Source organism: Eleginops maclovinus, chromosome 16 (assembly GCF_036324505.1).
Source record: "Eleginops maclovinus isolate JMC-PN-2008 ecotype Puerto Natales chromosome 16, JC_Emac_rtc_rv5, whole genome shotgun sequence".
Lineage (NCBI taxonomy): Eukaryota > Metazoa > Chordata > Actinopteri > Perciformes > Eleginopidae > Eleginops > Eleginops maclovinus.
The window spans coordinates 879,747-1,023,925 of record NC_086364.1 but is presented as its reverse complement, the minus strand read 5'-3'; the positions used below and the strand labels follow the sequence as shown (position 1 = coordinate 1,023,925).

At 40.8% G+C, this 144,179-nt stretch overlaps 1 protein-coding gene across 3 annotated transcripts; it reads left to right on the top strand.

Moving 5' to 3' along the window:
• The first annotated feature begins 66,422 nt into the window (after positions 1-66,422).
• septin12 (septin 12) lies at positions 66,423-141,972 on the top strand. Of its 3 annotated transcripts, XM_063903671.1 has the most exons (11): positions 66,423-66,620; positions 83,268-84,818; positions 127,626-128,036; positions 129,996-130,124; positions 134,450-134,531; positions 135,085-135,222; positions 136,746-136,863; positions 137,073-137,168; positions 137,309-137,405; positions 138,148-138,199; positions 139,058-141,972. In XM_063903671.1, the coding sequence occupies exons 1-11, from the start codon at positions 66,566-66,568 to the stop codon at positions 139,221-139,223; spliced, it is 2,895 nt and encodes a 964-aa protein (XP_063759741.1). In that variant the 5' UTR covers positions 66,423-66,565; the 3' UTR covers positions 139,224-141,972. The 3 variants fall into 3 exon arrangements, with proteins under 3 accessions (XP_063759741.1, XP_063759743.1, XP_063759742.1); XM_063903673.1 differs by lacking the exons at positions 66,423-66,620; positions 83,268-84,818 and adding an exon at positions 114,612-114,730; XM_063903672.1 differs by lacking the exons at positions 66,423-66,620; positions 83,268-84,818 and adding an exon at positions 120,308-120,558.
• The last annotated feature ends 2,207 nt before the right edge of the window (positions 141,973-144,179 follow it).

The window sequence follows — 144,179 nt, the reverse complement described above, 5'->3', positions numbered from 1 at the left end:
CTTGTAAATTCCGCTTTCATCCCACACCTTAATGCTAGAGCCTACCATGAGTGTTGTGTTCTTTTCTGCTGTAGGAAACAAATTTGGAGGATTTGACAGAGTTAATGAAATAACTCGACAAAGCACTGAAAAATTCTGGGGCTACAGATTGGGAAACATTGGAATGGTTGTTTAGCTTTGCTATATTTAAGTTTTCTAACTTTTTCTTTAACCCTCTGAGACCCACACAAGGACATTTCCGTTTTTGTATATTTTTGTTTATTGCCTTATATTATCATTTTTTACTGTATAATCAAGTTTTACACATCCCAGAAATCAGCACAACCTCAGGTAGTGTTCTATGTCACTCATCAAATACTTCTATGCACTATAATAGGGGATATTTGCCTATAAAACCAAAAAAACGGAGCTTGATTTTTTACTTACCTTATTAACAAATAACTGCAAACCACAATAAACAACAAAAAACTGAATAAAGAAAGTTGCACACACTTGTTGGGATTTTGCCAGAAGTGATGATAAGCTTTATGTCCTTCTGTTTACTCCAGGCATTTCTACTCTGTGTTCCTTCCGGACTCATCTTCACTCATTGGTTGGCAGCGGGGGCCGGATCCTACTGGCCCCTGTTCGTCACATGGGCGTATCCCCATCTCTTCTATTGGCTGTTGTCGTCGGAGGCGGGTCCATGGCACGTTCTGCTTATCCCTCTTATGACGTCACCATCACCATAGTCATGACGCTTCCACTTATGATATTCTGTTGTACAATTCTTCTGAGGTTTATTGGTTATTAAACACGTAATAGTATTAATGCAGCGTCAATGAGTGAGATGTAGAGGTGGCGTATTTAGTATGTTACTCTCCCTCTACTCATATATATGATATACTATAAGCTACATGCTAATTGAGGCTAAAAACAATAACATCCGGTACTACCAGAAGTACAAAGATATGGTCCGTTGGGAAACAGTGAATATCCTTTAATGTTCCGTTTCAATATTTTGATTTATTCTCGCACTTATAATATTTACTCAGCGGGGGTAATGTTAGCATCGGGAACGCACCCAAGATTCAGTCACACAGTCAAAATGTCTCTGAATTTTGTAGTTAAGTATCTAGGTCGATTGAGTGAAGGATGATGGTTTTGGTAAAACACTCAGCACAATAAGTAACACAAATTAAGAGATTGATCACCCTTTCGGTAGCAACGATGTGACTGTCCGTGATTTTCTGCAGCTGTACTGCATTACAAGGTTCCAAAGTAGAATGACTTTTATGGTTATGATTAAACGCTAGATAACAATGTTATCTATAACAAGTGCAGTTTAGACTCAAGACAAACTGGTTTTAAAAAATAACTAGTACAAAAAATGATTATAACATAACACATCTTTTTTTAAACAGGATCCAACATAAGTCACATGAAAAATGAATACACACATATAAAATGTGCGTTTTCTCTCCAACACACCAGCTCATTTGGTGTGATACACTCCTCTTTGTCTCCTGGATGGTTTGGATGATGTTTCCGACAAACAAATAAGCAGCAGCTGCAATAAAGCTGCTTTATAAATTATGCATACACCCATATACTCTACTGAATAAACATGGCTTAGGAAACAGGAAGGTATTTATTCACTGTCTCCAGCTCTCTTTCCTCAGTCCTGCATGTATATCTTTCGTCCGTCTGTATATGTCTCGCCTTTTTTCCCTGCGTGTTCCCACTTAACACTTTCAATATAGAGCAGAGTGCTTTATTGGAAGAGAAGAGAATGAATGCAAGGAAACCTGCGACTGGTGGAGATTGACTGACACACACACACACACACACACACACACACACACACACACACACACACACACACACACACACATGCACATACCCTCCACACTGCCCTATAACATCTGATCAGAGGAACACATATGTGAGAATGCTGTTCATTGGCTACAGTTCAGCTTTCAACACCATTGTGCCCTCCCAGCTCATCATTAAGCTCAGGGACCTCGGGCTCAACAGCGCCCTGTGATTGGATGTTGAACTTCCTGATGGGCAGACCCCGGGCTGTACGGGTGGGAAACATCACATCCTCAACCCTGAACCTCAACACCGGAGCCCCTCAAGGCTGTGTGCTCAGCCCTCTCCACTGTTCATACAGGACTGCGTGGCCACACACAGCTCCAACACCATCGTGATGTTTGCTGACGACACGGCCGTCCTCATCCTGATCACCGACCGTGACGAGACGCCATACAGAGAGGAGGTCAGAACCCAGATATCTTGGTGCCAGGAAAACAACCTCAATCTTAACGTCAGCAAAACCAAAACTGGGCTAAAAAGAAGAACCAGTTCAGAACCAGAAAAGCACAAGCACGGGCTTAGAACTTATTGAACATTACCAGATCAAACTTTCTGCTGTCTTAAAACGTTAGAGCCTTGTTAGGCACTGTTCTAATCGCAATCCTTAATGATATTTCTTATATTTTTATCTGTACCTCGGGTGACACCCAATCCTACTGCTATAATCGACTGTAATATTCCAACCATTTATTTCCTTTTCATGTCATAATGTTGACCATGACATTTTCCTGGATTGTGAAGATATCATATAAAGTTTTTAAGTGGTGACATTTGGAATTTTAATGTATTGTTGCAGACCTGCTAACACATCAGCTTGAAACATCACTAGTCAGGCATTTATTTGGTGCTGTCACGTTACATTACATTACATGTCAGTTGTTAGACGCTTTTATCTTAAGCGACACACATTCAATCCCTACTGGAGCAATTTGGGGTGAAGTGTCTTGCCCAGGGAGACAGCAGCATGCTGACTGCAGTGAGACTCGATCCGAAGATCAGCCAGGATCCCACTGCGCCACAGCCCTTGTCACCCAACACAATTTGCAAAAACGTGGGATAAGCGTAAAAGAAAATGTATGATATATAAGTATATGTAATGTGTCTGTTAAAAGTGTTTTGCCTGCCGTATTGTAAGCATTAATGTTTACTAATTGGTTTCAGTATGTAGTTATTTTGGAAACGTTGTTGGTGGTATATACAGAGTTATGTTCCGCCTCCTCGCCCTCGCATCTACTTTGAGTGACAGCAGTAAACACAAATGATGTCACACGAGTAAAGTGAGGCAAATCTTTGCTTTGCGCCAGGTTTGACCGCACCTTTATGAAAAGACGACCGCACTTCTAGAGAATCCTGCTGCACATTACACTACAGTAGGTGTTCCAAGGATGTTATTGTTGTGCGTCTGCAGTTGGAAAACTACAATTTTCCTGTCAGAGGACTACAATAAGGGCATCTAGATACTTTGCCCTGTACGCGATCATCGTGTCGTTTTGTGCTATATAGACGTGGAGAACAGTCTAAGGTTGAATTTGAAAAGGTAAAGTAAAAAGGAAGTGATTGTCACATTGAAAATTGTTGCTCACTTCTGAGGTGGATAACCCACGACAAGAGATTCAAACCCGGAATAAGCGATTGGGGCTTTGAGAGATGGGCACAAAGGGGTATTACATCAATATGTACATTAGTTGAGAGGGGGGAAATGCAGAGTTTTCAGGCTTTAAGTGCGAAATTTGATTTGAAGGCTAACAAACTATTTTGATATTTCCAGGTGAGGGACTATTATTTAAAGGAGATAAAGTTAGAAGAACCCAAAGAACAGAATATGATAATTAAAATAATGATAGGTGCATATGAAGGGAAACATTGTAGGGTAATCTCAGCTCTATACCAAGCTCTAGGTGCCAGTGGGGGTAATTCAACTGTGTATATTTAAGAAAAATTGAAAAAAGAGCTTGGAATAGAAATAACTGAAGATGACTGGTATAATGTGTGCAAGGTCCAACACTCAGCCACTAGCTCGAGGGTATGGCGGGAATTTGGATGGAAGAACATTGTAAGGTTTTTCCTTACACCAAAGATTAAGGGGAGATACACACCAGATCAGAAATCATGTTGGAGGTTGTGTGGCCAAGAGGAGGCAGACCATACGCATGTGTTTTGGAACTGCCAAAAGATGGATGGATATTGGGAGGGAGTGTGGAGGGTGCTGAGGGAGATACTTGGATATGAGATACCAAAGACATGCTTGGTATTATATCTGGGGAACATCTCACAGGGGGATGTACAAGGAGAAGATAGATACCTGGTGAAAGTATTATTGGTGGCCACCAGGAAGGCAGTTACAAGGGCCTGGTATAAGGTAGACCCCCCAACTAAAGAACAGTGGCTGAGCATTGTGGAGGAGATCTATGACATGGAGAGGTTCACACATACCTTGAGAATGCGGGAGGGACAGTTTAAATTGAAATGGGAGAAATGGAAGGATTACAGAAGGGGCGAGGGGTGATACCACTAGTATAGACAACTGAACAGGACAGAAGGGTTGCATTGTGACTGGATGAATGGACTCATAAGCTGTTAATGGACATGTTTTTGTTTGTGTTTTACTGTGTATAAATGTATATAAATAAAAAAATCCTAATAAAAATTAAAGTTTCAAAAAAAAGAAAATTGTTGCTCACAGAAAATATGTAATATATAACTTAAAACCAAAAATTGCGGGCTTCTTCATGCGACGAAGCAGGCCTACCTCACGCTGCGCGCCTTCTCTCTCTTCTTCCCCCCGGTCGAGAGAGAGAGAGAGAATTTTAAACAGAGCTTTATTTTCTAGTTAGTTTCAATTACATTAGTTTTTCTGTGATTAAAAGCTACAACAAAACAAATTCATACAGAAGCCCCAAAACAGAAAAAATAAAATAGAAAGAAAAAGATTAGAAATTCAGAACCAGAGAGTTCTCTGACTGAACACAGCACATCCTGCACACCCCAAATGTTCACAAACATTTCAGTCCTTTTGGTTAGTTTGTAAAAACCAAACTCCACCCTGAGCCGAGCTGCCAGCAGCCCACTCAGCATCAGAGCTGCGTCCTCTGAACCCTCACCCCTCACACGGTTTTTCCTCGTTTTCCAAATAGATAGTTTGGCCAGTCCTGAAATGAAATTCATTAGTGTGTGTACATATTTTTTCTTTGTGGAGTAGGGTGGACCATACATAAATAGACAAAAAGATTTCCCCTAAGCCCTGAAACCATGACTGTAGTTGACTGAAAAGTCTCACCAGCCTGGGACACTGAACAAACAAATGATGTAAAGTTTCTGTTTGTGAGCAGAAAGGACAGCCCTCCCCTGTGTCAGGATTGAAGTGCACCAGATACCTGTTCGTAGCTATGGCCCCATGTACTATCCTCCACTGGAGGTCACTGGTCCGTTTGTCAACAGGGGGGTTTGTACAGGGACCGCCAGCAACCCCTCAGGGACGATCCTCCGCCAAAAAACTCTGTCCACCTCAACTCCTTCACCCCTGCCAGGGAGCGTAAGTTTGAAACCTTCACACTAATGTGATAGGCTGCTTTTTTCCCCAAAGTCTCAAGGTCTCCTACCGCCTGAGTTTTTAGAGACAGCAGAATGTCCTCCTCATCCTGCCACTGTCCCACAGCAGGAGAGACATCCAGGGAAAGAAAAGATGTACTCGTACTCATCATCCCATTGGTCCAATATAGTTCTGTCTTCAGCAAATGCTCTGAAGACTTCTGGAAGGGAAGCACCGACCTCCTCCACCAGCTTGGTCAGCAGTCTGTTGGATCTGATGTTGAGCAGGTCAGATAGACGGGCGATGGAGGTCTTCATGAGATGCCCCAGTTTCACACAACCAGCCTCTTTCAGTCTGGCTCTCAGGCTGACAGAGGACAGAACCTGAGAGGTGATGAAACTGTTCCCAAAGAGGGGCTCCTCAAATAGCCACATCCCTGGTGTCATCACAGCTTTCCGATGCAAAGTTAAAACCTGCCATGCCTGTAAGACCGAGTGGTAAAAAGATGTCAAACCAGCTAGATCTATGGATTGAGGCTGAAGTAGGAACAAATGTTTGTCGTATCCTAAGCGTCCAGCTCTCCTCAGCAGTACACAGGCAGTGTCCATCCATGGCAGGACGAAGTTGAATAGCAGTCTCTGAGCTGTTTGCAGCCTGAAAGCTGTGATGCGTGATTCGATGTTCACCAGGCCCTGTCCTCTCTCCTGTACCGCAGGTACAGTACCGCTGATCTCAGCCAGTGACCAGAAGAAATCCACAACTGCCCTCTGAATTCCCTCAATCAGGCCTCTTGGTGTAAGTAAGACTATGAGCCTGTACCAAAGAGCCGAGGCAACCAAATTATTGACAATCAGGACCCTCCCCCTATAGGACAGCTGAGGCAGCAACCATTTCCATTTAGGCAGTCTGGCACACAATCTCCTCCCAATTCTTCACCTGATACTCCTCTGTTCCAAGAAAAACACCCAAAATTCTCATGCCCTGCCTTCCCCAGCTGAGGTGTCCTGGTAATGTTCGTGTTTCCCTGTCCGCCCACTGCCCAACCTGCAACGCTTCACTTTTTCCCCAGTTCACTTTTGCTGAAGATGCCCGTTCATACAAATTTAGACTAATACCCAGGAAGTCTACATCCCTTTGGTCCTTGACAAACACACTGATGTCATCAGCATAGGCTGACACCACCAGCGAGGGGCGCTGGGGCAACCCTGGTAGCATAATTCCTGATAGCCTGGATCTTAAAACATTCAAAAGAGGTTCTATAGCTAAACAGTATAGCTGTCCAGAGATAGGACAACCCTGTCTAATGCCTCTCTGAACCTGAACAGGAGAGCTCAGCCCACCACCAACCTTCACCAAACAAGCATCTACCTTATACATCTAACCCAGCAGTGACACAAAACCATCTACAAAACCAAAAGCTTTTAAAGTAGAAAAGAGAAAACCATGCTCCACCCTATCAAACGCTTTCTCCTGATCCAGTGATACAATTCCCACATCAACATTGTACAGTTTACAAATATCCAGTAGATCCCTCATGAGGGGGCCACAGCAGCAGTGAACTCCTCCAGGGGGATGTTGGTATCCAGGACAGCTCTGTCGTCAGAGCCCAGCTGAGGAAGCCCCTGCAGCAGGCTGTCCACACACTCTCTGTCACAGTCCTCCTTCCTGAAGAGGGATCTGTAAAACTCTATGGCATGCTGTCTCATCTCAACCCCGTCAGTCGTCATTGTACCATCAGGGAGGCGGAGACAGACCAACTGTTTTGCCCGAGAGACGGACTTCTCTAGGTTAAAGAAGAATGAGGTGGGAGCATCCATGTCTCTAATACTGGTGAACCGTGACTTGACCAAATCCCCTTTAACCCTTTCATGTAAAAAGGAACCCAATTCCTGTTTCTTCTGCTGTCTGTGCTATTGTGAGTGGATAGACTGTTTTTCAAATCTCTGATTTCATTTTCTAAGACCTGAATGACTCGTTTAGCCCTCACTGTGGAATGACTTGTATATTGTTGACAGAAAACTTGTGTATGTGCCATGCCCACCTCCCACCGCTGAGTTAGGGACTCAAAATCCCTCTTCCTTTCTCTTCAGATTCCCCAGAATATATCAAATGTCAAAGTCAAAGTCCACTTTATTGTCAAAGTTTCCACATGTGTTATACATACAGAAAATTGAAATACCATTTCTGGCAGTCCCACAGTGCAAATATAAACATGAACATATAACATAAAAAGATAAGAGCGTAGAAAAAAAAGGGGGGGGTAAAAAGGGGTATACAGAAAAAAGAAAAACTAAGTAATATACACATATGTTCAACACAGTTTGACGGTAGTGCAAGTAGTTCTTTAGTGCAAAAACATGTGAAAAAAACTTCTGACAGAAGTCACTATCCGGAAGTAACTTAACATTAAAGTGCCAGTATGAGCTGTGTTTAGTACTTGGTGATATATGAAAATCTAAAGTGACTAAATGATGATCTGTGAAACCTACTGGGTAAATGTGGCTGTTCAGTAACCTGTTGCTAAAACTTTGTGAAATGTAGACCCTATCCAGCCTGGCCGCACTCACTCTCCCATCCAGCACTTAACCCATGTTTACTGCCTAACCTGGGGATGTTTCACCCTCCATGCATCTACTACACCTAAGTCTGGGAGCACTTGGGATAAAAAGGCAGATGACTTTAAGTGAGGTTCCTCTCCTGTTCTAAGACAAAATGTGTAGTGCAATTCCAAATTCCTGTCATGTGTTTCTTCAGGCGGAAACGTTTTTTTTTTTATCCAATAAGTCAACATTAACTATTTTCTGCAAAGTCAACACATTTTTAATGAATTTTTCAGCGTCTGGAAAATAATCAGATACTTTCACAGACTTTCCAAAAGTTACATCCAGGAAGCCATTAACTTCCTCAGCGTGTAAGTGTCTCCACTGTATGATTGTGAGTCTGCAACAGAAGTACAGTCAGAGTCAGTGTCATATTGTCAGGGTTTGGGGAAACAGGACCCAAGTGCAGTAAAACAAACGGGATTTAGGTATGGGTCCAAACAAAAGGCGAGCTTTATTTAATTTAAAGCTGTACTTTCAACCAAGAATAACCACACCAACACTAACCAGGGGATACAGGGACACTGGGAACAGGAGCAGACAGACGGACGGGAAGTAACAGGCAGGTAACATGTACAACATCAGGTAGCAAACGATGACGACTGAACAAGAGACAAAAGGGGAACCAAGACTAAATACACAAGGCTAATCAGCAAACAACACACAGCTGGAGAGGGGAGGAGAAACACAGCGGCAACAGGTGAACACAATGACACAATCAGGGGAAGGAGGGAAACTAAAGACAGGTAATGAAACTTAACCTGACACAAGAGGGGAAAACCTTTCAAAATAAAACACAAAACACAAAGACATGACAGACACGAAACCAGTGTTGAACTTTCCTGTCACTGTCCCAGACCGTAGTCGAGGAGAATAGGGGAAGACTCTCTGTAGTCTTCCAGGGTCGAGGTTCAATAACCCACTTTGCAAAATAAGGCAGGGAGGCTAGCTTTTCTTGGGAGGCCGTGGCATTTATTCAGGTTCTTAACTTACAGGAAAAACACTTCATGGACATACTTTTTCTGCTGCTTCTTTTTTTAATCTTCTCCAACAGAAAAAGAGTGCACATCACCGGCCTGTGAGGACAAGCCATCCGCTTGTGCCCCACATCCCCACACTTGAAACATTTCATGCTGCCTGTACTGGCGTACACCATGTATTGTCCATCCCCATGTTTCACTCTAAATGAAACATCCAGGGTCTGTGGTGGACTGGTCAGAAACATGAACACCTGTCTTCTGAACGATTGGACATGACACTAACAAAACCATAAACAACAACTACAAAACAATCATACAATAAACACAGTAGGAAAAGAGTTTGAAAGATCCGCCAACCTCACCACCACTAAACTCCCAGCATGCACTGAGAGAGAGAGAGAGAGAGAGAGAGAGAGAGAGAGAGAGAGAGAGAGAGAGAGAGAGAGAGAGAGAGAGAGAGAGAGAGAGAGAGAGAGAGACCTGCTTTGTCGCACGAAGAATCCCGCAATTTTTGGTTTTTCCAATTCATGACACAGTTTTGCATAAATACGTTCTGCAGAGAAGGGAGGCTGGTGTTGGTCACGGTTTGGAACGATAGAAAACAGGACAGAGTAACATGGCGAATATCACTCATGTTCTTTTTTTTTTTTAACCTTAGTTTAGGCAGCAGGCGTGCGTGGCCTTAGGCGGCCGCCTAAGCTGTAAAGTGCTGCGAGAAACCCTGACCTTCAGATACTGCACAAGGTCAATAACAGGAATGTTAAGGAAGGAACCTGTCTGGTTAGCTCAGCAACCGAGACACTTCATCTGGAGAAACCATCGGACTCTACTCGAGTTCTCCTGAAGTCATCAGAGTTATCCTCCGTTATGGTGATAAGACGTTGGACACCTACGCGGTCCTAGATGACGGCTCTGATCGAACTATGCTGCTCTCAGCAGCAGCTCAACACCATTGACTAACAGGCACCCCAGAACACCTTTCCCTCGGAACCATCCGCCAGGATATTCAGACTCTGCACGATGCTTCAGTTTCTTTCCAAGTCTCCCCCATAAAGCAACCAAAGAAGTCTTTCCAGATAGACAACGCCTTTACGCTGAGATGTATTTAGTTTTTATGAGTTAACTCTTTTCCCTATTTCCACAGGTAGGAAAGCAACATCAATGCCAAATGAAAATACAGTTAAACACCATTACAATTTAAATCACAGTATTGAAAATTATGATAACAAGAATTAAAAGGTTGTCTGACACTTAAGCACATAAACTCTGTTCAGTTCAGTTCAGAAAATCCTCACACTCCTACCGCTCTGGCAGTGAGTTATCAACTGTCAAACCATACGCAGCGGATCCGGACATCTTGAGAAAGTAGTAACTTTAAACTGTGCTAAGTTCTGCCAACCTTAACTAACAGTTAATATCGATATGGCTGAGGGTCCGGCAAAAAATAAATCAAAAACGTATTATTTCCACCCGGAATGGGAGCATGAATATCTTTTCACATCAGCAAAAGAGAAGACTATATGCCTCATATGCCAACAGGCGGTAGCCTTGCCAAAACGGGGCAACCTGGAGCGCCATCATGCAAGCACCCATGCTAAATTCAAAGACTCATATCCACTCAACAGCGCATTAAGATCAAAAAGAATTGATGAAATGAAAAGAGGACTAAAAGCACAGCAGTCGCTTTTCATCGCGCCTACAGCAAAGAGCAAGGCAGCTACAGAAACGTCCTTCCGAGTTAGTCATATTTTGGCTAAGCACAAAAAACCATTTACGGATGGTGAGTTGATCAAAGAAGCAATATGAGCGTTACAGCTGACGTCTTGTTGGCTGATTTTATAAACAAAGAAGACGTAAAAGCAAGGATAAGAAGTGTACCACTTGGTGCACCAACTGTAGCCAGACGAGTCGAGTCATTGTCCGAAGATGTATCCCAGCAAGTATTAAAAGACTTATCTTTCTCGGAATACTTTTCAATTCAATTTGACGAGTCTACTGACGCCACAGACACAGCCCAGCTAAGTGTGTTTGTCCGAATGGTTTTCACGGATTTTACTGTCAAGGAGGACTTTCTGGCCCTTATCCCATTGAAAGAAAGAACCAGGGGTGAGGACGTGTACAAGGCATTCAAGGACTTTGTGCGTGAGTACAAGATTCCCATTCATAAAATAGTGTGCTTCACAACCGATGGGGCACCGGCGATGATCAGTGTTGGACCAGGACTTTTGGTCTCTCGTGAGTACAGAGCAGTATCCACTGATTGTGTCATGCGCGCTTAAACTGAAGGCCTACTTTGGCTCCACATACTTATGTGAAATGGCCTTTTCACAAATGGAAATAATAAAATCCAAGTATAGAACTCGTATGACTGACGCACATCTTACTGACTGACTCAGACTGGCATCACTAACTATCAACCAGATTTCAAAAGACTTACAGATAATGTGCAGTCACAGCAGTCTCATTAAAGTCAGACTGATAGAGCAACTTGAGCACTGAAAGATATTGTGCATTGAGCAGAGAAACTTAATATGGATTGTGTTCATTGAACTGTAGGCTAATATCTGTAAATGTGAATATTATTAATTGAACTGAGAAACTAAATATTGTGCATTGAACAGATACTGTAAATATGGGTAGTTTGTACTGAACAGATATGCCTTCCGTAAATATGAATATTGTGCATTGAACAGATAACTGTGCATAACTGTGTTTTTCTTTGTGTGTATGTATGCACGTACATTCAGCCTGTTGTAACAGAAATTAGTTGCAAAAACAAATATGAGATGAACAGTCTTACTCCTAAGTGGGTTTTTTGGAAGATATCGGATTGGTAGATCTTAGTTTACAATTTGGAATAAAAAGTGATCTTGGGCTTGATAAGGTTAGTTACCACTGCTCTAGGTGAATGCCCATTGCCTCTCTTTGGGCGTTTGTAGTTAGAACTAAAGCTATTATTGCCATAGTGTAGTGGGGGGGTATTAAAGAAAAATATTATTATTTTAATTTTATTTATTATAATCATTTTTTATCATACTCGAAGAACTCCGTACCCCCACGTCCCCTGTCCACTACACCCCGGGCTATCCGTCCACCTTCAAGATATTTGTATTAGCTGTACACCTACACTCCTACACACTCAACAATGATACAAATTATGAAAATAATAATGCACAGTAACAATATTGCACTGTAAAAACACAATTCTGTTGTTGCAGGCCAGGCATTACTGCCAGATCACCATCACGGTGCTGGTGCTGCAGCGGAACTTCCGGGGCGATGACACCCGCCCTGATTTCAGGTTGAGCCGGCAGGCTATCCAGGTCCTCCTGGTGCATCTATATATATATATATATATATATATATCTTGTGAGCGAGTAAAAGTGGCGGGCAAGCGTCTTTAACACTGTAAATCCTTTCTTCATTAACTCGCGATCCTTACATCTCTGCGTCAAAATCAGTAGGCTAAGTTGTAATCATGGCAATTCCAGTGGTAAATATTTTAATTGTTGAAATTGTTATTGGCGACAGTAGTTAAATACACCAGCTAGGTTGCATACAATTCATGCAAAATACTCAAAATTCTCAAAAACAAAGGGCGCGAGTTTTTGAGTGTTCTCGACAATGGAACAGTGCCTGGCGGCGCTCTATGACGTAGCGTCCTTAAAATCACGCCAGTTGAGCATACTTCCTTGACTTTGGGAAATGCCCGTCGTCTTCCCGCGTACACCACGGAGGAATCTTCACTCTTACACCAACTTCACGCTGAAACAAAAAACCTGACCTGCATAACAGGTCATAAAATAAATAAATAAATAAGACTATCAATTAAAATAAATAAGGCTTCACAATAACTATGAGTCAAGAACGTTAATGCTCCGTTGTGTAGACAGAGCTAAAATGGCGTGGAGCAGTAGCTTTTATCTCACACATCCGTCTTTTATGTAATAAAACTCAATAAAACTAAACGTAAAAATGTACATTCATGTTTGGTTTCCTTAATAAGCCGTAAAATATCAGCTACTAAACAGTTTGTGTTTAAAACTTTCTTCACACAATCACATTTTAAGGTTTCAAGGTTTTATTGGTCATATGCACAGCATATACAACGTATATGTTGGCAATGAAAATCTTATGTCCCATGCTCCTCCAACAACTCAACATAGCTACATGGTGCAAATAAGATAAATAAAATAGTGCAAAAAGAGAGAAGAATATTTACAATAACAACAATAAAGATTTGAGGATGTGAAATATATACATATGTGGAATACATTGAAAGAATTTAAATACTTTACACTGTTGAATGAGGAGGTATGGACAGATGCATATATTACGTATAACAGATGTATATGGCAGATATGTATAATATATAGATATGTGTACTATAAACAGATGTGAGTAGACATTCACAGAGCTCAGGAGTTCAGCAGTCTTATAGCCTGTGGTATAAAACTGTCTCTGAGTCTGGTGGTCTTGGTCCGGATGCTGCGGTACCGTCTGCCAGACGGCAGCAGACAGATCAGAGTGTTGCTGGGGTGAAGGGGGTCCTTTAATATCCTACCGGCAAACACAGTTTCAATAAAGTTGGTTAAAACTCACCAAAACCGCTGTGGCTGATTAAGATATGCTCTCTATGAATCACCACACAGACAGTTATTATTTTCCAACTTCTAAATCAACTTTTCACCAAACTATTTCAGTAGTTAATTCCTCCAGTCTGCCCGCCTGCTCTGAGCACCTAGCTACGCATGACAACGAATGTCTTAAAGGGGAAGCGTCACATTTCTTGTCCGCATACATTTACTTGTTCCCAGTAAATTATTGTCAAAACCGTTTTTAAATGACTCTTAATCAAATGAATTTGTGCATTTTTAGTTTTTGAACATATTTATGCATTTCAATAAATTATTTATATTTATTGATGTTATATTTTAATGTGGGTTACACTTACAACGCAGAAATCAAGAAAATAGAAACCTCCGGTGTTGTGGTGAAACTACCAGACAACGCTGTCTCTCAGAGTAAGGAAAGTTGGTTCATACCACATCACATGGTCCATCACAATGGGAAGAACAGAATAGTGTTCAACTGCTCCTTCCGCTACAAGGAACTTAACCTCAACAAGTCTCTGCTGCCTGGTCCTGCCTTGAGTACCTCCATTGTTGTTGTGCTGCTGCGCTTTCGGGAACACAGCATCGCTATCAGTGGAGACATCAAGGGAACGTTTCATCAGGTGAGTCTCCTGCCTGAAGATAAACCCCCTCCTGAGATTCCTGTGGCGGGACATGAAGATAGAAGAACCTCCTATCATCTACGAGTGTGGACTTGGAGAAGACGTAAGATTTTCAATCGAACGTTGCTTTTACGTGGATAACTGCCTGCAAATTGTTCCATCAGTTGGTGAGGCCCAGTTGTTGACTAGCTACGACAGCTTCTCGTATCAGGTGGATTTGACCTCCGTCAAATGGGCTTGCAACAGGCCAGAGGTCATCAGCCATCTCCCTCCAGAGGCTCACTCGGAAAAGCTAGAGCTTTGGCTGTCACATGACAAGGTTGGTGCACAGGAGTCAACGCTCGGACTGAGCTGGCACTGCAAACATGGACACCCTCGGCTTTAAGAACAGAGTCCTTAATCATGGACAATCTACTATGAGGAACATCTACCGAACTCTGGCAAGTCAGTACGACCCACCCGGCTTCATAATTCCCTTCACTACCAGGGCCAAGGTCATAGTACAGCGGCTCTGGGACAAGCCCAGAGACTGGGATGATCCCCAGTTACCTGAAGACCTGCTGCTGCGGTGGAACACCTGGGAGAAGGAGTTGGAACACCTGCCAGAGATAGCATTACCCAGATGCAATTCACGAGAGAAAATGGACAGGCAAGAGGTGCTGAGAGAATTGCACATTTTTTGTGATGCTTCTGAGCGAGCTTATGGCTCGGTGGCTTATCTACGATCAGTGGATCCCCATGAGGAGGTACACGTATCTTTCATCATGGCCAGGTCACGTGTAGCACCAACAAAGCAGCTCTCTATCCCCCGTCTAGAACTGTGTGCAGCCCTCACTGGAGCCCAGCTGATGAAGCTTCTTCTAGCTAAATTGACACTCAACTTTGGTCTGATTCAACTACAGTCCTCAACTGGCTTCAGTCCATATCCTGCCACTTCAAAGTGTTCGTCGGCACCAGGATCTCGGAGATACAAGACCTCACAGACAGTAACGCCTGGCGATACATTGACTCAGCCAGTAATCCAGCTGACGACATTACCAGAGGCAAGACACTAACAGAGCTAGCAAACCCAAACAGGTGGAGCGAGGGGCCAGAGTTTCTACTTAAGGCCTCCAGACGAGTGGCCTTCCTACCCGTCATCAAACACCACAGGTCAACTGCAGGAGGTTACAGAGTTAAAGCGGTCTGCCATATGTGGTATGGCAATCTCCAACTCAAGTGCATCAACCCCAGATTGTCACACCACTCCGTACGTGGAGTGAGTTGGTGGAGAACAAAGCCAAGGAACTTCACAGGGCAGCCAGGCTTAGTGACTCAACCGACTCTCCTCCAGCAGAGATGTACACCAGGGCAGAGCAGCATGTTCTAAGACAAATTCAGCTGGACAGCTTTACAGAAGAATAGCACCTACTAAAGTCTGGCAAACCTATCCCTTCCAGCAGTCGTCTCCTATGCCTCGTGCCTCAGTATGACACAGACTGCAACCTTATCAGAGTTGGAGGCAGACTTCAGTAGGCAGAGGACCTTAACCCAGCTGTAGTTCACCCAGTTGTCCTTAACCCCAGCCATTCGTACACCAAACTACTCATTCAACATGTTGATGCTCTTCTCTGTCACCCTGGACCTGAGAGAGTGTTCGCCGGGCTTCGTCGCACAGTCTGGATCCTGCGAAGATGAGAGGCCATTAAGCGGCACCAGCACAGCTGTACCGAATGCCGTAGATGGAGAGCAAAACCTGCTTCCCAACAAATGCCTGACCTACCTGTGGCCGGCCTCAGGCTATTCAAGCCTGCCTTTTACTCAACTGGCATGGATTGCTTTGGCCCCTTTCTGATCGAAGTGGGACGTCGCATTGAGTGGTGGGGTATTGTGTTCAAGTGCCTAACCACAAGGGCAGTTCACATTGACCTACTAACCTCTGCCGATACAGACTCCTTTTTAATCGCCTTCAGAAGGTTCATTGCCAGCTGTGGGAAGCCAGCAGAAGTCTACACTGACAACGGAACCAACTTCAGAGGTGGAACTTAGGGAAACATTCGCAAACATGTGTCCAGAGCTCCAGCAGCAACTGGCTAAGCAACAGGTCAGCTTTCGCTTTAACCCACCAGCAGCACCACACTTCGGTGGTGTGTGGGAACGAGAGATTCGCTCCATTAAGTCTGCTCTGTACACCACCATTGGCTCTGAAAAAGTGAGTGACAAAGTGCTCATGACAGTTCTTATTGAAGTTGAGAGCATTTTAAATGCAAAACTCTTAGGGTATGTTTCTTCTGACGTGGCTGATGTTGACCCTGTGAGTGACAAGAATATTTCCTGCCCGGATGGTCATATCAGAACAGCAGAAGTGAAGATTCAGGACAAAACCTACAGCCGGCCTATAGTTCGTCTTATTGTTCTCCCAGAGATTCAGGACGAGGACAACAATGTTACAGATTCCTCATCAAAGTAGTTTCATGGAAGTCAATTTGCACCGCAAATTGGGGGGCAGCTATGTCAGAAAGGCTGTTGACTGTCAGCACAGCACCTTCTCTTGGCAGCACACACCATTACATTCATTAAGTACATCAAACGGCGCAGCCATTAGGAGGAATACAGAGAGGCACGTCGGTTGTTGTATTTATGTGCGTCACTGACCATTAGTAAGTGGCTGTAAATAAGACTGAACTGAATATTGTTGAGCTTTTTGCCATTTAAGTGTTTTACAGTAAGAGTTAGTTGGTTGGTTGGTTGGTTGGTTGGTGAGTGAGTGAGTGAGTGAGTGAGTGAGTGAGTGAGTGAGTGAGTGAGTGAGTGAGTGAGTGAGTGAGTGAGTGAGTGAGTGAGTGAGTGAGTGAGTGAGTTAAAAAGTTAGTAGTTATTGTGATAGCGTGGTACGCTACTAATGCTAATGAGAGCATTATTTAGCTATGCTTTTCTCTGTGTGTTGGCTATCTTTAATGTTTGCTAGTCAGTTGTTGTAAGTTATAGGAGCTATAGATGCAGTATTTCGGAGATGTGTTGTCATTTGCAATGGTTTAATCATAACATGACTGTACTTTATTTCTTTCTGTTATAGACCATACATAACTACACCTACTACAAGGCTGTCATTCTGTGCAGTTGTGTTCAATCAAGTAAAGGAGAATAACCTTATTAAAGCCTACGGTGTGTTCTTACTGACACCCCAAGGAGTACGTCACTCCTAGTGAAACTATACAGTCCATACATCCTATCCCCACCCATCATATGTAGTAATTACTTCAAATTGCTTTAAAATGAATGAAATGACCTGGGGTTTCTTGTTCAGCAGGTTGAGATGTTGATGGTTGGTCTTGAGGCTGCACGGCTTCAGGTGATCTGATCAATGCACCACATTCAGCTACAAGCCTTTTTGTGGACTCTGAAGCTTTTAAGGGGCTAACAATTCAGATCAGTTTGACCCTAGGGTCCAGGAGCGTTGTCAACGACATGATGCTCATTGATTGGAGAGTGTGAAGCCTCTCTCTTAGCTGCCTTAACAGATGTCCTCCCGTTTCTTTGGCCACTGATACTGTGGTTTTTTCCATCTCCTCCTGCAGCATTTGCTCTAGCATTTTCAGCAGTGGCACAACCTTTGAACCGGAAACCTTTTTCTCCTCGGAAAACTAAATGGTGGCATCATTGAATGAGGACAGCAGAGAGAGGCACCCACTTATGGTGATGTACTCAACAGAGGTCAGTGTGGTGATTTCAGTATTCAAACATGTTAATGTAATATTAATCAGTCAACGTAGTCATGTGTAAATATGTCTGTCCGAATGGTTTTACAATTCTTTCATGTTGTAATTAACAGTGTTGGGTGTAACGCATTACAAAAGTAACAGTTACAGTAATGTATTACTTTTTGCTGTAACGCAGTAATATAACACATTACTTCTGAAATGTGGGTAATATAATACCCGTTACAATTCTCACTAACGCAGTTACAACACATTTTAACCCGAAATGAGGTGGTGTGTTGTTTCTAAGAATGCAGCAACATCGCAAGACATTCCGACACCAGAGAAATAATTGTGCAGGTAGAATAGTAACTCAGTAAGCCTGTTTACTATTGGTTAAGAGGGCTGCAGAAACAGATTCACAATGCAGAGCTGCAGGCTCACAATGCAGAGCTGCAAGAACACAATGCAGAGCTGCAGGATCACAATGCAGAGCTGCAGGCTCACAATGCAGAGCTGCAGGCTCACAATGCAGAGCTGCAGGAACACAATGCAGAGCTGCAGGCTCACAATGCAGAGCTGCAGGAACACAATGCAGAGCTGCAGGCTCACAATGCAGAGCTGCAGGCTCACAATGCAGAGCTGCAGGCTCGGAGAAAAGAAAAGAGAAAGACAGGAGTGCGCGCAGGCCAAAGCAACAGAAGGTCACTTTCTGTGTTAGCTCACCAATGACAAGGTGAGCTAACGTTGAATAGAGACTCGTTCATATACAGCAGGTTACAGGCCGTGCAGAGGCTCCACTAACATGTTGTTAATAACACACAGAGACGTCATGTTACCGGTATCACATATTATTCAGCCCACTTAAACGGAGCAGGAGTTAGCCATTACGATTGTTGTTGACAACAGAGTCGATGCAGTGCCTTTTTAATTTTTTTATTTGATAAGGTTTTACAATAACCAACGTTATTATTAACCACTGTAATTTGCGATCCCTATCGATAACGGATGCGTTTTATGAGTTTGTTTATGCGCTGCATGGTTTCAGTGTATTGTTTAATATAGAAACCTAAATCATGTCATATAAATGCTATAAATATCTTTATGTCAGATAAAGGATCGTTGCTCAATATTATATGATAATGTGAATATATTTATAAGTGTGTGTTAATACAGTATGATGCAGGATGGATACAGTATTAAATATATATCCAAGATAGCTATATACTGTATATAAGATTACATGAATTATAATTCAATATACATACACTCATCATTAATAGAAAGACCAGTTCAGGGTATAAATATGAACATGATGTCTTTATATATCATATGTGTAAATAACATTTTTAAATACCTGAGAACATGGTATCAGTGTTGTCTGTTTTGCATTGCTTGTTTGCTCTAACACTTGTTGTTTTACTTTAGATGAGCACTAAACCTAAAACCCACAAAGCAATGGGAGATGCCGAATGTCTTGCCCGGCTGAAGGCATTTGCTAGCTCTGGGGTTTGGCCTTCAGGGGAGGGGAATAAACCAGCTCCAAGGCAATGGAAATGGCATGACCTCTATGTCCCTATTATTTAGTACTTATTAAATCACAAGTATACTCTATTACTGAAAATCGACAAGATACTGGTGCAAATATTATCAATCAAATGATTTACACTGATTGACTCACTCCACACTATAAGATAATTATGACCGACCGACCTCTTTGGCGGGTCCATGGCCTGCAACTGTGGATTTTACGTCATTAAAGTGATGTATTAGAAAACAAAATAACAGCATTGGTGTTCTTGCTTGCGTGCCCTTTACAGTGCTTCAATGCTGTCTCTGTTACCTAACATTTTGTATTGCATTACATGATTGAAAGATTAAATGCTGTTGTTTAAGCATCCCAATGCCCCGCAGTCTCTAGCCTCAGTCTCAGCCCCTGGAACAACTCCCTCAGCCCAGCACACTTTCCTGCCTGGCCCCCTCTGAGTTTATCAATGGTAAATATTTCCTTTGTAATTAATGTTTTATTTGAATTATTTAGTTTGTGTTGCAGAATAAATTAACTTCTGTTTTTTTCTGTTAGTTCACTAAATCATGCTTTGGTGGGTCGCAATCTGCCTCACTGAAGCCCAATTTAGTGGTTAGGAAGTCCCCCAGTCCTTCTCCACCTGCTCCATCCTCTGTGGGGTCTCCCTTTACATCCTCTGCGAGGTCTCACTGCCCCAGCAGACAGGGAGGGCAGGGAGGGAGCACCAGGCAGAGAGGAGGCACGAGGGTGGGAGGAGTCAGCAGCAAGGGTGGATGCCTCAGCTTGAGTTTCCATTTTTTCTCTAACATCTTGATTGAACAGTCTCAGACCATTTTAGAATATATCAGAGTCAACACATCTTAACAACAGTTTCTCTATCCTTCACCGAGGTCAACCAATAATGAAAAAGGAGGCTCTAGCTATAAAAGTGTTAGTTCAAAGTCTGTTTAGCAGTACGATCCCTGCTCAGTCTGTTACTGTCTGTGGCTAAATAAAGTTATTTTGCATCAAACTCTGTCTGCCTACAGCGACTTCTTCAGAACCCGTTAGAATGTTACTGCTGTGAAATAGGTTAAAAGGTAAACTGTTTAGAAGGAGCTCTGGACTGTTAAACTGGCCCAGGCCAAGATCTCTTCCAACACAGCTGCCACCAGACTAAAAGCATATCACAAATAAAACCCAGCCCCAGTTGATCATGTCCTTCTATTTTGAGCTTCATCCTCTGCTAGTGGCATAAAATGAAAAGAATGGAAGGGAAAATAAATTGCTTCAACTATGGACCATAATCATAATGAGTTTCTAACTGGAATTAGCCCAAACTGATTTAGCTTCCTCCCTGCTCTGCTGAAGCGGCTATTCACCTAATCCTTTTTTCTCTGAGTGTCGCTGATATTCACACACATGCACAGGCCCAATTCCAAACCAACGCCTACACGGCTGTGGATCAGTTGACATGGGGAAGGACCACAGCTGTGTTTCCTTTGTAGAATTATCGTATAATTTTATTAATAAATCCTGTTAAATTCAGATGAGAAGCATCTTGGATTATTTTCGCATAGTCCTACTATAGTATATTTAGAACCCTACAATAACTTCTACTCCCAACTAGTTAGTTTGAAACGGCACTAAATAAAGGCACCCTTACAGAGAGGAAGTGGCGAGGATGGGATGTAGGGGCTGGATCAAGTCTTCTCTGTTTTTTGGTGCAGTTTCCACTCAGTTGTTTATTTCCTTACATTACTTGGCCAAGTTCCATTTAGTTGCTCAATGGGTCTTTAGGCGAAAAACCTTTAAAAACAGAAAGATGCAATTAGACAAACTTGCAATAGTCATTAAAACAGATAAATAGTAGCAGAGCATGCAAACAATACACAAACAATGCTGCCTTATTTACAAATATCCACAAAATAAACTGAGCAAACTACGCACAGAAATATCAATTGTAAAGATTAAATCAATTTCTAAAACAAGCTCTTTTTAAAATCTCAGCAAATGACATTAACTTGATTTGTTTTTAATAAATCAAATGAATTGTTTTTATAAGAAAATATCTTTTACTCTGTTCTAGCAGGAATATTCAGCGAATGAAATGAATAGGATTTTATTAAAACGGGTTTTTAGTAAATTAAAATGAATGCATTTTTAACAAGAAATGTTGTATTGTATTCATTTATATTGTTCTTAAATGCAATGTATAATATTAAATAGTGTTAAATGATATCCTCCTGCAAACTGATTGAGCAAAAAGATGCATCTATCAGTAAGAGCTGCAGATACGCTCATATTGGCCTCAGGGTTGGCTCGACGGTCTAGCTCTACTAGCTCACCCGTATGGTCTCACATCCCTCATCACCTCTCGTGTTTCATTCTCAACCATCCCTTCATTCTCTCAGAACATCCTCTCCTGTAGTTTCTCATTCTATCATCTCTCCCCAGTAGTCTCCCCCTCTTATCTCCTTGCCTCCTATTTGTATGACATTTTCTTCTGCCTAATGGCCACTCTCCTCTCCTTCCTCACCTCCCCCCTCCTCTTAGAAGAAGGAATCAGCCTTTAGATAGACTCCTCTCCAACAACAGGAAAGACTTGCTCCTTCTCTCTTACCGTCATCTTGATCTCTTCACCTCTCCATCCCCTCTTCCTCTTTCTGATTATATATCCTAGCTAAAGCATCATTGAGTTAGAAACTGCCTTTGACCTTGGCTAAGTAGATTCAGCATTTCACAGTTTTTAGGATTTAATGATATAAATAAGGGCTATTCAAGTGTTTGTACCGGAACGTTGATTTACCTCCAAAAACTAGAGAAGACTTGTTCAGTTGTCTTTTATTATGCAGTAGAGTACTAAGCACTTTCTCAGTGTAGTTGTTAGAAAACTGAGATGGTTGGTTAGCTTTGTCTTATACCTTGGGAATGATACATACTCAAATAAACATGAAGAATGTTCTCTTAATGATGTTCCAAGCAAACCTCATTTAACCATAGCAGAGTCATTGTCAGCTACAGTATGTTGAGGAAAGAGGGTTGAAATGTGCACAGATTATTATTACTTCTATTATTACCACTTACTTTAGTTCTACTTTAGTTCTTTAGTGATACTCTAATAACCGCTACAGATTCATGTGTACAGTTGTTGGCTCCATCATACATTTCAAAAGATGCATGAGAGACATGAATCAAGAGAGGAAGGGGGCCCACAGAGACAGCTTTTTTATAGGGCCCGAGTTTTGTGCTACGCCCCTGGGTGCACTTGGTGCTATCCGTATCTGCACCAAACAAAAATATGTCAAATAACAAGCAGTTAGCAATAATTAGAAACTTTAAAAAACAACAATGCTATTCTAAACTTTATGAATTAAGTCCTAAAGATGTGCTGAACTTCTTTGATAGGAGAGTAGAATGAACATTATACTTTCTGTTGCATGTATTATAGATAGTGGAAAAGCTGTATGTGACAGGGTTCTCTTTTATCCGTCCATAAACAAAGGCGTAGTCGTGCTCAAATGATTTATTTACAAAGTCAAGGAATATTTACTGGTTTGAAAAGAATATTGAAAACAAATAAATCAGAGTTATCCAAAATTGCACCAATGTCCCGGAGCTGTTGCCTTCTCTGCAACAAAATCAGACTCTCCATTTCTTAGTCCAACAATTAATACAGAACGCTGCATTATCTGCTTGTTAACTTCCTTATAGAACATTAAATATGTGCCATATTTTCCAACACAAACCTCCTAACAAAACAGGTTAACTATAATTTACATTCACAATCATACATCATTATTAAACGCAAAAGAAAGGCTAACTGCATGCACTTAAGACTCCTCTTTTGTTGTGACAACATTGTCATGTAATTTTATTTTGCAGCATTTATTTCTTGTTCTTTAAATATTGTAATATCTGCAGACACAATAAAACATTCTGCCTGATAGTTCATTTGGAAAACCTTTCTTTGATTTATTTTTGTGCAACTGTTGTGTGTTTAAATGTCCTAACATATTTATTGTTCTTTTTATGTCAATTTATTGAACATGTTTACAAAGATTTATTTTTTATTTTCTTACAAAGTATAAATAATAAAGTTCATGTTCAAAAGCGGCAAGAAGAAGCATAAAAACTTTTCTTGTCCTACCCGCTGTTTCAAACGTTGGTAGTCGAAAGTCATACAAAGTTCAGTTCATGGTCAGCGGTCGTGATATTTGACTCATAAAAAAATTAAATAATAATAATAATAATAGTCAAATAATCTTTACAGATAACCCCCCCAGAAAATCGTTAAAGACAACAAAACTAAAAATGATCCGGAAATCATCAGTCCTGCTCATAACCATGCGATCAAACGGGTGTTGGTTGCATTGTTAGAAGTAAACCCTTTATATGCAGATTCCTGTTGTCCACTGGGGGGCAGCACAGCCTCACCGTTCGGAATGGAGATACCTTTGTAAAACAGTTTAAATTGCACGGAGAACTCATGTACTAATAACATAATACTTGCAAGGTAAAATTAAGGACATGTATTTAATTTTATTATCATTTAAAACTAAATATTAATAGACTAACATACATTTTAAAGGTTAGTTTACTCCGTGTGGCCGATGAAGATTCATTATTGACCTTGGAAATATCAGTCAATACGGGGACCATACCATTCCTGTTCCTAACGGCACATTTATGATGGTGAATCAAACGGTGAAAATAAAGTATTGCCCGTGTTGTATCCTCTGGAACCCCCTCGAGGAAATTGCTGGGAGCCACTAGCTCAAATCAAACCTCGGTTAAATTCCTACATCTCTAGGAAGAGTTACATAATGTACATTCAATTTGACGTTATTGTTCAATACAACTTATTTAAGATCAACATGTTCCTCAAGGTTATTAAATCTACTTAAGCTTGTAATGTTATGCCGCCAAATATATGAAAGAAAAATCTGGCAGTAACATTTCAGCTTCATAGATAGGCTCCAATTCATTTCAATCCTCAAAGTGGCCACTCAGTGAACAGACTTGACTTTCAACTGTTTTCTTTTTCAAAGTCACTTCAAAATCTAGATGTGTGTGTGCGTGTGCGTGCGTGCGTGCGTGCGTGTGTGAAAGTATGTGATTGTTCGCTGACTCATTTCCTTTGAACTTAGCCTAATTATAGTCACAATGGAGCCCTCTGAATGTGAAACTATATGAAAATAAATATATATAACATACAATCAGACAGGCAGCAGGACCTGAAGGACGAAAATGTCTCCAATAGGACTTTATACTTGGTCTCTCAATTCCAAGAGCATCATCTTTGTAAAGAATAGCTTTAAAACATATGAAATGATAGTAAGAAAAAAAATCATTGGATGTGAAGGTCTGCTCATCATGGTTAGATTAGATAGAACTTTATTCATCCCAAAGGAAAATATTTTTACCAGGTTGCTCCAAAATGACAAAATTGGGAATACAGATACTTGTATGTAAAATATGCAATATACAATAAGTATATGCTAAGGACAGCTCGAGGTTTCACAAATTGAACTACTGTTACTGCAAACCAAACTAGCCCAAAACTCCTTTCAGTGGAAAAAGTGCTTGCTGATGATGCACGGGCGTTCAGTATGCTGTGGGGTTTATACAGAACCAATCAGTTATTAGATTTTCTCACGATGATTGGGATATAATATGAAGACCTAGCTGTTAATTATTCTGAGGGTATTTTGTATAAATAATAATAATAATGCATTTTATTTCTATAGCACTTTAAAAACAACGTCATCTCAAGGTGCTTCACAATTCTTAGAAAAAAGAAACTAAAATGAAATGAAGTTATCAAAGAAACATATTTAATAAAATACATTAAAAAAAACCTAGGCAGCTTTGTTTCAAAAAGAAAAAGGTTAAGAGCATAAAAGGTTAAAAATATATATACAGTTTTTTTCCGATTGCATAAACACTAAAATCAAAAGTATTACACAATTATCAAAACCTTACAGTCAAGGAGCAAAACATCAGCCCAGATTTACACCACTGTAAGCACAATGTCAGCCTCACACTTTTTGCAAAACAAGACACACAGTGATTTGCAAAACACTAAAACAACGTGTATACATCAGACGCAGAAGTATATCAAGATGTCACTTCCTTGCAATTCCAAAGCGCTGACTGTCAAATTGCCACACCTATGAGCCAATTGGTTAAGCACAGCCATCAGGTGTGCAAACATATGGTTGCATAATTGTAGACACACCAATCAGGTTTAAGCACTATAAAAATGCAGCAAGTGGGTTCACCTGTCTTCAACCAAAATGGAAGGAGTCAGAACAAGAAGAGTCAGGGTGAGAGGTGCAATCCATGGAGGAGGAGGAGGAGGAGGAGGAAGAGGAGGAGGAGGAGGAGGAGGTAGAGGAAGAGGCGGAGGCCGTGCCAGAGCTACAGGCAGAGGTGTGGGTAGAGGAAGACCTGAAGCAGGAGAACATGCTCAAAGAAGAAGAGGACCAAATATATCAAGTGACATTCGCACAACACTAGTTGACCATGTCGTGAACCACAGACTGTCGCTGAGGGAGGCTGGACTAAGAGTTCAGCCAAATCTTATCAGATATACAGTGGCATCTGTCAGTAAGACATTTGGACAAGAAAACAGGTCAAAAGAAATCTGTGTACAGTAATCAGCTGCTTATTGTATGCCAGCACTTTTGATACCCCTTCCTGGGACATTTTACAGGAGGTTACATGTATTTCTTTCTACATAGGATTAAGGGTCGAGAACGACAAGGAGGAAGGGGGCCCATATTCACGCAAGAACAAGAGAGAGAGATCATAAACATGATAATACTATCAGGCTCAGAGAAATTCAAGCCAACGTTATCTGTGACCATGCCATTTTCAATAATGTCTCTCAGTCAACACTGGCACGCATCCTGAAAAGGCATCAGCTTCAAATGAAACAAATTTATCGAGTGCCTTTTGAGTGGAATTCAGAGAGGGTCAAACAGCTGCGGCATGAGTATGTGGAGGTATGTATTGTTCACTTTAGCACTGTGATGTTGCATACCGCATACTTTTACATTGTATGTTTACTGTATACTAGATCTATGCTGAACTACACAATCTTGTCTTTCACTGTATTTTAGAGTTTTACAGATGGATGCTGAGGAAATCCCACATGAATTCATCTACATAGATGAGGCAGGGTTCAACCTCACAAAAGCAAGAAGGAGAGGCAGAAATATAATTGGCCACAGGGCTATAATCAATGTCCCAGGGCAATGTGGGGGCAACATCACCCTTTGCACTGTCATTACAGAGAATGGGGTCCTCCTCCGTCATGTCAATATGGGCCCTTACAATGCTCTGGTCCAGAACTGGTTGCACCACCATCCACAGATTACAGTATACCTTCCACCATACTCTCTGTTTCTAAACCCAATCGAAGAGTTTTTCTCGGCATGGCGGTGGAGGGTTTATGATCTCCGGCCCCAGGCTCAGGTACCCCTCATTCAGGCCATGGAGGAGACCTGTGACCAAATCGACGGCGCAGCTGTGCAAGGATGGATTCGATATTCAAGACGGTTCTTCCCACGTTGTCTTGTCAATGAAGATTTCGCTTGTGATGTTGATGAAATTCTCTGGCCAGATCCAGCTAGGTGAAGAGATAATGTCTACTATTTTCTGTACTCTGTATATTCAGTTTTTTCAGATTTATTTTTTAATTTTTTACTGTAATTGCAACCTGTACTGGATACAGAGTTATGTTTGTCTGATATTTATGCACACTACTGTAGTAGCATGAAAACTGAGACATTTTGTTGTGATTCTCAATGTTGACATGTTGACTGATTGGGGTATACGGAGAGAAATAAATGATATTTTCATCAGTCTGCAGCTTTGGTCTTGTGTAGTGTTTGATGAATTTATTGTATATTTGCACTTTCTCTGTGTACTTCACTTACAGTACTCTAATCACTGAAGTGGAATTGCTAAAAGTGTTTTAGGTTAGCAACAGCAGTGTGTAATTGGTTCATATGGTGACAAAATGTGGTTTTGATAAATTTGTGTATAGTTTTTACAAGTGTGTTTCATTTTGCAAAGGATCTGAGGTGTTCTCCTAATTGGGTGTGTGGTTGTGCTTATTGAGTGTAGTGTTTTGAAAAATCAGGCCCTGTTTTCAAAATCGTGCTTAAGCAATCGAAAAAAAACTGTAATAAAGGACAGTCAGCAAAATGTGGTGGGGAACAGGTGGGAGGGATATAGATGTGCTTATGGTCTCTGGGAGCTGATTCCACAGACGAGGGCCGAGGGAAGAGAAAGCACGGTCTCCCATGCTGGCCAGTTTTGTCCTGGGAACAGCTAGGATATTGGTGCTGGATGACCTGAGGGTGCGTGATGTTTGTGAATGTTGTTTAGTAAGCAAGGCATGTAGGTAGGTGGGGCCTGTGTGGTCAATGGCTTTATAAACCATGATGAGGACTTTGTAGTTGATCCGGCGGGTTACGGGAGCCAGTGGAGTGAGTGAAGGATGGGGGATGTGTTCTGATTTGAGTGATTTTGAGAGAATCCGGGCGGCACTGTTCTGAACATATTGCAGTCTCTTGGAAGGCCTGCAAGCAGAGATATAAAGGATATGGTGTACCTTTTTATAATGTGAATTTTAGAACGATAAATGGGAACTTGTTGTACTAAGAAGCCCTGTGTGTTATTCGGATTTTTCACATCTGGGTAGTGAGAATACATATGGATGTTTTTCTGCTCAAAAAAGTTTTATCTGAGCAGGGCCCAAATATATTTCATATAAGCAGTAGTAGGTTAAAGGAATGTTGTTACAGGCCCCTCAGGCCACAGTGGGTCTGTTAATAGTCTGATTAAATCATTTTTACTGTTTAACAAATAAAGGCCTGTCATTGTATCATGGTTCTCTTTATCTATATTTGAAATTACCCTCAGCCACAACACAGACTCTATGCATCACAATAATGCACACAATGTAACAACATTTATTTGCCCATTGTAACTTTTTAGAGGTGTACATTTTTTTAAATGTAATTTATTTTTATTTTTATGTATGCACCAAAAACATCATGACAAACTCCTCGTACCTACGTACCTAATACTGCAATACATTCGGTCAGTGCTGTTTTGCTTGATTTCCAAATGTGAAATTAAGTATCCTATCTCTGCTATGAGATAACACCCCCCCTCCCCCCCCCCACACACACACACTTCATTTATTCCCTGACCTTTACCTAAACTCTGCCCTACATTTAAAAGTAATTCTAAACTTAACCTAGAAGCAGACATTTAACCCTTCCCTGTCCTTTAGGTCAAATCATGTCAGTTGGACAATAGGGGACCTTTGACCTCTGCCCTCAGCTGCATTAAGCCTGGAGAGACTCTGCGTACAGGTTTGAGGTGTGTCCTGACCTCTGACCCCCTGGAAACAAACAAGAAGGCAGAGCACGACACCTTGTAACTCACACACACTAATAAAAACACAGGTACATAAACTATACTCACACTCAAAGCGGATCTAGTTGGGAGAAAGGATGTCAAAATCAGGAATTTTAGTTGAAGATTTGTTTAGGTAAAACTGAAGTGCCATTTTATACAAAATTGACACAAACTCAGAACAAAAAGACACCTGCACGACATGCCTTATCAAATACATTTTGGTGAATTGTCATGATCCGTGTTTCGTATCTGTCATGTCTTTGTGTTGTGTTTTATTTTGAAATGTTTTCCCCTCTTGTGTCACTTGTTAAGCTTCACTTCCTGTCTGCGTTTCCCTCCTGTGCCTGATTGTGTCATTGTGTTCACCTGTTGCCCCTGTGTTTCTCCTCTCCCTTCCAGCTGTCTCTCGTCTTGTGATTACCCATGTGTATTTAGTCCCTGTTTCCCTTTTGTCTGTTGTTCGGTCGTCGTCATTTCTCACCTGATCTTGTTGATGTTACCTGCCTGTTCCTGTCGCCCTTCATGTCTGAAGCTAAGTGTTTTTGTTGTCCTGTGTTCCCCTTGCTTTGTGTTTTCGTCAACAGCTTTTGAATAAAGCTCGCTTTTTGTTTGGACCCCTACCTGCCTCCCCTTGATTTACTGCACTTGGGTCCTGTTTCCCCAACCCTGACAGGGAGGTGGCGTCTGCTTCTCTAGCCACCACGGTGATCGAGAGAGATGAGTTGGGACCGGAGGTTACAACAGATTGGCCCCGGTCTGTTGTGATGACTATCTCTCACCGGGTCAGAGAGCAGACGTTGCCTCGTTGCAACGGCAGTTTGCTGATGTGTTCTCCCCTCTGCCAGGACGCACCTCCCTCATTCACCACCACTTTGAAATGCCCCCGGGCGTGAACGTTTGCTCACGGCCAATCAGCTGCCTGAACACAAAAGGAAAATTGTTCAGGCGGAGCTTCAGGCCATGCTAGAAATGGGAGTAATAGAAGAGTCCGCCAGTGACTGGTGTTGCCCCGTCGTGCTGGTACGTAAATCCGATGGGTCAATCCAGTTCTGTGTGGACTTCCGCAGGGTTAACGAGGTGTCCAAATTCGATGCTTATCCAATGCCCCGGGTCGACTCCTGGATCAGCTGGGCACAGCTCGCTTTTACACGACAATGGATTTAACCAAGGGCTAATGGCAGCTTCTAAGCAAGAGTCTAAGGAAAAAACAGCCTTCTCCACTCCGTATGGTTTGTCCCAATTTGTCACACTTCCTTTCGGGTTGTTTGGGGCACCAGCCACCTTTCAGCAGCTCATGGACCGAGTGCTGCGTCCCCACTCTGCATATGCTGCCGCCTACTTGGATGATGTCATCATCCACAGTGAGACGTGGGAGCAGCATGTGCAGCAGGTGGGGGCAGTGCTCGAGTCCCTGAGGCAGGCGGGGCTCACGGCCAACCCGAAGAAATGTGCGTTTGTGGCAGAGGGAGGTACGGTATCTGGGGTACCACTTGGGCGGTGGGCAGGTGCGGCCACAGGTAGAAAAATCAGCCGTCATTTCCGCCTGTCGGTGCCCAAGACGAAAAAAGAGGTCAGGAGGTTCATGGGGCTGGCCGGCTACTACAGGCGGCTCATTCCATCCTTTTCTGAGCTGACCAGTCCCCTGACCAACCTGACCCAAAAGGGTGCTTCAGATCCGGTCCAGTGGACGGAGTGGTGCCAGCTGGCGTTTGAGAGGGTTTAGAAAGCCCTCTGTGGAAAGCCACTGCTATACACACCTAAATTCTCTCTCCCCTTTGTTTTGCAGACCAACGCCTCGAACAGCGGGCTGGGGGACGTTTTGTCCCAAGAGATGGAGAGGGTTGACTGGCCCGTACTGTACATCAGCCGTAAGCTCGCTCAGCGGGAGGGGAGGTACAGTACGGTGGAAAAGGAGTGCCTCGTCATACGGTGGGCGGTCGGCGCCATGCGTTACTACCTCCTGGGGCGCCCTTTCACCCTCTGGTTGGACCATGCCCCGCTCCAGTGGCTCCACCACATGAAGGATGCCAACGCCCGGATCACTCGGTGGTATCTGGCGATACAGCCTTTCAACTTCAAGTTGATCCACAGGCCGGGTAGCTGGAGTGTTGTGGCTGATTTCCTCTCCTGCTCGGCGGGGGTGGGGGGGGTCAACTTTCGGCCGGCGGGGTCCCCACCTGAGTCGGACGGTGGGGGTATGTGGCAGTGGGGTGTGGTTAGGGCACCAGCTGCTGGAGTGGTGGGAGTGGCTCAGCAGGGGGCCAGACAGCTGATCAGAATCAGATAATGAGTCACTGAATAAAAGCATGTTGTAACCTGGTTCTGGTCTATTTTGCAGTAGACTGGGTCTTGAGTGAGGACTGTCTCTCCTCCCACGCCCAAGGAGAGCGACTAATTCCGTATTTAAGTTAAATTGCCCGTTTTGCAATAAAGATTTCATTTTGTTTACACCATACCCATCAGTCTTTCCATTATTCTGATCCCCGGTGTGAGCCCGAACGCTCACAGTAACCATTTATTGATGTCGTTTTGATGTGGAATGTTTCTTTTGTGCACAGGTATAGTCTTCTGAGTGTATATGCCGGGTAGATCACAAATGTCGCTGCTATCCAGTCCAGCAACCTTCAGGCCTGACACAATGCTGGTTTCAATGGCCTTCCTTTGACCCATAGTTCTCAGCAGGATGTTTGATTTTCTTCCTTGTAGGTTAAGTTTGTTCATAAGTCCTATTTTGAAAATCAAGCAGTGCTACCTGGGTCAATAAATGCATAAGTATGCACTGTTGTGTTCCCCTTTTTGGCTTTAATTTGTACCGGTACGATGGAGATTTTGCAACTGTCCTCACCGGCCCCAGTAAGACCACCTGTCTGAATCGATGCTTCAGCAGTGTTTACTGATGCTTCTTCCATTTCCTCCTGCTTGTTTTCCATTTCCTTCCTTTGTTGGTAGATTTAGGCTGCATATGTTGCATTTCAGTTGTTGCCGGCAGTCTCTGCTTATGTGACCCTTACCTAGGCAGCCGAAACAAATTCAATTTTTTCTAAGGAACATGATTTGTTTCATCACGTACAGTATCCTTCTTTCCAGTTGTGGACACATCTCCATAGCGTGTTCACATCTACAGTACAAGCGCCTTTCCGCACTCGGGAAAAACTATTTTTCCATGGTGCTTCTGTCGTATTTCTTGTCAATAACTTTCACGTTGGTGGCAAAGATGCTTCCTCTTGGATGAGACGGTGGCCTTCTTAAGTCTTTGATTATGGTAGGGGGGTCTGTAATGTCCCCAAATATTGGATCTGAAGCAATCTTTACTTGCCTTTCAAGGAAGTCCACAATATCCCTGAAGGCAGCTCTTTTTATGGTGTTTTTCCTACATGGAAGTTTCTTTAAGATGGCTAGCATGTTTGCTGGAATGTTGAGCTCATACATATAGTTGATATCCTCCATGGCATTGCAACATCCTCTCATATAAACTGTGTAGGCCTGTAGAGCCTTTGTGTCCTCGGCTTTTATTAATGGCCATGATTTGTGAGATAATAGCTAATTATTTGATTATGTTATAGCTCCTTCGTTAATATTGTTTGTATACTTGCAGGTGTGTGCATAAACAGTTCTATTTCGTATAGGCTTCACACTCTAGGGCTATCACTATTGGGTTTATCCCTTACGCATGCTCAAAGCACTGAAAGACATTTTATCCATACCCAAACACGATGTGGGCCCCACCTATGTTCCCCATCTCCAGTATAAATTGGACTGATGCCCAACAATCTGCTCCCACTTTTCTAGACTAAAGAGTAAAATTCCTAACAAAAATCAAACATGGATAAACAGAGAAGAACTCAGGGCTGCGTCCGGGTTTGCGTTTCGTGCCAGACGGGTTATATTATGAGCTTTGATCAGTTACATTATGAGCCATACTTCTGTTTTAAATTCTTATTGAAGGAAGATGTAATTATAACATGTCAAAGCTCTCATAGTCCCACACATTATTTTCCCGTTTAAAGGGTTAAAATATTTTTTAAGTAGACCAGAATTGATAATAAATAATGAAGTGTATTGAGAAATACGTAGCAGAGTTTCATAGATCCTAATGTTTTGATTTCAGATAGTAGGTATGTGCAAAGGTTTTGGAAATAATATCTTTTAGATATTTTGGTATGAATAAGGTGGTGATAAAGATTCAGTGTGAGAAAAAGGAAGTGATGCTTTTGTATTTACTAAATTTAAAATGAGGGAAGCAGCTCTCCCAATGGAAAGTTAGAAGACATCTTTAAAGTATAGTCGTAATTAAAAGGAAATAAATGATGACACTCTTTTGGGGAATGATGGATATCACCTATACTGAATAATCAAAGACTCTGCAGAGCATGACATGACCATAAGACTGAGACCAAAGGACCTTTGACCTGGACTGACAGTGTTACTTCACAACAGCACTGTTGATGACTGACTCTGAGTTGTACCTGACCAGACCCGACTGTGTGAGTGAGAATGAATGTTTGCATCTGATCAATGCGACTGCATGACTTCAGAGAGGAACAGAGACTAACCGAGCATGTTTTGAACTAACACAAAGTAAATCAAGAGATTGTTTTTTCCAGGACTGGTGGAAGGAGACGAACGGTCTTTTTAACTGGAGCGATCACTGTGTGAATAATAATGATGTGAAATGTGTGAATAATGTTGTGTGACTTTAACCATTGCTTAGCTAAAGTTTTTTCCTGCACACATTTTTTGTTACACATGTATGTGTAAAAAGGGGGAGGAGGATAAGATACTGTTTGAGGATTATACTTTGTTGAGGACATTTTAAAAACATTTTATACAGGTAAAGCAGATGCCACAAAGCCCAAAGTGTTTACCTAATCCAGAAGTTATTTTTGATGCATACCTTTCCAGGAAGAACACCCAGGAAATTCATTCATTCTGGCTGCATCATGGTTTCATTAGTTTCATTTTATCATCATCATTTACATTTGGATTTTAATTGGGATTTTAAAGATCTAGGAATAAGGTAGATACTCATTAGGAATTCAGAGTTATTGAAATATGTAAACATAATTCACCGGAAGACGTTGGAGTTATTTTGTTTGTAATTATGGCAAAAGCCAATCAATAACATTTTAAGGTGACATATTTCACAAGACGCACAAAAATCCTTTAGCTGTGAATACAAGCCTGGCCAAACAAATCTCCTGTCAATTCTGCTGAGGGATTTCTAAAAGCTATGTGGCCAGCCTAGGGAATAGAATGACCTAGCTCCCTGACCTTCTGTCTCAGGCTCTGTGACAAAGCTAAAGCTTCCTCTTTCCCTGCTCACTGGTAGAGAATACCACCCTTAACTACATAGCTAACATCAGCTAACCAGTCTGCCTTGCCCTGTTTCTCAGCCTCAACTTCTGTGAGCTTATCAATCCAGGGTTTTAGCGTTGCATCAGTTCTCTGCATTGCTGCTATATCCGGGGGAATGTGAAAATCTGGTGGCTGCTCAGGCGCTGTTTCTTCCTCAACCTGTTCCCTGGCCGTAGCCAAAAACTTCTCCCTTCTCCTTTGAGCTCTGGACTTTGGTTGCTTCACCGGACCTGTCTCCAACTCAGTGCTGTGAAACGGCAAGTCCTCAAGAAAATGTATCTCCTTTTGTGCTCTGGTTGTAACCATGTTACATGCTTTAGCTGGCTCTAAATCCTGACACTCAATCTCCTGAACTAGCACCTGAAACCCACCCTATACATGTCCCTGACTGGTAATCTGATTGTTAGCTTTAGCCTGCTGTATCAAATCAATCAGCATGGGAACATCATGGCCAAGGATAACTGAATATGGCAGTCTGGGCATTAATGCTACTGGGAGCAGGTAAGTCTGACCACCTACCGTAAGATACACCTGAGCTGTGGGGTACAACTTCTCATCACCGTGCACACACCTAATGTTGGCCTTGGTCTCACTCCACAGTTCTCTAGGCAATATGCTGGACCGAAAAACAGACTGAAAACTCCCAGAATCTAAGAGGGCCTCCTAACGCTGACCATTCACCAACACAGGTGCAGTGAGCACTTCTGTCTGAACAGGGGCTGGGTGGGTAGGTCTGGGGACTGAACACAATAGGGAAGGCTTACTCTGTCTGGTTGCGGGGCATGTATATTAAGTGTGACCTATGCCATTACACTCATAGCAGCGTGTTTCTTGCCTAGAACTGGAATAGGTCTTTGTACTGTCGTTAGGTCTAATGGGAGGGGACTGTCTAGCATTATTCTGAGCTATAACCTGAGCTTGACCACCCCTTTCACCCCCATGGGACATACTCCTTCCGGTAAAGTAGTTGTCACAGCCGAAAGGGATTCTCCCAGTTCCGGTTCTGGCTGACAAGAAAACCTCTGTAAGCCGGGCGGCCTCTTCTGCAGACTGAGGGTCAAGTTCACGGATCCAGACCTCCAGCTCTGGGTCCAACATCCTCAAAAACTGCTCCAGAATCAACAAGTCTGAAATCTCTTTCACAGTGGAGCGCTCTGGTTTAACCCGCTTGTTGAACACATCCTTTAAACGCACATATAGTTCCCGTGGATATTCACCTCGATTAATGTCCACTGACCGAAAAATTCTTATGTAGGTATCGGTTGTAATTTCATATTTTGGCAGAATAGCTTCTTTGAGTTTTCCATAGTCTAAGGATTCTGTGATGTCCATAAGAACATAGGCACTGCATGTCTTACCTGTGAGCAGAGGGACAAGCTGAATAGCTAACTCTTCTATCGGCCATCGGGAGACAGCTGCCATCTTTCAAAAGTCGTCAGAAAGTGCTCAACGTCATCTTCAGCAGTGAGTGGTATCAACTTGGGGTCTCTACGCATGTGTACTGCCCTCGTTGATGACGGCGGCTCATTCTGCTGGCAGGCTGTGTGCCTCCACATCAGATCTTCCCTGGTGTCTTCTTCCAAACTGTCACATCGATCAGTTCTGTCCGCATACTCGCCCCAAATTCTGCCACCTGTGCTTGCATCTCTTGATATTGGTGCTGCATATCTCTCCATTTCTGCTCTTGGCGTTTGGCCTCTTCCTCCAACTGCTTGTCTCTGGATGCCAGTGAGCCGACAACAGATTTTACCATGCTTGTTTTGTTTTTAGGCCTTAACTTCTGACACCATTTGTCAGCATGCCCGAGTGGTCAGGGAGGTGAAGAGAAGAGCACAACTCCAAAAGGTGTTCAAAGTAGAAATCTTTTTTATTCTTACTTCCCCACAACATGGTGACCTCCACCAAACCCCCACAACAACACAGAATGACTGCCTTTTATGGACCTTAATTGACTGGGTCGTACCATCCCAGGGTTACCCTTACAACATTGAGTATTTACCACACCATTAACATTAAGTATATAAATACCCAGTAAATACATCCCCACAATAAACACATAATTATTACATATTAAATAATATATTTATATGTGCAAAGTCTGCATTAACCTTTCTGCCAAATTCCCACCTGTTGTCTCCCTCCCGGAACTATTTATAGAGGTGCCGGTCTCCGGTGCACTCTTTTATCTGAACATCCTGGGTGAGAGAGACAGGCAGAGGTTAGTTTCCACAGCAATCATATTACTGCGTTGAACTGCGTTGTATTTACTTTGGGGATGTGTATTTTACTCCTGTGCTTTCTCCACCCTTCAAGCAAACGGCCCAGTGTCTGCGCTTCGCCCCGTCGTTACACGCACCACACTCAAAAATATACATTTAACATCTCATAAGGGACTGCCCCTTTTTCTTTCACAAAGTATAAATATTGTGTGATGTCATATGTCGAGGCTCTGGGTGGAAGGAAAGACAGTACCTGCTTGCAGTCTGTGGCTCACAAAACCCAGAAACCTTAATACTGAGAATGTATATCTTCATCACAACTGAAAATAAATCAGCTTTATTATAACCTTACTACTTCGTTGGGACTCCTTGCCTCGTAGAGAAATTCACAGAACTCAACAGTACCCCTGCTTTAGTTACTTTACAGATTTGGATTAATGATGTGAAATATTATCAACCCTTAAATCACACACACTCACACACTTTCAAAAGTGTGTATATACAGTATGTATAAAACAATTCTGATCATGAAAAAATTAGGAGTTTTATATCTTGTTAGTGAAAACGAAAAATGAATATGGATGAGAGAGATACAGGTCTTTGATAAAAACCTTGTTCGCTGGAGAACAGCTTGAGAAGTTCTATCACAATTTAATCGGAGCGAATCACAGTTTGCCAAGGATGACAGTCATCTCCACGCTGCTTTCGGGCTGTGGGTAAACAAATTGTGTTTTACATATAGGCTGTCTGAAGGTATGGACAGCTATCAAAGCTAATCTACATTACATTAAGAACAATGTACTACTGAAACTGCCAAAAATATATATTTTAAATGATTTAAGAAGTTCGTAATGTTTTGAAAAGGCAACCGCAAGTCATCTATGCGTACTGAATGTGCATCAAAGTGTACTTATGGAGGCAGATATACCAAAAGATGTATTTCAAGAATGCATTTGATAAAAGAGATATTTTAGGTAATAAGCTCTGCAGCAACAGGTGTCAACTCACAAAGTAATCCTTATTTAAATTCAGAGGTTCAGCAGACCATATTAAAATACCAGTTGTAACGTAAATGCTATGGATCATATCCTCCCCAATCAAGGAACATTTCAGTCAACATTATGTCATGCAAAACAGTTCCAGAATCTAGTGTCTGGCCCAACATAACATTTCAGTGACACACTTGCAGGCTTTTTTTGACAGTGTGCCTTCTGCCTGTAAAAAGTCACGTTCTGCCCTCAATTTAATAAGGGTCAAAGTTTCAAGAACATTTTGAATGTCAAAAAAATACAACAGACTTCAGCAACAAGAAGGCACATACACTTAATGTTCTTTCTTTATTTGATTACAATGGCCATTTAATGGATTCTTCACAAATAAAACAACAACTGTAACACATAATCCATTTGATTGTACCCATTGTTAATCAGTGTTGGGTGTAATGTGTTAGAAAAAGTAACAGAGTTACAGTAATGTATTACTTTTTGCTGTAATGCAGTAATATAACGCATTACTTATGAAATTTGGGTAATATCAATCATTATTGAAGAGACTCAAGGTCCATTTTAAAAGAAAAACACTCAAATATAAATCAAAAAAGGCAGTTATACCAATGTTTCCACAGAGGTGACTGGTATAATACTTCTATTATACACTGCCTGGCCAAAAAAAAAGGTCACACACTCTAATATTCGTTGGACTGCCTTTAGCTTTGATTACGGCACACATTCGCTGTGGCATCGTTTAATTTTTCACCAAGATCTTGATGACGGGAGATTCGGACCACTGCGCAAAGTCTTCTCCAGCACATCCCAAAGATTCTCAATCGGTTCAGGTCTGGACTCTGTGGGGGCCAATCCATGTTGTCTCATGCTCCCTGAACCACTCTTTCACAATTTGAGCCCGATGGATCCTGGCATTGTCATCTTGGAACATGCCCGTGCCATCAAGGAAGAAGAAATCCATTGATGGAATAACCTGGTCCTTCAGTATATTCAGGTAGTCAGCTGACCTCATTCTTTGGGCACGCTGCTGAACCTAGACCAGGCCAACTGCAGCAACCCCAGATCATAGCACTGCCACCGCAGGCTTGTGACCTTTTTTTTAGGCCGGGCAGTGTATAATACCCGTTACAACACATTATAACCCGAAATGATGTGGTGTTTTGTTTTAAGAATTCACTAATTTCGCAAGACATTCCAACACCAGGAAACAATTGTTCGGGTAGAATATGAACTAAGTAACTATTGGTTAAGATGGCTGCAGAAACAGATTCCACTTTTGGTAGATGCAGAGCTGCAGGCTCGGAGAAAAGAGTGCGGGCAAGCCCAAGCAACAGAAGTTAAGTTTCTCTCGGTCTTCTTCTATGCCGCTTGAACCCGAGAAGTTAACAGCCTCTGTCAACTGTGGAATCGTTGGCTTTCAAAAAGCTTGTTGAGCTAACGTTGCCATAAAGACTCGTTCATATACAGCAGGTTACTGGGTCGTGCCAAGGCTCCACTAACATGTTATTAATAACAATCAGCGAAGTAATGTTACCAGTACTATTTAGCCCACTTAAACGGAGCATGAAAATCAAGCTATTTTCCAAATGTTCAGCATGTAGTGCCAAATAGAAAGAGATTGGCCAAAGAGTTGGATGAAGCTATCGTGGCTTTTGTGATTCTGACGGTGATTGATACATATTGGATTGGCCATGAGCCTTCACTGCTTCTTTATAAGTTGTTAGCAGCCTTGAGGGCCTACACAGTTGTTCTGCTATACCACATCGCCTTCACTGGAGGTATAATCTGCTGCAATAAACTACATTTTAACATTTAAAATGCCTAGGCAATTTTTGGGGGGTAATTTTGGTGAAAGTAACTCAAAAGTAGTGCAGGAAATTCAGTTTAGAGACAGTAATATGTAATGTAAGTTATTACTTAAAAAAGGATATAAAAGTAACAAGTAATGTGTAATATTGGAAGTAACTTGCCCAACACTGTCCTTAACAGACGATTCATGTGACACACAGCAAAGTGAAGGGCACAAAGTCATGTTTGTCACGGTGTACCCATGCACAATTAATTCCACACTACTGTTGTTGTAGCCTGAACCCGAGAGAACTTCCAGTCATGCAACACACACACACACACACGCGCAGGCACACGCACACACACGCACACCCACCCACACACACACACACACACACACACACACACACACACACACACACACACACACACACACACACACACACACACACACACACACACACACACACACACACACACACACACACACACACACACACACACACACACACACACACACACACAGTTAGATAATTTCCTGTATGATTACCAGTGTGGGAAAAGAAGTGAGGCATTTAGAGGGATTTCATTTTACTTAAAGTCAATCCCAGTTGTTTGGTCAGTGTTGTCGAAAGGTTTGCAGTGTTCTTCAAATGGCTCATTAGTACTGACACACACAGAGTGTCGAGTAGAGTATAAACACTTAATACTATTGCCTACACAGTGCAGTGTTAAATGATAGCTTCCCAGATGATAGCATATCTCATTGGGTGGCCTTCAGGAACCCCTTCAAGGGTAAAATGATAACTTTTCCACAACTTTACAGTTTAAATAAAAAGCACCAGCATGGTTTTTCCTGAAAGATTTATTTTAGTTTTATGGGGGTTCATTAAGAATGTAAAAAAGGCTTCTGATGGTACTTTGTACTTGTGTTTATTCCACATACCTGGCCCCCAGTCATGTGTGAATGCATGCATTACTAAGTAGAAGTGCTTATGGGTGTTGCTCTGTGACGGGTGTGTGTGAGGTTTAAACCTGCAATTAAGTCTTCAAGGCACCTTTTTGATGATTCATTATAGCTCATCCCCGAAGGTTTTATACACAGTCAGATGAGACATTTTTACAACTAAGGGGTCAGCTGTCAGTCACAATTATAACTAAGTTGCAGGTTTAAACATACTTTTGATATATAATAATAATTTGTGTTCTGTCAAATTCAAAAGTGAGGGCAATAATATAGCAGCAAACAAGTTTTATTTGTTCTGTCAATATAAAGTGATAAGGTGTGTGCCCCACTGCACAGCACTCATACATGATAACTGGATACAGCGTTGGAAGAGGTGAAAAGCGATAAAATCAAAACCTGGCCTGACTCAAGAGCAAAAAAGAACGGGATCTGGGCCCATAGAGCCTAAATGGCTTGTTGTTGTTTTTTTAATCAAGAAATTATATTAACATCATATGATTTGTATACTAAAAATTTCTAATCAGGGTTAGACAAATAAAAGAATAAAAGAATAAAATGAAGAAAATCAATAAAAGACATGACCTCTGGCTCTGTAAGCACCTCTGCAGCCCTGTTATGTGCTAGCTTCAGGCTTAGCCATGTTGAGAGCTGTGTTGCTACGGCCTGTTTATTTATTTTTTTTATTCATGTTTGTCCTTCCTCATGCTCCTCTGTTTGTTAAGGTTAAGTTCATTCTTGTTTTTTTTCATTGTCATCGGCTTTTTGAATTAAAGGTCCCCTATTATGCAAAATGCATTTTTAGATGTCTTTTATACATAAATATGTGTCACCGGTGCGTAAGTAGATTCACAAAGTGTCAGAAAATACAACCCTCTCTCTTTTCCTCCTTACCCACATCTCTAAAAACAGGGGTACAAACAAGCCAAACTAGATTTTCTGTCGATATGACGTCATAACCGAAATGTTGGACTTCATTTAGGTCAGTGAGCTCTCTCAGGTAGCACAACAAGCAGGAAACACAAGCCTATCTCACAGGAATGAAAGAAAGTGGTTTATCACTCAAGTGCTTTCCCTACATGTTTCTACTGATTTGATAATCACAAAATGAGAACAGATAGATATCTGCAAACAATGCTATGGAGCATTTTCAGTATCCTTAATAGTAGAATGTGTTTTACAAATGTTGCTATTGCACATTTTCAAAATGTTCTTTCTAGCATACACTGCATTTCATTTAAATATATTTGAAACTTTCAAACATTAACCTACCTAATAGGACTCTTTAAGGTGTAAACAATGAGTAGAACTGCGGCACCCAGACATGTAATCATTTCCAGCAATAGTAAGGTCTACAAATGTTATAGAATTGGCACCCAAACTGATCGAATATGTATCAAAACCAAATGATTTAATGACCATTAAGGTATCAAATATTCTCACCTATATTGGTATAACCTATTTGGCCAGGCCTTCCCCTTTAAGGTTAACTTTTTTCTTCATTTAAATATCTATTTTAAAACCCATTTTTAAATGCAGATATTTAAACAGGTGAGGAAAAGAAAACAGCTCAATATCACTGTTGACTTTTATTGGAGATTGAAATGAATCATTCAGTAGGATGGTTTGCCAATCAATTTAGCATTGAAAGAGATTTAGATTAGGGCATCTTTGCTTGTACAACATTCCTTTATCCTTCCTTTCTAGTTGCAAAAATTCAATCATGAAAACGTTAGTGTTTTGATCATAGTAGCTTGACACTACAACATTTCAAACATTTTGGATATTTGCTTTTCAGTATATTTTACATTTCTGAGAAAAAAGCATGCTTGTTGGCAAGTACTAGCTTTCCAAATGGTTATAGTTTTAAGGACTACACCTAAAATATTTGACATTTTAGTAAAATGATATTAACAGATCAGGCAGGACAGGTTATTACATTATAGCCTTTATTACAGTTTCCTTAACTTTTTACATCACTGTGTGCAAGGAATGTTTAAAGACGCTAATTGCATAGTTTATTATCCAAGTGTTGCTTTTGATGCACTTTCTAATTGGACTGATGTTTATTTTTACAGACAGCTGAGAAAACATTAGAGATATAAGAGAGAACATTAGAGTACCTAACACAAATATTTAAAGAGGTAAATCACAAGGGCAGCTACAGCTTGTTCCCAAAATTCTTCTTCTTATTATTAGATATACTAAAATGTTCAGTTGTCTTAACGCACATTTAGTGCAATGTTCTTGTTAGTAAATTGTCTTTTCCAAATTGATTTTTTTTCCAGTTGGTAGATAATCCACTCTTGCAAATGTATTTATACAATTTTTCTTGTTATTTTGCTAAAGCAGTGTTCATGTTGAAAGTTGTTTTGATTGATATAAATTCTAAGATGTTTATTGCTAATTTTGAACCATTTCATTAGCTGAAGAGATGTAGCTGTATCCCACGGAGCAATAGAGTTCTAATGATATTGTATTTGCATTCAAGAATAACATTTAAGTTATCCTAAACTGCTTTCAAATATTTTACTGGCACCCCTCACAAGAATATTAAATAACTACATGAATATTGAATTTGTATTTATAATGTATTTAACAGTATGGATACAGTAAACTTCTGACGCCAATAATGTACTATAAATAAAAAATATATACTGTAGGGGAGAGCGGGGCCGGTTGTTACACAGTTAATTTCCAGGCCTGTAGAGGGCGCTGTCCAAAAAATGTAACATTCAAATCATTGCCCTCTTGACCTGAACATATTAATTTTATCAAAACATCTGAAGGTCACTACCTGTTGAGGTGAGGACAACTCACCTAAACTTACCTTAGTCATGGATGCTCAATAACCCTGGCAAACCCATGTCCATCTATGATGTGCCTGGGATTATCGCCACAGCATATCCATTGGCTGCAATCCCAATGAACAACCAATCAGGATTCAGGGTGACAGGAATGTTCCCCTATAACAGTGATGTGTTTCCAGAACAGGACTTCGCCCCATCTTATGTTACAGATCGGGCAAACCAAGTCCCAACTTCCAATCTTGTTGCTGCCCCTGATGAGCTGCACCCAGCCACGGCCAATGCTGTGCAACAGCTTCACACTAGGAGAGGTCTCTGCAACCCAGAAGAGCTGCGGCCTTTCCCTAAGGCTAGACCTAGGAAAGTTGGTGGTGCCCTCAGGAAGACCGCCATCCTGACTGACACACCAGTCAAAAGACAACTAAAGGGAGCAAAAGGCCGGAAAAAAGAAGAGGCTCTTCAAAAAGAACAAGAAGCCACAACTGAAAGCTCCATCGAAGCTCCTGCTCCTAAAAAGAGTCAGAAAAGAAGGTCATCGGAGTCAGAGTCTGATGAAGATGAATACTGTCTCATTTGTGTAGAGTCCTATGGGAATAGCCGGCCTAGGGAAGTGTGGCTTCAGTGCCTATATTGCAAGAAGTGGGCACATGAGTTACGCACTGCAGGTTAACCAATCTACATCTGCAATCTACATCTGCAATCTACATCTGCAATCTACATCTGGCAGAACTGTGATACATGTGACTCTGATGGAGACACAGGCATTGACACGCTAATTAGTCTAATCTAACATCATACTGCATTCATTCTGTCACTTCTGACACCACTAGGGTTGTCACTTTGTTAAAAAAATCACAATCGATTTTTTAGGCTTACATTTTCATTGAATCGATTGTAGAATCGATTATCCACGTCTACATTTCAATTTCAAAATAAAGGCCAACACACTGCCATTAGGACTAACGTAAAGAGGGCGCAAGAGACGTACAGGTCAGCATTTCTGATTATTTATTGCGTAAAGTTTGTGTATAACAAACAGGAGCATTCTCGAAAAACAATAAGCAGTATGGACTGCCATAACATCGATGAGGAAAACCATTACTGCAGGCTTCTGGCTGTTTACCATTATAAATATGAAACACATTTCGCATAGGCAGGCGATTGTTAAATAGTTTGAAAATAAAACTTAAAATTCACTTGAGGACTAGCCAACATAAAAATAGGTTGAAAATATTTCACTTAGCCAACACGCAGGATCGCTTCATCCCCCACAACAGACAGTGGACCAGAACATACTGAGTCTGCATATGCCTCCTCATAGTTGTAGTGCTGCTGTGATATGGGAACTCACGATCGCACAGTTTGCATACCACTTTGTCCTTCTCCATAGTTTTGCCTTCTGCCCAAAATCCGAAGTGCTTCCATATCGAACTCCTGATGTGATTAGGGGTTATCACTCGTCTTTCATGTCGAGCAGGTTGATCGCCCTTGCCCTCCATTTTTTGGCAAAACACTAACTACTATCAGGCTGTTTCCGGTGCGGAAAATGGGTGGGAATTTACCTTTTAGCCCACGCAATGCCTACTGCACTTTCTGAATTCTGAGTTATGTTAATAATAATCATAATGAAAAAAAAATATTGTATTTGTTTAATTCGTTAAAAAATAAGTTATTTGGTAAAAATTGATTCCCTCTTTTCGTTTTCGAAACGTGTGTTGGTCGGTCCAATCGATTGTACAATCGATTCTCGAACGTAAAGTGACAGCCCTAGACACCACCCACACACACACACACACACACACACACACACACACACACACACACACACACACACACACACACACACACACACACACACACACACACACTTTTAGGAATAATTTATGAGCATTAAATGTATCTGTTTTTTAGCTGAGATCTTAATCTTTCAGTTGGTACTGGTAAGACTATTTTAACATATGGCATAACTGAGAAATATGACAGAGAGTGAAAAGTGTGCCAACCAGCCCCGCTCTCCCCTATTTGTCTTTTACAGCAATAGGCTGTAAAGTTGTTTTACAGGATGGTTACCATACAATTAGAGTAATGTGCTGGCGTCTGTCCTGCCTGCCCTTTACTGTTATTTTATAGGAAAAATATTTACAGTGTACGCACAAGCAGCATTTGGCTACTCAAAAAAGAGAAGCAAAACTTCTAGCTTGGATCCTAGCAAAATCCTGAAGAGAAAAGAAAGCTGTGCCAGGGTTGATATCAAGAGGAACGTGAGGTTCTTCTGTCTTCGTGATGTTAGCGGCATGACACCAGGTTGCAAACAAACAATCAGACGACAAAACAAAATGGTGAAACGGTTACTAACTGAAACATTAAAGAATCTTCACAGAAGATTTGTGTCTGAGGATCACAGTCAGCTGTCATCCAGCATGTTTTGCTGGCTTAGGCCATGTTGGGTTGTTACACCCACAGATGCTGATCGCAATACATGTTTGTTCAAAACACATGAGAACACACAACTCATGGCCAATGTCCTTCACAGTTGTGGTATTATGTATCACATAATGTACCAATAACATTGAAGATATGGCTCACTCAAGCATGTGCGATTTGAAGGTGAAAGCATGTGCTGCCTCTCAAGTGCAACTCTAAAACCACCAGGGGAAGCAGAGGTTTGTGTGGGCCAATGGACCATAGAAAACATCCAGAAAGAAGAAAAATCCTCCATTATTACAGTCAAGAGAGATCTCATTACGACAGAGACTGAACTGGTTAGCTGATTTCAAGACAGGCTCAGCAGATTCAGGGAACATATCTTCAACATCAGATGGCAAGATAGCATTTACAGGCAGATCAGGGAGACTGTAAATAGATGAGTGCATGCAGCACCTTCGTTTAGTGAAAATACAGCCAAGAAATTCAGTTGGTTAACGTTGGACAATCGCACTAACAGGCAACTCTCCACACAGGGGTACTATATACTGCTGGAGACCAGTCACCTCTCGCCCTCTGTTCTATTTCTCCAAGTCAACGCCGTGACCCTACAGCTTTTTGGGCCCACCTTGACCCAGTTCTTGGGATGATAAGGCAAAGGTACCCTGAAGTATAAAAACTTCATTTCTTCAGTGACGTCACCCAGTATCGGCAGAAAGGGAACTTGTACCTACTCCCAACATAGCCATTCATATTAGGATTTGAAAATGTCCACTGGAATTACTTTGAGGCAGCACACGGCAAAGGGGCACCGGATGGTGTTGGAGGTGCGCCGAAGAGATCAGCAGACAAAGCCGTTGTAAGAATAATCAATATATTTAAACGGTACATAAGAGGATATAATTCACTGTTTCACGATGCACCAGATTTTTGTGCTTGCGGTAGTACCGGATGTTATTGTTTTTAGCCTTGGTTAGCATGTAGCTAATAGTTTATTCTATACAGTATATGAGTGGAGGGAGAATGACACGTGGAGTCACATACTAAACACACCGCCTCCAACTCTTACTCATTGACGCTGCATTACTATTATCTATTACGTGTTTAATAACAATAAACCTCAGAAGAATTGTATGATAAGATATCATAGGTGGAAGCGTCACGACTACATCAACAGATGGTGACGGTGACTTCATGAGAGGCTAAGCAGAGCGTGCCATGGACCCGCCTCCGACGACATCAGCCAATAGAAGAACCCTCAACACATACAATGATAAATACATTTACTGATAACCCTGAAGCCTCACTGTGGAAACAATGTTTTTTGTCAATATTCTTTATTAAATAGATCAATAAATAAACGATTGCATGAGCTATGATCATGATTTTATTTTACACTGTTATTACCGCTGTCCTGTTCATTTGCTTTGACTCTAATGTTGTTGTTTTTTGGTTTAATAAAGTGCATGTTTTAATTGCTCAAGTCTATCTTGTAAAGTGAGCTCTCAATTTTGGCAGTAATGCTGTGACTTATATATTTTCTTAAAGTTATAACACCAATTATAAACCATATTGTTCACTAGTATGAAGAGTTATAAGCATTCTAAGCAAAATTCATGGTATGTAATGAATACTTAATGAGAAAAATGATATGCTAATAGTCCTGCAGCTATTCTAGGTGAATAATATGTAATAAGGCCGAAAGTATCTTCAATAAACCCAGATTAAATCAACTTCTATCAATATTACCAGTGAAATAATGTGACTTTGTTTGAGGACAAACTGAGTACCTAGTTCTCATTTTGTTGGCTAAAATATTTTAACTAGTACTGTATTGTGAGATTTGAGGGAATGTATTTGATGTGTCCCATCTAGTGTCAGGAATTGCTGTTTCAGTCAGACAAGTCTGTCACCCATCTCAAGGGGGTAAGGTCAACATTGCAGCCAAAAGGGGAGATGGGGTTCGGTCTCATTAAAAAAAATAAAAGTAACTGAACCAAAATATTATTCATCCTGAAAACATTTCCAATACTTATTTTTAGTTTGAATGATCACGTCTTTTGGCCCAGATATAGCTCAATAGACAACTGGCTTTTGAATTAGCCTTGTAGAGAAAAAGTACTTTCTGCTGTTTTTAAGGCTCACGTAAGATTCTGGATGAAGCCATGAATGGGATGCAAGTTGGCCTACTGACAGGTTATGAGGGTGAACCGATTGCATTTCCACATCAGGTCAGTTGTGGTCGAGGAGACAATTGTGCTACACAACCTAAAGATGTGTCATGCAGCTGTGCGATGTTGAGGGGCATCATGTAATGGGTAGATTCTCTTCTGGTGGTGAAGATCCAGCCATACCAAGCCTCTGCCTGAGTACACTAACTTAGTATGTTGAGATACAAACTGTAACGCATCAATGTTGTTTTCTACCTCAGTTTCTAATGCTGCACTATAGTAAAATTTGGTGTGGTTTCCCAGTTGTTTCCAACATTTGAAACATCTCTGCTTGTCCAAAAATAAAAAAACTTGAACTATTGAATTAACTTTAAGTCTTGATCTCCTTTTAATACACATTTGGTTGATGGTTTAAGTTTCTAAGTTGAATCACTAAGAAGAAGAAACTGGTGAACTTGTCATTATAGTTTGAGTTACAGCTATAGTTAGTTGGAACTGTGACTGAAGAAATTTCAGAGAAGGGGTCCCCAACCTATCTGAGACCTGGAGCTACCTGAAGGATAACGAGGAATATGGAGGGCTGCTTGTTTGATAGAATACATTTGCAGTTTTCCTTTAAATAATGAATATTTTGCATTAAATAGGCTACCTAAAAGAAAACGTATTTTTAGTTATCTCTGCTTCCGCACAATCATTATGAATAATAAGTATATATAGCTAGCTACAGTGTATGGTCAACACGGAGCAGATGAGATTATTTTCGTGCTGCAGTGACAGCTGAGGACAATATCAGTCTCTGCTGAGATTGGGCCCAAACTGTTAAATATAAACTACGCCATTTAAAATGTAAGATAAAATGTACTTTATTGATCCCAAACTGGGATTATTTTGCGTTGCAGCAGCACAAAACAAAACAAGGCAGTGCACATAAATAGAAATAAAAACATTAGAAATGAACAATTCTAAAATTGAAGTAGAAATAACCAGCATTAGAGAGTTTGTGCGTTTGCCTCGGACAGACGTGTTCACTTTGTTCTGAAGGAACAGACTCTGCTGTCACACACAGACTGAATCGACAGAAACACTTTAGACAGTGCTCACTAGTTTTTAAAAGTTTTTCCCAGCAAAGTGGTCAGAAGTCGTAAATGCACTCTGAATGTTGGAATTCATTTACCGATCTGAAAACACTCGCTACATTTTTAAGAATAAATGATTATAAAACTTGTCAAACTCAACTTAGTGAGTTGAAACAAAGCTCATCTTGATGTTGACTTCACTCGGGTTATTTTAAGGAAGCTTTTGAACTTGTTTTCTTAAGTTGAACCACCCTATATATTTTTACAGTGAGACGGGGTAGTCATATATTCCGGATGTTTTGGGGAATCTAACTTTCACCGGACAGATTGGATAGACGTGTAATGTTTTAAATGCACAGTTCATGCATACTGTACAGTACAGTATTTGTGCAGTGTGTGTGAGGTTAGGAATTTATGATGATATTTTACAAGGCTTTTACAACCCTGAGCAGCTGGTTGTGCACTGTAAAGGTGCTCCACGTAAGATTTTTATGTCAAAATCCAGCTGTCTAATCACCTTAAATAACAACAAGAGAGAAGTGTCCGGTCACCAATAACTGAGCTTCTGGATGTTCATCCTATGTTAAAAAGGTAAGTTGTTTATGACATACAGTAGTACCCATAGTAACCTACCCAGTATGTCAGTGCCCAATTACTGAAGCATTTTTTGCACCCACCTGTAACAAGACCTCGAGATACTTGCACTCCTTCACTCAGGGCAGCTTTTATCTCCCAACAAAAAGGTGGTGATTAACGCTTTGCTGCGGAGTACCATGGCCCAAGGAACTGACTCTCGTACTTCACTTTCCTCTTGGGGTGCGGTCGAACTGTCAATTTCACTTAGGAAGGTTCCTAACGGAGAGAGATGATCCGGCAGTCAGTAAGGTTCAGCCATGATAAGAGCTGTTCAGATTCTCTAAAACAGGGAAGGGCAACTCGGGCATAGGGTGGGCCACAAAAAAATGTTCCTCACTACCAGAGGGCCACTCTGGGACCATGCACTTCCATCAGTAGGATACTATAACCCCATTATCTAAATAGCCACCTATAGCTTTAATGAAGATAACTAAATATATAGAGGCAATGAACGTTTATTGTACCCATTTCTATTCTTCAACATTTTTCCACAGCTCTCTCACTCTGCATTACAACAAGCCTATGAACCTTTTATTTTTCATATTCAAATGCATTTAGTTTTCCTAATTCTTCAAGTCATTTAAAGGTGCCATAGAAAGCATCTATCTGGTATTTTAAACTGTTCTCTGATGTCTACAAAGAAGCTATATAACTTTGGTTGATCCAAAAAATGTCCGGATGCAGTTTTTCAGGCCCATTTACAACCCTATGATTTAGTCCTATATGAATCAAGCTGAATGGCCTTATTTGGGGCTCATTTAAATAATTACGATGAGCTCTGCTCTGATTGGCTTGTTTACAAGGAACAACCTATGGCTTCCTCAGAGCCGACAGAAGTAAGTGAAGTTCGCGAAACTGTGAGAGATGAACCATGGAGGCTATTGGCATCCAACCTTCCATGTTGGAGTCTTTATCGGAGGAGGAAACCGATGAATTTGAAGAGCATCCAGTTGGTCGGAGATTGGAGAGCAACGTTACGGAGTGGTAAGTGTTATCGTTAGTGTTTCCAGTAGCTGGTGTATGCAAATGTTGGGGCTGGACTACCGTCACACACAGGGATTGTTGTAATTCGCCCGTTTTAGGTTCATGGTATGCCAGTTTAATGTACCCAACTCTCCTTATTCAACTATGCCAAGGTAAATAGTTTTCCATTCTATGGCACCTTTAAAAAGCTAATTAATAAGCTTAACACAGAAACAGATCATCTGCATTTCTGAGTGATACATTATTTCCTATGCAAATGGGACCAAAAGGAAATTCCCCTCTCCTGGCACTTTGCTAGAAAGGGGTCTGAGTGTAGTTCGCACATTTCAAGCTCAAGGGGCTGCTCGCTGATAGCTGCAGAGATGGGGTCAGTTAATAACTCGATGCATGGTGTGAGAATAAGTCAATATATTAAAATGGAACCTTAAAGGACATAATTCACTGTTTCCGGACAGACCAGACCTCGAACTTCCGGTAGTACCAGATTTTATTGCTTTTAGCCTCAAGTAGCATTTAGCTAATGGTATATCGTGTATGTGAGTATAAGGAGAATGACACGTGGAGTTACATACTTAACGTCTCCAACTCCCACTCATTGACGCTACAATATCAACAATCATTGTTAATTATGTAATATTCCCAACGAAGATGAGTTGTGTATTATAAGAGACGTGATATGGTTACATTATAAGAGAGCGACAAAAGAAGAGGACGAAGTCAGATCTGCCGAAGACCTGCCCCGTTGCTACTAACCAATGAGAGACGACAAGACCGGAAGGACCTTAGAGTAGAAACCAACTTGAAAAGTTTGAGATCAGCCCTTCTTCCTACAACGCTGTAGACAGATAACCACTCCAGAGAGGCCTGTGGACCAGTTAAATAGGAGAAGGCCTCGGCAGAGCGTCCATTGTAAACTTACCATATCATTGTACTAATCAATCCTGTTACATTTAGATGAGAAGTCTCTTGGATTCATTTAGACCAGCGGTCTCCAACACGTCGCACACGAGCTACCAGTCGCTCGCTGCCCCCTTCAAAGTAGCTCGCCAAATAGTCTACATTTAAACACAAATTTTCATAATGTATCAATTTCATTTGTCATTTTCTAAGCCAATTCTAATTTCCATCCAATTGAATTCACACATATCCCGCCCCCTTCTGACATGAAGTTATTATTTACCAATCATTTAAACAAGTTATGCGACTGTCTAATTTGATTGGTTGTGATATAGTTCCTAAATTCAGTGATGTCAGCATAGACGTTGGGTTAGTTTCGTGATGTTAGCAGGCTAACGACCATGGCCGCTGAATGCAAAAAGAGGCGGAAAACGTGTTTTTTTCACGAGAATTGGGAAATAGACTTGTGTTTCACAAGTATAAAGGACAAGTGTGTTTGTTTGATCTGTGGAGTAAGCTTGGCGGTCGGTAAAAAATGCAATGTGAAGCGTCATTTCAACACAGTCCACAGCACCTTCTCACAGGACTTTCCAGCCGGTAGCAATCTATGGAAAGAAAAGATAACAGAGCTGAAAACACAGCTACAATGACAGCAGTCTCTTTTTACCAGACCAGCACAGAAGGCTATTGCTTGTAGGGGAGAGAGGGGTAAGATGAGCCACTTTTTAAATTTTTCATCACAGCCACGTGTTAAGAAGTTTTTTTTGCAATCTTCACACCATATTAAAATTCAAAGTGTCCTGCTACTATTAGAACTCAAAAGTAATTGATAACTTTTTATGGTTAAAGTGATATGCCCTCTTGAAAAAAAATTGTCAAGTGGCTCATGCATGGGGTAAGATCAGCACATCTTGTCGTGGCAGGACAGCCTCATCTTTTTCGTTGAAGACAAAGGTTGGTCTCCTGTTAGACCCATGGGTTGAGCGGATTCTTGGAAGGAACCTTGCTTCCACCTCACAATCATCCAGTTTTACCACCTGACCAATGTAGTAGTGGGTTCTTTTCTTCCCTGCAAATCTGTCCACCACATAATCCCCGGCTTTCAATGTTTGGTCCTCTTCGTCAGAAGTAAGGCTAGGGCTGTCAGGGCTGTCATCTAACAACATGCCTGTGTTGTCATCAGAGCTGCTTTCTTCAGGAATTTTCACACACACAGGAATTTCTTGCAGACTTTTGCTTTCTTCTTTTCTCTTTCTTTCACTACTCTTTCCAACTCGTCTTTTTCTGAGGTGTCTGTCAGAATTAGGGATGCACCGCTACATCGGTGAGACATCGGCATCGGCCGATGTTAGCCCTATTTACCACCATCAGCACATCGGTAAATAAGGTGACATCCCCGATGGCAGTCGCCAATGTTTATGTTTTGCTACGTGACCGGGAGAAGTCGCGTTAGCGTCGTTGTTTTTAAATCTGACGGACCAAATCTGAAGTCAGGGCATCATTTTGAAGGATTAGATCAGTGACTGTGGGTCTGCCATAACTTTAAAGTCATTCGGGGGGGGGGGGGTGGGGGGGGGGGGGGGTGGGGGGGGGGGGGGGCTTCTCCTCTCCTCTGTGAGGAGCTGCTGCTGCACGCTGCGCATGCTGCAGGACTTCCGCCCCGTGTACCAGGTGTCTGGAGGATCAATAAATTAAATCCATCCTTCAGTGTTCTTGGGAGGCCGTCGTTTATATTTGTGACTTTGTTATACTTGCTGCTACTCCCGTTAACTTCCAGAAACGTACTATGGCTCGCTCAACCTCTCTCTCGCGCTTACACATGCACACACGTATCCCCCACTCTCTCTCTCTTAAACGGATAGACTGCCTTAGTCTGCATTGTGCTACCATTACAGGTTACATAGTAAAACATCGGCCATCGGCATCGGTATCAGCAAAAATGTTATTGCCGACATTTTTGCAATCGGTGCATAGTCAGAATCCTTGTTTTAACCCTCTTCCTTCTTCTTTGTTTTATTTTTCTTGGTGCTGCTTTTGGCAGCGGGATGATAGTCTCAGGAGAACTATATCCCCTGGAATGGTCACCAGAATTAGTTTCAGAGGGTGACTGGACTGAAAGGGGAGTTCCAGGTGCAGGTGGTAGTTCCTCTAGGTTAGGGCCCGAAGAAGTAGCTGGCTCCTGATTGGGGTCCACAGATGTAGCTGGCTCCTTATTGGGGTCCACAGATGTAGCTGGCTCCTGGTTGGGGTCCACGGATGTAGCTGGCTCCAGGTTGGGGTCCGCAGGTGTGGGTAGCTCCTCTGGGCTGGGTCGGTTTGTGACCTCAGCTGACTCAAAATCAGCATCCGTAAATGTTTCCCTATTATAAGGGAAGATTCCAGTCGCATGGAAGCCTGACAAGATATTTTGCCGCGTCATTGCGGACATGAAGGCCGTATTAACCATCCCTGGGATGTCATAGATGGTGTTGACCTTCCCAGGGTTTGATCTCATCCATCCATCGACCACAGTGTTGTAATACGTCTTCAGTGGGCCAAAGACAGATTTGTCGAGCGGTGGGAGTTCATGTGAGGTGTGGGGAGGGAGGGTTAACATCACTACCCCATTCGCCATTGCCACATTGACAGCCTCCAGTGCCACATGGGATTGCATTGCACTTGGAGAGCAGTTGTTGTGACTGATAATGTGCTTGAGGAATTGGACAAATATATCTTGATTTGTCCAACCAGACTTTGTGGAACAGCCTATTGAACCAATGGGAGAACCTCTGATAAAATGATCACGGTAGCCCACACGAGGGAAGATGAATAATGGTGGAATGGCATTCCCGACAGCATTCACTGCACATATCAGGGTGATGAGCTCCCCTCTTTCTTTAGATGTCACTGAACCAACTTGCTTCTTCCCCCTCTGGGTGACTACAAGCTTGGGCTTCTGCGTCTCAGTGATGCCTGTCTCATCCAGATTGTAGATCATGTTGGGTGGGAATTTAAATCTAGAATAAAATAAATTAAAAACATGCCAAATGTTTTTTGGAATAAAATGTTAAGAAACAAATCTGTAAAAGTTTTCAAACTAATCTGTAAAAGTATTCATAGTAGCATATACCTTTCCATTACTGAGGCGAGGTTGTCAGAAAACTCTCCTACAGTGTGCTTGTTGAAGGCTGTTTGTCTGCCTATTGATGTGGCTTCTGGCGATCGGCAGGATAAACGGTGACGTCTCATAAAACATGTCAACCAATCCTTTCCTGTCCATAGGTTTTGACACATAATTAATTCAGTGCAACATTTCATACAGTTACTTCTTTCTTGACAACTTCTTTAAAAACTGACCTGCTCTTTCGTCATTGTACCAGTTCTGAGGAATTTGCACATCATTCAATTTGGCAAATTCGTGTGCAAGCTGTCTACATTTCATAGGGCTTAACCCATGAAACTGGAAAGACAAGTTGCCAGTGGCTCAACTTACCCCACCTCTTGTGGCTCATCTTAACCCATAGCCACCATTTTGAAAAAAGTCCTTCTTACAACAAGCTAGGCTAAGATTTGTCATTTTGATTAGCCCTCATACAATAGCTTATTAAGGCACCAACTCAGATATAATGTGTCTAAATATTGTTCTATTCTTGTTTTCTCTAAATCATCTTAATTCTGGACACATATGGATCTCACTTTGAGAGCTAAAAACCAAATTTTTCCAAATATCTTCCTTACCAAATTTGCCATGTGCTGCCCTTCTCCACAGATGTTAGGAAATGGTCCCCTCCTCCTTAGAATGCTGTCACATGATTACATTTGTTTACCGTTTCCTAGAAACAAGGTATGGCTCATCTTACCCCTAGGATCGTCTTACCCCTCTCTCCCCTGTTTAAAGTGGCGCATATCCTGACAAAACACAAAAAGGCCTTCACAGATGGCAGTGTTGTAAAGGAAGCCATGACCGCGGTGGCTGAAATATTATTCAAGTACCATAAATGTAAGACAGACCTTTTGTCTGCTTTTGCCGATGTACAACTTGGTGCAAATACAATGGCAAGGAGAGTGTCTGCACTGGCTGTGGATGCGGGAAGACAGTTGGAAACTGACCCCAACCGGTGTAAATGGTTTTCAATTCAGAGTGATTAATCTGTTGACGCGAGCGATACAGCCCAGCTGGCTCCACACTGACATCAGATGGCTCAGTACGGGTAGGGTACTTCAATGTTTTTTGTCCTTGCTGGTTGAAATCAAGATTTTCTTGGGAGAGAGGGGAGAGGACACCACCTTGTTATCTGATGCAGTGTAGGTCCTTGATCTTGCGTTTTTCACAGATGTAACTGAGAAAATTAATATCTTGAACTTACAGTTGCAAGGTAAAGAGAAGGACGTGCGCAACATGATCAGTGCTGTTAACGCGTTCAGCGCAAAACTGGCCCTTTTCATCCAGCAGTTGAAGGCCAAAAGATTCCAGCATTTCCCCTCTGTCACAGAGGTTTTGGAAACCCATGCAGAGGCAGCTGATGCTTTGAACACAGAGAAGTATTCTGACCTCTTGATAAAGCTTGGCCAGGAGTTTGCAGACAGACTCAGAGACTTTGAGAAACTTGAGCCCTGTATGACATTTATTGCCAACCCATTCATGAATGTGGACATAAATGAGATTTCGAGGCAGATGGCAGAACTTTTCTGTGTTGATCCTGTTGAAATGGAAAATGAACTTTTAAACCTCCAAAATTATGTCCAGTTGAAATCTCAACAGCATGCTGAACATTTCTGGAGCTTGGTTGAACCAGAAAACTATAACAATCTGTGTCAAGCAGCTCTGAAGACAGCTGCTTTGTTTGGGTCTACACACCTCTGTGAATCTTCCTTTTCTGACATGAATGTCATCAAATCTAAGTTCAGAACAAGACTGACAGATGAACATTTGAAAGACTCTATAAGAATGAACCTAAGTGGGTATATTCCAGCATACAGCATCCAGCATACATACAAGGAAAGTAGTTATGATTGTTTGTCATCAATAGTAGCGCATGTGATTTCAAAGGTGTGAGTTGAAAATGTGAAGAAATGCATGCACAGACAGATAAGTTCAACCTTTATATTTTTGACAAAGTGTGAGAATTAGATGTCAGTGTTTTGTAAATGTTAATGCAAAAATATGTGAGTTTAATAATATGTTTTATAGTTTGAGCAGATAAAGAAATGCGTATGCTGATGAGTTCAATTTTGTCTATGTTTTCGAGTATTAGAGGTCAGTGTTTTGTAAATGTTATGCAAAAACTATGTGAGTTTATCAGTGATAGCTGAAAAGATAAAGAAATGCATACTGATACATATTTAGTTACATTTCTATATTTTGACAGAGTGTGATTATCGACTGCCAATATTTTGAAAATTTTCATGCAAAAAAATATGTTGTTGAAAAGAGTAAAAGAAATGCATTGACATGTATACACATTGATGAGTTTAATTTGAGTTTTAATGTTCTTACACAAATAGTGAGTGTTGGATGTATGTTTTGTATATGCTTGTGCCAAATCAAACATTATTCGGGGGGTTTAGATACGTGTGAATAAATGTTACACATGATATAAAACACAAGTAGCTTTCCGTCATGTTTATTCTCTAAATGGTAGCCCTCAGAGGGAAAAGGGTTGGAGACCCCTGATTTAGACCATATTATTCTAGAAATAAGAACCCTACACTATGGACCCAATGTGAATTGTTTTTGTTTTGATTTAATTGTAATAAACATATAAAAACGGATGCAGAAATATCTCCCATCATGATTGATGAAACAATATATTCATATACCACTGTACAGTATACAGGTGTTACTTTATCACAGCTAAGGTAACAAAACATTAGCGTTAGCCAAGTTATCTCAACCACTGGCCTCACGGCACACAACGGTTGGAAAGTTACCGTTTGTATATGTTTGTTTCTTGTCAGAGGAGGTGAGCCGAAGAAAATGGAAAAGTCTTCCTGTCTGTTGGCTAAACTCTGTTGCTCCTGGATGACAGTTCAGGCACCTACGTTAACTACGGTGCGCTTGTTACTTTTCCGCAATATTATTTAATAAATCGTTTAGCTAGCTAAGTAGCATATATTGTCATTAACTTAAGCCTTCGTCTTGTAATAGATTTTTTTCATGGGCTTAATGTTACACACCATCAAACGTCAATATTGATATCTTTTAATTAAATCATATGTGAAGGCTATAAACAGAGGTGGGAGAATAACCATGCTCGGATCATTGTTACCTTTTTCATACCTGAATTTGCATCCCCGAAAATTCAAAGGCTTATTGTCAAATACAATAGCTACAGCGCAGTCTGGCATTGAATATCTGAAGTCCCAGGCTGCTCCAACAGTACAACATACAATGTCCTTAAGACATGAAAAACAAGTAAAGATAGGGCTTGGGTGCAATTGCTCCCGTTAATACCCCTCCAGAACCAGCCCTGCATGAATATATATATATATATATATATATATATATATATATATATATATATTTATATTCATCAATTTGACGCTCGAGTTGGAAAACTCTCATAAGCAGTGTCAATCGACCCGCCGGAGCGAATTTGCGTCTATCCGCGTCTTTGCAGTGACTTTACATTTAATAGTGACTAGGGTTGGGTATCGGTTGGGTTTTATCCAATACCGGTGCCTACTCGGTATTTTTGAAACGGTTCCGGTGCCGAAACGGTTCTCGAACCGGTACTTAAAAAAACGAAAACGCACACACGTTGTCAAAAAACTATACCCTTTTATTTCCAGGTCCAAATTGAACACAGTATTAACTTCAATCTTTAAACTATATAAATACAAGTAACATATAGTAATAAATAAACCAATATAGAGAGGCCCAGCCTGGGACTCTCTTCTATTTGTCCGACACTGGCTGCTGCCGTTGAAGTGCTTGGCCTTTCGTCACGTAATTTATCAAACACGGTGCATTGATCGGCTTTTAAATAAACTCCATGCACCGTCAGATGTTTCATTAAATTAGAAGTGATACCTCCCTTGCATGCTATTGCTTTAAGACATGTGTTGCATGTCGCAGAATCTGCATCCTTAGATGTGAAATGAAGCCAAACCTTGGAGCGTTTTACTTTCGGCATCTTGATTGATCCTCTCACTCAGTTCTGATCAACAAGTGTGCTGAGTAGCGGCACTGACGTCAGGTTCAATAACCTCAAGTTGACGCTAGAACACCAGGGTGCAGTATATAAAAAAAAGTCTGGCACCGAAACGAGGCACCGAAATGTTCGTTCGTATTCGGTCTCGTTACTACCGTTTATGTCGGAACTGGTGCCCTATTTATTGGCACCGCGTTTCGGTGCCCAACCCCAATAGTGACACACACAAAAATCAAATTGCGTGTGGTGTGAACACACAATAAGGAACTGATGATTGTAATAAGGACTATTCAAGTGTTCGTACTAGGTAGTTGCTGTCGTTAAAAACTAATTATACGCTGTACAGACATCCCTTTCCGAATGTAAGTCAATGATGAAAGTCACGTGAGGTGGGTTATGTTGTGAAAATAACTGTTTCTTATAGGGCTGTCCTAGACTAAAGATTTCTCAAATCAACCAATAGTCTGACTTCACCTGCTGCACTATCTGACTGGACTCACTGCTGTGTGTGTCCGTCATGAAACATGCTGTGAACAAACAGTTCCTGCAAACATTTAGACTGGTGACCTGCGTTAAACAAGACACACATTAAATATCTTCATACAGATGTTACCTCGTTCTTTTGTTTTTGTTTTATACAGTACTGGTGTCTAGAAAATGGTGTGAATTTAATTATAAAGTTGTGTACATTTACAGACTTGTGAAAACCAAGCAGCTTATAAACATCATTTTTTTTTTAAATAAAAGAGGTTTGCAAATACAGAAACGCCATTAAAGATTTTGGGAGTTTTATTTTAGATTCATTTTTTGACCAAGAGATGCTGATTTGAAACCGATGTTACGAAAAGTTACGGTATTTCCTGTTTCGGCCGGAGACACAGTAGTTTGTTCCAAAGCTTGCTGCTGTATTTACACCCTCCACCTGAAAGAAGGGAGCCTCATTGAGCTGTGAGTGTGATTACAGACGGAGTTCACTCCATCACCGAGTGGGAGTGGGTAGGATGTGGTTTGGAATTGGGCCTTAATGTGTGTCGGAACAAGCAGCGAGGACACACTGAACATTTACTTCATTTATTCTCTCAACACAAGATAACATTACTTATTATTGTGTTATCATCACACACACAACTTTTGGATAACGTATAACCAGGGTGCGATTTGACAAAAAAACAGAGGGGGGATGTTTTTTATTTTTTATTCATAGACAAGAACATTGGACTTTTAACTTGCATAGGGAAAAAAAACGCAAAAGGTAGGCTATATATATACACCTGTTCACTAAATAATTCACTAAAATAGCAAAACGTGCTGTCAACAATTCAGGGACAGGTCTGGAAAACTAGACTAGGTAAACAGTCGGCTCTGGTGACGAATTTGTGGTGGCTTTTTCGGTTTTCCTGTCGGGCCATTGTCTGCAGCATTTCGGCCCTCTTTTATCCACAATTCTGCAAATGTGTGCGCAGGAAAGGATGCCACCTCTGGACCATTGACACCAATGAACAGTAGGCCATTCAAAGTGGAGACGTGCATTCTGTTTCGTTCTTCCGTGAGGATGTGGTTCATCGCACTAAAGCCACGCTCGCACTCAGCCGTTGACACAGGGAGCGTGGAGACAGCGATGAGCACTTTTTTCAAAGTCTCCCCAGTGACACCATTGCATTTCAGTTCATGAAATTCTTTGAGGAGTGTGGGCATATTTGTGTCTGCTATAGCAAGGCTTTTATGAATGGTCAGAAGTTTGTCATCCCCATAAAGCAACCATTCATCTTCATCGGAGGGCCAATTTGAGGGGTTCAGCGCAGCCGCCGCAGAAAAAATGCCGTTGTCATCGAGCCTGCTCTGGATGTTATCGGCCAAGGAGATGAAAAAACGCTCACGAAAGGTCTCTGCCTTCCGCTGTTCTCCGTCACTCGGCTGAGACACATTAACCCCCTTAAATGTTTGCTTACTGCCCAATTCCTCCTTCAGACATCGTATGTTCACTCCATCGGCATTCCTCATAGCCCTCGGTGTCCGCACGGCAACGCCCACCTCAGCAGTAGCGGTGATTGCTGTGGCATCTCGTCTCTGAAGAAAGAGGGACAGGGCCTGCATCGTTTCGAGCGCGTCTTTTACGAATGCCATCTCCACCACGAAAAGCCACTGAGTCATCTTAGCATGCATTCCCTTACATTTGGCCCTGTCTTTGGTTGATCGTGATGTGTCTTCGGCCAGTGACGCGAAGAGTTTGACCAGGGCTGGATAGCTTTGCCAAAGAGCCGTCACAGATGTGCAAGACGAGGATAGCCAGCGCACGTCAAACACCCTTCCTATCCTGCGAGCTTGCATCTCCAAATTGGAAGCGACAAGCTCTAGCTCTCGCATGTTCTTTGGACTTTGAGAGAAGAAGGCGTACAGGGAGTCAGTGAACATCTGGAAATGACTTGCATCTGTAATTTGTTTGACAGTGTCATGGACGGCAAGTTCTAGTTTGTGATTCATGCAGTGAATGACAATCAGGTTGGGGTTAATCTCCTCACGTAGGAGTGTGGCGACCCCCTTGTATCGGCCCAACATAGCGGCGGCCCCATCCGTCACGGACCCAATTAGTCGGGAGCGCAACATGTCTTTTGAGATACCCTGCTTCTCAAGGCACTGAAGCACAGTGTCACGGATCGCCGATCCAGTGCACGACTGCAACTCAGCAAGTTGGAAGAAGAAATTGCAACACTCCCCTTCAAATGGAATTCTAATGTAAATGATCAGACATGTTTTATTTGAAACTGTTGTGCTCTCATCAATGAGAATGCTGAACTTGTCGGGTGAGCTTTTAAGGAAGTCCACCAGACGCACTGTCATTTTCTCTGCAATAAACACCAGCATATTCCGACATGCCTTGTCAGAATGCAGCATGTTACCAAGGTTAACATCGTTGAGTTGTTGCAGTTCAACCAGGTGAGGCTGCATTTTGAATGACAGGTCAGTGTAGCAGATCATGTAAGCTGTGCGAATGCAGTACTCTGTGGTTTTTAAACTATGCTCATGATGCTTTCGCCACAGAGCTGCACTGTTCTCATTTGCCTTTTCAATTGTGGCGTCTTGTCTTTTTTGTACAATTTCAATACATTTGATATGGCTTTGACATTTTCCGTGCTTGCTGATTTTGTCATTTAATTTTTTTTGCCGTTTTGGCTTTTATGCCTTTAATGAAGGCAGAGTCTATATGAAGCCTTTCCTGTGTGTGTGGGCCTAAATCCCTGACGTCGGAACAAGCTTGGCACTTGACTGACCCGTCTGTGCTGACAGCTAGCCACTCACGACCCTCTCTCCATTTAGCAAAGCGCCCCGGCTCAATGCACCCTCCTACCACATGCGTTTCAGAGTCGCTAGCAACATCGGCGTTTCTTTCATCAAGTGGCTGGGAATCGTCCTGCAGGCCTACATGAACGCCAACCTCCAGCGAATTTCTTGCGCTATCACTCTCAGGTGTTAATTTCGTTGATTTATTATTTGGTCCCGTAAAGTAGGACGATATGCTGCTCTGAACACGTTTCATGTTTGCATCAGCACTGTTTTTCCTGCAAAGTTCCCGCACTAAAATGTTACAATGTTTTTGTTTTCGATGACGTTCCGAAATATGCGCAGTCTGCCAGAAGGCTGCTGAATAGCCTACTCTGACACTGAAGATCGTTAGATTTCAAGAGTTTAAGTAGTCTAGCAGTTAAGTTGCATTCATCGCTATCAAGGGGGGGAAATCCTTGTCCCCACCGGAGATAAAAATAATTTAGCAGAGGTAGGGATAGGAAAACCAGAGGGGGGGAAATCCTCACCATCCCCCCCTACAAATCGCACCCTGCGTATAACACCAACAATAACAAAACAAATTATAAGTAAAACTAAATCAAGCGAAAAATAAACATTACCCTTTATATTTAAAATGTTGATGAATAGAACACGGATATGTTGGAGGTCAAGCGTTGACCCGGAGTGAGGCACCAGTGATGTGTTAGGCTGTTTTTACAACCCATTGCAGGGCTTAACCACACCGTGATGCAGTTGGTGAGTCTGCTCTCGACGGTGCAGTGCTAAAAGGTCTTCAGGATATGAGCATGAAGAAGTGCTTTCTTTAGCCTCCTTAGAAAGTAAAGGTGCTGCTGGGCCTTTTTCACCACACTGGAGATGTTGAGTGACCAGGAGAGATCTTCAGAGATATGGACACTGAGGAATTTAAGGTGGAGACACGTTCTACCTCTTTATTTACGTGAATTGGGGTGTGTCAGCAGCCTTTGGTTTATCAGGTATTTTGCCGAGTTGGTTTACACATACAAGGAGTTTGCTCGGGTCTATAATGCATGGGGTTACCATGTTGCCAACCAATTACCAGGGAACTCACAAGGCATGAGTTTAAATTTGGGTTTCCCTGCCAATACACTGCTTTGTGCAGCACTTTTTTGTTAGGCAAAAACAGATGGCGGGGATCTGGACAAGCCAAAACACAGCCCGCTGCTGAGTATGGTGTGGTGTTATTTATCAATACAATATTGATGTCCTGCAAATCCCAGATGCCATTAAGAATGAGTGCACTGTAATTGGTGAACAAACATAGGTCAATGAACAGCTTAAAGGTGTCTTTCTCTGCTCTTTTGATTTAATGAATATGATTGAACATTGTAAACCAGAAATAATTACATGTTCAGACCAAGGTTGTGACATCGGTAAACATAAAGACGTGTAAAGATAAATACATTTTTAAAGTAATAATGCAGATAAAAATGAAGCAAAGATGTACAGTTTTAAGTCAATCTTGTTATTCTGTATTTAATAATTATTCTAGATGATGTGTCACATTCCACCTTGTCTTTAAGTCGTTCTATCTAAATGACTCTGGTATGTGGTGGTGAAGCACTGTGCAGGAGGAATCCTTCAGGCGAGTCAGAGCACGAGCAAACACACACACACACACACACACACACACACACACACACACACACACACACACACACACACACACACACACACACACACACACACGTATATACCCACAAATGCATCGTCTGGAACTATCAAACACATCACAGGAAACAGAGCAATTAAACAGAGAGAGAGAGAGAGAGAGAGAAAACCCATGTGACTGAATTCCCACAGCCGACACTGAAACACACACACTCCTGTCAGGACTGAACTGTGGGTCGGGGGGCTCTCAGTGGCTCTGAACCACAGAGGATTAATGCCACAGAGGCTTTTCATGATCTGCACAGAGGCTGGTGTGTGTGAGAGTGTGTCCTTCAGATGGGGTTTAGTGTGCTACCTGAAATTTATTCTCACTCCCCTCTGATGTGTTGGAAAGAATGTTTAAGGAAAACACTTTAGCTTTGCTCATGTATGTCACATGGAAGAATAATAAATCAGCCGACTTATAAGAGTTATATTGACATTAAAAACAAAGTATCAGAGTCAGCAACCAGATGAAAAGGTTTTATAATTAAGAGGAATGTTAATAAAAACTAAGTATAAAAATCCCACTGAAGCTGAAATTCAATAACTAATTCAGGCCAAAAGGTCCGAGGTTTAACTTTTGGGAAATACTACTGAGCATAATTAAGCTAAAAAAATACTTTTTTCTTTCTTTCAAAAAACAAGGAAAGGTATTAATAACATGAGAGGAAATACATACTTGCTGGAGATCAGAGTGTTAATTTAATTTCTTTCAGTAATTTCTTTTTTTCTGTAAGCTGTAGCCTACTGTTCTATACTTTAAAGGTCCCCTATTATGCAAAATGCACTTTTTAATAACACATAAATATGTGTCCCAGGTTTAAATGCCATAAATATTATTTATGTCATTTTTGGTACGTTTGTTTATATAAATTATTTATATGATTTATTTTCCTCAATATTGAGTCGTTGTATTAACACTACGTAGGAACTATGTTTACATCCCATGTTGTGCAGGGACACCTTTAGTTGTTGCAACCGCCTCCAAGAAGAAGTACGAGGGTTGTATACTTCGCTACACGTTTCAGAGTTTAAAGTGATGATGCAGTACACGTTTGAAGTTTTTATGTTTTCCTTTTGACAAGTGAACTCATTTTCTCTCGGTTGTGTGCAGCCAGCGAGGTGTGTTTATTTACGTGTTCATGTTTTGTCACACATATTCATTTTGTCTTTAAAGTTGTGTGTGACATGAATGCGTGTTTATTTTGTTATGTATTTGAACAGTTTGACGGTGGATTTGATGAAGGTGATGTCCGAGTGCAATTAAGATGAATAAATCCATCAGTAACAAAGAACTATGGTGCCGTGTATTACCTGGAGGGAGTGATACCCGGTGTGTAAGGAGACTCACAAAGTTTCAGAAAATACAACCCTCTCTCTTTTCCTCCTTACCCACATCTCTAAAATTGGGGGTACAAACGAGCTGATCCAGATGTGATGCCGATATGACGTCATATCAGAAATGTGGGCTGGCTTTACATTGAACTCCTGGCAACGTCCCACCCACGTGACACGTCCCAACCTATCGTCGGCAGTCACGAGCTGAATCCCCCCCCCCCGCAGCACCTCTGTGTGTCTGTGTGTTCAGCAGGATGTCTGCAGGAGGGATTTAGAGTAGTTGTTTATATAATACATGTCTATAATGTCTCTGTTCTAGTGGTAAACACTGAGAAGTGTTCAGAGATAATGCTGGATGTGGTTTGGAACATAACATGGCGTTTAATCACGGCAGCGTTTAGCTGAGTTTCTCCGTTAGAAACTTCTCTCTTCAGACAGATAGCTGCGCTGCAAAGGGGCGTGGCCAGCTTCAGCTCATTTGCATGAAAGGGAAAGTCACAGAATCAGCACGTTCGAAAACGGGGCTGAAACAGAGGGATAGCAGACATGCTAAAATGCATGATCTATTTGGTATTTTGAACAAAACAGGACAGAGACATGTTTTTTTATATATATATTTGAGACCTATAAAATAGGCCATAAAAGAGGATAATAGGAGACCTTTAAACAGATGGTAACAAACTCATCACTAAAACACAAATGTTGCACATGATCTGTCATACACGACATATTATGTATTATGTATATCTTACTCCAAGTAAAAGTAGAAAGTATTCTCATCTAAATGTACTTAAAGTAGCGACAGTAAAAGTAGTCATTGTTTGATTGGTCCATTTCAGAATAATATCTCTGATATGTTTTATAATGATTGATCATTAAAGTGTTCTCAGAGCTGGTAAAGGTGCAGCTAGTTTGAATGGCTTTGTATACTGCAGGGTAGCTGCTGAATTTACTCCAGGTGAACTAAAGTCTGATTTAAAGGCTGATTATATTTACCATCATTAATCCAGATCTGTAAGTCACTAAAGGGATTTAATACATGTAGTGGAGTAAAAGTACATCATGTAACTGGTCTGCTCAACCTCCCGCCCTCCAAATTGACTCACTAGCAACCCCTGTTGCTGTGGAGAACTACTCGGGATATTTGTGAGATAATCCTCAGCACAACAGCGGTGCAATATTCCTGTCAAAATTCACGTAATATTGTTTTACTCATAGAACAAAGTGTTTTACTTGTAAATGTAAACTTGTATGCTGTGTTTGTAATCGTGGACAATATGTGTGTGTACTTGTAAAACCTATGCTGTTTTTGCGTAACATGATTTATTAGAAAAATGTAACGTTTGTTTGATAGGTACGGTTTTTAGTTGGAAAACATTTTTCATGATAAATATCTTGGTTTCTTCTTTCTAAAGTTGCATTGTTCTGTTGTTGTACATAATACACTTATTGATATTTTAAAAAACTAAACCTTATTGATATTTCTTTTTTTAAAACATATAATTGATATTTTTTATCTTGTATTTATTTGCATTGCAATTCATAATGACGACAATTAATCAGGTTACTTTTAAATAATGATACTCGGTCAATTTTTAAAGTATCCCTCCAAACTTCTCGGACGACCTGACGCCTTTGGCAAAGGTGGGATCCAGCTGAGGAGGTGAGGTTGGGGGGGATCAGACAGCAGAGAAAAGAGAAACCGGACGGAGCTCGGATATTTTCCAGGTGTTCCACAGCTCCGCCCCCGTCCCCCGGGTCCTGCTGCGGGGCAGAGCTGCAGCGAGCAGGGGGCTGGGCCTCCGACACACCGAGCCTCCTGCCGTGTGCCCGGCCAGAGAGGAGCCCGGACCCCGCTCAGCAGCACACACACACAGCGGAACACTTCGGCTCCATAGAGGATACACGGCTTATTCTTTAAGGTTTTTCTCCTCTGGCTCGGAGCGCCATCACGGAGCCTCAGTCAGCATGTCGGAACTCTCCGTGAATGACCACCTTGAAGGGATTTTATCAGATTTCGAAGGTATGTGTAATATTGAATGACTTTACTGCTGCCACCAATAAACGCTGGCTCCGGGCCGTGCCTTCCTCTCCGAAAGGAGGCTCGTGTCCGCATCAGTTCGGCAGCCTGCAGCTATGCTTTCTTGTTCAGGTTTTTTTCTGAAAAATGTGACTCCAGCGAAGTATGTCAGGTGCTAAAAACTAAGTGAAATATATCCTTCCGAACTTTGCAAAAGCAAATAATTGCCTGTAATAACAGTATGGTAATATTCATGTGTTCATTATGTTCATTTCAAACACAGCTGGAACTATTCGTGCAGATATTGATCAGTTTAGAAACAACAGGACATAACGTGAAAATGTGCGTTATTTTCTTTTTAGCTTTTTTGGTAGTGGTCCCTAATATTGGGTTTGCTGTGATCATTTTAAGATGTCACCTCAGGCTCTGAAAAGTGGACTTTAAAAAAACTATTTTAATACATTTTATTAACCTAATGTATAGATCAAGCTATAACTTTAGCTAGATTAATATAATCAATATGACTGAAAACACTTGTTAAAGACTATATCGTGTATTTTCTCTCTTTCAACTATGGCTTACATTTAAAGCTCTTTCATTAAGCTCATCTAAACTTTGCTGAACTATGTTGAATACTATGGTATTTTGTGTTAAGTGGTTTAAGATATTTTTGTGTTCTTCATAGAAAAAAATGAATTACTTCATAGTGTTGGCTTTTATGTGCCTTTGAGCGAGACTTACTGTATAATTATGGAGTCTGATGTAAAACGGCCTGGGCAGGTAAGAGAGGCACTAATAACACAGTGTAGGCAAAGCCCTGAGCTTTGGTTTGTGTGTGTGTGTGTGTGTGTGTGTGTGTGTGTGTGTGTGTGTGTGTGTGTGTGTGTGTGTGTGTGTGTGCGTGTAGCCCAAATGCAGACAATAGTATCTTTTAGAAGCAGTAAACCCAGCTCTGTGAATGAGATGCCTGTTAGTCTCTGTTAAATCTCTGCTGCTCTTTTTTCTCTCTTGAAGTCCCCCCACTTAACATCAACTCCATTCAACTGACGGATTGCTGGCACTAACTCTTTAAGTCTTTTTTTATGATTTGTATATATTTATCTAGTAGCCTAATGCAATGAATTAATATTTTTAAGAGAGGGCAAGGGAATTCAACAAACAAGAATTAACTGAAAAAAAGCTAAATATAAATGCAGTTTCAAGTTTTAACGTTCCATGATGTCCCATTATTCAATCATTTAGATCCATTGCCTCAGGTTTCCTGCAGCCAATACTTGTGTTTCTGTTATAGCAAAATACATATGTCTCTTGTCAGACATCGACCACACACATGACATAAAACATTTGTATTTGAAGAACTCTTTAAATGGCGTTCAGATGTTGGGAGCAGAAGATTTGACAGTGCACAGATGGACCTGTTAATACTTTTATGTGGACAAACTATTTCAAGGAGACTCTGTTTTCTACATGATTTCAAACATACTTATAATTTCAGTAATGGCATTTCCTTTGACCAGTTCATATGAAGATACAAAGTAGCAGAAAACAACATATTTGATGGATGAGCTTATATTTAACTCAGGAAACGACTGCTTATTTCCTGCTTTTGAACATTGTAATCCAAACGAAAATATTTTCTGTAACTGTAAAGGTATAATTAACAGATTTACCTTTCAAAGTTTGTTGTGGAGACACCGACAATTTGTGTTGTCCTGTCACTTAAAGTAGTTTTTTTCTACACCTCTTGAGTGGTTTAATCAACTCCACTTCATTTCGAGTAGGAGCAAAAAGGTGAGAAAGACCTCTATATAAACTTGCAGGTTATCTAAGGAACAACAACACTTTTTCTAACATTGACATATTAGTTCATATTGCAAAGCTTTAGGATTACGTTACAGAAACAGCTTTTTGCAAATGCTCTGCAAAGTGGATATCATTGATCCTGGTCTTACATTACAGCGTGGACATGCAAGAAAACAAGACTAGGATCTGATTGGCATGAGACAAGACTTCCATAAAGAATGCTTCCGCCTGCCAGCAATTCTTTTTGTTGCCTCTGACAGTAGTTGATGCTACCTTTCTTTTTGGAACACTATAAATCAGGTAAAGGCTGGGAAAAACAAGAGAACCCAAAGACAGTGAAGGAGGGACAGACGCTGTTCCTGCTCAGGGTGATCCGTCACGACCTGAGACCCTGCAGGGACAGTAGAACAAAAGCCACCCCCCCCCCCCCATTCTTACTTTCTTTCCACATTCTTCTGTTTGGACAGGTGTTGATCTGTGCCTCTAAACAAATTGGTGTAGCCTTTGGCCGACGACTGCCACTGTAGTCGCTTTTACAACACTGTTGTCCTTCTGACACTTCCAACCGATGTGATTGGACAGTCAGGGACATTACACTTAAAGATGATTTGTATGAAAATGAGTGATGTGATTTTTTAAAGCAGTTTGAGGAAGACCAACTTAATACAACAACACAATGAATGAATTAAATATAACCCTAAGGATGATTGTACTTGTAGTTCTTAAAGAAACAATTTTTCTCTGATCGATCAAACAGGCGATCAAAACAACGGAACAGAAATTCATACAGAGATTAGTTATGTGACTTTAAAAGCTGTTCTAGGAAGACCAGCTAAATACAAAAACACAATTAAATCAACAAAATATAACCTTAAGGAATACTTGTACTTGAAGTTCTTGAAGAAACAATTTTTCTCAGATGCCTCGGTGAACAGGTGATAAAAAAAAAACGGAAATAGGGGCAGGTTCAGCAACGCTGTACTGTCGTCAACAATCATTGAGGCTCCAGACTTTCCTGTCAAACATGTGGTTACCACCCAGAGTTACCCTCACTTAAAAGAAATTACCGTGTGTCAGGCAGTGACCCCAGTTCCTCCAGAAACTCGGTGAGGGCCCGGAGCCCCTACGGTAGAAGGTGATGTGATGTGACGGATCTACATTTGATTTGGAAACAGGGAACTGCTTGTTGATGCTGGGTCTGCCAGCGGGCTGTGGAATGTTGGGTAAAGCTTCCACTTTTGTCAGATGGATAACTAATAGTTAGCTAACTCAAAAGATACTGTAACTTTAAAGGTTTTTAAGAGTTATCCAATATTTGGTTCCCTTTGAAAACAGAACAAAATTACCTATGTAAATGTGATGATTCCTGTTAACTGTGCAACTTTTGTCTTGGTTTGATATTTATGTCAAATCATAAATCATCCCCCAAGTATGGGTTGCACTCTTTAAGGCCTCTTTCCAAACATTATTATTAGTCCAACCTATCTTTCTCATTTACTTAACATTGAAGGTGGTTTTTTAGACCAAAAAAAATGCAAAAATGAAGGAGCAATTATTATTTTGACTATAGTTAAACTACGAATAATGTGCAGCGAGGCGGCCATTATGGGGAAAAGAACACCCGACACGCTAATCAGGGAGCCCGACGCAAGCGGAGGGATCTTGATCAGCCTGAAGGGACTCCCAATATTAATTGAAATTATTTTATTGTCTCAAAAATGATCGTATTTCTGCCGCCAAAGAAAAAAAAACTCTGTTCCACGGCGCACCGTCGGCTGGACCTGCGACAACAACAACAACTGCACGGCAGCACTGATGAGGTTTTCTGTGACTGTCCGAGTCTGTTCTCAGTTTCTGATCTGTGTTCCTGTTAGTGTTTACTTCCTGTCTGTCTTCTTCTGGGGATTTATCTGACGTCCAGCACTCCGTCTTTCAACCTCTTTTCCTTTCCCTTTCTTGATACTCAAGAACAGTCAATATAGTCCTTGACAGCAGTCTGTACTACTGGATTAACAACGTGTCACGTGTACTGAATTGACCAATCAGAATCGAGTATTGAACTAAACCATGTAATAACACATGTCAATGTTAAATCAGGATTCTATTTGGCGGATAACATGGTATGAGATCATCCACGTTGTTGTTTTTGCAATTTAGAAGCGGGACGATTTTGACCCGAGGAGAGGAAGGTTAATAAAAGCAATAGTTTGTATAGTCTTTGCTCAATGCATGTTCGCCGTGCTGTCTAGACACATACAGTAGGTGTGACTCTGTTAGGTACAGTTGTACAGCCTCATCAAATCCAACTGTTCATCTGTTTGCACAACAGCGGAAAGGAAGGGAACGACAGCTTAGAACAGTTTGTTTTTAATGTCCAACACTGGCTGGGAAATATTTATATTTTATATTGAACTGACAGTAGGCTATCATGAGTTGCGTTGTTCATTGTGGATCCCGTTTTTAGAGAAGGGCACAAATACAGGGTTCATTCTTAGAGTCAACAGGCAGAGTGAAGGCAGTGGAAGGTGTGGACTAGATTGGAGGGGGGGAAAGGAGGGCTCAGGGGCCTTTGGGTGACACAGAAGATTAGACAAGGTCAGGGGGGCTAAGAGCTGCCCCCCCTCCCAGCACTGTCGCATCCTGGTACTGCACTGCAGGCCACGAACCCTACACAGATCAGAAGGGGTCCCATGACTTACTGACCCAGTGACCACACACACACACACACACACACACACACACACACACACACACACACACACACACACACACACACACACACACACACACACACACACAGCTCGATGTCTTTGCTCATGACAAGTGAGACATTCCAGGCTGCATTAACGCAGTGAAGCACACACACACACGGGAAAACACTGTTAGTGTGAGTTTCTTTAGACATCATTTATCGTTGAAACAAAATTGAAGTAATATGGTTTAAAGTGCAACCCTAACCCTAACCCAGGTAGTAAAGCATACTAGTGCGTGTCCACATAATTAGCTTAAATTCTTGTCTGTCCTGAGCCCATGATCACACACACACACACACACACACACACACACACACACACACACACACACACACACACACACACACACACACACACACACACACACACACACACACACACACACACAGGTAGCACTTGATGTGTCTTTCTGCCAAGCTATTCTTCCATAATAGATGAGAATTTGGCACGACATCAGTGCAGGCTGCTCCTCAGACATGTCTGGAGTTGTCAGGCCCTGAAGACAATCTGGATCAGTTTTAATGAACCAATGAAAGCGCAGCGACAAAACCATTACTGCAGGGAGAGTATGAAGATAATAAAAAAAATCTGTAAGGGTCAAATTGAGTATCATCAGTTGAGTTTATTTTCCCTCGGCGGTGTATATTCATTCAGCAAATATATCCATCTGATGGAACCTAATAAAACACGACTGCCATGAGATGTGTGAATGAGTTGAATACATGCATTTGAAGCCCCCATTTGATAAAATGCTTTGCTATCCAAAAACACGTCATCTATAGAAGTCCATATAGCTGTTGCAGTTCTATTAACATGTGGAATTTTATAAACATTCTGAGATTCAAATCATTTACAATCCCTTGACAATCAGGCTACAAATTAACCTGGGCAGCAAACCATGAAATCACACGTTGGTATGCTGACATTTACTAAGAGAAATAAGCTAATGTTAAGCTTCTGTCATCAAAGGCTGGGGAATGTGTGCAGGATTCATAAAGGTTGTCAATCATCTTCCTTTAGATGTTGAGTAAAGAATGGATCACCTTTGCATTAATGTTATCTGACAATTTAGCTGCTTGTCTCAAGTGTAATGTTGACAGTAAACAGTATTTTGGTGAACCAGGGTGTGAATCCATTGACTGTTATACACACGGAAAGGGATTGATGATTAGATTCACTGTGGAGTCAGTGTGCTGGAATACTCCACATCACATGACATGAGCATGACAAAGTGTATATGAACCATTACTGTCTCACGGATTACCTGCACACTGGTCACTAGCAACATTCTTTTAAATATTTTTATATTTATGTTAGATTGTTGGAGGGACATAGTGTACACAAAAGATGGCCACTGCAGCCTCAGAGTGCTAGGAAGATAAAACGATGCTGTGTCTCAACTACAACACGTGACTTCCATTACTGTTCTTAATGATGTGCATTGTAAATACTGCATTGTGTGTGTTTCAACCATGTAGGGTTAGTCTTGAATTGTGCATGACTGCTGTGCCATCACAGGAAGTAACGGTTGCTGCTGTTAGCTAGCTAGCAACGACTGTTGCCAGTACCAAATCATAACAGACTGCTCAATGAACACAATTAAGTTAACAGTGGCTTAATTTCAACTCCATAATATAGTGCTAAGTTACTGAAATATTGAACAAATCCAAAATGTATACGTTTTTTAACTAAAGCAATCAAAATAGCAAGGGTAAGAGCAGAACATTTTATCAAAACACCAACAACCAATCCCATGTTGAGCCCTACCGGTTCAAAAGGTTGCTGTTAAAGGTTGCATGATTGTCTTTTAATGGAACACTCTCTGTACAGAGGTCTGTGGATCATTCTGAGCAACATATTTGGAGTGGAGGTGGGGTTTCATTACTAACGTAGCTGGATAACAATAGGGGTGATTTAATACATTTATACAACATCTGCCTTCAACCACTGTGCCGTTCCTCCCTTCTGAAGCCCCTGCTGTTAAACTCTGGACGCGCTGTCCCTTTAATAGACTCCAGCTTCAGTCTAATACTTTTCACGCAACAGGTGCTTATGAGTCAAATAGTAGCCAGACATCGGGGTGTGTGTGTGTGTGTGTGTGTGTGTGTTTATGAGTACTTAGATACTGTGTTATTTTCAGTGTTACAACATTGCTAACGGCTGCTTGGAATGTGTCTTCCAGATGTGCTTTTAGTGAGTGGAAGTTGTTTTAATGTGTTTGTTTGTGTGTGTGTGTGTGTGTGTGTGTGTGTGTGTGTGTGTGTGTGTGTGTGTGTGTGTGTGTGTGTGTGTGTGTGTGTGTGTGTGTGTGTGATAATGATCAATAAGCTGCTCAAGTAATGTCCAAATTAATTTTGAATACTGTTTCTAGCCTCTAAAATCTAAATGTATCCTGCTTTTATATGGGTTTTTTATGTGCTTATCTTTATCAACTTGCACTTTTTGAACTTTTACTCTACCGGACATTTTGTGGACCGAATCTGCGCTGTTATCACTAATAAGAGTTATCATTTTTTACAGCCCTGGTCTGGCGCAGTGTTGTGTCTGCGATTAGTTCCAATCTGCATTTTACTTAACATAACTGTGGGTTTGCGTGTGTGTGTGTGTTCACACGTGTCATTGCACATGCTGTGTTGTCTGTCAGAGGGTTCTACCTGTGTGGAATGTGCAGACAAGGGGGGGTTGGACATGGACAAGCCCAGACTCAGCGTCCCCTCATTGTATATCCACAGGGCAGCCTCCTGTCCTCCCAGTGCTTACTGGTTCCCAAATCAACCCATCTCCCTGGCCTCAAGCGTGTTACCCATCAGAGGGGTTAGTTTTGTTCTGACGTTGGTGTGAGTGTGGGCGGAGCAGCTACATGTTGGCCTATTTTGATCGATCCGATCTCCATTCAGAAAAGTCACATTTTAAAAGTGTTTCGCCTGCCGTCTCGTCTGTACACTTAACTTTTTTTAATAACCGGTTTGAGTATTTAGGTCGTCCTGCATCATTTTAAAACATGTTTTACAATTAAATAAAACAAAATCAAAGTAAAGTGGTCTAGTTTGATGACCTGAGTAAGCACAGCTGACAGCCGCGGTGAAACTCAAGCTAGTAAAGCAATGCAGATCTTGGCATCGCGTCCGGCACCATAAGTCTCAGACCCTCTTCTCATTTCTATGAAATTTGGGAATATTTTATATATATTTTTTATATCCCAAAACAGTTAAATGAATACATCGTAACGAATTCCAGAAGACCCTTTCATTGTTGGTGTTTAAATGTGGGGGAAGAAGCTCTGCCCCTGGGGACCCTGAGGGTCCCAGCATGAACCAAGCACGGAGACCACGTCTGGGACAATGACTTCATTGAAACTCTGAAACCTTTTTTTTTTAACTGACATGAATCCCTTTAAATTGAATTCCCAGTTAAAACTTACAAGAGACAACAGACACGAATACAATTAAAAACAGTGCCAAAAGAAACTCTATATTTTCAAAAGGAATGCAAATGTAGATAGTTCTGAAAAAATCGAACATTAAGCTCGTGAAAATTAGTGTATTTTAGAGAGAACTCAATAATAAGTTAAGGAAAGCCATGCAGCAGGACTTACTGGCTATTAATGAACTTTCAAAAACTGGTGAATTCTATGTTATTTGTTACCAGAAGTGGGAAGTACTGTAGTACAAATACTTTGTTACTGTACTTAAATACATTTTTACTCTACTACTTATTTTTCAGACGACATTTTACTTTGACTTCTTACATTTTTAACACAAATACCTGTACTTTGTACTTCTTACATGTTAAGAACAGGATTTTAACTTTAGTTTGAATCTTTGTTTGGTGGTGTGATCATTATTATTTAGAGTCATTGTGTGCCTATTGGTTTAACACGATCCGTGTATCCATCAATTCCTGGTCTTCTCTAAAGAAGAGGGACCAATGAGAACTCAAGTCTATTCCAATCATCCTCTGAACCGGAAGCCAGTGCAGTGCCTTATTATCAGAAACAAGCCAGTACCAGACCCACGGCCGTAAGAGTAGAAGCGTAAGAGGAAGAGAAGGGGGAGGAACTGAGTGAAAATACAGAGAGCAGAAAACAACAAAACGATTCATGACGAATGCGTAGTTATGGGAACTTTTTACCTAAGTACATTTCGAAGCCAATACTTCTTTACTTTTACCTAAATAAAGAAGTTTAATCAGTACCTCAACTTTTACCAGAGTATTTTTAAACACGAGTATCTGTACTTTCATTGAGTAAAGGATTTGTGCACTTTTGCTATCTCTGTGTATGACAAACATGTTACAAAGTAATGTGTTCTTTTGTTAAGTATTACAAAAACTAAGAACTTGGTTGAATACAGGTATTTCACTGAAGAGTTGTGCGATTGATGTCCAAACTAGCCCAGCTCAATGCATGGAGATGATTGGACGGTGAGGTCGGCCTCTAATGAATAGTGGCCGCACTTTTAAGTGAATGATCCTATGATGCATGTGTCAGATGCTATCCAGAAACGCCTCACTTTAGAGAGAGGACACTTGGTGTTTGTGCGGACAGAGTGCATGAACATAAACAGCATGGGTTTCCTCTGGGAGGGAATGTGATTCTGACCAGCTGAACTGGGGGCCAGTTGTTCCATGTTTTCCTTCTTCTGGGGCTCTGGCCTTTTGCCAAAAGCTGCAACAACTGCAGCTCTTCACTTGCCAGTGTTTACAGACTTCAGAGCAGGAAGACACATTCGCCCTTTCCACACATGCACTTCATTTAGTAAAAAGTCACAAAAGCAATCCTAAGAGGACCGACATGAAGTGTTTCTTGTACACTCAAAAGATGCCTCGGAACAGATGGATAAAGAAAGCAATGTTGTTTAGAAGGAATATAAGTGGTAAGCTGGTCACTTTAAATATAGAGGCTTGAACAAACTACTGTGTGTGTGTGTGTGTGTGTGTGTGTGTGTGTGTGTGTGTGTGTGTGTGTGTGTGTGTGTGTGTGTGTGTGTGTGTGTGTGTGTGTGTGTGTGTGTGTGTGTGTGGTGACAACAACATGCAACCCATGGAATACAGTTCAATTTAATTACATAGGAAAGCCATTGCTGTTTAAAAACTGTGTGATTAGATTTTTATTTTCTACACACAAATCTTGAAAAAACTATTCAAAGATTTAACAATTTAATGATAATGTATTGCCTAGTAAATGTATGCTACACAAGGAAAACTAGAACCAAAAACAGGAGCGGCACTTATCAGCCAATAGGAGTTTCACATTCTGAAAGCAAATAATTGTTCTAAATAAGTTGAAAACTCAAATAAGCAACACAAGTTTTTGGCACCATTCCATGTTAATCGCGAAATGCACCAGAGCGACATCCGAGTGGTTCTTAAGAGAACTCTGGCTGCCTTTATCCTTTAACTTTTGTTGCTCGTCTAGGTGGCTAAGGTTAGCATACTTGTTTGGAGTCGATGTGCCATCGTAAACTCCATCCTTTGAGCACTGCCACCGCCTCGTAGCAGCGTCACACTGCTGGGACTACCTCTGCTGGAGATCGCCTGCTAAGCAGTGCGCTGGTCACAAAACACGATGCATTGTGGGACATGTAGTTTATGTACACTGTAGTTCTGTAATGCAACATATAATTGTTTGAGGAGCAAACTGTTTTTCAAACTTTCGCAGGCCACATAAAATTTGGTAGGTGGGAAGGATTTGGACCCATGCCTTAAGTCTTACATGCCTAATGTCAACACAAAGTATGCCTTCTCTCAGGTCAATGGAGTCCTGCGGTTGTCATTATGAGTGCAATAAGTGTTATCAGGATAGCAAGATGGGGTAGAGATCTGATCTTACCATTTTGTAACACTAGCAGATTAGCTGGAGACTTATTTCATCCATTTTATATTTGTTAAACTACATTAGCCAGGAGCAAGTCGGGTAGAGGAATAGCTTTAGGTGCTAGCTGGGCTAGCTTAGCTCCCCTCTTGGCTCTCTGGGACAGGCCCTTTGCCCTCAGTTTGGTCTGGCAGGATGGTCAGAAGATTAGGACATGCAGTGATGTTCTCTGCAGAGCTTTATCCAATCCCCACCGTTCATTATTTTTTTCTGGCTCCAGTAATAAAGAGCATAAAACAAATAAATTATTTTATTTAAGGTACCAGCCGCTTCTGCCAGGGCCTGTTCAGCAAAGTTCATTTCCTCAAGTATTGTACTTAGGTGCTTTTTTGACGTATTTGTATTTACATCATTTGAGTACTTTAATTTTATACTTTTACTCCACTTCATTTCAAAGACATTTATTTATATACTCACACTGACTTTGTACATATGAAAACACATGATATGCTGATATGGGATAATGCAGTACTTAATCTACACAACATCTACCATTTGTCCACATTGACAACATACACCATTAAAATGCTCTTATATGCATAAAAAAAGGATACTGGTAAAAGATCCCTTCTGGTAGGAGGGAGGTGGTACAGTGCACAGGAGAGCCTCCTCACATCATGCCCTCCAAAAAAGGTCTCACGATGTTCCTATGACAACAGTATATTGACTGCTGTTGTGTGACGACGTATGATATCATTGTCATGGTAGCTGGCATCGCTCCTTGCAATTTATTATCTGTCCAAGCTACTATATATTTGTTTGTTCTTTTTTTCACTATTAAAACCAACTGTAGTATCTCGCTCTCACTTTGTATGAATGAGTTTCCCCACTCAGTCTGACAGCCGAACAGAGAGCTGACATACGGATATAAAAGTACAACTCTCACCAGCAGCAACATCCAGGGTCTTCCCGGCCGAACAGCTCAAAGAAACGGGCTTTGTTATGTCACTGGGCGCATTACTTTTTCTCAATGCGGCTGCATGGAACTACATTTGATCTTTGTGGACGTGGTCCTATAGTTTATGTTGATGTTTAACTAGCTAAACAATTTTCAAGTTCAAAAATGCAGCATAATAGAGGGAGATGAAGCGCTAAGCATGATAATGGCCATTATGCAAGCCTGTTTATAAACACACACACACACACACACACACACACACACACACACACACACACACACACACACACACACACACACACACACACACACACACACACACACACACACACACACTTTCCCGGAAACTCTGAGTGAATTCAGCATGCTGTGTGTTAGTGTGTGGTTGTGTAAGAAAAAGAGAGGGGGGCAGAGAGCGCCTTTGAGCATCTATCTTTATCAGATTGACTTGGTATTGTGTAAGAGGAGAGGATTAGGGTCTGCACAACTATGAGGATATAAGGAATGGAGCCAAATGTAGACATCACACACACACACACACACACACACACACACACCAACACACACACACACACACACACACACACACACACACACACACACACACACACACACACACACGCACACACACACACACACGAGCACTCTCACACGGCCACCGTAATTATTCGCCCTGTGTTTGACAGGTTGCCAGCAATTACCTGATACCAGAACTCCTTATCTGTTGAATGGAGGGCAGGTTCACACTTGTAGCCGAGTCCACACAGTCTGCCCCCCACACTCACTCACATACCCCTCCCCAGCCTGCCTGGAGCCATTAGCTGCTCAGGTAGGAACTGTTAGGTGTGTGAATGAAGGCTTGGTTGATAAAAGGCTATGTGTTTTTTGCAGTGCTGGAAAAAGTATTCGGATTCTTTACTTGCATATAAGTACTAATACCACCCTGAAATATACTATATTTCAAGTAAAAGTACTGCATGGAAAATGGTACTTAAGTAAAAGTACGGACGATTGTGAAAATGTACTTAAGTATTAGGAGTACAAGTACTCATTGCAGAAAAAACTCTTTAATTCTTTAAAATATTTTAAAAGCAAAAGCTGGAACTGTGAAATAATTTTGAAACAAAAACAGCAAAATTGCTGCCAATTAATTCTTTAATCCAATCATGGTTTTAGTTAGTTGGATAGGTTGGAAATGTCTTGTACATCCTAAAGTCTAAATGACTACAAACAGATATTCAGTTTAGAATAATATAAAACAGAGGCATGCTGATAATCCTGACATGAATGACTATTGGAATTTAAAGCGGCCACAGGTGCATACTGAACCCCTACAGCCCAGACCTGTAATACCTGGTTTTGTGTACTACTTCCTCAGACTGTAACCAAATTATTGTCTTCACTTAGTCCAGGGACTCTTTGGAATGTCCCTGAGTCAAAACTACTCAACGCTGTTACTGTTGCTTGCCAAAGAAAAGTCAGTATTTGGATATCGGTCACTATAATCAGGGCCAAAAATATACAGCTCTAGTCAAATGAACCGTCCCATGAGGTTCAATGTTAAATTCCATCTACATTCTGTAGCACTAGTTCATTTAGTAGGACTACAGTCATGTACTCAACACTTCTGTCTCTGTACGTTGAAATGGTGAACCTAAACATCCATTACTTATGGAGAACATTTACATTTGGTGTCGTGTTTGTACCACCCAGTGAATGGCAGTATAGTAGTCCCTCTCTTTTAGCTCTGTTTTGTGTCTCCACCAGCAGCACTTTGAGGGAAAGGTCTGTCTCTTTTAAATTCTCTGGAGGGCCACATTATCACTGCTTTCTAATAGTCTAATAACAGCTACATTTTGTATCACTGTCAAACTACTGACAATTACATTACATGGCTTCTGGAGACACTTTTATCCAAAGCGACATACATTTTATTCTTTATTAGTAATTTTCTCACCTTCCCCTTTACAACCAATAGTACTCCAATTTAGATGAACGGTTTCTTTAACAAGGGGTTATTAGGTCTCAAATCACAAAAAGTCAACACGAGAATATGATAAACTAAATGTATAGAAATCAAATCAATAAAAACACTGAAGACGTAAATAACACAGGTATAACAAAAATAAAATAAAAGATGGGTTATATATAATGTCATGCTACATATTACAACATTACAGTCCCATATACCAGGACATTTCAAAAATAAAAATTCCTCATTTTAAAGAAGCCATATTATATTATTATGGGGTGTTACACAGTCCAGTTCCTTTGTATGCAACCTTTATAATCCTTCGATTATTAATCCCAGTTTCCTCATTTTACATCCACCAATGATCTTTAAAAGTTTCCCCTGTAATCGTAGCACATATGTTATTTTTTCCATTGTATAAATATCTATTAGAATTGTCAGCCTGCTTACATACACTTAAATACCAGAGACATGACTACAGGAACGGTGAAATTGGCTCTTTTTAAAGTAGTTATGTTCAGAGGTGAAGTATCCTGCTACTATTACAGATATGTGAATACCTTCAATAAAATCTGAAACACAGACACTCCAGAAGACCAGCATAAGTGAACCCACTCAAGGAACAGTGAATACTGAGTGTGTGTGTGTGTGTGTGTGTGTGTGTGTGTGTGTGTGTGTGTGTGTGTGTGTGTGTGTGTGTGTGTGTGTGTGTGTGTGTGTGTGTGTGTGTGTGTGTGTGTGTGTGTGTGTCACAGAGAGGTCATTGGTCTGGTCCTACAAACAGAGTGCGTGTTTGAGTCTTAATGACACGAGGAGTCCTGTAATTACACCTTAGCTCTTTAAGCTGAGTAGCGTGGATGCACACACTCACTCTCGCCTCGTCTTGAGTGTGAAGGCCTGTGTCACATGTGTGTGTGTCACTAAAATGCAGGGTTTATCTTTGTGGCTCTGACTTTCGGATCTCGTTTTATAGTTATGAGAGCCTTAAACTCATTGGCTAAATTGCTGCCGAGATACAGGTTGTAAAGCATCTGTAAAACTGACTGTAGTGCAACTAAACTATTCTCATCCTACAGGTAGATAAACAACGGAAAATAAGTAATTGTGCATTTAAAACGTTGTGATATTGTTTCATTTTAATAGCAGTAGTCAGTGTTGGATGAAGTTCTCATATCCTTCACTCGAGTAAAAGTAAAAATACTTAGATTTTAAACTACAAGTAAAATCCTGATATGAAAATGTTACTTAAGTAAATTAACAAAAGTATTTGCATGAAAATATACTTAAAATGTTAATTAAACTCATTCTGCACAATGACAAGTCATTGTTATGCAGAAGTAATATTTTATTTTATTTTTGGTCTTCATTTTATCCTGTTCCTTATATTTTATTATTGTAGTTGGTCAATGTGGACCAAATTTAAATATGTGAAGTACTGTGTAGATTTGTCGTACAGTACTGTATTATACCATATTAGTGTATCATGTGTTTTTATTTAACAACATAACTATGATTGTGAGTGTTTTAATAAATGTAATGCAGTAAAAGTCTGATAATGTAGCGTAGTATTAGCATAAAGTACCATAAAATGAAAGTACTCCAGTAAAGTAGACATTTGTTCCAAAAAGTACTTAAGAGCAATACTTGAGTAAATATACTATCAGAATCAGAATCCCTTTATTTGTCCCACAGAGGGGAAATTTACATTTATTACAGCAAAAGAGCCAAAGACAGCTTGATATTACCCAAGATACAAAATATGAAAGATTAAAACAGAAAAAATTACACAATTTACAAAATAAACCTCCTTTAACCCTTCTGAGATATAGCAGCCAGGTATATATTGCACAGTGATTAATGGTATCTCTATATATACAGTATAATATCAATTATGTGCAATATATATATATATATATATATATATATATATACATATATATATATATTGCACATAATTGATATTATATACTAAGTAATAAGTTACTTTCAACCACTATCAGAAGTTTATTAGCCCAAATTTGTGAATATTAATATGTGTTGCACTTCAGAATCTAACAGCTAAGTACTTGTCGGATTAAAGCAAACAAAAGGTGACATAATGGTGTATTATTTGTCAAAATATCTGTATAGCAGCTGTGATGTCTATGGATGACGTCTCAGCTTTCACTTTGGAACTATAATTATACCCCCCCCCCCACCTGAGCTCCACCCACCCCTTCTCATGGTATCCCTAGTTGCAGTGGTTGGTTTCTGTAACACTAAACCCCACTGGATGCCCCGGCTCCAGCTCCGACCTCAATCCACCCTTTGTGTTTGGAGCTCACAGGAAGTGTGTGTGTGTGTGTGTGTATGTGTGTGTGTGTGTGTGTGTATGTGTGTGTGTGTGTGTGTGTGTGTGTGTGTGGTGTGTGTGTGTGTGTGTGTGTGTGTGTGTGTGTGTGTGTGTGTGTGTGTGTGTGTGTGTGTGTGTGTGTGTGTGTGTGTGTGTGTGTTCGACGAAGGAAGTGGACACTGTTCCCATACAAAGGCAAGTGGTTGAGATTAGGACCCAGAAACCAAAAGAGCGAAACAGCTTTAATATGATCTCCTGAGCAGAGACACACACACACACACACACACACACACACACACACACACACACACACACACACACACACACACACACACACACACACGCACACACGCACACACTGTACAGGGCAAGTGTTCTGACACACAACGGTCATTACTCTGAGTCCTTCCTGCCTTTACTCTTATAACTTGTCATAAGTGTTAAACACTTTGGATATAATGGTTGTTAATGAAGTATAGCAGCCGGCAGCACATGCAGGCCAAACGTTTCATTTTCTTTATGATGTTTTATTATTTAGTTACCAACTACATATTCATGTTGATGATAAAGTTATTGTGTCCTATTGGAAGGTCACACTGCTGCAGATGGACTCTTGTAGGTTATCAAAGATTCTAGGGTTAGGGCCACTTAACTAAGGTTTTAATCGGGAGTTTTCTGCTTTTGGGGGGTTCCCTTCTCCTGTAGTATGTTCTATAGGTTTTTGTGTATGTAAATTACAATTGTGCTTCTATTGGCTAACGCTCCTACAATTCTTACGTAAGGGGCGGGAGATCTCTTAGAGATTGACCAATCACAACAAAGCCGTCCAGCTAACCGATCAGAGCAGACTGCTCTGGTTTCAGACAGAGGGGGAAAAGAGGTGCTGCAGCACAGGCAGTATGAGAAAAATAAAGAGCTTTTTGAGCATTAAAGCATGAACACATGTCCCAGGAGAGACATTAAATATAACAGTAAATGATCTTGTTATTAACAGCTCGTTTTCTTTCTTCCCACCTGCAGCGCTGAAGAGATCCTTCGACATTGACGATGTGGATGACATACCACCCTTCTCCCCAGCTTCTCCCATCTCCACCCCTGTGTCTCCATCTTCTTCTCACTTCTTCCTCCACCACAACAAAGCCAGTGAGGGGCATGGAGGAGGGGGCCAGTCCCCTTCATTGACCTTCAACAACAACAACAACAGCCTGGGCTCCTCAGCCCACCATTCCCGCATCAGCCTGAGTTCCAACCCCAGCCCGGTGCTCAAGTCCCGTAGTGTAGTCAACAGTATGTCCTTCAACCGAGGAACTACAAACAAACCAGCCATCCACAACAACGGCTCCTCCGTGACCAGAGCCGCGTCTTTTCAGAGCAGGTTGAACCCCAACGGGTACTCCATTCTGTCCGGGCCTGGCAGTGACGACAGCCTCCACAGCTCCACGTCCAGCCTGGAGTACTCTGGGGTGGGTGGGGGTGCCCTTCCTCTTAATAAACCAGGGTCATATTACAGCCCCCCACCTCATGGGGAGTACCTTCGAACCCAGCTCCCGCAACAGCATCGTGACGGAGGGACCAACTTGGGAAGCCACCCCAACCTGAAGAACTTTCCCTCCCATGGAGGTGTTTTCAACCAGATGGACCATGGGCCGGGGATGATGCTGGGAGCTCCAGACCCTCGGGGGGTGAACCATGGTTCCATGCCAAGCCTCGACCTCCAAATTCGTGATGGAGGAGGAGGAGGACTGGTGAGTATGCATCGAAGCGGAAGTGGAGGCAGGGTGTCTCCAGGATTGAGGTATGCCAATGCCAACTGGAATGGCCGACACCATAATGCCAGTTCCTTTGGGGAGGAGGTCTACTGTGGCCCGAAAAGTCCCTACCAGCAGCAAGGGCCCCAGGTCCTGAGATCCCCCCAGCCCAAGGCCAAAGAGGCTTCACGTCTCAACAAGTTTCCCTTGGATCTGGACAGCTTGGTTAACAGCTCCTCAACAACTTCTTACACTAAGTCTCCAGGAGGATCAATGAGCCCACCCCCCCCCAAGCCTCCACCAAGGAGCACAGGGAGCCTCCAACACTACACCAGAACCCCCTCCACCCCGGCCAGTCCCTCAGCCTCCCTGAGCAGCCTGGACAGTTCTTCTGACACCCCGTCCCTCCACCATCCCTTTTTGCCTCTCTCACCACGTTCTCAACCCTTCTCCGAGGGTTCTATTCCGAATCCAGAGATTGGTTCCCTGTTGCCACTTTTTCCAGGCCACAGCCCCAAGCTGGACATTCTTTTACAACCCCAAGTTGTCCAGGTGGCTCCCGATGTGCCCAACACTTCCAGCCCATCCAGCCCCAGAGCCGTTTGGTCAGTGGAGGATGGCCCAGGCGATGCCAGAGATAGCGTTGGTTCAATCCTCCAGAGGATCGCATCCTTCTCCCAGAACGTCACTACTGACACCAGCCCGGCAGCTGCGACCCAGCTGGTCCCCGTCCAGATCAATGGTGGGTTCTCATCTGAGTTTGGGAGTCCTGCTGAGACCACGCTCATGCATCCATGGAAACAGGGGAACAAATATCTGAAAGGTCAGATGTTTTTGAATTATTTCCCATGAATAATTGCACATTTGTTGGTACTGTGATGCTCATGAGTTAAAATGAGCATCACAGCTCATTTTAACTCTCTTTTTGTCTTTGTTGTATTATGAAAACCTTGCAACATCTGTCCTATTTGACGACCACTGACAAGACCACTATACGTATAGACACACACACACACACACACACACACACACACACACACACACACACACACACACACACACACACACACACACACACACACACACACACACACACACAATTAGTTTGTTTAAATGCATGTGGGTTATTGTGGCTTCAACTTTTCAATAGCAAACATATTTTGAACACATGTAAACTGGATGGATTATTTCTATATGAATGACATTTTAACACTGACTCTTTCAATCATATTTTCCCTTACAAAAGATTTAATTTGTTTACTGCAAATATCCACTCGTACTGGCTTCAGCTTGCAGTGGCTTGAAGAATGTGAATTAATATTTAACTCACATAACAATCTTTGCCTAACCTTGGCAACAGAACTCGGGAGGCTGTTTCTGGCCTCTGGTGCCAAAGTGCTGCAGCTTTTATGATAAAGAGACGTAATGATGTTTGGAATTGAAAACTGATATATTCAATATCTTACACATTGCACATTATTTCACTTGTTAACATACGTGTGTGTGTGTGTGTGTGTGTGTATGTGTGTGAACACAAAGGTCTGTTTAACAAATGATGACAGGGAGCTTCTTTCTGTTTTCTTGTCGCTGTAGGAAGACAAGTCAAGGTTAGCAGATGAGCTTAGCAGCCACACCCGCTGTAATGGTTTCCTGTTGTATTGAGCCTCCCTCACACACACACACACACACACACACACACACACACACACACACACACACACACCCACACACACACACACACACACACACACACACACACACACACACACACACACACACACACACACACACACACACACACACACACACACACACACACACACACACACACCTGCACTATTTCCTATTTAGATTTGTTGGCCCTCATTCAGAAGTTATCCATGCTCACTCACATGTTGCGTGTCTTTGTGTTCGCTGCCTGTCTGACATTTGAACAGGGGTTTTAACACTATTTTTAGTCCACCTCCTGCTTCCCCTGATAACAAACTCACTTTTCTGTGTCTCAGCACCATATTTACAAAAACCTATTTCTATGAACACCTCTTTATCAAGCAATAAAACCAAGACATTAGACAAGTGTTCCGTGTTCATCAGTATATCTATTTTATTGGACAGATTATCATGTGCATTGACAGGTGAGATGGAAGGTTCCTGTGCCCCGCGGGGGCGGGTTAGAAACACAGGAATTTTAGCCTTTATAGACCTTTTACATGCACAGACACCTTTAGAAAACACTACTGGAAAGGGAAACCCTAAAGGCCCCTTTAACTAAATAGTCACAAAAATAGCGAGTGTTACATAGTGATGTCACTATAATCCGGAAGTTAACTAAGGAACAATAAACACAGGGATTTTATACCTATATGACCTATATAACACACTACAGGAAAGGGTAACCCCCAAATAGCATAAAAGGGGCCCTTTAAAATATATATATGCACCATCTAAAAGTAGGTCATTGCGAATAAAGTTTTGTATTTCTCTGAATGTATACAAAGCTGTGGAGGTTGTGTTAGATTGTATATATGGAATATACAGTATTACAACCTCCACAGCTTTGTATACATTCAGAGAAATACAGTCCTGCACAAATAAAGTTTTTGGGCCAATTGTCTGAGGTGAAATCTTGCAGCTGTGGTTGTAAGATCAGCTTGATTAGAGTTCCCAGTCCCACCCTGCCTGGATATTAACTCCCACAATTTACTGTTGGAATCTGTAGCTCGGGGAGATCGTTCAGAGTGGAGCTTCAGGCTGAGCTTTGTCAACAATTTCCTCCGAACATCCCCGCTGTCATCAGTGTTCACGTTGTTAAAAACAGCCATGTGCGGTCATGGGCGTTCACAGTGGAGAGGTTGTTTTGCTCCATCTAATGCTTTACTCTGATCATTTGTTTCCCATGGAAAGCTCGAAAACAAAAACGTGGCCCTGGGGCCCTTTCCTCTTCTCCCTTCCTCTACTCTTAGAGAAACATACAGAGGAAAAGACAATTCTGACGGTGGAAAAAAGAGTGTGTAGAGCAAACAAAGAAAAAGACAGAAGCAGTCGGCCAAGTTTGAACTCATGTTGAGGAAAATATTGTGTTTTAACTTTTTAGTTAAAAAAAACTATGAAAACGATACGCACAACTCAGAGCCGAAAGGATAGGTTCTGGGTCATGCAGCTCCGCAAAAAAACACTCCAAATTTTTATTAAATCTCTGTCTCTACATGTATGGTAGCCATTCCAGCGTCTTTTGATTTCCAATACAGAGAAATGTTGTCAACAGTCACTAAATTACAAGAAAAAAATACAATATTAATTTAACTCAAAGACATACCTATAAATAGTAAAACCAGAGAAACTGATAATGCTGAAGTGGTATGTTTTTCTGGAGCTTTATATAACATCATATGACAATTATATAGAATGTCATCCTGATTTAAATGCATATGTCTACACCAAATAATATCCCCTCTGAGTGAAGGTGAAACAGCAGTTCACATTTCTCCAACATGTTCCTCAAACTCACATCATTTGTCCTCAGAGTCATAACTCACACTGATGTGAGTACAGACGTCACACACACCTTGCAGCAATTAGTGAAACATACATAATGTCAGCTTGGAAATCATCACAAAGGCTCGAACACACACACACTCTTCCGACCATCTTTATTTTCCTCTAGGCCTCCTTCCAAAACAACCCACAGTTATAAAGAGGAAAACCCTGCAACATGCCTTTGGTGGCCGTTCTGAATTGTATTTGTGTTCTATTTACTTCCATCTAATCAATAAATCAATCTCAATCAAAAAACCCTAATCCATTCACTTTATTACAGCATCTGTGACAAAGATGATTGGCTGTCACCCAGGGGTGTAAATGGGCGTCTACCAATTGGAGGGTCAGTGGTTCGATCCCCAGGCCAATGTCAACATGTCGAAGTGTCCTTAGGCAAGAGACTTAACCCCAAATTGATCCCAAATACTCAGTTAGTATTTAATAAATTTACGGTTATAACGTGTTTTCTGTTTTATGGTTAAAACATGTGTTGTGTAAGGGTTAACATATACAGAGAGTTTAAACAGAAATCAGGTGGTGTCAAAATTGTTGTGTTTAGGTGCTGCTGAGTTCTGCCGTACTGTTAATCCAAACTGAAATAAATGTTATATAAATTAACACAGGTGGAATGTCAGGGCGATTGGATGAATCTATCTACTGGCGATAAGTTGACGACAATGCCAGTTTTATTGTCTTTTTATTTTGCTAGAGAACCTCTGTTTGCACCTGCATCAATACATCGGCAATCCCAGAATGTTGGGCTGACGATTGACAGAAACATACTGCATAACTCTTCCATTCATAGCTGTTTTAAATTAGGGCCAGTTCACACACCTGAGCACCTTTTTGGTGTGCAGATCTGTCTGTTTCCTGTTCTTAATCTTCTCAGTCAGTCATGAAAGCCATAATCTAATGTGCTGTTTATCGCCATGAACAGAATAAAGTCCGGTATTGTTCGCTCCGTAGATTATCTCCCTCTTCATATCTCTGGCATCTCCTCCACCTTAGGAAAACATTCTTATCTCCCCTCCTCTACACATCTCTTTGCTTAATCTATTCTACATTCTTCTCTCTCCCCCCCCCCCCCCCCCCTGCTGCATCCCCACCTCACCTGTTCATTTATTTTATAGCCATTGCTGCATCGACACACCGTCCAATCTGCATCGTCATGGTTTAGAACAGGTCTTTGATCTGTCCTCTCTGCTCTTGTAATCAGTCTCTATTTTCTGGCCTCCTCTCTCTCATAAGCTATCATGCCCGGGCTCGTCTGGGCTCCCCCCCGCCCAAATCCCTCTCTCTTTCTGATTCAGGCTCTAATGACAGTGATTTACGGAATAAATTCCTCGCCAGCAGATGTCTTAGCCTTCGACCTGTTTCTCCTCACTCTATCTTCTCAGTCACAGAAAGAGGTTTGTTGAGTGTTTGTAATGGGGAAAGATTCTACCTCCTGTCTCCTCTGAAGCCCCTGGTTCCTCATCTTGATGCCTCCTTACTCATTGCTCATCTGAAGCTTTCTCCCTCCTTGTCCCCTCTAAGTGTTCTACCCTCCAGTCTTCCTCTCGTATGGCTTTATTCACTGAAATTAGTTTTGTTCTTGTTCCGTGCTGGGGCTAATTTGGTTTACAGTTGGTCCAACTTGTGAACCACTTAAGAACCAGTTTTCTTTTCCACCAACCAGAGCCCGGGAGGAGCCGCATCATGATGAAAAGAGAGAATTAGTTTTGAGTTGTCTGCATAGCTGTAGTAGGAGAAGCCCTGAGAGTGAACGAGAGAACCAAGAGAGTTAGTGTACAGATAGAAGAGAAGGGGACCCAGGAGCTCACTGCTTGTGCTTCACCAGCTTCTAGCCTACCTTTTTTACACGAACTGTTGCTTCAAAGTAGTAATTGACTGTGGCCCCAGTACACCCCCCTGAAGCAAAACTATGATTATTAAGTCAATTAAATCATTTTCAATTAATATTAAGAGGAAAGTCGTAGGTTTACTTAGTATGTGGCTGTGTAATGAGCAGAATAATGCGTAGCAAGTTGGTACTTCATGAAATCTTTGGGTGTATTATTTTTTTTCGCTGCACACTACTCCTTACTATTGTAATGTCATTAATTCACATATATGGTTACAATACGTTTTGTGTAAAGTTTTGACATTTATGGAGCGTAATCACAGAAATAAGGAAGTTGAGTCATTTTATAAATCCTCGTGTTTAGGTGCTGTTAACTCCTGCTTTACTATGAATTCAAATACCAACAGAAGGGAACTTTTAAGAAATTACCCCAAAAAAATGTACCTGTGTACGAGTGTTCTTCCATTGAACACGGCCGCAGCACCTTTAAAAATAGGTTCGCAATTGGGCATTGGCTTCAAACCAACTCTGAAACCTTGTTGGTGGAAAGGAGGTAACTGGGGATCATGTTTGATCAGTGTACTAGCAGAGATCTTAGAGTGTTCAATAGTTTATGACTCACAGTGTTTGGCCAGAGTCTACGTACAACAGTCAAACTGTATGGACCCTGTGCAAGACACTGAATGAACCCCAGAAACAGAACATCAGCTGTCTCAAAACCACTCACAGCAACCCGAGAGTCAGTGGAGCGGTGAAGAGATCAAGAAAAAACTTTCACATGGAGTCAGTACTATCAGTGCTGATAAAACACTCTGAAGGAGGGTGACACCACTAACAGGTTCAAGAGCTCATGCTGTTTTGACTCTTTCCTTTTTCTTCAAAACCACTTTTTGAATCTATGACAGGAAGCAGGAGGAAAGTTTGTAAAGCACACTTTTATTGTGCCCGTCTTTAAGGTCAGGAGCGATACAGGACAAAGGAATAGATGAAAGAAACAGCCAATCAGATGTTGTTGTGAGGGAACCTCCTCTCTGCTGCTGTTTGTTTCTGTTTCAGCCCCGTGGTTTTTCCTTCCCATCAGCTCAAATCAGACCCCCACTTCCTGTCCAGTTGTTTGGTTCAAGGCCCTGAAATGTGTTTCCTGCACCACATAAGATTAACTCACCCTGTCTGTTGAGGCTTTTGTTATGAACACCCCCCCCACACACACAAACACACACACACACACACACACACACACACACACACACACACACACACACACACACACACACACACACACACACACACACACACACACATAGAAAGTAATGAAGACAAGAGAAGCAAAAATGAAAAGACTTCAATGACTGATTCAAACCAAAAACCAGCCCATTGAAGTAGTGAGGGTCAAAACGAGTCAAAATGACCTCACTTTGTAACCATGTCCTCAGAAGGACTCACACACGTTAAATATTTCAATAATGGTAACTTCCACTTTAAATACAGGGATAGACCGTTTTAAAGCAATCAGGAGGGATGATTGAGTGAGGCTCGTGGTTCAAAGTGTGTGAGACGCAGAGAGAGGTAAAGGTAAAACTGAGTGCACAGTCACTCAAAGCTCCATAAATCAACTGATGCAGGATAAAAGGCTTTTAGGACTTATGTAAAACACTGATGTGGTGGTGAGTCACACAGGTCTCTGAGCATCATGATATAATAACAGTCATAATTGTTGACAGCTATACAGTAATGCAGGAATGAGTCCTAGAACAAGGAAGTGAGTTGGCATATAACCACTTGTGGTTCCCTTGTTTTTAAGTGAATGTTTTTTTGAATTAGTTTTTGGGTAAGAAGCCTGGAAAAAGATCTTTGGTCTCTGAAGATATGTTCATGTTTTAATGTACGACCTAAAATACATCATGTGATACTACACAGCGTTTATTCTCCCATTAACTCACGGCAGTGTTCGCTGAAAAGTATTAACTGTCTGACTGTCTGTCACACGAGCAGCTGATGCAAACCCCTCCTCCCAATAAGTGACTGTGTTTCAGTCTGAACTGACGCTGTTTGGCATCACAAAGCTGTTATGAAAGTGTCTCTGGCATTGGACAGGTGATGTTAGCATAGCAAGCACTACTCTCACTATCTTGACCACTCTGCTATCCTTTTGTGGCATAAGCCGTTTTCTACAGGCATATTTTACCGGCGTAGTTTTCGTTCTGATTTTACTTCTGATGGCAACCTGTGTAGCCCATATATTGATTCCATCCGATAGCTGCAATAATACAACAGGAGAACGTCTGCCTGCTCTTCCCAATGATCAATAACAGAGAACGGATGGTGATTAAAGTCAGGTAAAATAAACAACACTGAGCCTGGTTACTGTTGCCTGACTTTATAAAGTGTGTGTTTTATAAGTGTGTGGTGGCGTTGTAGTCACTTTGCTCAGCGATACTGCTTGTTACAACTTGTACTCGCTTAACTCGCAATGAACTGTAATATTGCTCAGGTGAAACCACCCCCCTCCGAAGTAAGCGTGACGTATTGGTTCGTATTGGATCGTGCGCCAGAAAGATCAATTTTTTCGGCGCGTAAAGCCGTGCCGCCGCTGCGGTGGAAACAAGAAAAACCAGATCTTTATCTGCTCCGGTTCCAGGTCCGGTTCCAGGTCCAGGTTGGTGGAAAAGCGGAAAGATATAGTCCGTTAAACGTTAGCTATTTTTCTTTAGATTCTAAAACAATTGTTTGCCACAGATCTTATGTTTTGCAATATTCTCAAATCCAATTGAAAAATCCCATTGTTTTTTGTTGGGGGACCGTCTCAATGCAAACTTCCTGGTCGGCTTAGAAAAATACTTCATCACTGCAGCTCTCTAAAGTGGACACTTGGTGGACACAAACACAGAAAGTGTGAATTGGCCTTAATGCTGCTTCAAGCTGCTAGGGGCGGCAATAACCAAAGCATATTTTCACTGTTCATGTAGGCCTATGTGTTATTTTTGATTTGGAGGTATGGCACAAGTTTCACCTAAATACAAGGGTTTTAAAACTCTGCTTCGTTTCTAGTAGCTGGGTCAATCTTACTATTCGGTGCCATTTCAGCATGGTAACTTTCAATCAAAAAATACAAAATGTTTGATGTTTTTAACATTTCATCTGAAAGAGGGATTTTCAAACTATAAGAAAAATGTATTGGTCCAGCTATGGATATTATACTGTAATGTTTTTTTACCAAATTCTTCACACATGACGTAAGCCAAATGTCCACCCTGTTATGGGACATTCTCATTCCTCTTGGTAACTGTTTTGAATGCACAGTTTTAGTAATATTTACATTTTCTAAGAGCTACAATTTCCCTCATTTCACCCTGCAAGGATATTTTCAGAAAGTATGCATACACAAGCATTATATTGAAAGAGGCCATGTTCAGTTTAAGGCACAATGTAATTTCAACACATTTCTTTTAGATTTAAAAGGAATATAAATGGAATTTGAACCCATTTTTAAGTACATTTATTTTGCTGATTCATTCCCTTCAAATAACCACAGAGACATGCATTACATTTGTTGATTTGATTTAATTAACATAAAAAACACACACAGGTAACAGGATGGACAGAGGAGAAACAGGGTGGACAGGAAGTAACAGGGTGGACATCAAACCAGTGAACAACAAACATTCAAGAAACATTTAGCACCTCTCAACAAACTCATGTAGATGCATGTCCACATTGAACAAACTCTCTGTACACCAAAAATCACTCACACCTCTCACCTCTCAACTATGCAACAACAAGACAGACAGAGACAGACACAGACGGAGACAGTTATGGAACAGACCAGCAACCCATGTGTTTTCCAACAAAATCCCACACCATCTTCTCCAGCTGAACTGACCTCTTATTCAGAGGTTGTGGCTCTTTCATTAGACACACAACCTGGTCATCCCTGTACCATGAAATGTCCTCTCGTGGACTTGGCCAGTAGAACTTGTTGGTGCCATTCTTGTGCATGCATTTTACTTGTACATCATCCTCAACCTCCAAGATGATGCCTGGGTAGGGCTCACCATCATAATTGATAATGCACCACTGACCAATGTTGCCTTTTGAGATGTTCTCAGGCCGTGATGGTCCTTCGGTGCAATGCAGGCTTGCCTCTTGACCCATGCTTGCCTCTTGACCCATGCTCACCTCCTTCAAGTCATAGCATGCACAGTCCAGCACACCTTTGTCTGCCTGGCAAAGGCAAGTTATGTCCCGGTATTGAATTGTTCCCGGAGAGGAACTGAGGACTTGATGTATTTTCATTGTTCCTTTCTCAGGCACAAGCGTTGGTGCATCCTCCATTTCTTGCACTTTCCTCGCAACATCTTCTTGGCCCACAAAAAAAAGTTCTACTGAAGTGCCCATGTTCCTCAACTTGTGGAACATGGCTTCTGCATCTGGAATATCTCCTCCATGGCGCACAATTGTGTCAGCTGATCTCTTAAGGGTACCCCCAACACCATCTGGAGCCCCTTTTCCGTGGCTGGCCTCAAAGAAATGCCAGCTGATGTCTTTAAAGCCTTTCTTGAATGGCTCTTTTGAGAGCAGGTAAAAGTTGCCCTTTTGCTTATATTGAGTAGCTGGACCATCGCTGAAGACATGGAGGTGATTGACAAGAGGGTATCTTTCCCTCACCATGTCTAGCACGGGGTCAAGGTGGGCCCATATAGCAGGGGGATCATGCCGCCTGGAAGGTGAGATTGAGCAGAAGGTTACTGGAGACTGTTCAGCTGCAGTGTACAGTACTCCAGTATGTAGGGTGGCTTGCTGATGTGACCCTCCAAAATGTACTGCTTGTATTTCGTGAGAATACTTGCAGGAGTAGTTCTCACTAAAATCTACATGCAGCAGACATTCATTGTCTCGTAGATTGTCTCTCAGTTGTCTGTAGGCTCCGTACTGCCATCGGATATTAAAAACGTGCCGCCTAAATCTGAATAGCCTGTTATGGAACTCCTCCACAAGTGCATCCTCTGTTGTCATCACAGTTGTCTTTACCGTGATTGTTGACCTTTTCCCAGACACCTCCCCATCATTTAATTTGGTATTCTCTTCCAAAGACCACTGGGTTAGGGCTATATCTGCGTTGGTAGGAGGTCTCAGGAGTGTGGGTGTTGAGCTGACACAGTCTTTACACTCACCATATGCACACAGTTTGGCTTTAGGATTACACATAGTGGTACACACACACACACAAACACACACACACACACACACACACACACACACACACACACACACACACACACACACACACACACACACACACACACACACACACATTGTAAGGGCAAGATCATGTTTGATCATTCAAATTAGAATCTACCAAATCAACAAAGCATTTAACTGTCAACTTTCTTCTAACCTTGAGGGTCCGGGTTGTGGGGCATTTTCTGGCTCTGGGGGATTATCTGGACTTGGAGGAGGAGTGGTCATTGCCTCAAATGCCGTCCTGCCTTTGGCACTATCCCTCTGCTTTCTTTTCTTTTCTCGCCATTTATTTCTCTGTGCTCTCTGATGTCTTTCACTGAGATCTGCCACTTTCTTTTTTCTTCCTTCCTCTCTGTCCTTTCTCCACTTCTCTTTCTCATTATTGAGATATTTCTCTCTTCTCTCAGGGTCAGTGTCACGACGTGCCCTGTAGCGCCGCTGCTTTTCAGCTGCAGACAATGGCGCCATTCCCTGACAAATACATGCATACTATTTCAAATCATCTTTTTTGGAAGTATACAGCAAATTAATACATAATACGTTAATAATACATACCAATTCACACTTAAAGAAACAAAATGTAAATCTTATATCGACCCTGTTACTATGTGTCCCCCCTGTTACCGTGCATTACAGTAACAGGGGGGACATTTTATGCTAAAGTCAGCCATTACTGCTAATTTGATGAACAACAAGCTAGTACATGATGATCACTGACAACGATTTTTAACATGTTTATTAACCATATTATCAAAATTACAAACAAATATTAGTTCCCACTATAAACAAGCATAACAGGGTGGACGTGTTATGCTTGACCTCATCAGTAAACCTTTATAAAACATTGAAATAAATGTTGAGTAAAGAGTGGTACTTACTCTGCTTCTTCTTGAATGTTTTCCCTCCAAAAATATTGTTACATTAGAGAGTCATGTGACTAAAAGAATAGTCAGATGATGCGTTCTATGGAATTCTCATCAGAGTAACAGGGGGGACAGTTGACTCAGGGACATAACATATTTGAAAGATTTTAAGCATTTAAAATGCATTAATAACAGAAAATAACATCTGGTGAGAAATACTTTAAAGAAGACAATACAGAAATGATGAAAAACCTTGAATTTATTAGATTTTCCTTACTTATATATGTAACTGAAGTCACGCAAACATGTCTGGGGACATAGTATTTTAGTGTACTTGTGCTAAAATCAGACTATTTTATTTTAAATTCATTTATCCTGTGTACATATAATTGTGTCCTATGGTAGAGGGTGGTTAAGCATACAAGAAAAGGGTTTAGAAATAAGTAGAAGCCCATTTGTACACAAAATATACCATATTATGTCAATGGGACTCAAATGGCACCAAATACTAGGAATGACCCAGCTATCTCTCTATGTTTGAAACGTTTTTACACATGTTTTAATCATGTACGTGAATTAAATATGTTCTAACGGAGTCTATAACACCTGCAAATGGTCTGTGTGAATGTGGGCGGGGGGCATGTTGTAGGATTGTCCCTCTTTATAACTGGAGGTTGTAAATGGAAAGAGGCCCAGATGAAAACAACGTTGGTTTGAAGTGTCGGTTGAGAAGACTTCCCAGCAGGCTTTTGGACATTGTGTATGTTTCACTAATTGCTGCAGCCTGTGCGTGACGTCTGTGCTCACATCAGTGTGAGTTATGAGAACAAGCGATGTGTGTTTGAGGAGAAGTGTCTGTTGGAAATACGGCACATGTGAACTGCTGTTTCACACTCATTCAGAGCAGATCATTTCTCTTTTGTGGACAAATGTTTTCATATCTTGTTATGGATGTGTTGATGTTCAGTATGTCCATGAATTTTCAGGGTGATGATTGATCACACAATGCTTTTTTTTATTGCCTCTTACTGGTAACGATATCATGGTGAAGTCCTCTGTGTTCTGCTAGACAACCAATCAGAGGGCCAGTTGTTCGATTCCGAGCCCCTATAGTCAACATTTGAAAGTGCCATGGGAGAAATACATCGCCCAAAATTGGCTACGATATTTACGTCACTTTGGATTAAAACGTCTACTAAATAAAAAAATAAATGACATTAAATGTTATATAATACCAGTCTAATGGATTAGTTGGACTCATTTGCCATGAAATTATGTTTTCTTGGCATTATAAATTCAATAAAAAATGTTTACAGCATCTGTGACAAAGATACAGCGTTGGAGAGGCGGGGTCTCATTCATTCCTATGAGAGCTGCTCAATGGTGCATGAAGACACAATGGCCTGAGATACTCGAGAGCAAAACGTCACAAATTACCCATCATGCCTGGCTCTCGAGAGCGTAGAGCATGTGCAGTTGAGTTTCCCCTTAAGCCCCGCCCCTGATCTCCCGCTCTCGGCTCAGTAGAATGAATGGAGAGAGGAAATAAATCTGGATAAAGCTTTTAGCGCATTCTACAACTTTAAGGACCTAATGTTTTTAATAAGGGCTATAAACGGGATTATACTGGTGACTTTATTTAGTTTTAAAATAATTATCCATTGATTTACAGACGTCTCTTTCCCAATGTAAGTCAGTGGGGAAAAGTTTTTCTGGGCCGTGTGACGTCACGGACTGATACGGAAGTTGAAGTACTCGGAGTTTGGCCTTTACGAATATTTCCCTCCGGAGCACTTCCTAGGGGCTTGGTGTTAACAGGCGTCTACCAATTGGAGGGTCAGTGCTTGGATCCCCAGCCCAATGTCAACATGTCAAAGTGTCCGTTGGCAAGACACTTAACCCCAACTTGCTCCCATAGGCATGTCTACGGTATTGACATGTGTAGCGGCCAAAATCATATACAAATAAACAGTTAATGAACTTAAAGTAAAACGGCCGCTGAGGCACCAGTAGGCCTAAGTGAATTGTACGCAGAGGAAGGATGCAAGTCCAGACAAGAATCTCCATTTTGTCCATTTATTTCCATGATCAATGAACACACTTTCCTATTGATTCCCTTTCTCCTTTCTTGCCCGAATAACCCTGATAAAAAACAATGTGCCCACTGGTGCCCTATTCCCACCCCCACCTGTCTGCAATGTATACAATTACACCAGGTGCCCTAATCACCCAGTGCCCAAACGTGCCTTCAAAATAAAAGCCTGGAAACTACAAAAAATAAATGTTTGACTATAATATAAATCAAAATATAGCTCCAACAACGTGTACGTAAATGAATTTGGAAAAAGCGTTAGCAAAATGACCTTTATCACAATGTAAAAGTTGACAAACGTCAGACCTGTTGCCCTGTCCAGCGTGAGGACAGGAAACCACAGTGACAGTGGAGGACACTCAGCAGTGAGTTCAGAGGAAATCCTTCTCCTGACATCTTCCTCTCTAGTTTTATGAGCTGTTTGGAAAAAACTGTTAAGGGCTCGCAAGTTTCAAGCATAGTTGCTGTTAGCTTGGTGAGAGACTGGTTAGTACATGTCCCAGTGGTAGCTACAACTTTCGTGCAGTGTCTGAAAAACACCCTGTCCCTCACTCGCTGCAGCCATGTGTGAAGGGGTTTCTTTTTGGACGCACATACTGTCATACTGTGTGTGTGTGTGTGTGTGTGTGTGTGGGGGGGGGGGGGGGGGTGGTGGTATAAAGGCAGCCTACAGCTGGGCTTGGTTGGATTTTTAAAAAATCTGTTTAGTTGTCCTAGAGAGCTGTGCTTATCCAAAGGTGGGGCCGAGTCAGGGTTATCAGGACGGACTGACTTAGGCTTCTATAAAATACCCATAACATTTTAATTGTACAATTCAGTTGACACAGTGTCCATAAAAATGCTCAATGGAGCCTGAAGACTCTTGCTTGCAGTATTATTTCAGAAATCCCATATTTGTCCCACAGCGGGGAAATCTACAGTATTTTCTGAAAGTTAATGAACATGTAAAAGTTGCAGCCAGTAATACATCATGCATCTCCTGATTATCATCTTCTACTCATTGTGGAACCTAACCTAACCTAAACCTAACATCCACCTTTACATGTTCCTCTAGCAGCAGCAAAAGTGTTCCTTATTAGATAATAGGCGAAAAGACATTATGAACTAACTAATCAAATATAATAATACAATCATATGTGTTCAACGGTCTTCGTGCTGATTGGCTGGCCTACTTGAGCACTGACATAGTAACCATATGGAGTCTGTAGTCAGTAGTAAAAATTCAGAACAGGTCACTCTGTGACTTTTCTATTAGTAAGAGAAAGTTGTAGATAAATAAACGTCTTTTTCTTTCAGTTATAAAGCCTTATTCTAATAAGCTAGCTATGCAGAGTATTCCTGAGTTTAATTCTCACAACTCTTATGAATACTGATCCAGATCAAATTCAGTATGTAAAATGTGGAATCAAAGTTCCCCTCTCCATGACCTGCTGACCTTCTGTACGCCCGCCCCACCCTAGCCTGCATAGCTGCCATTATCCCTCACGATTATCTCTTCTCCAATGAGATTCACTTGAGGGAATTCCCATGATGTGCATTGGCAGGTCCCAATCCCGGGCCCTCAGCCTCAGGGGGGCCAGCATTCATGGCTAATTCCTCTAAAGTAAGACAGACAGAAGGATAAAGAGAGAGCAGGGGGAGAGGAACAGATCAGAGGGAGAGAACCAGGAAGGGAAGGGTTATGAAAGAGAGAGAAAGTGAAGGCTTTGCTCTTGTGCCATATTGTTCTGTCAGCAAAATTACCTAACTCTGTCCAAAAATCATTCAGGTTTTAAAAGCTACAATACCAGGTGATTTAGTATCAGGTGGAAAACTAGATGATTTATAATGTTCTCCAGAGAGATCCTATCAGTGACACTCGCCTGATGGGCTGCAGGGAACATCAACAACCTGTCCAGCGCTGACTAATTGCTTTCAGAACATCATAAATAATATCTTAAATCCGGTTCATCCACTGACTTTTCGACAGGTTCTTCATGTTCAATAAAGTTCAGCTTAATTTATAGAGCTTTTAATAGAAAAGAAACATTAAAGAAACAGCTATGGTTAAGATTGATCTTCACTGAAGAGTGTAATTCCCTTTTTCCGCATTTTTTGGCACCTTATTCTGTAGATCTTTCATGAAATATGATTCAAGAAATGATCTGGGAATTATGGACCTGGAAAATAGTTGTATCAAGAACAAGTGAAGTGACTTGTCTTATCTCATAATCTTTCAGGCAGTAACATGTGAGACAGGTGAGCGTTACCTGCTGCGGTCACTCATGTCTGGCTCCTCTCCATCCATCCATGTCATCACTAGCTTTAAGAAATATGGACGTATAAAGAAAGCAGCAATCATGTGAGGAAGCCAGAAACGGAGAGCTTTATTCTGTTTTACAACAACAGCACTTAATCCGCCCTTAATCCTTTAAAACAAAATCGTCCGTATTCCCATAAAAAAAAGTGTCAAAAAAGTAGCTTTTCAGGTTCCTACAGGTATGGCTTTCTTCATGTAAAACCCTGTATAACCCTGCTCTTCAATTAGTACATTACTTCTTACATAACGTAAAATCTTGTGTTCCATTTAAGGAAACAGGATTTTATATCCTATACATGTTGTTATAGTTTATTTCATGATTATTTTAGACTATGTTTTCGTACATTCGAAGCAGAACATATTTGGATGGCCCTGAAAGAGAAACGATAAATTCCTTTTAAACACTGAACACCCAGGGGTACACTGGCACCTCTCATTCTGGGACTTGAACCGAGGACCCAGCATTTCCCAAGCCTATTCCCTACAGACTGAGCTTCTGCCACCCAACGCTTTTCTTAGTAACGCCTCTTTGCTTTTTTTTGTTCTATAGATTGTTTTGTGAACTAAAACCACAGACCGTCAACTACGAACCCTCCTGCAAAATGTATGGTTGTTTGCCAATAGGTGGTGCTACAGAAACCTACATTTCAATAGCCATCACTCAGTGGGCCCCTATCGTTACCTGATCTGTAGAGTAAACCCGATCGGTTCTACGCATGTGCGAATACGCCGCTTCTTCCCATGATGCTTACTGAAGTATGTCGAAAGTATTTACGTCAATTTCTGGGATTTCAATAAACTAATGTTATCTTTGGTAGGATTAGTTTTACAATAAAAGACTTAAATTGGTACTTATTCAAATAAACTGATCTCTGTTGTTTTGGTGAAGAATGTTTAAAATATGGAGTTCATTTTGTCACAAAGAAAAGCTAGTAAAATGTTTGCTTACTTAAATAAAGTCATTGTTAAAGTCATTCAGCTATTACAATGAAATATATCAAGGGTTTGTATATGTATTCAGCCTTGAAGAAGTGATCAGTAAAAGTAGTTTTATCTTTTTTAAATGATTTATTTTGCTTTTTTTCTTTGTCTTTAATGCCTTGAGTTCGATAGTATTTTATTCGTTGGATGTTTGTGTTGAAACAGTTGTTCAATAAAGGTTTAGTTGGGTTTCCAGTACAGATCGGGTAGTGACTGGCCCTTCTGTCAGGAGTGTGCATGTTCAGCCTGTGTGAGCGTGGCTACTTCCTGGTCGTCTGGCTTCCTGTCACAGTCAAAGATGTGCATGTTCGGGTAATTGTTGACTATTTGCCCTCAGATGTGAGCGTGAATGGTTTTCTGTGTGTCAGCCTGAGATTGGCTGGCGAAGGACTCTTTGTCCAACTTCAAGTGGTGTCAATAAAAGGATACGTTTCTACAGATGTGTGGATTCTATATTCATTCTCAGACCTCATTTGGGATTTTCAAAAATATAGTATTGTGAAACCTCAGGGTAGTCCAAACCCTTGCTGTGATGCTAATTATCAAAGGTTTGGAGGTTATCCAGCTGCTGAGGGTGTGTGTGTGTTTTTTCTTCTGGGCCCAGTGCCACAGATTACTTTACTTCACTTCACATCAACAGGAAACTGTAAAGCTTCAAGTACTACTCTGAGCGCAGCTTCAGAGCCTGACTCATCTTTAATAGACCCTCTGTCTGTGGAAGTGAGTGTACACAGACACTGTTTGTGAGCCACTCTGGTTTAATAATGGTTGTTTCTGAGTGTAAACTGTACGGAGACATTTACAGGACACCACAGGTCCGCTCTGACGTCCACCGCAGAGTTCAGCTGGGAAACAAGGAGCAGCATTCCACAGATTAAACTCTTAGAGGTTAGTTCGCTCTTCATTAGGGTACAGCTCAGCCCATGGAAACAGTCGAGGTTAAAACTAGGGTTATTTAGTCTTTAGGGCTAGGGTTAGGATTCTTTGTGGATCGTGTAAGCCTGATCCTCCTGCTCGGTCTCATGAGCGGAGTAAGGAAAGTAACTCAGAATTAAGCTAATTTTGTAACTTTTACTACCTTGATGATTTTAAAGGGCTATTTAAGTATTCATACAGGAGATTAAATCTACCTTTAAAAAAAAAAGGTGTCTGCTCGTTTACAGACTTGTATTTCCCAATGTAAGTTACAAAAAATGGCTTACCGTAATTTCCGGACTATTAAGCGCACCTGAATATAAGCCGCACCCACTGAATTTTTAAAAAATATGTATTTTGTACATAAATAAGTCGCACATGTCTATAAGCCGCAGGTGCCTACCGGTACATTGAAACAAATGAACTTTACACAGGCTTTAACAAAACACGGCTTGCAACAAAAATTTAAAAAATAGCAGTAAACAGTAGCCTACCAAGAAAGTCATGAATCCAAGAATCCTCCCGGTCGCTTGCCGTAACACTCCGTATGCCATTCATGCATTAGGCCTTCCGTCATCCATCCTTTCTTGTTGACTTTCACAACAATTCCTCTCGAGAATTTTTCTTTTGGCATCGTCATGCGTTTAAAAATCAACATCGGTGGAAGCTTTTCTCCCGATGCCGTGCAGCTCAAGTGCGTTTTTTCATGCCCAGTTGTTTTCAGCGTGACTGATGATTCGCCTTTCCTGTTGACAATCCGAGTGAGAGGCAGGTCAAACGTCAGAGGAACCTCATCCATATTTATGATGTGCGGTGCGGGCCGATGGAATGCTCCGCTACCTTTGCATCAGTGAATTTGCGGAAGTTTGAAACTTTTTCCTCGTAGTCGGGAGGGAGCTGCTGACACAGACTCGTTTGTACCCTGATGGACAGGCCTTTACGTCTCATAAATCTTAGACACCACGATGGTCCACCTCTAAAATCCTCAATCCGCAATTGTTTTGGCTTTCAGTCGGATCTGCACAGTTGAAACACCTCGGCCGTCTGCTCTCTGTGTGTTGATCCAGTCTTCGAGCTCATTTTCTAGTTCGGGCCATCTGCTTTTCTTCCCTCTGAAAGCTGTTGTTGTCTTTTTGCTCTGAGTTAGTTCCTCATGCTGCTGTTTCCAACGTCTTATCATCGACTCATTAAGGCCAAGCTCCCGTGCAGCAGCTCTATTTCCTTTTCCAACTGCCAGATCAATCGCCTTCAACTTGAAAGCTGCATCATATGCATTTCTCCGTGTCTTTGCCATGATGAGGGTGACAAAATGACTACCGTAATCAGAATGATGGGAAGTTTGAGCACGCTCGATTTACGTCACATTATGTGACGGTGCTCAGTTTTTTGTCTATTTTTTTTCAAAATCCCATTTTGGCAGCATGAAGCTTGTGAAAGCGGGAAAAATCCATAAATTAGCCGCGTCGTGAGGTTCAAAGCATGGGTTCATCTTCAAGCTCATCTTTTAAACTCAAAATTTGCTTCAACCCCCAAAGCTTTTTCCCTATGGTATAATGAAAGGACATTTTCAAGCTGCATCACTTGAGGGTAGTATTCATTTTTTTGAAACTAGGCTGATATTAGGAATTCAGTATATCTTGGTCTCAGCTGCACTGATTTGCTTTTCTCATTAGTGTCTCAAGTCCTCCAACTTTAAGCAGGGCAAACGTTTCGAAAAAGACATGTTACAACTTTATATGCATATATTTTTTTCAAAAGTAGATAAGATAGTCTCTAAAAGCTGTTTGATACTGTAATTTATGTCAATTCACTGAGTAAATTATTGCAAGTGACAGATATTTGATCAAAATTCTGCGAATATCCAGCAACAAAGCCATCGCTAGGAATTGGGACCACCAATGAAAAACTAATGGGTAACAATTGTGTCAGAACTGTTTTTGATGGAATAACATAAATTGAGATTACAAAAAACACAACTCAACAGAAGGTGGGAAAAATTAACTCTATACAAGACTCAAAGCAAAGACAGTTGACTGGATCAATAGCTTATAGACACATAGACAATAATAACATGAAGATATATCCCATACCTTTTTCTTTCTTTTTTTTTTGTTGCCCTGCTAGCTTTTCGCAGCAGGATTATATTGTTTTAATGAGCATGTTAATGCCGTGTATATTGTGTCAATAAAAATTTAAATTCCAAAAAAAAAGTTAGATAAGATAACATGAAACCTTAGTTAACCCTGAGGGAAACTGCTGTGCTGCATTTGCAATACAACGTAAGAATAAAGCGTTTAAGTGCGCCATATGTTAAGTTTTCTTCTTTTTCTTTTATTTCCAGGGTCAAGAAAGAAGCTCTTCATATTTAATGTTTCTTCACCTACAGCCAGCAGCACATGATCGAATTTTAAAGTCTACTTTCCATTCAATGTTCAAAGTTCAACAAAAACATTATTGTTAATGCTTTATGCTTTTTTTTTCTAGAGTTTTCTAGAGTCTTAAACCTCCAGGCACCAGGTCCTATTTTTTGCTCATTGTGCTGAGACAAAACTAGCGCCCTGTTTTTTTACTAAGGAAAAAAGCAGAACCAATGTGTGTGTGTATGTGTGTGTGTGTGTTCGTGTTTATCCTTGGCTCTTTGGTGTCCCCCCTAGACGATCCAACTAACTGAGCAAACAGCGTGCTATTCTACTGTGACAGTTTCATTCAACAAACTACAGGGTCATACAGGGATGTGCAGCACACAAACACACAGACACACACACACAGACACACACACACACACACACACACACACACACACACACACACACACACACACACACACACACACACACACACACACACACACATACACCCAGTCTGTATTAGTGTTTACGCTTCCGCTGGATAAAAGAAGGGAGGAAGAGGAAACAGAAAATGATAGTGGGATCGGGAAACACTCACCTGTGTTCCCCTCAGCCTATCATCAGGTCGTAAAGCTCCTGACTGTGTGGAAATACCCACGATAGTGTGTGTGTGTGTGTGTGTGTGTGTGAGAGAGTTGTGGGTCTGCAGTGAGGTGCAGCTGCATGTGTACACACTCCTCTGGATCTGCACGGTCCTGGGTGTGTGTGTGTGTTTGCACAGTGCTTTCCTATAGCCACATCAACTCGCTGACCCTCCTGCTGCTGTCAATGCCTCAACTGTGTTCACCCTGGTATTCTGCCAGCAATAAATTAATTAAAGGGTTTAGTGTCATATGCACAGCAGCTACAGTGTAGATATGGCAATGGAAATCTGAAGTCCCAAGCTCCTCCAACAATGCAACATGAATATACATTTGTGTACTTAATTATAACTTACCTTATTTTACGGACTATAAATCGCGCTTTGTTCAGCTGTCTGGCTGGTCTTGCGACTTCTACTCCGAAGCGACTTATATATTGTATTTTGTCTGACTGCGTTCAAACTATGGCCAAGAGATGGCACTGTATACAATCGTGACAATTGAAAACTGCTGTTCCACCGAAAAGAAAAGAGTTTACATTAAAACATAGGCTACACACGAAACTGAATTAAACTCAGAACAGAAACAAAATGCGTCCAAAAAGAAGAAGCTATACTGCAGGTTATAAAATGCAGGTTATAAAATGTGCAGCCGAGAACAGTAATCGACCAGCGGAAAGAAAGTTTGGAGTGAGTGAAAAACTTGTCAGGGACTGGATAAAACATTAATGCGACTTATACACCGAAGCGACTTGTGGTTTGTTCCCTCAACGACACATGTTTTGATAAGAGCGACTAAGGCACATGTATATCAGTATGTAGTGTCTCTACTTTAAAGAGTCCTCTCCTGCTGATGTTCAGGTGTATATCAGTATGTAGTGTCTCTACTTTAAAGAGTCCTCTCCTGCTGATGTTCAGGTGTATATCAGTATGTAGTGTCTCTACTGTAAAGAGTCCTCTCCTGCTGATGTTCAGGTGTATATCAGTATGTAGTGTCTCTACTTTAAAGAGTCCTCTCCTGCTGATGTTCAGGTGTATATCAGTATGTAGTGTCTGTACTTTAAAGAGTCCTCTCCTGCTGATGTTCAGGTGTATATCAGTATGTAGTGTCTCTACTTTAAAGAGTCCTCTCCTGCTGATGTTCAGGTGTATATCAGTACGTAGTGTCTCTACTTTAAAGAGGCGTCTCCTGCTGATGTTCAGGTGTTCATCAGTATGTAGCGTCTGTACTTTAAACTTTGGAGTTTGTGGAAGAGAAACTCCCCCCAGAGATTTTAGCCTTTGCAGACTCTTTACACAAACTGAAAACTACAGAGCACACTACAGGAGAGGGAAAAAGCAGAATAGGGCCTCCTTCAATATGGATGATTCCCTCTGGATGGGTTCCAATGTGGCTGTGAAAAATGTGGCTTATTTGCATAGGACTGTCAGATTGTTATGGTTTGTTTGTGCTTGCCGTTGTTTTGGTTGCATAAGTATGTTAAAAGCTAAACCTGATCTGCAAATTTATCTGAAGCCCCACAGTGCATTCTGATGCTGGGCACAGGGTTCACCCCGGTGAGGCACCTGTTAGTGTGTTCCTTCATTATCACATGTCGAATGAAGCATATCCCAGCAGGACTCTGTGACTTCAATAGAATGCCAGACCTGTCTCCAGTCAGGACATCCTGGGACTGTGGTTGCTAAACTATGCCTATAAACGAGGAGCCCTGTTGATGTGTTGGCTCTGGGGGAACACATCAGACACTCTATCTACACATATTTGTTGTGAATGCTTGCATAGACGTGTGAAGGTGTGCATGTTTGAATGACATTAAGTATGTCTGGATGCAAAGCAGAGATGAAGAGCTCATTAAGAGAAACTGGATGCCTGTAATAGCCGTTACTCTAGCCGAAACATGTCTGTTACATCTAAATGGGTTATAAAAGTAATATCTCTATTAAACAGAGAAATTTCTAGAGGATCACACCGAGTCCAGGTGTGTTCTGAGCTTGGATTTGCCAGGTGGCAGAGAGATAAACACAGCAACTTTATTTCTCACAGTGTATATTGTTTATATTAGCGATGTGTCGTTCGCGAGCGAGACGGCTCTTAAGAGTCGATGCTTTATAGCTAACGAGAAAAGCCGGCTCCAGCCGGGGAAGAACCGAATCTTCAGCCTCCTGCTCATCACTGCTGAGAATCCATTATTTTGATGGGCACACCATGCAGCCAGTCACATACAGGACAGAGTAGGATCATACCATTACCTCAAAGACGGAAGGGGGCAGACTCTGACACCCCAAAGACACTGAGTGTCAGTGTAGTGGTACAGGCCAGGTACACACAGACAGACAGAGAGATGGGGGAGTCAGGTCAGAAACTACTATTTCTAAATAAATAAACTAAATACTTTTATCTAAAGGCCTTTATTTATTTGATTTGTTTGCTGTGGTTCTGTGTGCAGTTGTTCATTTAATGTTTTTTTTGGATGAAAGAAATGCATAAAAATAAGGCTCTTATGAACAGACTGAATGAAAGATTGCATGCCAACACACAAACCATTTATAATTGCCAAATTAGGCTAAAATAGAAGGCTCCGGTGGGTACTCAATGAAGAGTCGTTAGGGAGCCATAAGAGGGAAACGACTCTACTAAGGGAGCCGATCCTAAAGAGCCGAATCTCTGTAAGCCACCGCAATGCTTATCACCAGTTTCTATTGTTGCGTAAAACAGGATTTTACAACTTTCCTGGTACATTCATTTTTATCTTTTGTTTCACCAAAAACAGTTGAAAAAATGCATTGTATTAGCCAAGTGATTTAGGTGTGAACAGTTGGTTCACTGCAGTACACACCCCCATCCACTTTTATGAACATTCATGCAGGTGTATCTACAGCATATGTAACAGGAAGTCAATCATCTTGATGGTTCCCTGTCAGAGAGAGGTGGTTGTTGCAGCAGCAGTAAAAGCAGTAAAGCAACATCGAGTGGTTAGAACATGATCACACATTATATAGCCTCTTCACTGCGGAACCTTAACCAGGCACATGTGTGACATGGTATTAGTTTCCCCATACTCCAAATGACTAGCTGCTGTTCACATTAGCCCTTTCTCATTTCTCAGTTTCCCCTCCTCGACTTGTGTCTTATTCCCGCCCACAGGAGATTCGAACAGAGGAGTCAAGGAGGGGAACGAGGAGAGAGGAGTGAAAGCAACAGGCGTTTAGAGAAATGAGAAATCCTCTCTTCTGAGCGTCATTCTGAAGCGACGTCCATTAATGATGACAGGAGACACAGCAGCTCTGTGTTCATGACAATTTATATATTTACTTTTAATTCATCCACAGTGTGGTATAAGAAGACAATGATACATTTATAAAGACATATCTGATCATAGAATTGAACTTTCCATTTCCACTGGGTGACTAATTTCAATTGCTGTTGATAAAAGGACCGAGGAGCCGAGGAGGCAAAAATTGAGAAATGAGAAAGGGCTGTTGTGACATGAACTCTTTTGAACAGATTACTAGCATACCAATCGTGCTTCAGCAGCATAAGCCTTTTTATTTATTCTGGCTATCAGGTGTTTTCAATACACATGTCGTCATATCAGTTTTAGATTAGATTCCAGCACAGCTTCAGTTACTTCCAAGGATGAGGTTAAGCTTTGGCAACACTATCAAACTAATTATTCGTAGGACCAATGTTTTTGGCCATTTGGCCTTGTATCGAGTCACTATAAAAGAAATCACAGTCACGTTTAAATAAGTTATGAGTATACAAAGTAAAAATATACAGGCAGCCAAGCATTTATCACCAAGGCAAGGTACGTTTATTTATACAGCACCTTCCAACACAAGGCAACCTTGGTCATGTGATTTCAATCACACTCCCAAACCAATAAAGAGGTGAGGTGGAGGGCCCAGTAAAGGACATTGGTGACACCATATTTAGACCACATGAAGGAAAAGTGGCAGCACTGTGCATAGTTGGTCTTAACTGCAAAAAGAACCAGTGCAAAGGTCCGGCCCCCTTTAGCACTAGTTCTGACTAACATCGATAAAAGGTTGAAAATGACGTTTTTTAGCTGTAAGTCAGTGTGCTTTACATGACTACTTTTTTTTTTTAATCAAGCAGAAACATTCAGAGTAAGTGACTGACCTGAGAACCCCCCCCCCCCCCCCTTTAAGAGCAGATTGTGATCGTGTGTTGTTCTCACTGCTGATAAGTGAGATAGATTAGGTTCGCCTTACAAAGAGCTTTTTACATACTTTAGATAAATACCTCAGCATATCTCAGCTGCCATCTCTGATGTGTGTGTGTGTGTGTGTGTGTGTGTGTGTGTGTGTGTGTGTGTGTGTGTGTGTGTGTGTGTGTGTGTGTGTGTGTGTGTGTGTGTGTGTGTGTGTGTGTGTGTGTGCACCTTCTCACCACTTGGGGGAGGCACCATCATGCACGCCATCAAGCTCTCACTGCTGGGCTCTCCATTATGTCCCCCTGGCTTGCCATTCTTAGAAATATTAGAATTAATGTATATGTATTTATTTAATCAAGGACTGTGCCTACGAATCCATTAACCTCATAAAAGAGAAGAGATGATTTATGCCAGGTTTTAGCTAATAGCTCATCTCAATATGCAGTCCTTAGGCAGGTACATAACAATCGACACTGAACACATTGCATAATCTCTTTCAAACAAACAATTATAAAACAGATTCAAGTGCAGGTCAATAAAATAGGTACGTTAAAATACAATATTACAATACATTTCAATTGGAAACCTGAGATTACAGTGTAATTGATGTTGGCATGACTGGTGGCTTAATATCCTTTTTTTTGCACCATGAGAGAAAGAGTGCCTGCTGTAATACATGTTCTATACTCATACATTCCTCCTATCATCCCTATTGCAGATAACTCAAAGCTCCTAGTTTGTTATGCTGCGTTCATAACTGGACACTTTAACATTTAACAATCATAACTTGTCCATCTGTATCTGGTGTATTCACACTGTACATTGATTTTCATTTCATATGCTATTTTTGGCACACTAATATCCTACCTCTATATTTTGATAGCTGTAGTTGGCCCCTGATAGTGTATATTTGAAAGACAGTCTTCAGATATGTGTCTTTCACTGTCATTATGTATATGTTTTACTTTAAGATATGATAGGATAAGAGGTACTTTATTAATCCCAAAATGGGATTTTTTGAGTTGCAGCAGTTTAAAACAAAACAAAGCATTGCACATAATTAGAAATGAAAAGAGTAGAAATAAACTATTTTAAAAATAGAAACATCTCAAAATAGAACCTGCATTAGGGAGTAAAAAAGAGTATATACAGTTGAGTGCAAGGAATGGAATATTAAATTAAATATATATGTAAAAAAAGTTCTGTTTTTATTGTATATGTTATATTCATGTCTGTTTATTTCATACTCCTTTTCATTTTCACATTGTATTCAATGCCTTGTTTACATGCTGCTGTGAAGAAAACCTTTCCCAAATGATGATCAATAAAGTAAATCTTATTTTTATCTTCTCTTATTGTCTGTCCATATAAGCATAAGACATTATGCTGTAAAATACCAAACCATGTGATCAAATCAATAATCCAGCAGTGACATACAGACACTGAAATACATTTTGTTTTTAAAATCTAAATGGACCGCATTTATATATTTCTTTTTCAGTCTTTGTGAACGCTCCAAAGCTCTTTCACATGTCAGCCTTCATGTAATTACACAGAGGCAAGAGATAACATTCACACACCATGCAACCAATTTGGGTTTTAATATCTTACCAAGGACACAACATGGTGACTGCAGGGGCTGGGGATCGAACCTTCTGATTGGTGGACGTCAGCTCTCCCTCCTGAGTCACAGCCGCCCAAACTACAGTTCTATTTTAAAACTCATTGACATTGCTGCAGCTCTACTATAACTGCCTTCACTAGAAGTCTATAGTAGCACCTGATCACGTCACTACGTCTACTAACGCTCAGTGACATCACCACGGTCCTCCTCTACCTCAAAGCCTCGAGTCGCTGCTGTCATGCTCTTTGCATGTTGACACTCGCAACGAGGCACACACTCCACTTTCCTTTACTCACCTCTGTGTGTGTCAGCAAATTGTCTGTGTATATACAATCATTTATCATCATTATTGTGTTGTCGGATGAATTAGTCAAAGCAAGCATGTATTTAATGACTAACAAAAAGATTCATTAGAGCTTCATTTAGAAGGGATAACGCTGGAGGCTGACGCAGCGCACATCTAATTTATCCCAGACGTTCTATTTCCACAGAGAGATCTCGTTGGTGGAGATCTCTTAGTTTGGTTGTGTGTGTGTCTTGTGAGTGTGCGACCTCTCTGTCTCCATGACTAGTCTTGCAGACTATCAGAATATTTACGATAGTTTGTGCTCATTAACCCCTTTTCAGTAATTGTGAACCCGTTTTTTTTTCGTGTTCAGAGGTTCTGAGCCTCAGAAGTTGATTCATCTCCGACCCCAAATATCTTCTCAGCTGTAAGATAGATTCAATTGAGTGTCATTTTTCTTTGGCGTATGACTTTTTTGCATGGTATTGTGTTAATATTGTTTCAAAACTGTATTATAAATTGGTTAAATGGTTTTATAAAGCAGTTTGAACCATATTTTCTAAGTAGATTTAGGTAACCAATCTAGATTTCTTCCTATTGAAACTTTTCTCATCTTCCAGTGTGAAATAGCTGTAAGCTCAAAAAGTAGCTTCCCCAAATATGTCTCTAATAGTTTAATCAATGATTTCAGATACCTAAATTAAACTCCAGTGTATCTGCATTTACACACATATTATTCAGTGGATATTGAATGCCAGGATCCTACAGGAGGTGTTCATCCAGCAGCTATATTTCTAAAGTGTGGGAAGAAGGAGTGGGATGGGAATGTGAAGTGTCTGGGAATCGAATAATGTGGGTGAAGTTGGACTGCTGTCACCTCTCAGGGTTCAGTTAACAAAGTCCTTCCATCATCATGTAATTTATGGGAAAACAAAAGAACCGTGGGACATGCATGGTCACGGCAGCAGAGGGACAGGGACAGGAACTGAGCTGCTCTCCAGTTATAGTGATTTTTTTCCCCCATTGCGAACTATGTAAAAAGTCAGCAGATCTGACAGAGAGCTGATTAAACTAATGTCCATGCTCCGTAGGCCTACTCACAGAAGTCGATAATGGACAACAAGCTTTAACCTTGATTTGAGGGATAGTGTCCCTTTTTATCTTTAAAAGCAATGTTCCCATGCCCCATGTACAGTGAAACCGAGTTACAACATCAACCAGACATACATGTGACATATTTATTTTGTACCATATTTGTATTAGTTTTTTTTATACCGGCTAGTTGACATATCAGGCTGTCCTAAATAAGATCCTAGAGCAAAATATGCCTGTGGAAGATAGCTTACCCATAAATGATAGCAGGGGTTGAGCTGGCTTCAGTGGCTATGCTAATAGCATCCGTGTGATACGAGATAAACTATTTTACGGTCCTATGATGCAAAACACTGTACATTGAAACTGAAAAAGTATTTCCTTATGGGAGATATACATCAGGGGATATTACTTGTGAAAGAGTCAGACAGTGGATTACTATTTTCCAGTGGCAGCTAGCAGTATGCTAACAGTATGCTAAACCCCGGTGGAGCCAACACCAGGGACTGACAAATGCTGAGTCATAGTGGCAAACTATTAGCGATGTCCCTGTAGAGAGGAGTAAAAAAATTGAAAAATGTGTTCTTCAATTTAATCTGGTTTAGTAAGAATCCGCAGCTCCGACACATTCCTCCATTGTTGTTATTGTTAGCGATTCATGCTAGCGCTGCTTAGAAAACTAACAATGTAAACAGGGCTCTTTAAGGTGAGAAGCCAAACTGCTTTTTGTATTTGGTTCGCAAGTTGGACCAAATGTGATCCAAACTAAAACAGCAGAGCTTTATTTTAATTTTGTGACTATTTAGTTAAAAGGGGCCTTTTGGGTTTCCCTCTCCTGCCGTGTGTGTGCTATAGGTTTCTGTGCATGTAAATGGTCTGCAAACGCTAAAATACATGTTTTTCCCCCCCATCTCAAAGACCTCCATTGGACTCATTCTAATTACAGTAAGGTTCAAAGGTTCATAGGTTTTATTTGTCATATGCACAGCAGATACAGCGTATATGTTGGCAATGAAAATCTTATATCCCAGGCAGGTAACATAGTTACATCACTATGTAACAACCGCGCTTCTGGTGGCTACTGCTCCAACACATTGTTTGTGATAGGCTAAGGGGCGGGACATATCTAAGCGTTGACCAATCACAACAGAGCCGTCCAGCTAACCAATCAGAGCACACTGGGCTCTGGTTTCAGACAGAGGGTGAAAAGAGGTGCTGCCCCACAGGCAGTATGAGAAACATAAAGAGCTTTTTGAACATTAAAGCATGGAGACATGTCCCAGGAGAGACACTACATACTGATATACACCTGAACATCAGCAAGAGAGGACTCTTTAAAGGAGAGACCCTACATACTGATATACACCTGAACATCAGCAGGAGAGGACTCTTTAAAGTAGAGACACTACATACTGATATACACCTGAACATCAGCAGGAGAGGACTCTTTAAAGTAGAGACACTACATACTGATATACACCTGAACATCAGCAGGAGAGGACTCTTTAAAGTACAGACACTACATACTAATATACACCTGAACATCAGCAGGAGAGGACTCTTTAAAGTACAGACACTACATACTGATATACACCTGAACATCAGCAGGAGAGGACTCTTTAAAGTAGAGACACTACATACTGATATACACCTGAACATCACAGGAGAGGACTCTTTAAAGTAGAGACACTACATACTGATATACACCTGAACATCAGCAGGAGAGGACTCTTTAAAGTACAGACACTACATACTGATATACACCTGAACATCAGCAGGAGAGGACTCTTTAAAGTACAGACACTACATACTGATATACACCTGAACATCAGCAGAAGAGGACTCTTTAAAGTAGAGACACTACATACTGATATACACCTGAACATCAGCAGGAGAGGACTCTTTACAGTAGAGACACTACATACTGATATACACCTGAACATCAGCAGGAGAGGACTCTTTAAAGTAGAGACTCTACATACTGATATACACCTGAACATCAGCAAGAGAGGACTCTTTAAAGTAGAGACACTACATACTGATATACACCTGAACATCAGCAAGAGAGGACTCTTTAAAGTAGAGACACTACATACTGATATACACCTGAACATCAGCAAGAGAGGACTCTTTAAAGTAGAGACACTACATACTGATATACACCTGAACATCAGCAGGAGAGGACTCTTTAAAGTAGAGACACTACATACTGATATACACCTGAACATCAGCAGGAGAGGACTCTTTAAAGTAGAGAAACTACATACTGATATACACCAGAAGATCAGCAGGAGAGGACTCTTTAAAGTAGAGACACTACATACTGATATACACCAGAAGATCAGCAGGAGAGGACTCTTTAACATGTTAAAGAGCCAGATATATGTTTGTTGTTTACTGAGCCTGCATGGATCAATAAGACACACAGGGAAACAAATATGAGGTGATATTCATTTAGTCATCATCTAACAGTCTGTTGTTATTGAGTTAAACAGCCAGCAGAAGATCTAACCAGGAAACAGTTTCCCCCACAGGGCAGGAAATGCATCATCCTCTGACACACTTACACACTTACACACTTACACACTACACACACACACACACACACACACACACACACACACACACACACACACACACACACACACACACACACACACACACACACACACACACACACACACACACACACACACACAAACACAGTGCCACTCCCCTCCACACACACACAAGCAGTGATATGACATCCTGCCCAGTTGTAGTGTGTCACTGCTGCCGGCTGTATCTCCACACCAGGTAAAGAACAGCTCTCCTTCCTGTTTTCAGACCTTTAACAGCTTTACCGCTCCTCAGTGCTCCGATATATGAAGTGGGTTCTGTTCTTGTGCTGCTCTTCTCTGTCCGTCGGGCTCTGGTTGTTCTGTGGAGGTGTTTCAGGCTGGCACTGAACATCTGAACATGTGAAAACTAGTTTGCATGCTTGACAGCTGTGTCAGAATCCTAGCACAGGGAACAGAGACACTGTTTGATTTAACATATAACTGTAGTACAGAATAGAAATGAAAGATTCAATGTCAGTGTTAGAAAGTAAATGTAATTATGTACTGTACTTAAGAACATTTGGAGGTACTTGACCTTTTCCATGTCATGGTAAATCTTAATTCCTCTACATTTGTGTTACTTTAAAAAAGTTCTAGTTACTGGTTACTTTGCAGGTTTATATTATCAATGCAAAATATAAATCACCTGATGAATTATAATTCTGGATTATTATAATCCAGTGATATTATATATGTTATTCTGAAATGGGTCATTTTGAATAATGAGTACTTTTTAAAAATATATGTGGATGTAAGTACTATTACTTAAGTCAATTTCAGTCATTTTTAGATTGCGGTATTAATACTTTGACGAGAGTAAGATATCTGATTACTTCTTAACAATAACGTCTGTTACCAAGGTGTTTTACTTTAGCTAATTAATGTCATAGTTAAGATTAATATGAGCGTGTTCTTTGTGGTTGAGTAATGTCAGGCTGATCTGGTTTACTGCACAGTTTGTTACTTAGCATTTTGTTCCGCTTTTGTTATGCTGAATGAACATCATATTTCAAAAATAATGACTATAAACTGTCCATTCATATATCTACATGAAAAGATTTAAGCATTTCTCACAGTGTGTAGTCTTTATCAAACTGTGGAAATTTGTTAAGGACTATTTTATAGCGGTGGATTTTCACTTAAACTGTCAAACTTCTGTATTATAGAACCTTACATGAAGGTTAGTGGATTCAAAGTGCTTTAAAGAAAAGCTGATAATAAGAATTGTGATTACGTAACAACACGTTAAAGTAAAACAATGAGAATTTAAAAATGTATGCTAAATGTAATATTAACACCATTAACAAAATAAAATAAAAAATAGATAAAATAGATACAAATAAAGATATACACACATAATGCTTAGTTGATTCAGTTCATTTAGGGTTTCTGCTCATTGGACTTTTTAACAATAAGGTCAGAATTAAAAATATAGAATATCTGGAGACAAGCTTTAAGCCACATCCGGGGGACGCTTTCCCTTCAACCGTTTTTCTGAGTTTTATCACTGCTTCCTGTTCCTGAGTTTCATCAGCTCAATTTAGTGTGACAAGAACAAGCAACAGTGAGATGTTCTCTGATTCCTAACAGACATTAAATGCACCACTTTAATCATCCTGGTTATTGTAGAACAAGCTAATCACAAACATGTTCTGAAATAAAGGCTCCACATACTCAACACTGTTTTACACTTCATTAAAAAAAAGCAATAAGTCTCCTAACAAGCTGAGTGACTTGTAATGAATTAGACCTGTATATAACCAGAGGTGGAAAGAAACTAAGTACATTTGCTCTAGTACTGTACTTAAGTAAAGATTTTGAATAACTTGTACTCTACTTGAGTATTTCCATTTGTACTTCTACTCCACTACAGTTCAGAGGTAAATAGTGTACTTTCACTCCACTACATTTATCTAATCCCTTTAGTGACTTTACAGATCTGGATTAATGATGGTAAATATAATCAACCCTTAAATCAGACTTTAGTTCACCTGCAGTAAATTCAGCAGCTACCCTGCAGTATACAAAGCCATTCAAACTAGCTGCACCTTTACCAGCTCTGAGAACACTTTAATGATCAATCATTATAAAACATATCAGAGATATTATTCTGAAATGGACCAATCAAACAATGACTACTTTTACTGTCTCTACTTTAAGTACATTTAGATGAGAGTACTTTCTACTTTCACTGGAGGAACATTTAGAATACTTTTACTGTGACAGAGTATTCCTACACTCTGGTACTTCTACTTTACTCAAGTACAAGATCTGAGTACTTCTACTTTACTCAAGTACAAGATCTGAGTACTTCTACTTTACTCAAGTACAATATCTGAGTACTTCTACTATTATTCAAGTACAAGACCTGAGTACTTCTACTTTACTCAAGTACAATATCTGAGTACTTCTACTATTATTCAAGTACAATACCTGTGTACTTCTACTTTTACTCAAGTACAGGATCTCAGTACTTCTACTTTTACTCTAGTACTGGTAATGTGTACTTCCCCACCTCTGTCTATAATGAATTGTATTACTTTAGTTAAAGCCCCAATGCCAACTCACACTATATATACACTATATATATATATAGTGTATATATTTGTATATATACACTATATACACTATATATATATATATATATATATAGTGTATATATTTGTATAATATGTTATAGACGTCATTTTGCTGTCCGATATTATTTTTCATGTTGAGTCTCACAGATGATGCAGGTCACATGGCAGAACTCCAGCTGCTGTAGTTCATCCGTGTCCAGTATGTTATCACCAGATCTCGCTGTGATAGTAACCTAAGGGAGTGGAGAAACAATCTTACATATAAATCACTCTAGGATAATGACATTAAGCGGTTTTATTGTGGAAACATGTGTCCTTAATATAATTAAACTGAAGTGTATGGCACTCCACCAGGTTCATCTTAAATTAGATGAGGTGCTTCCGCTCACAACCCCAGGCTGTGAGCTCCACTCTGTGACACTGTCATTAGTATGAAAGTGAGTCTGATGTCACCGGCCGCTGGTATGAAAATCTCAGTAATACATTTCATAATACACACTTCTTCATTTTCCTACTCGGACATGTGACACTTTAGACTTCTGTAGAGACAGATTTTTAGCATTTTTTTTCTACCTTTTTCAGTGGAAACCTAACGTAAAAGTGATTCAGTTCAGTAGAGACTTTAAGACTTTCTAGTTTTCAAAATCAGTATTATTAGAATCAGAATACTTTATTAATCCTGAAGAAATTGTGATTTTTGACAGTTGTTCCATCTTAGAATGAATTAAAAATATAAAGAAAAAAACTACAAATATAAAAAAAATAATACAATATACATACAGTAGGTACAAGTTCAATTACAAATATGCAGGAAAAAGACAAAATAAAATAAATGTATTCAAACAAACATACGGAAAAAGGGAAATAAAAGATAAAATAATATAAAAATGATTTATATAAACCTTTAAAAAACAAAATGATGCGTACGGGTTGCCTCTTCTGTGATGGACACTTTCTTTTTGATTATGCCTTCTGCTGAAACATTGAATTTTATAAGAGCACGAATGCAGCAAACGGGCTTCATTGATCTTCATTTCCCCCGGTAACATGTTTCATACACTTTTATAAGTCTGTTGCACCTCTATGTAAATACACATTACATCACATTTATTTTAGCTGACACTACAGAAGATGTGTAGACTTTCTGCTGGCCCGATATCATTGGTGAGCTCTTTCCATAATTGGAAATGGAATCATTCTAGCTCACAGGTGTGTTTTGGTTACCTGGGTTTCCCTCCCAGATCCATTCTCAGAACAGTAGGCCAGTACCAGTGTCTTTAAATGTATTCAGACAGCCGCTGGCAGCCAAAGAAGGGAGCAGGGGAGTGGTGTAGTGAGGAAGAACTTAGGAAGGATGAAGACCAGTGGTAGCTGTTCAGGTGAGACGGAACTTTCAGGTAGTCAAGAGGGAGCTGCAGTCAAGACGTGAGATGACCAGAGCCTGGTCGAGGACCTTGATGCCTTCTGGGTCAGAATTGGACGTATCTTCCTGATGTTGTAGAGAGTGGGTAGAATATGTTGGCTGTGATAAGTATTATATGTTTGGTTTGTTAAATTTCAGCATCTTTTGGTGAAATCATTATGCAGTAAGTAACAAAACAGCCTGAAAATGAATCTTTCTGGAAAAACGTTCAGCAGTGTGTGCAGGTGTGTTTCTCAGGCTGCACACATTCCAAACAACCCCCAGCAATCACATGTTGTGACAGCCTGTATGTGTCAGAGAGGCAGATACCCTTATCAGTGTTTTCATCAGCGTGATGGGTAGATAATAAGACACTGTTAAGAGATTTTAGATCCAAAACCAAAGTTGTTATTGTTGTAAAAAATAGAACTTTAAAAAAGCAAGGCAAGTTCATGTATATAGCACATTTCAACACAAGGCAATTTAAAGTGCTTTACAAAAACATTAAACCTGCAGTCTTCAGCCTGGATTCAAAAGAAGTGAGAGTCACAGCGGACCTGCAGGATTCTTGGAGTTTGTTCCAGATATTTGGAGCATAATAACTGCTTCTCCATGTTTAGTCCTGACTCTGGGGACAGAAAGCAGACCAGAAGACCTGAGAGTTCTGCATGCTTCATAATGTAGCAGGAGATCACAAATGTATTTTGGCCCCATTCAATGCTTTATAAACCAGCAGCAGCTTGAAATCAGTTCTCTGACAGAAAGGAAGCCAGGGTAAAGACCTTCAAACCAGACTGATGTGATCCACTTTCCTTGTGTGGTCCAGAACATTAGAACTGCTTTACCTTCAAGGTGGTTCCAGGGCCGGTTGGAAAACAGAAGGGACCCCACGATATGATACTATGGCGATACTTAAGCCACGATACGATAGTATTGTGATTCTACGATATTCTAACTATTGCGATATGATATATTGCGAAATGGCGGATTTCTCATTTCTTTCTCCGCTGACTCCATCTTTGTTTTGACTAACTTCCTGCAGATCCCACTGACTTTACCCATGGCCATGACTACACAAGAAAAAGCTCAGCAGCATCTAGTGGATTGAAAAACTTGGATTTGCAATATGAATTTATTTCGATTATTTCCCCCACCCCTAGAAACCAGTGCCCGATTGTGAACCAGTTTATCCACTGATGTAACCTTTGATGTCTTGACGTCGCTCCTCTCTGGCTCTGATCGGTGGAAAATCAAACTGGTTCTCAAGCAGTTCGCAAGTTGAATCAACTGCAGACCAAACTAGCCCCAGCACGAACCAGAAACAGAGCTCCTATCAGTGGAAACAGGGTACGGCCTTCTGAGTCAGCTGCAGTTATCTCAGTAATGTTTTAGTAAGACCTCTAAACACACAAACCGCTGAAGATGAATGCATTGACAAGTTTTCCCCATCCTGCTGAGATGTCAGTCCTTTAATCCTTGATATAGTCTCAAGGTGAGAGTAGACTTTGTTTTGTGATAAAGAGAAAGGGATGAAGTCTTGGAGAACTCTGACAGTGTCCCTTTAAGGAATCAAACATGGATTCATCTCCAGTGGTTGCTTTTATAGGTCAGTGACTTGGATCGGCCCCGCACCTCCATCCCAAACCGACTTGACAGCTCAGCCTGGGCCAGGGTAAATGATTCTGACGGGGGAGGAGCTGGAGGGAAGAGGGGGGTGGAGGCGAGTCCTTCTCCTCTCAGGGGATTAGTGGAAGCTTCTTGGGCCATTTACATGTGAATGGATCCTGGAGCTGCTTTTAGCCACCAACAGCCCCCCCTGCTCACTCTCTCTCTCCTGCTCCTCGTGTCTCTCACTCTTTCTCCCCACACTCCTCCCGACATCAGGGGAGAAGCAGAGAGAGGGAGAGAGACAGTAAGGGAGGGAAAGATACTGGCAGGAGCATCACGGCAAACTTTGGAGTTTAAAAAAGGAGGTGCAGATCTTCAGAGAGGCCTTCACTGCTCGCCAGGGAATCGCACAACTGGTTCTGTGAATGAGAGAAGGTAGGACTTGTTTTGTGTCTCTCATCCCCCCATGGATGTCGGTGAGCACACTCAGTCTCCTGGGCTAACAATGAGAGCTGACAGGACTGGTCCACTTTGGCGGTCAGGATGGGGGTGGGAGGGTTTTTAGGCCTCTGCTGGCTTCTTACTAACTGTTGAATCAAAGGGATCCATGGAGTCACTGTTGTTTCCCAGAACTAAGTACATGTCGGCTGCACAACTTAGAACTGCTAGAACTTCTGCTTTGGTGACAAGGACTCAGTTTCATGTTACATTTAAAATCTGTATCGAATACCATGCACTTTAAAAAAATAACTGCTTCATATAGCACTCTTTGTTAAGTGTTCAACATGCCACAGAACTGTATAACGTAATATACTAATAAAATATCAATATTTATACATAACATATTGTAATGGGTCTAATTCAGACCTTTTAATGAAGTTATTTCTACATAATCTCTCATAAGGCTTGTTAAAACCAACCAAAATGTATTTGCAGATTTTAATTTTCTGTGAACCATCTTATTACTAAAATAGCTACATGTTACACTGATAAAAAACAGACATCATCAGTTCTGTGTGATATTTCTCATTCATTGTTTATAATTCAGGGTGATTCAGTGTTGGATCTTGTTTTTATTGGTTCCATTTTGTAGGAATTATATTTCTCTCATATCCAAAATAATGTTGGATGGGGAACGTTAATCTGATGATACAGAGTAGTGAGATGATTCGACAGGTGGAAACAAACAAACTAAGCTCCAGGTTAGCCCACACCGTGAGGAAGAAAAAATTAGGCTAGACTGTGAAGATATTACTCAAACTGTTACAAACATCTGCCAGTGGACGTCTATGTATCTTATCTGTCTTTCAGGAGCAATTAGTTTGATGAAAAATAAGACAGTAAGGCCACAACTGCACATACAATAACTTAGTTGGCAACAAACTGGAACAATGCTATAGATATTCAAGGATAAATCGAAGTAACCCTTTCTATTTTAGCTTTATTCTGGGGTTGCATGTCCTCGCCATCTTTGTTAGCGCCAAAGGATTTGAGCCATCACTGTTCACTTCTACATTTCTGTGACTCATGTTATCAACACTGCAATATTCTGAACAGTGATGACATGGGAGTTAATCACCTCTGAAGTGTTTTATTATAGGTATCAGCTAATATTCTTCTTTGACCATTTAGATAAAGTTCTGCTTATATCAGAATGACCGGGGGACATCGAGTAGTAATCAGAAGTTGTATTGGTCTGGTGCCATTCACACGTACAGCCTCAGAAGCTGGGACAGCGTAAAGCTAGGGTAGCTCCACCTTATGCAAATATTCTGTGATGCAATGCTGGGGACAGATATGGAATCTTTCAAAACTGCATGTTAAAAAAAACCCAAGCAAAGCAATTCTGTACTAGAGAAACATAACTGTACACAGACTATTCCGTCATCTGAATGCGGGCTATGTGAGAATTTGTAAATAACCCAGAAAGCTACAGCTTCATGAGAGGACAGACACTCCCTAGTGTCTGATACCACTAAGAACCTTCTTTAGCAGGTTCACTGCTAAATGACTTGCTGTGTGAGCTTCTGCCAGGCCCATACTCAACCTGTGTACTTTGTCCACCTCCCAAACTATCTCTTCATGTCTTTTGTCAAATGCTCTATTCCCTTGGAACTCCACACATACTGTTGTTAATCATGGCTCAGCATGAGTGTTAAATTCAGTGTCAGGTCAAGCCGAGAAGTTGGACTTAAAAGCCCCGGGGGAGTTTAGTCGACTAGTTTGGATTTACACTTCAGACATCATGGTTTGTCATTGTGAGTCGGGCTTTGCTTGGACATGTCAAGGTATAGAGTCTGCCTGCCTTAGTGTGCTTCAAACTGAGTGCTTTTCATGTTGTCTAGAATCTCAAATGGGTGCAATCACGCCGACAATTTATCACGTCTGACAGGTTCATGATTAGAAGAGGCGGTAATTAGGTTGGGTTTGAACTTTTCCCTGAAAACGTTCTTGTGTACAACTGATTCTGAAAGCTGAAGGCCTCTGAGGGGATACTGTCTGAAGTTGCGTGCAATATCTCCATTTGTACAGTTCATACATCTCTAGAAGGTACAGGGAGGACATTTCAAGCTGAACATGTCTAAGAAGAGTTGGAGGCCTTGAGTGTAGAATGGTTAGGGTTAGAATAGTGCAACCAAAGCCCATTCAGCTTATCTTCTGCGTACCTCATGGCTTTAAATCCAGATGATGGACTCTGTTGAATCAAAGGCCTTCCTTGACCGGGATACTACATGGATGTAGCAGTCAATTTAAATATTTGGTAAAACCAATAGTGAGCCCCGATCACCCTGCTGATGTTAACACCATTTGGTAAATGCAAACATATTGTCAATGGGTTTCGGGACAATCACTTTCCCATCCCAAGTGTTTCATGTGATAGACGAGCCCCCCCCCCCTCCATCTATCCAACCCCAGCTTCAGATTTAGATATTCATAAGAGCATTAACACCTCTAAAGAACACAGTGGGGGATGCCACTGCTGTAGGTGAGCTGTTTCTTTGTCATCACCTGATCTTTGTCATCACATTGTTTGGAGGATGCTGTTTGGGAAACATTGAGGTCTACAGGTTAAAGCATGTTATATTTTCAGTATAGTTCTGTGTGGAGCGTCTGTATTCAACACCCATGTTGGTGACACCATCTGAGAAACTGGATCATGCAGAAGTCGCAAGGAATAGATGCAAGAACACTGCACCAGAGTTTATGAAGAATGTTAGTTGAGCAACTTTGGAAATATAACCTGATGTGCCAATAACTTAAATATACTTTTGGAAACAGTTTAGAAAAGTTAAAACACAAGGCAAAAAGCAGTTGATTGGAGAATCGGTCGGAGAAGGTTTTGTGAAGAGCAACAGTATCTTCAGGGTCAATTCTTTCCTCTTCTTTTAATGAAGAAACACTCACACAGTGAGTCACACATAACTGATGCTTTTTCAGCATCTACACTTTTTTAATAACTATTTGAAGAGCACAGTCTGTCTGAGCTGATTTCAGCTGTCATATTCCCCTATATATTAATAAGCATAAAACAACAAAACAAGTACCAATACATTTAAAATCTGGAGCACTTATTTTCACACATATTTCAGGACCTGTATTTTATCCTTAAATGTCCTGTAAGTAACCTTAATATGCAAATTTGTATTTTTGAAATTGTATATATATGTGATATTTCTTTTAGCAGTGTTCTAAATGAACTTGACAAGTGACATGTTCAAGGGCCTATTGTATATTTTCGTAAACATTTCTTGAGATATGGATGTTTCAATTACACTCAACGTGCCTTCCTTTTGGTTCCCCTTAGTAATAAGACAATGATGATTTAATTCAAATCAAATACCTGTCAGAGAAGGGGGTGGATTCTCAGTTCCTCCCATAAGATCTTTGACATCAGCCACAACATTACAAGCTGTGTTATACATTACTTCTGTGAATGTTGTCTAAATAATGTCCTGGATTAGAAAGAGCAGTCAGATAGGGTCCTTCTATCTTCTTCTTTAGCCTTTCATTGGTCATGTTGAGCAAACTCTTCATCGTGTCTCTCTCTCCTGTGGATGTTTGCTTTTCTCATGCATCTCTAGTCCCCGGGTTACTTAGTCCTCTTCATGAGTCTTTCTATGTTACTGTCTGTGCTTTTGTGTCCATGTCTTTACAGTTACAGATTGAGCTACATGCTGATCAAATATCAAGTTGGCTCAAGATATCGCCAACATTTCGTAGCATTACATCTATTTATATTAGATATGGGTAGAATTTGTTTAAAATACTAATGTGACTACTGTGTAATATGTTGTTTCTCAGTGTGCATTCTGAGTATTTACAGTTTGAACTGCAGTAAAGTATAGTTAATGACACATACCTGTGTTGGAATGCATCGAAATGTTTAAACTAGTGACTTGGCTCTCTCAAAATGTAAGTGTTCTCCTTATTCATCTGTAAGTGTGATTTACAGGTCAGTGTAAAAGGGCTCTCCTCTGATTTAGTATTGCACCTTCATAAAGTTGTGGGAAGGACACAAAAATCCCAAAAGATACATTAATTAAACTAAAGGGGCAATTACGGCAGAGTATTAGGCCCACGGAATTTTTCGGGTAACAAGTGATATATTTTTTTACTTCTGAGAAAAAGGTCTGAATTTGAGTGTCATAATTCTGACTCACAGTTCTGAGGAAAGAATTATTCAGACTTCTTTCTAAAAAATATGTTTTTACAAGTGGCCTTAATCCTCTTCCATAGACAATAAAGAACCTTCATGCCTGGTTAAAACAATGTGTTAAAATCCCCAACAAGAGCATTTCCTTCTGTGCTTTGTTCATAATATATTTATCAGTGAAACACTTCCTGTTTGAGGGTAGTGTGAAACTGAATGATGCGTAAAACCCTAGCCTTCTCTGTCCTGACTCAGGGGGATTAGTTCTGTTCCAATGCTCGTACAGGTGCGTATTTATAGCTGATTAAATTATGTGGACTAACACTAACCAACAGCATGTGTGTGTGTGTGTGTGTGTGTGTGTGTGTGTGTGTGTGTGTGTGTGTGTGTGTGTGTGTGTGTGTGTGTGTGTGTGTGTGTGTGTGTGTGTGTGTGTGTGTGAGTGAGTGTGGCATACATGTGTGTGCAATCCTTAAAATGGTACAGCTCATTTAGTCCTGCAGAAACACAAAAACATACACACACAGTCATGCTGGTTTCAGACGACTGTGTCATAATTGCATTGCAGAGTATTTGTAAGTCCATACAAGTACACAGACACACAGACACACAGACACACAGACACACACACACACACACACACACACACACACACACACACACACACACACACACACACACACACACACACACACACAAACTACAAGTTCACAGGGGGATTGTCAGTGCCATCCAATCCTCTTACAGCACAGACTAGACAAGACTACACACACACACACACACACACACACACACACACACACACACACACACACACACACACACACACGAGGGATAGACTTCAGTTACTTAGACACGCTAATTCCATCAAAGAATACTGTGTGTGTGTGTGTGTGTGTGTGTGTGTGTGTGTGTGTGTGTGTGTGTGTGTGTGTGTGTGTGTGTTTGTGTGTGTGTTCAAAGTATAACTTGTATGAAATAAAGAGTTCATTGCAACATTTGAAGATAGTTTATATGGTAACTCTTTGTAACATTACCCGTGAACATAAATGTAGCTCTTACTCGTTCTTTCTGAGGGTGAGATGGGGAGATGGGTAATAGTGTCATGTCAGTGAGCTAGAGATTAGCCTAGCCTAGCATAAACAGCTAGCCAGCCTCTGTCGCAAGTTAAAAAATACCAACATCTCTAAAGCTCACAAACATGTTGTGTCTTGTTGTTTCATCAGTGGGTTTTAAAGGGTGAGTTATGTGCTGGAACTGTTATTTGACGCATAAATACATCATCACACGGCTCCAGTCAGTGTTGCTCCATGTAGCTGACAGGATCCTGACGTAGCCTTGCCTCACTGTCAGCCTCCTGTTTGTTTTTAGATGTGCTTACACCTCTCACAACAGAGTCTTCGGAGATTGTTGTGCAGAAACAAATCAGTAGTTCTATTTCTTTTCATGTTCAAAGTGTTTAACAGTAGCTACATGTTTAATAAAACTCCTTAGCCCAACGCATCCATCTTTCACCTCCCACTGTCCATCATAAAGGAGGCCAACTTTTCAGAGTTAGAAACAGAAATCCTTTATTAGTCATGCTGTAAGGAAATGTACTGTGTTACAGCATGTGACAGTTCAGATTAAAGTATTTCAAAAAAGTATAAAATGAGTAAGCTATCTCATTAAATACTACGGAAGAGTATTAGGGCCAAATTAAAGTCTGAATTCTGAGAAAAATTTTATAATTCTGAGAAAGCTTTTTAAATCAGAATCAAAAATCTTTATTAATCCAATCTACTGCACGGAAATTTGACACTACAGACAAAAGAAAAAAAACAATAATAAAAGAGGGCAAACATATTAAATATTACATAAGAGGAACAGGGCCATTATGTGATTGTTTGGGGGGGGGGGTTCCGTCAGTTTCAAAAATGTTGAAATAAAAGTCAAAATTCTGACTTTAATCTCAGAAAATCTTGACCCTAAGCCTTGTCTGTAAAATATAAAAACAAGAACAAATAATCAGTGTTTTAAAAGCTAAGTGGACACATATTGGTGTTGAAATTATAATGCATGTCAAGCACATTCACAATAGTGATTAATATACAGTTGCTGAATGAAGTATCAGCGGAATAACAAAAGTATAATGTAGAAGAGTGTGTGGGCTGCACAAGATCCCAACAGTCTGTATGGTTGTGTGGGGGGTCTACCAAGGGGCTGTGGTGGTTGTACAGCCTGACCGCTGCAGGAAGGAAGGACCTGCGGTATCTCTCTGTGAGACACCGTGGGGGCAGCAGCCAGTCCTGGAGGGGGTGGGACATGTTGTCTCACAGTGATGAAAGCTGGACCATCTTTCTCAATTTGCAATCCAAAAATGCCAACTTGAACCCCCCAGAAAGCCACATCAGTCAAACGGTCACAGGTAAACAGACCGCAGAGATACCGCAGGTCCTTCCTGAAACAGTCAGACTTTACAACCACCACAGCCACTGGTAGACTCCCACACATATAACATCAAAGACTATACTATACTATATACCTTTTTTTTGTGTCGAACATATGTATAGTTTTTTTTTTGTATAGCCCTTTTTACCCCCCCTTTTTTTTCTACGCTCTTATCTTTTTATGTTCTTGTTTATATTTGCACTGTGGGACTGCCAGAAACGGTATTTCAATTTTCTGTATGTATAACACATGTGGAAACTTTGACAATAAAGTGGACTTTGACTTTGACTACTATATTTAATACATGTGTTGCCTCTACCTTTGCTGTAACAATGTAAATTCCTACTCTGTGGGACTAATAAACAGATTCTGATTTGGATATGTCTGAACTTCTCTCTGATCTTTCTTTCTCTATGAACAGAACCTGCTGGAGAGCTGGAGACGAACCCACTCAGCCCAATGGAGGATGGAGAGGAGAAGGAGAGGGGCATCATGGGACAAGAAGACGTCAGCAATTGTCAACCAGGACAGCCAGCCCACATGGACTCACAGGATGCCATAACTGAAACAGGAGAGAACGGTGTCGAGGTTGATACAGAGATGGGGGAGAAGGGGAAGGAGAAGGGAATGGAGGAAGGAGAACTGAAGAAAGAGATAGAGATGGAGCTGGAGGCCGAGGTGAAGGTGGAGCTGTGCCAGTCGGTGCCGGGCCTGCAGATGAGCTTCATCCGAGGCACGGACCTGTTCGGCTACGTGGGCATTGAGGCGGTGCTGGACCAGATGAGGCGCAAAACCATGAAGGCCGGCCTGGAGTTCAACATCATGGTGGTTGGTGAGTCTCGAAAACAACTCCTGCTTCGTTATCGAAGCGACATCCTCTTTGTTCTGCTGTTTTCACAAAAATCACTCCTTACGAGTATGTACAGTGTGTACAGAATGTGTCTGATCAGCTGGTGTTGCGATTTGCAGTTTTTTTGGCTGACTTCTTGCTCAATAAGACCTTTTGGGGTCGCGGCAAATGCTGCGTCCCGTTTACATTAGAAATCTGAGATAGATGGACGCCCGCAGGAAAGCTGTTGTTTACAGCCTTAGCAGTCAGGTTGGGTTAGCCATTGTTAGTAATAATATTTTCACTTTTAAGGAGTACGCCACCAAGCATTCAATTATCAATACGCTAGACCAAGTTGGCAATAACAGATGCCTTCTTAAGCCCCACACTGCCATTGGCAGTTTTGCAGATCAAACCTCAAGTAACAGACAGGAAACTGCAAGGGAAGGTATCAAGGGAGTAATTAAAGAAGAAAAAAAAGGAAGATTACAGATTCACTGGGAGGTTATTCCAATTTATCCATTTTAAACATTTAAAAGCAATTTAAATATCAGCCTGGGCTGAACGCCTGTGATTGGTAGTTTTTAAAAGACACCTGTAGCGAATTCAGGAACAAACAAAGATGCTGAAAGGCTGATAGGCTGAGGTGGAGAATGGTTGCCCTTGTCCGACGCGCTATCAAAAAGGAAGAGTTGGGATCCCAAAATATGCCTAACAAAATCTTACTGTAATAAAAATGATCAAACATATATTGTCCGAATAATCCAGCTACGAAAAGGTTGCAATCAACGAAAAATACAGCGACCACCTCTTCCACACACCTCACACAGGTGAACAGCCGGTTACTGTATAATTACTATGAGTGCGGCCCATATCCATGTGACCCAACTAATCCAACCCACAATTGATCGCGAAATTATAAGCATTGCACTGTGGCGAGCTAACAGTTTGACCACGGCGAGGCTCACACGATGCCACCTGGTCACTGAAATGTCATAGGATTTCCTCTCAGGTCTTCGTGCTTTCCCTTTTCATTTAAATAAAAAATAAACTCAAAGGCAGCGTCCTATATATACATGGCATGGTAAAAAAAATGCTTTGTTTAATGATATGTGGCGGCTGGGTCTCCTCCTCTCAGAAAATATATAGTTTGTTCTTCGTCCTGGAAGAGGAAGTCTGAATCTGTGAGGAGGAAGTGGTTTGGAGAGTTGGGGCTGTCGCTCTTTCCTGCCACACGAAGAGATGATATACACTTCCCCTGCTGACTGAAAACAAGAAGTTTCCTCTTGATAATTACTATATATCTAGATCAGACTTGAACTCGAGGAGGTCTCTTGTATTGTTATTATTACATTACATTTGAAATTTGTCAACATGAAAAGAGACTGAATGTAACACGAGCCTGGTACATTTTAAACAAATATGTTGCCATTTTTCTCAGTGAGATTACATCCGAATGTTTCTGTGTATGATCGTTGATATTTGCCATCTTGTCTCTCACCTCCTTACCTAAGCAAATTTGGCAACTTTAGCCGCAGCAGAACAAGATAAAAACAAGACATTAAACGTCATCATTTCATACAATGTTTGTTATACCTACAGCACACTCACAGTCACATAAGCATTCATATTGAGTTTCTGTCCACCTACAGAACCTCCATTTCATTTAGAAAGATTTATTTGGAGCAGCTTTACCATTAAACAGCATTAGCTTCTTTTGTTCAGTCAATGGGTGAGTAATTGGCTGACAAATAGTTATCAATACCTTGCCAATCATAACAGGAAATGTCTTGTATGTGAGTTTTTTAACTCTTGACGGTTTGGGTGTCTGTCAGCTACTAATCCAACTTGGACACTATAGTTGGCAGGGTCTTAAGCCTCTGCAAGGAGACATTGCAGAATTCAACCCACTGCTACACATGCTAAAAAGATGTTCAAAGCTCTGGTTTTCTGTGTCTGTAGGTCAGAGCGGGTTGGGGAAGTCCACACTGGTCAACACTCTGTTCAAGTCCAAAGTCAGCCGGAAGTCATGCACGAGCAACTACGAAGAGAAGATCTCCAAAACAGTCAAACTGCATTCAGTCAGCCACGGTAAGAGTTTGTGTTCGTGTGTACCCTCTTCATGCTACAACTACTACATTGGTTCAGACCTGTGCAAAGAGATTACGACTGGAGACATCAGTTAATCTTTCACTTCTTGTCTCAAGACCCGGAACCCCAGCCTGGGCTGTCTGTAACCTTTCAAACATCCACATTTTAGCATTTTCATTGTTAGCATGTTAGCATTCAGATGTTTAAATTTAGTGCTTTCCAAAAGATGTAAGAGATGCTGTCTGAAATTGAACACGTTGAACAAGTGATGATCGCCCCTGTTAGCTAATCTGCTAGCTAGTATTCAATATCATTAAATCATTACAGGCTGCTCAATTAACCCAATAAAATTCACCATTACAGTGTTAGAATCATATATATATATATATATATATATATATATATATTATTTATTTATTTTTGAATGTATTTGTATAGTAATGCTTTCACTGGAGTAATCACGGCTGGTTGCGTAAGTTACATTACTTGTCAACATGTCTATCATCAAACGTGTCCAACTGTTACATTTAACCTTTTTTGTGTTAACATTTATCTCACTTTTCTTCTTAATAAGCCTAGTAACAACATTCAATAATCATTTATCAGATTTCAGAGTATTTTAGAGAGTATGAAGCTTTGCATTAAAGGTATCCTTTTTCTAGGAATGGGTTTTTAAGTGGTGGCGTAAATCAAAAAGCCGTCATTATTCTGTGATTTGTAGACAAGTACATGGACTGAAATGGTGTGTGTGTGCGTGTGTTTGTGTGTGGCTTTTAATGTGAAAAGACGTCGTAAAGAAATATCTGTCTCTCGTTGTTTGGCGATGCTCCTATCATCCGTGACTTAAAGAATGTGAAGCAGCAGACCATGACACGGTCCATAAACATCTGCTCCTGCACACTCACATGTTCTCTCAATGTAAATACAGGCTTGTCACATTTATGCTCTGCACACTCTTAAACAGAAACCATGAAAAACTGTTCAGGAAAAACTCTGTCTAGGTATAATGTGACCATGACAGTATGCTGCTGAAAAACATCGCATTGCAGTAAAAAGTCTAAATATGGTCACAAAATTCAGAAGCAAACTGCAGATTCCTAGTAGAATGTCTATCTTTGTGCTGTCATACATCCCCGGTCTGAAAACCTAATGTTAATTTGACAAGCAATTTTAAACAGGAGTACATAAAGGGCTCATAAAACATGTGACCTGCTGTTTTCAGGAAAGTGTTTCACTTCACTTTCACTTAATATTTATTAAACATCTCGGACGAGATCTTTAGGTCTGTGTTGTTATATTTAAAAGGTCAATTCAGTACAGCATTTCTAAGCTAATTGAGCCGTGTAATCTACTATAATCTACTAATGCCCAGTGGATGATCAGTCCATGAGTGCAGTTGCAAATTAGCTGATAGCTTGTTAGCTTAGCTGGTGAAGAAGAGCAAGCTTTTCTATGGTTACAACCTGCAGCGGTGTCATTGGCAAAGTTGATGCTGGTCAGTAACCTTTGTGCAGGATGGAGTAGACTGTTTGCTTAGTAGTTTACCCTGTAGTTAGCTCACTGCTAACTTGTTGGATGCTATAGTTAAGTTTAGCCGGGTTTGGCTAACTGCTAACGTCACAGGCTACAGTAACCAATGAGTATTGTAGGCTACATTGCTGTCCTCAGGCGGGGTACTGGGCACTTCCAAGTGTCGAAACAGGAAGTGGTTTTACATTTTTTAAACAAAAGAGGATGTGAAATTAAGATCCATGGCTTGGTTGCATAAAATTAACGCGTTCCTTGACAATATGCTCATAGCATTTTTGTACCAGAGCAATAAAAATGCATTTCTTTATCTCTGGGATTAAAAATGACTTCAAACACAGAAGACAGTTAACGTAACAGAGTATGTAAGAACTGGAAACCTGATGGTCCCCAATTGGTTTGTGCACTTTGGTTATGAATCCTTCATTTTGGTATCAGAAATGACAGGAGACAGTGGAGCTAAAACCAAGGCACAAAATAGATTAGAGTAATATATAGAAATATAATTTACAGAAATAGACATAATGCTCCGTGGAAGAAGAATCAAAGCGAGGGATTGAGACCATAATCTCTGAATTGTATGAGAGGTAAAACAAGTCAGAAGTAGAGTCATTTTCTCAAAGGTCTTCTAAACAATATCATTATTTTTGCAACCAGCGATGTTGCAGTCTGCACACCAGTAGAAACAATGCAGGTTTACACTTCACTTCACTTTTCAGACCTGGAGGATGCCACGTGACCCTTGCGTAGATTTGGTTTGCAGACAAAAGACAAGGGATCCATTATGACACACATTTTAAAGACAATAGATACATCTCTTAAAAGTATCCCCTGCTCCATCACATCTAAGAACATTTGAAAACCACTAGTAATCACATGAGCATTCCACAAAATGTATGAATAAATAGGCATTGCTTCCATAGCATCTGTGTGACACTGGGACAACTTGTTCATTATTGCGATTGCTGCTGGAATAAGGCTGTTTTTATACCGCTTTGTTCTACACTTTGGGACAACTAACCTCCGGCCCGAAGGAAGAAGCTTAAACTCTGAGTGCAGGGGGGTTGGAGTCATGGTGAATCGTGATCGTAACGATTAAAAAAAACGGCTAGTGTGAGGTTGGGATCATTTCTATGCAGAAGTGGAAACTGTTATGATGGTGAAGTTAAAGGAAAGGAACATCTAAAAAAGGTGAAAGAGGTTCCAAAAATGAAGGCAGCATGTTGATGAACCAACAGGATGTGAGGAGCAGATACGGAAGTGAAGCTCGCCTCCACGGTATACCGTCAGAGTGAAACTGGACCATAGGTCTGTGTTTCTCTTCAACTGTGTCCCAAGTGAAACACAGCTGACAGTTAGCTCTTTATTAAAGGTCTTAGTTTGTGTGGTATACAGTTTTTTTTATTCACTTGTTAGCAAAAGCATTTTCAGAGTCTTTGAATTTACTATCACTGCCTGAGGGACGAACTGAGAGGCGTTTACAGACTCATCACCTCCAGCTACCTGCTCTTATCTCCGTAAAACATCCTTATGCCGGACGTGGAAACTTCCCTGGAGCGTCAGATCTGGAGTTACTGTACACATGTTCAGCTCCTCAACACTTCCCAAAACTCAGTCAGAGGCCGTGCTGACCTCACCGCCTATAAAGACAGGAGAGTCTGGGAAGTGGAAAGCAGTTGTGACCCTCCAGCAACTGTGAAACCCATTAGAAACCTAGTTAAAGATGTGTGTGTGTGTGTGTGTGTGTGTGTGTGTGTGTGTGTGTGTGTGTGTGTGTGTGTGTGTGTGTGTGTGTGTGTGTGTGTGTGTGTGTGTGTGTGTGTGTGTGTGTGTGTGTATTTTCTATCGCTCCCAGCTCTTTACGTCCCTTGTAACAGTGTCAAATACAATGTGAGACACTCTTGTGCAAGTACACAAAAAGTGCCAACATTAGTCTTTTCTAGTATGTCTTGAAGAGTCAATACCCATATGGATGGATGATTAATATTCATAACATGTATACTGACATGTATGTTCTTTATGACATGTGTCTTTAGGTCTTCTGTGGTTCAGGTTGTGTGAACCAGTAAAACCAGTTGTCACCAGTTGTTACCTTGCAGGTTATTGAAAATGTTAATGAGCAGGTTCCAGAATGATGCTCTCATGCTTCCACTCATAGGAGATTCCTGTGTGCTAAGTCAACAATGGAAATGGACTCAAATGATAGTCTTTACTGCACGGCTTTTCTCAAACATCCACACATGCATTACATTGACTCAGCGAAGGTAGAACTTTGATCCCATCATAACACGTTTTACTTCCTGTGCTTTCAAGGATTTACCATACCCATAGCCACATCCGTATCGGTATCTTTACTCTGAATGAAAGGCTCACAACTTTACACACCAGCAGCTTTTTGGAATGACAAATCTGTATGTCAATTTATGTTTTGAAATGGTTGGACTGCTTAGGGTCATAGAGTGGTGTAGAAAGAAGAAGTCTCTTTTTTAATCACAAATACACAGGGATCTCAGAAGGAATTGGAAACCCTGACACTGTGGTTCCAGATTATTTTCCTTACCAAACTTAACCTGTAAGATCATTTGGATGTGCCAACCTGGTTTCATTACCCTCAGTGTGGGTTTTTCCACTGTTCAACAATGTGATTGGTTTATTTCAGTATAACATGATTAAATGAAGGCGGCTATTTGCACCACTGTCCTTTTATACATGCTTTATTGGAAAACTTTCTTTAGATATACTTTTAATGTTTACTTTCTGCTCATGTAACCCCTCCCACTCTGTCATTCTCTGTGTAGTGATTGAGGAGAAGGGGGTGAGGATGAAGCTCACAGTGATAGACACTCCAGGATTTGGTGACCAGATCAACAACGAGAACTGGTGAGTGGTAAAGGGGGGGGGGGACAAAAAAGACAGATGCGGAGGGGGGGGGGGTGTTTCCCAGATCTGAGTATGATAGTGTTTGCAAATAACTGCATTCAGTTGCTGTAATCAGCAAGCAACCAAGTTCATGGGAAATGTAGTCTTTGAAGGACACACGTTATTGACTTTATAGTAATACCACCCCAAATAACCACAGTAATGAAGATGTTAAAGTGAACAATGTATGTGTTCCCTTTCAGAGGTCTCATTTATGTAATATTATTAGTTTCTGAGTACATTTACACATAAACAACCCTGACCCTAACCCACACTTCTTGACCCACAGCTGCAACCAACAAGAATGGCTTTGATGGCTTTTTCAGATTCCTATAACAAATAATATCAAGTAGGGAATTTGCAGAATATAATATTTATTGGGGGCTCTATCTTCCCTGTCTTATGTTCCATTTTCAAGATGCATTATGATATTAGAGCGTCTGGTTGCAGGTGTCTCTGTGGCAAAGTATAAACGTTGCCGTGGTAACACTGTCTCCTCTGCCCCTCTCTCCAGCTGGGAGCCCATAGTGAAGCACGTCAATGAGCAGTATGAGAAATACCTGAGAGAAGAGCTGCATATCAACAGGAAGAGAAGGATACCAGACAGCAGAGTCCACTGCTGCATCTACTTCCTCCCCCCCACCGGACACAGGTCAGCCCTCATTCACACTGGGTCTGATGTTTCAGCATCAAAACAAGGATTTCTGATTTATTTTGGCCTCTTTTCAAAACAGGCATGTTGCTCTTTATAGTCCCAGTTAGATATTTAATTCACAAACCGTGTTGATTTGATCAGCTTTATAACCTAGCTCTCTAATTTAACCTGTTGATAACATCACTGTAATGCTAGAACAAGGTAATGAGCACGATGTGAGCTTTAATCACATTTCACCTTCAGGGCTGAGGGAGCACAGTGACAAATGCAGAACAGCAGTTATATTCAGGAAATGTTTTTCACAAAATAATGAAGGGAGAGGTGAAACCAGCTGCACGAGGCATCGCACGCCTGTCTGATGCTCTGCAATGTGTCAGGACAGACTTAGAATATTAAGTCCAAATAAACTTCAGTTCACTTATTCAAAGCAGCAAACTTTATTAAAAAAATCAGTGTGTAGGTCCTTAATTCCCTCTGCTTGCTTCATGTTGTCTTACAAAGCAAGGCAAGTTTATTTATATAGCACCTTTCAACACAAGGCGATTCAAAGTGCTTTACAAACATGAAAGACATTAAGAAACGCATAAACAATTAGCATATAAAAACAATTATTAAAAAGCACAGAGAATAAAATGAACATAAAACATGAATAACACAGGTATATAGAAACTGTTTTAATGTGAGTGTTGAAGTTCAGGTCAGAGTCCAGGACTACACCTAGGTTTCTGGCGTTAGCTGTTGTTTTGAACATTGCTGACTGAAACTCAGCACTGACTTTTTGTCATTCCTCCTTTGTTCCAAAAACAATTACCTCGGTTTTGTCTTTGTTTAATTGGAGAAAGTTCTGACTCGTCCAGTCATTGATTTGTTCAATGCACTTACTCAGTGTTTGAATTGGAGCATAGTCTCCTGGTGAAATGGTAATGTCAATTTGTGTATCATCTGCATATCTATGGTAACCTGTTTGGTTGCTTTTCATTATCTGACCCAGTGGTAGCATGTAGATGTTAAAGAGAAGAGGCCCCAAGATGGAGCCTTGAGGAACCCCACATGTCATATTTGTCAACTCTGTAGCTGCCTATAGAAACAAAGTGTTTCCTGTCCTTTGAGTAGGATTCAAACCAATTTAGTAATTTAGTTACTGTTGCCGAAAGTCCCAACCAGATTTCCAGTCGGTCTATATGTTGTGGTCAACAGTGTCAAATGCAGCGCTGAGATCTAATAATACTAACACTGAGATTCTCCCACTGTAGCTGCCATACGTCTTAAGTCACGCTAGTTGCTTTCTGGGAATGTATTTAACAAAATACATTCATGGTAGGCAGGTTTGTCCTTAGGGAACAGATACATGTCTTATAAAAATGTATTGCAGTCTATCTAATAGTTGTAAAGAGACCAGTTTCAGCAACATAGCCATCAATACAGTCATATTGCTAACACAGCTAAAGCATTGAAGTTGTTTTTCTTCAGATTTGTGCTGTGATTGTGTCCAAACTGACCACAGGTCTGTCTGTCTCCAGGTTACGCCAAATTGATGTGGAGTTCATGAAGAGGTTGGGAAAGATCGTGAGCATTGTACCTGTCATCGCCAAAGCTGACACACTCACCATTGAGGAAAGACAAGAGTTCAAAGAGAGGGTAAGAGAACACACACACACACACACACACACACACACACACACACACACACACACACACACACACACACACACACACACAAAGATGCATCCAAATGTTGTTTTCTTTAGTTCCTTACAGATTATGTTTTGAAGGTTGACATGAATTAAACCTTTTTTCTTGCTTGACTAACTCGACTCACTCTTTAATAACCTTTGACTCTTTGACAGATAAGGCAAGACCTAGCAGCCAATGGGATTCGTGTTTACCCCCAGAAAGAGTACGATGAGGATCCCGAGGAGAGCGTCGTTAACAACAGGATCAGGGTAACGTCTACACTCCTCCATAGATTTACTTTGTCAGCTAACTGTTCATCATGTACTGATAGCTCACATGTTTAAATGAATGAATGAGCGTGCCTGAGACATGATCATTTGAATATTGTTATTTCATATTGTGTATTCAGGAAAGCATTCCTTTTGCTGTGGTGGGGACAGACAAGGAGCACCAGGTGAATGGACACAAGGTGCTGGGACGTAAAACAAAGTGGGGAATCATTGAAGGTAAAGCCTCACTTTAACATTACAACAAAGATCATTTTTCTTCCAATGATGTATTCACCTCCCGACCACATGAGTCTAGATGGTTAAACACCTGAGCTCTGTAAAGTGCCTCCATCAGCATTCATCTGTTATCATCTTAACATTTATTTATCTTAATAGCTATCACTGTGATAATCAGTATTTAATTTCATCTTACTGTACAACATTTAATGTCACATTCTGTACATATTCTATTTACGTGAATATAGACTTCTGTGTGCACTATTTTTACTTTTTGATGTGAAAGTAACTTGAGTCCATCCTGGTGACTGTAATTGAATTCAGTCCTGAACAACATGTAAAATGGCTCAATCGTTACTGCCCTTATTATTGATTTTTTCGTGGTCCCAACACAAAAACATCTTAAATGCAACATTAGCAATAATGGACATCAGCTAAGGGCAATGTAGCATTGACATGTTCCTAAATTGGGAAGTGGTTCTTTTGAGTTTGGTGTCTTGTCTATAAAATGTGTACAAAAAATGAAGATCACTTTCCAAATTGTTGCGTGTTTATTATCAAAACTAAATGGGTGCTTCTGTCGCCCATGCACCCCTTTCTTCCAAATTTCACGAAAATCTTTTTCGGAATGTTTCCGTAACCCTACTAAAAGACCAACAGACACAACGTATTATTCTTGAAATGAATTCACTAGCTGCATTGGAGAGTCAAATGTAAAATAATTGTGTTTCTGTTTCCGCAGTTGAAAATGTGGCACACTGTGAGTTTGCCTACCTGAGAGATCTGCTCATCAGGTGAGACTGACTGCGTTACTACTCTCTATCATAAAGAGACGTCATTTGTGAGGAGTCATTAGACATGTTAAACAGACCACTGTGACGGTCAAGATCAATATCAATCCATCAACCAATCACTCCAACGTAATTCCTATACCACCTTTCATCCAGGATGCTACAGTTCAGAGTGCCACACAAATCATGTGACCAACGGATTTATTTACTTATTATTATTTGTATGACTTTTTTTTTCTTTTACCAAATTTATTTATGTATACTTTTTATTATTTTATTGCATGTGTGGAGAATGTGTTCTGTGTTTGGGATAAGTGGAAAAACGGGTTACGTATTGGTATCATGCTCTTTCTTGATTGTGTTACCCTGTAAAAATTAAATAAATACTGTATATATTTTTTAAACGACAGCAGTTAAAGCCCCAGCTACCACCCTACCTTAACCCTAGTGCTCAGGCTAATTTGACCAAATAATTTGTATCTTGAGGGGGAAAAGTGGACTCTAAACCTTCCAGTACATTAACAAGGAGCAAAGTGAGATTCCATCCTGGTGGTAAGACCGGATGCATGTCAAATAGCATTAAAAAACTGACCTTTCCACATTAACACCCTGTTCTATTTTTAAAAAATGTATAATCGTTGTAAAACCAGAGTGAGAGCTATGTTGATGTTCTTGATAGGAAATTGAGAACCATCTGTAACCATTAGATTTTCCTGGACATATTAAACATTTATCCTTTCCAAAAGAAGGACGAGCTACTGTAGCACCGCAACTTCTATCTGTCATATTTTGGTCTGGATAATAATATAGTAGCAAAATGATTACCAAGCTTTTAATCCTCCTGTTTTGTTCTTCGCAAAGGTCTCACCTGCAGGACCTGAAAGACGTGACGCATAACATCCACTACGAGACGTACCGCGTTCGGCGGCTCAACGAGAGCAACGTGAGCTTCAGTGAACTGGGACTGTCCCCGTGGCCCCTGGAGAACGGGACTGCTGACAAAGGCGACTCAGAGAGCCACCTCTGATCTCTCCATTAGCCTCCATCAGAGGAACGATGACGCTCTTCATCCATTCACAGCGAGATGTGAAAAAGAAAGATATGTTTTATATTTCCTTTTTTTCCCCAAATGAAAAATGAGATGGATCCTTTTTTACTATATGGGACATGCTAGTGAATTGTTTCTAATGAAAAATTCTATCCGAGTTTTTATTACAATACAATAGAAATGTGTCAGATTTGGATATATGTGGAACAAAGTGAGCAACAGGGCAGGGAGAGCAGGCTGCTCCATGACAGGAAGCATAGACATGAAAGGTGTGTCAGCACCAGGTGTCACCTCTATAAATTGTATATTATATGGCCAAAAGTATTTGGACAGTCCCATACCCATGAAATGTCCAGGTGTCCACACGTTGACATTATTGTGTAGAAGTTGGACCCTAATGAAAACATTGAAGATGCTGTTTATGTGTTTAAGATACTTTTTTATAAATCTTTCAGGTCACATGTAGTGCCTAAAGAAAGGAACATGCTTAATATGTCCATCATGTAATTTTTTCATAGACTTCCATTAACTGTCTTTCTATCTACTTCTTGACACGGATAGAATTAAACTAGTCACTAGGTCATTGGTTGAGTACATCATGCTTAATGCTAGTGGATTTATTTACCTCACTATCTTGCTCAGTGTTCCACCCAGTGGAGACAAAGGACAGAAGCATTCAGTGAGACGCTTGTGAGAACACGGGAAAAAGACATAAATAACACAAGTTATATTGTCAGCATAATATTGAATTCTTCAAGGTGTGGTCTTCCTGATCAAGTCTTATTTCCACACGTCACTGGGCAGATGAGGTTTAGGATAGGATAGCTTATGTGTGAATTATAACCTACAGTTTCTATTATTAGTGATGTTTTCCATTTATTATTTTTCAGTTTCTGTCACAGAACTGCAGCTCCGCACTCTGAGCCAGAGAAAGGTTTCTGCCAATCATTACTCATTAAGAAGTATGGGCGTTAATAGGAATAAGTGTCAGTATTTCCATTTTATTTCAACAATATTGACTCTAGGAATTCAGGGATGAGTTAATATCATTTACATTTTATGAGAGGCTGTTGAATCTCTGGAGCCTCTCAGAATTTCACTTGAGTTTCTTGCTAAACCAAGTCATGCATGCAATATGCTTAGCCAGTTATACACCTTGCAGGATTTTCTTACAATAGACTTTCATAATGCACATCCCAAAAACGTACACCTTGACAGCAGCGCAAACTATGACAGCAGATAAAAAGAGTAGTTAGAAATGAATCCAGGTAGCTACACCGACAGAGGTGTCACCTATGGCCTTCTGAAGGACACTATACAACAACATCTTTATGATGATAAAAAACAAGCTTCTCCATTATCTCCACAATTTAATAGTTAAAAGATGATCTACTAAAAGCATTCTGAGCGTGCAGCAACATATGCTCTCCCCTAATTGGGGACATTTGAAAAATAAACTGGAGCTCAGCCATTGTTAACACATTTTGACAAAAACATAAATGTGATGAATGGATAAACTAGCACTGATAGCTGTCACCTCCGTAATGTTCAGGCAGCCCCAGTATTCTCTGTAATGGTTGAATTATATTGTGTGTAATGGCCTCTCGTTTTCTGCCTGCCAACATTAATACAGAGAGATAATTAACGCACTGTCTTGTTGAGGTTCAGTGACAATTTGCATGATATTCATTTACACAAGACATTAGTCCCTCTTACTGTTTTGCATTTGTTGAAAGATTGTTTGAAAGTGTGCTCTCTATGTTAGAACATTTGTGACAGCTGTACTACTGATGGCCACAGTGCAGCTGGAGCTGGATCGTAGAATAAGACATCAAGTTTGACCATCTGTGCCTTGGTTTCGCATCACTAGCCAAGCCATAAAAAACAACATTATATTTGATCATTGACTTAACTTTATAGTTTTTATAGTCAAAATGTTGCATAATTTATGTATCTGATGTAATTTCCATGTAGTGTAGAGTGTGGGTGTGAGAGCAGCCGCATGGCGTTAGCCCAGAAGCTAACGGTTAGCAATCAATAAAATAAAGCAAATAAACCTTTGGTCCTAGGTCAGTTTGGTTTCTAGTTTTATGCTAGTGCAGCAAGCTAGATATTGAAACTGACATATGAAACCATTTTGCTTATTTGCGGGAAGAAAATGTCCTATAATGTTTTCTAAATGTTCAAAGTTGTTTGAACTGACTTTTTCTGCCGTCAAATTGTCCTCTGTGAAAAAGGTCCAGGAGCTTCTCCTTTCCAGGTGTTACTACTGAAATGTTCTACCATTGCTTGTGAAATGTCTTTCCATGGATAAATGAATATATAAAAGAAAATGTAAACTACTTCCTGTAACTTCACATAATGTCGAGTGAGAGTAGGCTCCATGCTAGTACGTTAGCTTAGTTAGCACCTGTTTCTGTTGCTACATCCTTCTTTTTTCAGAGTAACGGCTCAACTAAATGTTATCAAAAATGTGTCATCATCCGCGCTGACAACCAACCCCCCACTGACACACTTCACATTAACTCTGATCACATACAGCATGTCAGACTGTCCTCTGAGCGCTCAGCTCTGCTCCGTATCCGGAACCTGTCAGCCCCCCCATCCTTGTATTTTATACTCAGCATGTACTAACAGATTCTTTATGAATATTGTCTTTGTTTTTTTATATAGTATAAATGATGCACATGTTAACACTGTTGATTTACAAATAAATACTTGTCACCTTCTCAGTCCAGTGTGAAGTCTGTCTAATATATTTGCACAATCTCTCAAAGAACTCAGACCAACAGGGTTCCCGTTTATACTGTGATGTGTGAGTTTTGCTGGAAGTTTAAATGCCCTTTGTCATCAAGGTACAGACCCAGTGGTAGAAGTAAAATGCTGCCCTCTATGTATACATATTAAACATTGCATTTTTAAAACCCCACTAAACACATAAAAGGATTAAACTAGATGTTTTATGATTTACTAATTAGGGGATACTCTAATAAACTGGGCCTAAGATTTAGGTAAATCTGCTGACTTAATATTACATTTTCAATTAAACGGCTGTGAAACAAAGTGATACTACAATCTTTGGATGGTAATCAAGCTTCCATCAGTCCATCATTAATTCACTGATGTCATGCTGAAACATTAAACTAGCATTCATTAAGGGTTTGCATTTCAACATTTATTTAAGATAAACTCTAATTTGAAATGATAACTTAACAGGGAATTATCTTCCAACTCATTCAACCATGATTCTTGGGTTTTGTTGATAGTTTTATTTTTGAAATGTATCTTCCTCCTTGTCTGCTCTTACTGATTGTTTGATCTGTTGCCCCTCCGGTTCACCTCCCCTCCCCAGCTGTGTCTTGTCATGTGATTACCCTTCTGTGTATTTAGTCTTGTCTCCCCTATTGCTCCTTGTTTGGTTATCCTGTCCATGTTTCTGTACCTGTTTCTTGTGCTGGTTAGTGTTTGTTAGTTTGTCTTTGTTATGTGGATTTTTACATTACCTTGTCTGGTCCCCCTTTTTGGAATCAACTTTTTGGAATAAAGCTTGCTTTGTGTTTAAACCTTGATACCTGCCTTCCCTGTCTTTAAAACAATTTAAATATAAAACACAAATGTGCCAAAACACATGCAAATTAAGAAATGTCTTCACCAACTGGCCAACTTTAAAATTCCCCATCGTCACCAAGTGTTGTAACGCATTTTTGCCTGTCGGCTCCCGTAATCTGGTGAATAAAGCCCAGCAATCCAGCAAGTAAATCTATTCAAGCTGTTTTTCTTTGTCCTAATTTAAAAAACTAGTAAACTGGACTTACATTCATCAGCAGGAAATGACCAAATCCAAAAAGTCCAAATGAATGCTGTAGTTGCTGTGATGGCTGTATGTAGGCACGCTTCGTTTACTGGTTATTGGCTCTGACTTACCTCTCTCTGACATCTTGATGAATGCAACTATTTGTCCTCTTAGAAACTCTTTACCTTGAAAACAGTGACACATTTTGAGCATGAAAGTGTATTCTTGGAAGTATTTTTCCAAGTTTGAAGAAAGTATCCCAATGCAAGGCCTACTCCTAAGCTTCCAATGACAGATCAGTCTTTGTCAGCAATGTGGCTCAGTCATCATTATTGGATCTGAGTGATGAGCTTAAACTCTTGCTGTCCACTGACTCCTGCTTCATGACCTTTGACATTTCCTCAGTGAATGCCGTGAGGGGACAGACAGCTGATGTTGTCCAGGGTCCCGTTCACTGATGTGGTTCCAGACAGCTTTCATGTGATTTCACAGTATCCTGAGGAATGAGATTATTCTGCCTGCCCCTTATTGGACTTGTTTGTGTGTTTGACAGATGTCCCGGTTTAAACCTGACTGAATGAACTGCAATTCCTAAACATACTGCCTGTTTCTGTGTCCTGCCTTCATGTTGTACTACATACACACAGTCTGCCACTGAACTCTATAGTTATTGAAATAAATATAATGTATTTTATGGATCCCATGTGATTCTTGAAATGTTTGCTAGTGGTCAGTCTTAAAACATTTCTAACAACTAAAACTCTGTGATGAAAGTAATAGCAGCTCAATTTGTTGGTAAATTAACCTAAAACAAAAAAATTGAAGTCAAATATTCTAAAACAAGCTTCATCATCTTAGAAAAGCTGCTCTTGAATACAACGTTATTCTCAAAACAAGTTCAGTAAGAACTTACATTATGTTTACATGTAACATGCTAAATATTGGAATTTCAGGATTTTTTGCAGTGTACAACTTAAACATGTGTTAGTCCTGTGTTGACTTGGAGTGCCATTAAAACCTGGTAATTTATCCTTAGTGTATCACCAGACAATGTTATATTCCCTGAAAATATAAAATAAGTAATGTCATAAAATGTGCACTTGATCAAAAATGTGATAAAACCCATTGATGTTATAGCTGGA

Excerpts from the sequence above, each read along its gene's own strand:
- septin12 (XM_063903671.1), top strand. The coding sequence starts at position 66,566 with ATGTCGGAACTCTCCGTGAATGACCACCTTGAAGGGATTTTATCAGAT. Across the intron at positions 128,037-129,995 it reads GTTCAACATCATGGTGGTTG|GTCAGAGCGGGTTGGGGAAG; the intron begins GTGAGTCTCGAA and ends CTGTGTCTGTAG. Across the intron at positions 137,406-138,147 it reads AAAGTGGGGAATCATTGAAG|TTGAAAATGTGGCACACTGT; the intron begins GTAAAGCCTCAC and ends CTGTTTCCGCAG.